At 41.6% G+C, this 144,179-nt stretch overlaps 1 protein-coding gene across 3 annotated transcripts; it reads left to right on the forward strand.

Moving 5' to 3' along the window:
* The first annotated feature begins 57,222 nt into the window (after positions 1–57,222).
* On the forward strand, positions 57,223–117,439 carry LOC140200391 (fibroblast growth factor receptor 4-like). Of its 3 annotated transcripts, none has more exons than XM_072263654.1 (18): positions 57,223–57,979; positions 65,060–65,351; positions 85,322–85,585; positions 91,234–91,323; positions 96,756–96,925; positions 99,387–99,510; positions 100,739–100,929; positions 101,224–101,362; positions 102,362–102,555; positions 103,728–103,873; positions 104,389–104,510; positions 104,785–104,895; positions 106,062–106,252; positions 106,835–106,957; positions 109,451–109,521; positions 112,531–112,668; positions 113,290–113,395; positions 114,917–117,439. In XM_072263654.1, exons 2-18 carry the CDS (start codon positions 65,246–65,248, stop codon positions 115,073–115,075), a joined length of 2,445 nt encoding a protein of 814 aa, XP_072119755.1. In that variant the 5' UTR covers positions 57,223–57,979; positions 65,060–65,245; the 3' UTR covers positions 115,076–117,439. The 3 variants fall into 3 exon arrangements, with proteins under 3 accessions (XP_072119755.1, XP_072119756.1, XP_072119757.1); XM_072263655.1 differs by having other exon boundaries at positions 57,969–58,051; XM_072263656.1 differs by lacking the exon at positions 57,223–57,979 and adding an exon at positions 60,108–60,151.
* Positions 117,440–144,179: the final 26,740 nt, after the last annotated feature.

Consider the following 144,179-nt stretch of genomic DNA (forward strand, 5'->3'; position numbering starts at 1 on the left):
TTGTGAACTTCCTCTGAACTTCCTCCAATGACAACATATTCTTTCTGAGATATGACGCCCAAAACTGTTGACAATACCCCAAGTGCAGCCTGACTAGCGTCTTATAAAGCCTCAGCGTTATCTCCTTGCTTTTATATTCTATTCCCCTTGAAATAAATGCCAACATTGCATTTTACTTCCCATCCCACAGACTCAGCCTGTAAATTAACCTTCTGGGAGTCTTGTATGAGGACTCCTAAGTCCCTCAGCATCTCTAATGTTTGAACCTTCTCCCCATTTAAATAATAGTCAGCACTATTGTTCCCTTTACCAAAATGCATTATCATACATTTCCCAACACTATATTCCATCTGCCACTTTTTTGTCCATTCTTCTAATTTGTCTAAGTCCTGCTGCAATCGCATTGCCTCCTCAGCACTACCTACCCCTCTACCTATCTTCGTAGCATCCACAAATTTTGCCACAGAGCCATCAATTCCATTATCTAAATCATTGACAAACAATGTGAAAAGTAGCAGTCCCAATATTGACTCTGAGGAGCACCACTAGCCAACCAGAAAAAGCCCCCTTTATTCCCACTCACTGCCTCCTAACTGTCAGCCATTCCTCTATCCATGCCAATATCTTTCCTGTAACACCATAGGATCTTATCTTGTTAAGCGGTCTCATATGTGGCACCTTATCAAATACTTCTGAAAATCCAAGTAAATGACATCCATTATCTCTCCTTTGTCCACCTGCTTGTTACTTCCTCAAAGAACTCTAATAGATTTGTCAGGCAAGATTTCCCTTTACAGAAACCATGCTGACTTTGACTTATTTTATGATTAGTCTCCTTTATAATAGCAAAAGTACTCACTCCTGCTCCCTAACATTCACGGACCTCTGGCACACTACTAGTGTCTTTCACAGTGAAGACCGATGCAAAGTACCCATTAACTTCATCTTCCATTTCTTTGTCCCCCATTACTACCTCACCAGCATCATTTTCCAGTGGTCCAATATCAACTCTCACCTCCCTTTTATTCTTTATATACCTGAAAAAACATTTGGTATCCTGCTTTATATTACTAGCAAGTTTGCCCTCACATTTCATCTTTTCCTTTCTTATAGCTTTTTTTAGTTGCTTCTTGCTGGATTTTAAAAGCTTCCCAATCGTCCAACTTCCCGCCCACTTTTGGTACCTTATATGCCCTTTCCTTGGCTTTTATGGAGTTAAGGACTAACTTTTCTTGTCAGCCATGGTTGCCTACCCCTGCCATTTGAGAACTACTTCTTCTGTGGGACATATTTATCCTGTGCTTTGTAAACTATTCTCAGAAACTTCAGCTGTCATCATCGCCAGTACCCTTCTCCAATCCAGCTGGGCAAGCTCCTCTCTCATGCCTCTGTAATGTCCGTTGTGATACTGATATATGTGTCTTATGCTTCTCCCTCTAAAATTGCAGTATGAATTCAACCATATTATGATCACTGCCTTCTAAGGGTTCCTTTACATTAAGTTCTCTAATAAGATCTGGGCTATTACGCAACACCCAATCTAAGATAGCCTTCCCCGAGTAGGCTCGCATACAAGCTGCTCTAATAAGCCATCTCATAGACATTTAACAAATTCCTCTCTTGTGATGCAGCACCAACTTGATTTTCCCAATCCCCTTGCAAACGGAAGTCTCCCATTACAATTGTGACATTGCTTTAATTACAAACATTTCCCGGCTCTATTTGCAATTTCAACCCCACATCATGGCTACTATTTGATAGCCTACTGCTGTGATTCAGTTCACTGTGGAGGGAATGAAAGATTGAAGTTTCTTCTGGTTGGAACAGAAAGAAGGATGGCCAAAAAGCCTAAATCCCGTTCTGTTCCTGATGCTGGTGAACATCGTTGGGATGTCTTTGACAGCTGACATCTGGTGCATTAGGAAAGTGGTCATTTCTCCTGGATAAATTTGAATCGATTTGGGATTGGAGGAAAAATTTCAGAAGGCTGTGCGTGGTGTTCGTTCCCAGTAGCCTCCCATGCTGGCATATTTTTCTTTATCACCCCTTGCCTTGCTTATACTGAAGCAGATCTTCACCCTAGCTGGGTCCCTGTTGTAAAGTACGTGGCACCCATTTTCTTCAGCTGGCTGCCTTCTTTAACCTTCAATTGTTATTAATGTCTCCCACCTCCATTCCCACTGCCCATGTCCTCACCTTCTTCACCACTTCTGCTTGCCCAGCCCTCCCTCCTCCCTCCTGAGCTCTCCAAACCCACCCTTCCATCATATACCTGAACACTCCTTCAGTCTGATTCTCAAAACTCTCAGTACAATCTCCATATCCACCCAGTCCCCAGATCCCCTGTCTCACCAAATCTCCCCATACAGTTTCATCCCCACCCTCCAAAACTGCACGCCGCTTAAACCTCTCCCCAGCTGATTTTTTTATGTTCTCCAAGATGTCATGAGACTATAAAGAATAGGCCCATACTAAATTGCTAAACAACTTAGAGCCAGAGCACTTTGAGATATCAGAGGAGTTTTCAGTGGATCAAACTAAGACCTCTCCTGGGTCATGGTTTGGTGTTCCTGAATTGGACCTTAAGAAGCAGTATGTGCTCAACTATAGGCGAAGGTGGCACAAGAGAGGGTAGGGGAACAGCCTTGTCCTCACCTGACAGACCTCCTATGCATATCTGCAGAGGGAATCATTGGATAATTATGAGGATAATATCAGTACTTGAGGTATAGGGAGACAATAAGTTGCTTTAGTTCTGGGGGGAAGATGGGCAGGCTGGTATTTTAAATGTAGGAGAGTGAAGAGTGATCTTATAGAAGTGTATAGACTCATGAAGGGCAGAGATAGGAAGAATGCACACTGTCCTTTTTCCCATGGAAAGCAAATCAAAGTTTGAGGGCACATGTTTAAGGTGAAGAAGGGAAAGATTTTCAGATCTTTCCCTATAGTCATCTTCTTTACATGGAGAGCATAGTTTTTTTTACTGAATGAGCTGTCAGAGAAAATAGTTGAAGCAGGAACAAAAAAAACATTAAAAAAACACAATGAACAGGGGACAAGACATATGGGCTAATTGCAGGCAAATGGGAGGAGCTTAGATGGGTTGGCATGAACAAGTTGGGCCAAAGGGCCTGTTTTAGTGCTGTATTATTCTATTACTCTATGACTATAATAAACTGAGGCAGGGACCTTGACCAGCACTTTCTTCTTTCCACATCACAGTAGACTGAGAAAAACAGCAATGTTGCAACATTTTCAGAACTACAGTGACTTTCAGGAATCAAACTGGAAAAACTACTTTTGCTGATCAATGCAGAAGCGTGAATTCACTTCCAGAGAATTTTTAATGACCTGCACTGACAAACTCAAAAAAAATATTTTGGGCTGGCTTCCAACTCCAAGTGTATGCATTCAAATCAAAACTGTTTAATTTACATAACAAAATGAAATCACCACAATAATTAGGTCTGGGTATAGTGAAATAAAGCACCTTAATCAAACAGATCACAGAAGCATAACTAATATCTAGAAAAGAAGATTGTGGTTAAGAAATACCCTTTACCCCAATCTCCAGCAGGTAATGTCCCATTTTCCCACCCATTCACAACTATTGTACTTTACCTGATACGTGGCGTAAGTTGCGTTTGCATGTCGGTACATTTGATGCCCTTCCCTGCTTTCTATACCCCACCTTTTTATTCTGGCGTCTTCCTCCTCCCTTCTCAGTCCTGAAGAAGAGTCCCAGCCTGAAACGTCGATTGTTTATTCATTTCCATAGATGCTGCCTGACATGCTGGGTTCCTCCAGCATTTTGTGTGTGTTTCTGTTGTGTTTATACAACTGGAATTCAACACTGGTTTATAAAATACTGGGGAACTGTATTCTTTAAACAGGAGGCGTTCTGTGTTTAATCTTGAGGTCTTAGTTGGTTTGCTCTTAGGCTCTGTGTTCTGCTGTTTATTGCTGTCTGATTTCTCTGAATCTGTGCCTACAGATTATGATGATGTTTGTAATTGATTATAAACCAGTACCAAGTCAACAGTGAAACAATAAGTACTTAAACCAAGTTATTAATTAACCAGCAGCACTGTAGCATGTTAGGAATGTATTGTTTCTCAAAGTTTATTTTTGGATGATAGTACATTCTGATCAATGCACTTGTTAGCCTTACAGAATACCTCTAGTTAATTAGGTCAGTGTTCAAATTGTTAATAAAATATTTAGACATTATGAGTGAAAAGTTTGCTCTGTACTGAATTGGATAGATGTAGGCATCAGCCTGAAATTTGATTTACTGCTCCAAGGGTCAATGCTGTGTGGCTTGCCTTATCTCACTCTTGCATTCAGGTGATATTTATAAAGTGTTTGTTCTCTGTTATCTATCGTGATTTATGATGTTATCTTAATAGATAACCGTTTTGTAATCATGCCGTCCATAATCCTCGACATAGTTGACTTCTGAACTAGGGCCTGCATGGGTCTCTGGTTGCTCTACACTGTGCATGGTGCCAGTACACAGTAGGAAAGTTCATGGCAACGAGCCGCCTCTCTTCAGTCTATTGATACAACATGGTTTCATGTTGCTGAGTGTCCGAGTACTGCAGAAGCCAGCACTGCTACCAGGTAGCTCTACGGACATGGGTTCAAGTGGAGTTTGCATGTTCTCCCAATGACCAAGTGCTGAAGTTTCCACCCACATCTCAAAGATGTTGGTAACTTAATGGGGGACTGAAAGTGGATAGCAGGAGAACTAGAGAGGAGTTAATGGCTGCGTGAGCAAGCAAAGCCCCCAATCTATTAAGGTCTCAGAATTGGAGGAGACAGGGCAATTTAAAGGAAACAGGACTAGAGGAGATCTCAGAGAAAGGGTGGGATGTGGCCTTGATGGAGTTAAAACATGCATAAATGCTATGACTTTGCTTTACCAGGATCCGGTCCTGCCTGTTGCTGAGCAGTCTACTGAGGAGGAGACAGTTACTTGAATCACTTCAGCCAGGAAGCAGAACTTCTAAACAGGGCTGGGGGCTGGATAGCAATGTGATATGACTGTAAATTTGTGGCAGAAGAGGGAACCCAAAGTGCTGCCTTTGACCTCGTTCAACATTATGTTTGCTGCCTGTATGGATAAGAGCAAAATTTCAAAGGAGAATGAGCAATCTGACCACAGCACTCTGGAACAAGAAGGCATTCAACTGAGTTGATTAAAAGGGAATGAGGTAACAGCAGAGGACAATAGAATTACGATGGAACACCCTGCCACCATGATCGTGCTCAGCTTCTCCTGGCTGGAGCAAGGGTTAAAGATATCTCCTCGGAGCTTAAGATAAATGGAGTGGGAGGAGGAACATATCATTACAAAGACCCAAGCAGGAGCTAAGAGTATATGATTAACTAAAGTGGAGGCATTGCTGAGAAATCTTGAGAACAGTTGTTGAAATTAAAATACTCAACTTTAAATGTAATATTTTGCTGATTGCTAACTGATCCACAAGCAAATTTCAGTAGGGTTGAAATCAGAGACCAGAGACCTCAGAGCTGAAGATTTAGCTAAAAGGCTTTATATTCAAGTGACATTTGCATCATTTCTGGGGTGGTGCTGTTCCCCTTGGGTAGGACTCCAATTATTCCGGATTAAGAGCAAAATTCTGGTTGATCAGTTAAGTAGGATTGTATGTAGGTTATTAAACATATTAAAAAGCTGCAAACTAGGGCAGTGTTCAAGTGTGGATAAAGTTACAGATTTAAAGAGAAAAGTCAAGTATATGGGAAAAAAGAGCTATTTAGATAATGACAAATAGGATTTACAGGGTGGTTTAGAAACTTCACAATTAAATCAAATCACTGAAAAAGTCAAATCAATGATAGGGATGTAGTTAAAGGCACTGTAATGGAGTGTATGAGTCATTTATGAAATGATAATCGAATTAGATCACGAAAGAAATGAGGGTTTGATGTAATAACCATGTCAGGGGTGTGGCTGCGTGGTGACCAAGGTCATTAGTTAAAACTTCCAGAATACTGGATATAGGTGGGACTTGACCCTATTAATGGAAAATGACATGGGACTGAGGCAAAGAATAATCTTGACTCAGATAAACAAGAAATGCAATCATTTTGGGTGGACTTCAGAGAAAAGAATTGTCCAAACTTGCTGCAGGATCAGTCAAGGGATAGAGAGCAGGGGTTAGGGATAAATACGTCATAAAAGGTTTGGTTCTGCTGTCTGGGGCAGGAAATTAAGCTGTGAAGGCGAAGTATAAGCGTAAATGAATATAGACCATTTAAGTGAGTGAAGAAGAAACTGGCAGAAAATGTGAGATTATTTCCTTTGATGACAAGAATCAATAGTAGTTTGGCCTAGAAGTTACAAACGTGAGAAAATCTGCAGAGCTTGGAAATCCAGGCAACACACACGAAATGCTAGAGGAACTCAGCAGGCCAGGCAGCATCTATGGAATAAAGTACAGTCAATGTTTCAGGCCGAGACCCTTCAGCAGGACTCTGCCGAAGGGTCTCAGACCGAAACGTCGACTGTACTTTTTTCCCTAGATGCTGCTTGGCCTGCTGAGCTGCTCCAGCATTTTGTGTGTGTTGCGTGGCCGAGAAGTTGTAGGATGGGCTAAGCAATAGCGCCAGTAACAGGGCACCAGCAGCGGCTTCGGTGGAGGGTCTGCTACTGGTTTATGGGCACAACCGAAAGTGTTGGTTAGAACTGAGGCTGCTGGGAGAAGGTGCTGATGGCCATTGTACAGATTAGAGCCTGAGGTCAGGAACAGCAATCAATTAAATGGGCAGAGCAGAGAGGTGTGTGGCTAGATGGGGGGCTACACTGAGCCCAGAGGGCTAGAGATCTCTGCTTCCCTCAGGAGGGGTAGAATTGGAGAGTCACAAAACTAAACAGAAAATCAAGAGCAAATGCAGAGGGCGGGGAATATTGGGGCCATTTCTAGGTTGTAGGATTAAGCAAACAGATCATTGATTGGCAGGAAGTTCATGACCTGGGCTGTTGGGAAGGTGAAGCAAAATTGAGCCCCAGTTCAGTGGATTGGGGTGGATCAGGATGGTATCTCGGAGAATCCGAGTGCTGGGGGCAGGATTCCATTGCTGGTCAGAGAATGAGGTTGAAGGATGAAAGGTAAGTATGAGTTTTGTGAGCTTTCAATCCAGCCTTGTGAAGCGCCCACTGAGGGTCACTAACAGGGCAATAGGGTCTAACTGCCATCTGTACTGCTCCCGACACTTGTGGCGTGGTGAGTGATATAATTTAATGTATGTCTTTCAAGGAAATCACACTGAAAATGCAAGTACATCGCACTTCAATAAGTGCTCAGTTGAATGTAAAAGTCTAACATATGTCATTGGAAGCAGCAGTAGCCCATTTGGCTCCTCACAGCAACTCCAGCGTTCAATAAGATCACGACTGATCTCCCTTCATTCCTTGGATTTTCAAACACCTATCAATACCTGTCCTGAAAATACTCAGCAGCGGAGTCTCCACAGCCCTCCTGGATAAAGATGTCCAAAGCTTCAACAACTATCCATGAAAAATACCTTCTCATTTGCAGTCCTGAATGGCTGACCCCTTATTTTGAAATTATGAGCTCTGATTCTATATACACTAGAAAGGTCAAATATTATCCAGAGTGTGGAGTATCAAAGGTCACAATTAATCCAGCCAATGTGAAGTGTTGTACTCTGAGTGATTGAACCTAAAGGCACTTAACAGTGTTGATGAACAGAGGGATTTTGGGGTCCAACTCTACAGCCCCCTGACAGTGGCTGCACAGTTTGATAGGACGGAAAAAGAAGGTGTATGCCTTTATTAGTCCAACCACCGAGTTCACAAATTGGGAAGTTATGCTGCATCTTGGTAAAACTCTAGTTAGGCAACATCTGGAGTACTGCATTCAGTTCGAGTTGACCCATTGTAGAAAGGATGTGGAGGCATTAGAAAGGGTGTAGAAATGGTTTGACAGGATGCTGCCTGGATTAGGGTGTCAGCCTGAAACATTGACTGAATATACCCCTCCATAGATGCTTCCTGTCTTGCAGAGTTCTTCCAGCATTTTGTGTGTTTTGGTCTTGCACCAATCTTGAATGTTCCTTCTCAATCTTCTAAGCTGTAGTGAGGCCCTGTTTGTGAAATTTCTTATCAGAGGGCAATCTTCCCACTCCACGATTCACTCTGGTGAACATTCACTACAAGTACGCATATCTTTCCTTAGGCAGGGTGCTAGGCAGTGCCTGTCAGTAATGTCAGGAAGATGCCTATACTCTTAGACACAAGAAGACAAGGAAGAAGGAGCAGGACTAGGCCAGAAGGCCCCTCAAGCCTGTTCTATACTGACATCAACTCCTCTTCTCTGCCAGTTTCCTCACTTCCTTGCTCTTTCAAATAATTATCCATCTCCATTATAAGAACCTGTATATTTAATGATCTGCCCTCTACCACAGTTGGGAACAGAGATGTGACCAACTTCTTAATTTGGAGCTAAATCACCTTATTCATGACTCCCCTCCAGAGAAAATACCTCAACATTGACCCTGGCAAACCCTTCAGGATCTTAGCAGAATCAGAATCAGAATCAACTTTAATATCACTGGCATACAGGCATGTCATGAAATTTATTGTTTTGCAGCAGCATTACATAATAGTAAACCTATAAATTACAATAAGAGCTATATATTAAATTAATTAAGTAGTGGAAAAAAAAGAGGGAAAATAGTAGTGAGGTAGTGTTCATGGATTCCTTGTCCATTCAGAAATCTGATGTTGGATGGACAGAAGCTGTCCCTGAAATATTGAGAGTGTGTCTTCCGGCTCCTGTACCTCCTCCTTGATGGGAGCAATGAGAAGAGGGCATGTCCTGGGTGATGGGGGTCCTTAGTAATGTATACACCTTTTTGAGGGAGCTAGTTCCATGATGGAGCTGGTTGAACTTACAACTAACTGTGGCTTTTTCCAATCCTGTGCAATGACTCTTCCATACCAGATGATGATTCAAACAGTTAGAATGCTCTCCACAGTACATCTGTTTTAATAAGGTTGCACTTCATTTTTCTAAACTTCAAGGAATAGAGACCAAAGCTATCTAACCTCTCTTCATAGGATAATCAGTCTAGCCTCTCTCGATAGGACAAGTTATCAGCTCCATCTGTACTCAAATCCTTTTGCAATGAATGCCAACTTACTGTTTGCCTTCCTAATCGATTGCTGGAGCTGAATGTTGTCTTTCGGTGACCCATGTACAAGGACATTCGAGTGTCTCTAAGCACCAATTCCTTTCAATCTTTCACCATTAGAAAATGAATTTTTATATCGCTTTTTAAAGTACTCTGCTATTCTAGATATTAACCAAAATGAATTCCCTGACATTTTTCCATTGTATTCCATCTGCCACATCCTAAACCATTCACTTAATGTTTCTATATCCTCCTGATGCCTTTCTTCAAAGTTCAAAGTTGAAGCAAATTTATTATCAAAGTACGTAAAGTATATGTTATGATGTAATACCTTGAGATTCAATTTCATGTAGACTTTCATAGGAAAAAAGAAATACAATAGAATGCTATGAAAAATTATATATGAAAAGACAAAACTATACATGAACAGACCAAATGTGCAACAGAAGACAAACTGTGCAATTTAGAACAATATTGGGAACTTGAGTTGTAAAGAGTCAGTTCAGGAGACTCAAACAACAGGAATTCTGCAGATGCTGGAAATTCAAGCAACACACATCAAAGTTGCTGGTGAACGCAGCAGGCCAGGCAGCATCTCTAGAAAGAGGTACAGTCGACGTTTTAGGCCAAGACCCTTCGTCAGGACTAACTGAAGGAAGAGTTAGTAAGAGTCTTACTAACTCTTCCTTCAGTTAGTCCTGATGAAGGTTCTCGGCCTGAAACGTTGACTGTACCTCTGAGTTCAGGAGACTGATGGTCGTAGGGTAATAACTGTTCCTGAACCTGGTGGTGTTGGAGTCCACCAGGTGGAGGTCGAGGTGGACGGTGGAGGTTTTTAATGATGGATACTGCTTTCTTGTGGCATGTAAACTTGAATCTGAATTTAAGTCTTATATCCATCCCACAATGTGAGAGAGTAAAAATCTTTGTGTTATGACTCTGTTGCAATGTACAGACATGTAAATTTAAGTCTAACGGCTTGTAGAAAGAAGCTGTCCCACAGCCTGTTGGTCCTGGCTTTCATGCTGCAGTACCGTTTGCCAGACGGAAGCAGCTGAAACAGTTTATGGTTGGGGTGACTGGTGTCCCCGATGATCTTCCAGGTCTTCTTTATGCACCTGCTGCTATAAATGTCCTCAATGGAGGGAAGTTCATAGCCACAGATCTGCGGGGCTGTCCATACCACTCTCTGCAGTGCCCAGCGATCAAGGTTGGTGCAGTTCCCGTACCAGGCGACGATACGGTCAGTCAGGGTGCTCTCAATGGTGCCCCTGTAGAAGGTCTTGAGGATTTGTGGCTCATGCCAAATTTCTTCAGTCACCTGAGTTGGAAGAGATTTTGTTGTGCTCTTTTTGCCACAATGTACTCAATGGCCTTTTCCTGTGATAGACTAAGCTATATCCACCACTAGCCTTTTCTTTTCCTGGGCATTGGAGTTTTGACACCAGATCATGATGCAACCAATTAGGACACTCTCCACTGTGCATCTATAGAAGTTTGTCAAAGTTTTTGGTGCCATGCCAGATTTACACAAACTTCTAAGTAGAGATGCTGTCCAGCTTTCTTTTTGATTACACTTATGTGCTGGTCCCAGGACGGATCTTCTGATAAGTTGACACCAAGGAACTTAAAGCTACTGACCTCCTCCACCTCCGATCCTCTAATGAGGCTCATGGACCTCTGGCTTCTTCCTCCTGTAGTCGATAAACTGCTCTTTGGTTCTGCTGATGTTTAGGGAAGAGGCTGTTGTTCTGTACCACTCAGTCAGATTTTCAATCACCCTCTTACGGTATCTGCCAAGTTGTCAGCACCTTTGATTCAGCCAATGACAGTGAACTTAAATATGGCACTGGATCTGTACTTCATCTTTATTACGAATTGTGTAGCCAGGCAAGCACGGATATATTAGACTGGGTCCCTTCATCTGACTTACTGATTCAGTAGGTGAACAGCACTGATCAGAATTGTCAGACAGAAAACAGTTTAAGTCTGTAGTCTCTTTATCAAACATGTTGCATTGAAATGAACAACACTCTGCAATTTAATTTCAAGGGAAGCAGTTTTAAATAGAATCAATTAAATATTGGTATAGCCCCCTGGCCAGCCTCAGGGTCGCTCAGCTCGCTGTCGTCTAGGGAAACAGCGCTCGGCCCCACCAAATTGGGTAATTAGTTTGTGTGGATGCTGTGTGATGTACCCCACCCCGCCCAAATAATAGACAATACACCAGATACGATTAAGTGATTTACAGTTTATAGATATTACTGGAACTATATAATTAATAGAGAATAAAATATAAAAGGAAAATAAAAGGTGCCACACTTATCAAAGTTCAATCTCTTCGTGTGCAAACAGTTGGAGCTCAGGACCCTTCTTCTTCACCCTGCGACCCCTTGGACCGCCTCGACTGGCCGCCTGGGACTAACAACGGTGGTCGACCAGACGCTCCACACGAGTCTGTCTCCGTCTCCCCTCCTTGCCAAGTGCACCGCTCGGGGTCCGACCCCATTAGCGGACTCACAGCACCTGCTCCATTCTCTGTCTCTCTCTCTCCCGCCTTCTGCCTCAAAACCGTGCGCATACAAATCTTCCAGATACACCAAAGTCATAACGACTATCCCAATTGGTTCGTAACATCCTCTTATCACCCCCTAACCCACAACAAGCTGCTAGCGCAAAGTCTTCTCAACGTTTAACATAACAAAGAAGCATTTCCGATTATAACATAACAAAGAAGTCATTTTAATTAGCCTCCGCAGTAACATAAAAGACAAAACTCCCTTACATTGGTATACACGGTGGTCTTTTGTGTCCGGGTTTGTGAAATACAGAATGTGGCAAGAGAAAGGAACAAACACCAATGGTTTCATCTTTCGAATATTTAGATAACTGAATGTTTTACTTAATATATATTAAGTGCCAGAGATAGAGTTTCCCTTTTCCTCACCTACCACCTCTTGAGCCTCCGCATCCAACACATAATCCTCCAAAACTTCTGCCATCTTCAACAGGATCTGGCCACCAAATGCATTTTTACTTCCCCACTCCCCACACTGTCCTTTTTCTGCAGGAGTCACCCCTCCATGATTTCCTTGTTGATTCATCCCTCCCCACACATCTCCCTCCTGGCTCTTATCCATGTAAGTGAGAGAAATGCTACACCTGCTCATTCACCCCCATTCAAGGCCCCAAACACTCCTTCCAGATGAGGCAACACTTCACCCGCAAATCTGTTGGAGTTATCTGTTGTATCTGGTGCTCCTGATGCGGCCACCTCTACACTGGGGGCCCGCTTTGTTGAGCACCTTCACACCAGCAGCCATAAGTGGAGTTTCCCGGTGGTGATCCATTTTAATTCCTATCCCCGTTCCCACTGCAACACATCAGTCCATGGCCTCCTCTTCTACCATGATGAGGTCACTCTTCAGCCTCATGGCATTAACATAAATTCCTTCTTCCGGTAATTTTTTTTCTCATTTTTTCTTTTCCGTCCCCCTTTCCTCTTCTTCTATTCCCCACTTTCGTCTCTTACCTCTTCTCCTCACCTGCCTATCACCTCCCACCACGAGTTCCCCTCCTTCTTCCTTTTCTCCTATCATCCACTTTCATCTCTTATCAGGTTCCTTCTTCTCCAGCCCTTTACCCTTCCCACCCACCTGGCTTCACCTATCCTCGTTCCCCTCCTCCCACTTTTTTATTCTGTTGTATTCTCCCTTCCTTTCAAGTCTTGATGAAGGGTCTCAGCCCAAAAAGTCAGAGGCTTCTTCATTTTCATTGAGGCTGCCTGACCTGCTGAGCTCCTCCGGCATTTTGTGTGTGTTGCTCGAAGTGTCAAATAGCCTGGAGACTTAGAGACAGATGGAGGAATTAAGAGAAGCGATGGTGAGGTAGAAGAGAACTCCTTTCAGAAATGAGTGATGTGTTTCAGAGCTGCCTGAGGATCAGATTGTGGATGAGAAGTAGGGGAGAGCAAGGAGGCTCTTTGAGGACATCAGTAAGACTGCAGGCAGGAGATAAGAGGTATTATAAGTGAATCTTTGCCTCTGAAGGGTTAATAAGAACAGAATTGAGATGAATGCCATGTTACAAGCTCTCTAGCCGAACTTTGCTGGAGGATTCTATTGTTCCAAATATTATAAGACCATAAAACTATAAGATTTAGGAGCAGAAGTAGGCCATTCGGCCCACTGAGTCTGCTCCGCCATTCAATCATGGGCTGATCCAATTCTTCCAGTCATCCCCACCCCCCTGCTTTCACTCCATTCCCTTTGATGCCCTAGCTAATCAAGAACCTATCTATCTGTGCCTTAAATACACCCAATGACTTGGCCTCCACAGCTGCTCGTGGCAACAAATTCCACAGATTTACCACCCTCTGACTAAAGTAATTTCTCCGCATCTCAGTTCTAAAAGGACGTCCTTAAATCCTGAAGTCGTATCAGATCACTGATTGGGCAAAAAGGTTGTCATTCAGAGTATCTTAGCAATCATAGTGGTTAGCACAATGCTTTACAGTACATGTGACCCGGGTTCAACTCCCTCCACTGCCTGTATGGGGTTTGTACGTTTTCCCCATGACCGTGGTGCTCTGGTTGCCTCCCACAGGTCCAAAGACGTACCGGTTGGTGGGTTAATTGGTCATGGTAAATTGTCCCGTGATTAGGCTAGGATTAAATTGGGATTTGAAGAAGAGGGAAAGGATCTAAAAAGCGTGGATTGGGACAGGTTGTTCTCTGGCAAAGATGTGATCAGTAGATGGGAAGCCTTCAAAGGATAAATTTTGAGAGTGCAGAGTTTGTATGTTCCTGTCAGGATAAAAGGCAAAGTGAATAGGAATAAGGAACACACATAAAAGTTGCTGGTGAACGCAACAGGCCAGGCAGCATCTCTAGGAAGAGGTGCAGTTGACGTTTCAGGCCGAGACCCTTCGTCAGGACTAACTGAAGGAAGAGTGAATAAGGGATTTAGCATCTGCAGAATTCCTGTTGTTTAGGAATAAGGAACCTTGGTTCTCAAGGGATATTGCAACTCTGATAAAGAAGAAGAGGGAGTTGTATGACATGTATAGGAAACAGGGAGTAAATAAGGTGCTTGAGGAGTATAAGAATTGCAAGATAATACTTAAGAAAGAAATCAGGAGGGCTAAAAGAAGACGTGAGGTTGCCTTGGCAGTCAAAGTGAAGGATAATCCAAAGAGTTTTTACAGGTATATTAAGAGCAAAAGGATTGTATGGGATAAAATTGGTCCTCTTGAAGATCAGAGTGGTCGCTATGTGTGGAACCAAAGGAAATGAGGGAGATCTTAAATAGGTTTTTTGTGTCTGTATTTACTAAGGAAACTGGCATGAAGTCTATGGAATTAAGGGAAACAAGTAGTGAGATCATGGAAACTGTACAGATTGAAAAGGAGGAGGTGCTTGCTGTCTTGAGGAAAATTAAAGTGGATAAATCCCCAGGACCTGACAGGGTGTTCCCTCGGACCTTGAAGGAGACTAGTGTTGAGACTGCAGGGGCCCTGGCAGAAATATTTAAAATGTCGCTGTCTACAGGTGAGGTGCCGAAGGATTGGAGAGTGACTCATGTTGTTCCATTGTTTAAAAAAGGATCGAAAAGTAATCCGGGAAATTATAGGCCAGTAAGTTTAATGTCGGTAGTAGGTAAGTTATTGGAGGGAGTACTAAGAGACAGAATCTACAAGCATTTGGATAGACAGGGACTTATTAGGGAGAGTCAACATGGCTTTGTGCATGGTAGGTCATGTTTGACCAATCTATTGGAGTTTTTCGAGGAGGTTACCAGGAAAGTGAATGAAGGGAAGGCAGTGGATATTGTCTACATGGACTGCAGTAAGGCCTTTGACAAGGTCCCACATGGGAGATTAGTTAGGCAAATTCAGTCGCTCGGTATACATGGAGATGTGGTAAATTGGTTTAGACATTGGCTCAGTGGAAGAAGCCAAAGAGTGGTAGTAGAGAATTGCTTCTCCGAGTGGAGGCCTGTGACTAGTGGTGTGCCACAGGGATCAGTGCTGGGTCCATTGTTATTTGTCATCTATATCAATGATCTGGATGATAATATGGTAAATTGGATCAGCAAATTTGCTGATGATACAAAGATTGGAGGTGTAGTAGACAGCGAGGAAGGTTTTCAGAGTCTGCAGGGGGACTTGGACCAACTGGAAAAATGGGCTGAAAAATGTCAGATGGAGTTTAGTACAGACAAGTGTGAGGTATTGCACATTGGAAGGACAAACCAAGGTAGAACATACAGGGTTAATGGTAAGGCACTGAGGAGTGCAGTAGAACAGAGGGATCTAGGAATACAGATACAAAATTTCCTAAAAGTGGCGTCGCAGGTAGATAGGGTCGTAAAGAGAGCTTTTGGTACATTGGTCTTTATTAATCAAGGTATTGAGTATAAGAGCTGGAATGTTATGATGAGGTTATATAAGGCATTGGCGAGGCCATATCTGGAGTATTGTGATCAGTTTTGGTCACAAAATTACAGAAAGCATATAAATAAGGTTGAAAGAGTGCAGAGAAGGTTTACAAGGATGTTGCCGAGACTTGAGAAACTCAGTTACAGAGAAAGGTTGAATAGGTTAGGAATTTATTCCCTGGAGCGTAGAAGAATGAGGGGAGATTTGATAGAGGTATATAAAATTATGATGGGTATAGATAGAGTGAATGCAAGCAGGCTTTTTCCACTGAGGCAAGTGGAGAAAAAAACCAGAGGACATGGGTTAAGGGTGAGGGGGGAAAAGTTTAAAGGGAACATTAGTGGGGGCTTCTTCACACAGAGAGTGGTGGGAGTATGGAATGAGCTGCCAGACGAGGTGGTAAATGCGGGTTCTTTTTTAACATTTAAGAACAAATTGGACAGATACATGGATGGGAAGTGTATGGAGGGATATGGTCCGTGTGCAGGTCAGTGGGACTAGGCAGAAAATGGTTCGGCACAGCCAAGAAGGGCCAAAAGGCCTGTTTCTGTGCTGTAGTTTTTCTATGGTTTCTATGGATTGTTGGGCGGCGGGCTCAAAGAGTTAAAGGGTCGATTGTGCCCTGTATCTCAATAATAAATGACTGTCGCATTTCAGCTTCACTGCATCAGTCATTAGAACACTGTGGAAATAGGACAATCTGACCAGATCAAGCATATTTTTAGTGCAAATGGAAAAAAAATCTGTTACATGGGACAACTACTGCATGAGTCCCTTGTCTCTGTAATTACACCATCCTCGATAAATCACTGGAATCAACTTTGTGATTAGTGCCAGAGCTTAGAAGGAAAGGATAGAGCTGAATGAGATACCCCTGTGCTAGTGTTTGTGTTAAGTTGATAAGAAGAACCAGAATTCTGCGTTACTGGGCAGTTGTTTGCATTTTGTCCTTTTTTTTCCAGCAGCTTTCCAAGGTTGTTATGTTCCAGTCTTAGTGATTGCAGACAGGAATCCTGCCCCTTATGCTGATAAGCAAGGCTTTGATATATGTGTGTAGTTCATGTGTGGCTGGTGGGGGGTAAGATATGGACGTTGAGATCCTGAGAGAGAGTGAATGTGATTGAAGCACATTGATGGATGTGGGAAACTGGCATATAAAAATAATCCAGCTGATGAAGACATCTTGCAGCTGTGTTTTACTAGGACGCTGTGGGAACTGGAAAGTGAAAACCTTTAGTACTGAGGAAAGCTTCCATAAATTGCCTAAGTGTTTGCTTTCAGCTACAGGGCGCACTGCTTCTTCTTTGAGATTGTTTTGAGCCAGTTCCATAAATCTTTGAGATTTAACAGGTATTTTCTGTTAGAAAAAGGATCCAGTGCATTCCTGGTGTATATAATGAATAAACTCTCCTCTGGCTTCCAGTCGGGTGCAGGTATCAATTTTAACTGGCATTTCGATGGCAAACTCTGCCATCTTCAACAGGGTAGAGTTTGTCGACAAAACAGTGGTTAAAATCGATACCTACACCCAAGTGGAAGCCCGAGAAGAGTTAATTTTCTGTTAAGAGTTTGCTTCTCGTATTCCATTACTCCATCAGTTCAACATCCATTCACGATTCTGTCGCCACAACCACTCAGCTTTTCCCTCAGAGGCTGCTGCACTCTTGCCAGGGCATGCTTCAGTAGTGCACCTCAGCCAGCATCCCTGTCCCTATACACAGTGCACCCGCCTTGCTCAGCGTGCATGACGGGTGAAGTGGAACGATCCCTTGTTTGTCTGCATATTTGCCAGGATTTTAAGTCTTTAGTGCTCCCCAACCTATAATTTTCTGCCCATTTGTTGCCCATTTTGGACTACAGAGCTGGTTAGAACAATAGGGAAAAAAGCCTTGACCATTTTGTGCAGCGGCACACATTTCAAAACGTTAACAATTCTTGTTATATGAGCTTGTTGGTGGCAGGACTGCAAAGTCCCAAAAAACGTTATTGAAAAATGATTATTGGGAAGGTGACACATAACTGGAGATTCATGCCCTCCACCCTGTGCCCTCTCTCCCTTGACCCGAGTTTGTATGTCCTTTAGAAGGGACGCGAGACAGAATTGTTTGTTTTTTTGCAACTCTGACCTTTAGTACTGTAGCCAAGGGAAAGTTGGGTCTCTGGTGCCGTCAGAAGAGTGGAATTCACTTTGCTTAGAGAATAGTATGTGAATCAGCCCCCAGGAAAACCACACTCCTGCTACTAATGGCACACTGTCAACAGAAAAGTATCTCTGCAAACACCAGCTTCAACTCCATTCCCATCAGTTCAATGTTACTTTCATAGAAACATAGAAAAACATAGAAAATAGGTGCAGGAGTAGGCCATTCGGCCCTTCGAGCCTGCACCGCCATTTATTATGATCATGGCTGATCATCCAACTCAGAACCCCGCCCCAGCCTTCCCTCCATACCCCCTGATCCCCGTAGCCACAAGGGCCATATCTACCTCCCTCTTAAATATAGCCAATGAACTGGCCTCAACTGTTTCCTGTGGCAGAGAATTCCACAGATTCACCACTCTCTGTGTGAAGAAGTTTTTCCTAATCTCGGTCCTAAAAGGCTTCCCCTCTATCCTCAAACTGTGACCCCTCGTTCTGGACTTCCCCAACATCGGGAACAATCTTCCTGCATCTAGCCTGTCCAATCCCTTTAGGATCTTATACGTTTCAATCAGATCCCCCCTCAATCTTCTAAATTCCAACGAGTACAAGCCCAATTCATCCAGTCTTTCTTCATATGAAAGTCCTGCCATCCCAGGAACCAATCTGGTGAACCTTCTTTGTACTCCCTCTATGGCAAGGATGTCTTTCCTCAGATTAGGGGACCAAAACTGCACACAATACTCCAGGTGTGGTCTCACCAAGGCCTTGTACAACTGCAGTAGTACCTCCCTGCTCCTGTACTCGAATCCTCTCGCTATAAATGGCAGCATACCATTCACCTTTTTCACCGCCTGCTGTACCTGCATGCCCACTTTCAATGACTGGTGTATAATGACACCCAGGTCTCGTTGCACCTCCCCTTTTCCTAATCGGCCACCATTCAGATAATAATCTGATTTCCTATTTTTGCCACCAAAGTGGACAACTTCACATTTATCCACATTAAATTGCATCTGCCATGAATTTGCCCACTCACCCAACCTATCCAAGTCACCCTGCATCCTCTTAGCATCCTCCTCACAGCTAACACTGCCACCCAGCTTCGTGTCATCCGCAAACTTGGAGATGCTGCATTTAATTCCCTCATCCAAGTCATTAATATATTTTGTAAACAACTGGGGTCCCAGCACTGAGCCTTGCGGTACCCCACTAGTCACCGCCTGCCATTCTGAAAAGGTCCCGTTTATTCCTACTCTTTGCTTCCTGTCTGCTAACCAATTCTCCACCCACACCAATACCTTACCCCCAATACCATGTGCTTTAAGTTTGCACACTAATCTCCTGTGTGGGACCTTGTCAAAAGCCTTTTGGAAATCCAAATATACCACATCCACTGGTTCTCCCCTATCCACTCTACTAGTTACATCCTCAAAAAATTCTATGAGATTCGTCAGACATGATTTTCCTTTCACAAATCCATGCTGACTTTGTCCGATCATTTCACCGCTTTCCAAATGTGCTGCTATCACATCCTTGATAAACTCCAGCAGTTTCCCCACCACCGACGTTAGGCTAACCGGTCTATAATTCCCCGGTTTCTCTCTCCCTCCTTTTTTAAAAAGTGGAGTTACATTAGCCACCCTCCAATCCTCAGCAACTAGTCCAGAATCTAACGAGTTTTGAAAAATTATCACTAATGCATCCACTATTTCTTGGGCTACTTCCTTAAGCACTCTAGGATGCAGACCATCCAGCCCTGGGGATTTATCTGCCTTCAATCCCTTCAATTTACCTAACACCACTTCCCTACTAACATGTATTTCGCTCAGTTCCTCCATCTCACTGGACCCTCTGTCCCCTACTATTTCTGGAAGATTATTTATGTCCTCCTTAGTGAAGACAGAACCAAAGTAATTATTCAATTGGTCTGCCATGTCCTTGCTCCCCATAATCAATTCACCTGTTTCTGTCTGCAGGGGACCTACATTTATCTTTACCAGTCTTTTCCTTTTTACATATCTATAAAAGCTTTTACAGTCCGTTTTTATGTTCCCTGCCAGTTTTCTCTCATAATCTTTTTTCCCCTTCCTAATTAAGCCCTTTGTCCTCCTCTGCTGAACTCTGAATTTCTCCCAGTCCTCAGGTGAGCCACTTTCTCTGGCTAATTTGTATGCTTCTTCTTTGGAATTGATACTATCCCTAATTTCTCTTGTCAGCCACGGGTGCACTACCTTCCTTGATTTATTCTTTTGCCAAACTGGGATGAACAATTGTTGTAGTTCATCCATGCAACCTTTAAATGCTTGCCATTGCATATCCACCGTCAATCCTTTAAGTGTCATTTGCCAGTCTATCTTAGCTAATTCACGTGTCATACCTTCAAAGTTACCCCTCTTTAAGTTCAGAACCTTTGTTTCTGAATTAACTATGTCACTCTCCATCTTAATGAAGAATTCCACCATATTATGGTCACTCTTACCCAAGGGGCCTCTCACGACAAGATTGCTAATTAACCCTTCCTCATTGCTCAAAACCCAGTCCAGAATAGCCTGCTCTCTAGTTGGTTCCTCGACATGTTGGTTCAAAAAACCATCCCGCATACATTCCAAGAAATCCTCTTCCTCAGCACCCTTACCAATTTGGTTCACCCAATCTACATGTAGATTGAAGTCACCCATTATAACTGCTGTTCCTTTATTGCACACATTTCTAATTTCCTGTTTAATACCATCTCTGACTTCACTACTACTGTTAGGTGGCCTGTACACAACTCCCACCAGCGTCTTCTGCCCCTTAGTGTTACACAGCTCTACCCATATCGATTCCACATCTTCCTGGCTTACGTCCTTCCTTTCTATTGCGTTAATCTCTTCTTTAACCAGCAACGCCATCCCACCTCCCCTTCCTTCATGTCTATCCCTCCTGAATATTGAATATTGAATATTGAATTCATGTTGAATTTGGAGCGAGCTCCCCCTTGGAAGATGCAGGCTCCACAAAACCCTCTGAAAAATCCTTTTGCAGTATTCTTAATGAGAAAGTGGAGTGCGAGATCTCCAGCACCTCAAGGGAGGTTGAGGGGGACTGAAGGACTAAGATGAGTTCATTATTTTCCCTGTTAATTAAAACATTTGTTCTTGCTTGATAGTGAAGATGAGGTGAATTTCCCTTATCATTGATTTCTGATCTTTTCAACCACACCACAGCCCCTACCCCACCTTAAAAATTGTGATTTACCCATTGTACTCGTGGTAACTGGACGCAATGCCCTAGTTCACCATGCATTTTTAAATATCCATGTCTTTCTTTATGCCTTTGTTCTCCACGCTGTTCATGTCCCACCCTCCACCCATAAATTAACTAACCCAAACCCCTGCATCAGGTCCCCTTCACACATAAAGGACCAACAGTAACAATCAGTTCAGAAAGGCCTCAGTTTCAAGTCTTTCCACAAGCCTACTCCTTCCTCTCTCTGCAGCCTTCTGCATTCCTGTGGCCATCTTGGATAGCTGCATATCTCCAAGTCTGGTCTCTTGATTCACAGGATGCAAAGTATTATCAAAGTTTATATGTAGTATACAACCCTGAGATTTGTCTTCTCCACAGACAGTCACAAAACAAAAGAAAGCCATGGAAGCCATCACAGAAGGAAAACAGCAACCCACATGCAATAAAAACCAAATCCAGCAATCGGCAACAAGAAAGAATGAGCGAAAACACAGAATATAAAACACAGAATTGAAGTGTCCCTATTCAGTGTTCATTATCTGCAGGCTGCCCTGTTTCAAATACCAGGAAACACATCATAATGCGAACTGTAAGAGTCCAATCCACAAACCGCGTCGATTCCCCGACAGTATTGAGGAGAGAGAGAGATCATTTGAACGCAGGAATCTTCTCTCAGGAGCAGCAGGTGAGATGGAGAGAGAGACTGTTGCTCACAGCCACCTCCTCCTGCAGCAGCTAATGAGGGGCTGGTAGATGGCAGTCTCTTGCCTTCTGCACTTGCCTTGGTGTTTGCAATTTCCCGAACTGGCAAGTTCGGTGAGAAATGGGGTCAATCATGGGCTCGCTTCTCTAAGCTTCTTGGCCTCGAGGCCACTCACCTTCCTGAACCTTCTCAGAGACAGCAAAGCACCAGATCGCTCAACTGCCTGAAAACATACCATAAAACTGTAGATCATAGGCTCCAATAGTATCAGAACCACATTTAAAAGAAAAGAAGATGTAAAAGAAGTGAAAGAAATAGTTTCATGACCATCTGGAGAAAGCCGCCCATGTGGTAGTGTCATTTGCAGGTGCCATCATGCTCTCCATGTAATTTCTCCAACCTTTGCTAGCCATTCCTTTCACTGTTGAGGCTCTAAAGTCCTGAATTCCGCCCATAAACTCAATATTTTCTTCTCTTTCATTTTAAAACTAATTCCCAATTGGTTAGTTAAACTGATACATCCTAAAGTGGTCAAGTATTAAGTTTAGTTTGGGACAGCTTTGCCTGCTTTACTAGGCATAAAGGACTTTTCAAATTCATGTTTTTGTTGTATGTGGTAAAACTACATCTTCCCCTGGTTTATACATTATGAAGGATGGCTGATCCTTCTCATAATTTGACACCATCCTACACTGATTCCAAAGTTCCACCATTGACCCAGACTGGGCTCAGGCAAAATTATGTCATTGTACAAATCTTCTTTGCACCCTTAATTGATGCAGTGCTGCTTCTCACATCTAACAGGCTCCCTAACGGAATGGAAGCAATCTATAGGATGATCAAAAAATGCCTCTAGTCTGTCAGCAGAATCTTTATCCATTGTTGAAACAGCTTTCAAAATTCCAGGCCTCAAAACCATCACCAGAGTCATAGTATACCAAGCAAAATTAGTCCCCAGGCTCCTATAGAAACTGGAAACCAGGGCAACATCAAATCATTGGAGATGTACCACCAAAGCTGCCTCTGCATAGTCCACCAATGCCAAAATTGTCTTCCTGCACTGATCCTCCAATCACACTCAACTGGCTTGGACAGATAGGCTGCACCAGTCACTTGCCTAACCTCAAATGACCCGAGCAAATACTCTGACCTGAACTCTGTCATACAAGAGATTACTGGGAGACCAGAACAATCACTTCAAAGACATCCTGAAATCATCTCTGGAAAATAAAATAAATAAAATTTAACACTGCCTACCGATCTTGACCCAAGGCCACTCAGATTGGATTCCTCTGGGAAGGTAGGCTGCACTTGGAGTTCCCACCAGAATACATGGAGGCCAAGTCTGAGCAACAGAAAGGAGCTTTAGCAACCTAACCAGCTTCCTTTTCAAGCTCCATCTGTCCTGTCACTGGTAAAGCCTGCAATCCCACATCAGTCAGTTCAGCCATGATCTCACTGGCTAGATGAGCTGATATCCACATCCATTAGTTCAGTAATTCTATGCTTACATCAGTCTTTGTGGAAGTTCAGGGTTTATTGTTGGATAAGGAAGGCTGACAGACGACATGGTAGCTGTGTAGCCTGGGCTGTAGTGAGGACCAGGCCTAAAGCCACAAGCTCATCTGCTGCTGCAGACTAGGTGACGAAACATTGGAGGCAGTGCAGCATGGTGTCCGCGCTCAGCTGGGGGCCAGCCTCTCCCATTGGTGCTTCCCTCCCATGTTCGACTGGTGGAATGACAGGCAGGATTATGTGTGTCTGCTCATTGCCGGCAGACTGTACCATTGATTGCGGGATGTGTCGCTAATGGTCTTGGACTATGTATATACGGGGTTTTTTTTGAGTGGTTACGCTTCTTTGCTCACTTTTTTGAATGTTGCTCATTATTTGGAATGTTTGCTTGCTACTTAGAATGTGATATTTTTTGTATGTTTTGCACCTTGGTCTCAGAGGAATGCTGTCTCATTCAGCTGTATGGTTTAATGATAATTAAGCCTGATTTAATTTGTATCTGTTTGAACCTTTTCTGTACCAATTAGAGTAGTTTCTTTACAGTTGGGAAGATCACCGGTTGGGGTTCATTTCCCCTCAGTATCTATAAGGAGTTGTAAGCTCTCCCCATGATCGCGTACGTTTCCTTTGGATGTTCCAGTTTTCTCCCACGTTCTAAAGATGTATGGGTAAGGGTTAGTAAGTGTGGGCATTCTATGTTGGCACTAGAAGTCTGGCAACACGGGCTGGCCAGCACAATCCTCACTGATTTGACTTGATGCAAATGACGCAGTTCACCGAATGCTTCGATGTTCGTGTGACAAATAAAACTAATCTCTTGTTCACTCAGCACCATGGGATCCAGTGGCAGAGCCCATGAGATTTCCCATGTTATCGGGTAGAAGCTGAGAGCTGGGAACCACCACTCGAATCCTGGCACAGACTCAAGATCCAATATATTTCAATCCAGTTAGTAGGGCAAGATTTTTGGGGATGAAGAGAAACATACATATTTTAATGCCATTTTGATTTAGATTAAGGTTTCTAATTATTAATGTGCTTTAATTACTTTTGTATCGTTTAAGATTATGGATTTAAAGAAAATTATTCACTCCAATTTCAGATCTATTTAATTGTCTCTGAATTACAGAGAAATTTTAAATTGTTTTAATTACTTTGAGATTTCGCAGTTAAAAGCCAAACTTAGCTTTTCCAGCTTTCCGAAGTTTTCAGAAATTATGAGGTCCAGCCCTGCTTGGCTCATGCTGCTGGACTCAGGTGTGAAAGGGTTAAGCAGGGCGAAACCCAGGCTTGTAAATCTGGGTATGGGTGGACCATGGCAAGAGCTGAGTACAGCACATCTGATTAATGAATTACTGTGCAGGCTTGGAGATGGATACAGCTTGCCACTGTGCTTATATTTTACCTCCTGTTGTTCTTTGACCCATATCTGGTATTGAATCTGTGCTAATGCATACACTGCCCTGACTCCACTACTCCACTTATCAGACAGATTTTCTAATCAAGTATATCCTTGAAACTTTGAAATGTATAAACACCACATGTGATCCATGATGCAAAGCCATCTGAACCAGAACCACCCAGGTCCAGTGCCCATTTTTCCTGAGTTAGTTGGACTGAGGCACATTTGTCCTCAGTACCTCAGGCCCCAGCACCCCAGTCATCCCTGTGTATGTCAGAAAGAACTCAACAGAATGAAAGTCAGACACACGGTTACAGACAGAAAAAAAAGTTTTCCCATTGGACTTTGTGATAAACGTCAGGAAGCTTGGTTTCATTTAAAAATCTCAAGTCAATCAAATATTGCCTCCCTTCTCCTAGACATTCACACCCACCAGAATTCACCTTCTCACCGAGTTCTGGTTGTTATTACAGCTTCTTAAACAGTATCAAGAACTGTCAAACTGAGTTTATTTTTTTATCAAAATAAGCTTGATTCATCATAAAAGAAATTTACAAGAATAAAATGTGGAATGGCTTTTCATTATTTACATTCATAGTCAATGTCTTTAGTACTGTTCTATTGCATTCCTACCCATCAATATCACTGCTGCCATTCCGATGGTCCGCTGGGGTGCTACACTACTATACTAATTCAATTCAAGCTTAACTGTTATTTCAACCATACATGAATACTCATGAATACAGCCAAATGAAACAGTGTTACTATGGGGTCAAAGTGCAGTACACAGTACAGTAACATACAGCACAGAGCACACAATAGATACAAGAAGTATCATAATCACGCGATAAAGGGAAAAACACTCACACCATCAATCCTCAGTCAACTACAATAGAGCCCAACTCCCCCAGTCTGGATGCTGCACCCCGCCCCCCCAGACACCAGCCCACACACATACAAGACTACAGGCCCATATAGAATATCAGAAAAAAAGATACAGCCACACAAAATACCCACTGAAAACTTCAGTTGACAGCAACTTCCCCAGTGGAGCGCACCAATCCCAACTCCTCCTCCAGGCCACCGCTTGAGGCCCAGACCTTACGCGTACAAGACTACAAGCCCACATAGAATATCAGGGGAAAAAAATGACACAACAGGACAAAATACCAATTGAAAACTTCAGTCGATGACCACAATGTCCCCAGTGGAGCACACCGACACTAACACCCCTCGTTTCCCCCCCATGTGATAATGAAGCCTGAGGTTCAATCCTAGCATATGCAAGATAACAAGCTCATATAGAATATTATTACAAAATAAATGAGGGGCTTCCTCACGCAACCTGACTCCTCTACCTCCAGTAGCAGAAGAAGCCTACACTGAGGTCTAAGCCAATTTTGTACTCATATTCACAAGTATGGTGAGGTACAGGTAGAATAAAAAACTTGCACAGGAATATAGATTCAGACAACTGTAAATTATATATAAATTATACATAATTTATACAAGACTATGAAAAGAAAATAAGTTCTTATTTCTATGCAGGCATAAAAAATTTTAAGTATAAGTTCAATATACAATGATAATTGTCCCCAGCGACATTAATGTTAGCTCCAGCAAGGTTATTGGCTGCTACAGTAGATGTGACTAGATGCAGCTGTTTTAGGATTAAAGCCAAAGTGCCATGAATTGTGAATGAATTCAGGCAAGCCAGAAACCATTACTGCTGTGCATATCTGCATATCCACGCTATCATTCAAGTCCCCTGACAGGCCAAGACTCTGGATCTTGTGAACTGTGAAAACACACCTAATGGGAAAACCACAGGTGTGAGGGCGTTAAGGTCTGTCTGCTGTTTTTGTAACGTAAAGATCTTCGGTAGGTAGTTTTTTTTCAGTGATCCCGGCATAGTTTTCTGCTGGATTAACCTTTGAAGTGCCCCAAACTGAGCCCCAGCTCTTCTCCTCTCCCCAATTCCGTGTGTGCTGATCCTGTTGTTTACCTATGGAGCCAGTGAAAACCATAAAATAAATCCTCAGTGATAATCTCAAGTCTGAAGACAGTGACTGGTGCTTCACTAATTCAGTGAAAGCAATGGGTGACACCAGGCACAGCAGTACTTGTACATAAAGTGACTCTGACAGGAATGGTGGGGGGGGGGGGGGGGCGTGGATTTGGATGGTTAGGTTCGTGACTGGAGGTGTTGATTAACATAGAACTTAGAACATAGCGTAGTACAGCACAGTACAGGCCTTTTGGCCCACAATGTTGTGCTGACCCTTAAATCCTGCTTCACATATAACCCCCCACCTTAAATTCCTCCATATACCTGTCTCTTAAATTTCACTAGTGTATCTGCCTCCACCACTGACTCAGGCAGTGCATTCCACGCACCAACCACTCTCTGAGTAAAAAACCTTCTTCTAATATCCCCCTTGAACTTCCCACCCCTTACCTTAAAGCCATGTCCTCTTGTATTGACTAGTGGTGCCCTGGGGAAGAGGCGCTGGCTGTCCACTCTATCTATTCCTCTTATTATCTTGTACACCTCTATCATGTCTCCTCTCATCCTCCTTCTCTCCAAAGAGTGAAGCCCTAGTTCCCTTAATCTCTAATCATAATGCATACTCTCTAAACTAGGTAGCATCCTGGCAAATCTCCTCTGTACCCTTTCCAATGCTTCCACATCCTTCCTATAGTGAGTCAGTCTTGCTGCTTGGGAAGGTAACTGTTTTTGAGGCTGGTGGTCCTGGTGTGGATGCTACATGGCCTCCTCCCTGATGGGAGTGGGACAAACAGTCCACGAGCAGGTTGGGTAGTCTCCTTCATGCTGTTACTGGCCCTTTTCTGGCTCCTTCCTGTATGTATCACCTTGATGGTGGACATACCCTTGTTGTATCAGGAAAAGGATCTTACTGTTGCTGCATCAGAACGCTTTTATGAGGTGGTACTTACAAAACTTAAAGGTGGGTAGCTGATGATCAGCAAGAGTGCCACAAAGTGGGCTAGAAGGACTACTTCTGTGCTGGATGATTCATTGCTGGTGGTTATATTGTAGAACTTCAGCTATTGATAACTGTGCATCTGTTTAGGGCTTCACCACTAACCACACTGCACTCAATACAGTAAGCTCACTGCCCATTCTGGATCTCCTCTTACCTTTTTTCTTCCCACCTGCCCATCACCTCCTTCTGGTGCCTCTCCTCCTTCACTTTCTCCCATGATCCATTGTCCACTTCTATCAGATTTCTTCTTCTTCAGCCCTTTATCCTGTCCATCTCTCACCTCCCAGCTTCTTACTTCATCCCCACTCTGCCATCCACCCGCCTTCCCCATCACCTGGTTTCATCCGTCGCCCGCCAGTGTCTACTCCTTCCTCTACCACCCCCCATCCCCCACCTTCCTCGTCCTTCTGTTCCAGTGTCGGTGAAGAGTTTCAGCCCGAAACATTGACAGTTTATTCCTCCCCATAGATGCTACCTGGCCTGTTGAGTTCCTCCCACCTTTTGTGTCTGTTCCTCCGGCGAAGTGCAGCTGCCCCAGCTGTACAGCACCAACAAAAGAGATTCATGATGAGATCTAGGAAACGTGGATCATTTCACAAAGCTTGGGATCCAAATCTCAGCGAAGGCAGCTGACAGCGGTGAGATTCATTGTCCCCTTCAATCCACTAGCACTGAGGAGAATGGTGTTTGACAATCAAAATCTCAAATTGGATCACAAAGTTCATGATCTACCAGGGAGCAGAGGTCCTATAGATTTGGATAACCTACAGCAGGCACATCAAGGCACTGGAGAGATATCACAGCACAATTCTCCAGATCCAATGAAGGACAAGCAAAGTAATGCCAGTGACCTCTCCCAGACCGAGATCCCCAATAATGAAGCATTAATTACACTCTCATTCTCACAATCTACCTCGTTATGATCTTTCACCTTATGTGAAATGCACTGTATTTTCCTCTGTACCTGGTACACTTCATTCTGTTTTACCTGTTCTATCTCAATGTACTGTACAATGATGTGATCTGTTTGAACAATATTCAAGAAAGCATTTCACTGCATCACAGTACATGTGACAATAACGCTGGATACTTTTGAGTGTTTCTTATGGATTTTGGGGTACTGATCATGAAAACCACCATGCAATTTCCCTATCATGCACCATTTTTTTTGAAATCATCTATATTTGTTATTTCAATTTATAATTCAAGTCAGAATAACTGATGCCAAGATTAAGGAGAGCATTTTTGTTCATCCAGAAACCAAGCAGGTCATCAATGACAGGCAATTCAAAGAACTTCTAGTGGGACCGGAGAAAATCACATATGAGGCATTCAAAGATGTTGAAAAACTGCTTGGCAACTACAAAGCACCAATCTACATGCAGCTGATTGACAACATGCTTCAAGCATATAAAACCATGAAATGTAACATGTCACTGAAGATTCATTTTCTGCATTCCCATTTTGACTTCTTCCTTGCAAATCTTGAGTATGGTGAAAAGTTTCACAAGGCCATTTCGGTCATGGATAAACTATATCAGAGCAACTGGAATCTATCAGTGCCGACTGATTATTGTTGGACACAAGCTAAAAGCCTCAAACACTAAGTAAAAATGAAAATCATCAACAAAACATTTTTAGCTTAGTTGAACCATTGCAAAGAGTCAGCACCATTATGCAATTAAACACATTATATTCAATAAAAGTTCATTTCTTGTTTTTCCAAATTCCTATGTGATACAAGTAGTCTGAAAGTATAGTTGTGTTCAGCTTCAAGCAGTCTATCAGAAACAGAAAAAATCATTTCTGAGAAAGCAACACTTTTGAAAAAATGTGTTGTACTGTGTAATAAATCAATACAACGCGGTTTCATTTGCACATCTGACAACAGACTCCCAAAACAGATAACATTCTGAGTCCTGCCTTGGAAAAAAATTACAAAATGAACAGATAGAAAGATTTAAGGATATTGTCAAAACAGTTCAGTGAATCCTTAAAATCGGAAAATAGATAAAACTGTGGATGCTGGAATCTGAAACAAAAATAGAATTCAGCCAGTCAGGTGGAAAGAGAAATCAGTTAACATTTCAGGTCACGGACCCCTCCTCAGCTACTTGACAGGCTACAGTCTTCCAGCACTTCCTGTTTTTGTTTCAGACTCCTGGCCCATGAACACTCAACATGGAGAAAGTCCGTACATTGAGAGCGCACAAAAACCCAGTGTAAATGGTGCAAGAGTGGACCAGATGATAATTTACTCACCTACCTGTCCAAACAGGCCTTTTTGCTCATCTATAGATCCTGAATTGGCTTCATTAGTCACGTCAGCACCCACAGAACTAGAGAAGAAGCAAGTTATCCTCCTGATCAAGATGACGCTAAGCTACAACTTCCATGGAGGTCATGGCTCAAACTTAGTGATCTTTGTTTTTTTTTAGGTTCTTAGGGATGGTTTTGGGGACAGAGAGAGTCAGTATAAGGTTAGGGACCGGAATACGGGGAGTTAGAGGTCAGTGTGGAATCTAGGTCTCTGCTAAGCAATCCGTGTTCTAAGGCCAGTGATAATATGGACAACAGACGTCTGTGTTGGACCAGAAAATGCAGGTGGACAAAGACCAGCAGGAATGAGGGCTGGTGCCCCTATGGGTAGGTGGGGGTGATGGGAGGTAGAAAGGAGGCTTGTTTTGCTACTGTTGTTTTGTCTCTATTGTTCTTATGAGCATTGCTAGTATATTACATTGGCGATGGAATGTGTGGCAACACTTGTGGGCTGCCCCCAGCACGTATTTAGATTCTGTTGGTTGTTAACGCAAACAACGCTTTTCAATGTACATGTGACAAATAAATGAATCTGAATCCTCCTTCCTGAGGGCTGGCCTAGAAAGGAAGAGAGGAAATGCTACTGACAGATCACCATAACAGTTGTGGTCCAGTATTGCTATTTCTTGTCTCTACCTTACCTCAGTATTGCAGAGCCAGAGAGCATAATACCAGACACTGTCCAGACCCCATACATAATCTGTCACTGGTAAATCATCTCTGTCTGTATATTTGACTGCGAATAGGTGCAGGATGAGCTTCATCATGGCATCTCCCTTCTCAAAGTACCTGCCAACATTTAGCACTTTAACTTGGAAAGCTTCTATTGTAATCCCATTTCATCTGTGCGTTAATATAATCCACCTCTTGAAGAAAGTGAACTACCACGCTCTCTGTAACTTTGACATAATATTCCCTTCGACATCGCTCTCTTAATAACTTCCTGTCTGTAAACAAAGTTTTCCAGTAACATTCTCACTAAATCACCCTTTTCTATAAAATATAATCCTGCCCACAACATTAACACATCACTATAACAGCAAACCTCAGTAATACTCACAATAATGCAGCCTCTTTATGAGCCAACCCTTTTGACAAGTTATAGATCCTTTCCTGAATAATCTTCACATTGTACTGTTCTCTTCTATTACACTTCGATATTCTCCTTCTTGCCAGAACATGCTCTATAAATAACACAGTTATATTACCTTTATAAATGTCCCCTATACCAGACTCTAACATAGAACTGCCCACTTTCAGTACTTCCTGAGTGAAGAAATTATGTGCCTTTTTAACAATCCTCACTTTATTACAGACCTCTGGGCGCACTTATGGCAAAATGTGGAGCATTAATCTTACTAATGGTGGCTGGATGGAACACAGTGCCAATGAGAGGAGTTAGTCTGGATTCAAACTGGCTTCACAGCTCAGTATTTCACATTTGGGGCCAGGCCACTCCCACTGAATGTGAAGGTTCCACTCTGTGGTAAGTGAAAAGGGGTGGGATAGGAGGGGCCAGAAGTACAAGTTTTAGCAGCAACTGATGTTTATGTAGGACTTCCAGTAGCTAAAGCATTAAATGAGGGAGCACAAGTGCATACCAAACATGTGCGTGCCAAGAGCAGTTAAGAGTTCCTATCTCCCATACTTACCAAAGACAGTATTTCCCACGACATAGGAGGAGTCCATTTCAACCACCCCAGCTTAAGTTTACCCACAGAATACATCCAATTCCCATTAATTTTCCCTGTAGCCTATGCTCTCCATTTTCATCAACTCCCTCGCACATTCTCTCCCTGTGTTGGGGGCAGGAAGACTGGCTGAAGGCTGACGTCCAGGAAATGGAGGAGATGCGGATGGTGGTAGTATTGATGATAGTTGAAGGGAAACTCTGTTCTTTGAAGAAGGAGGGCATCTCAGATATTCTGGAATGGAAAGCCTCATCCTAATGCGGAGGAACTGACGAAAAGGAATAGCATTTTTACAAGTGAAAGGGTGTGAAGAGGCATAGTCAAAACAGCCGTGAGCATCAGTAGGCCAGAAATGGAGTCAGAGAGATCGAGAAAGGGGAGAGAGGTGTCAGAGACCAAGTAAATATGAGGGCAGAGTGGAAGTTGGAGGCAAAATTGATGAAATTAACGAGTTCAGCATGGGTGCGTGAAGATGGGGAGCGTTACCAGTGTAGGCTTGGAACATGAACTGTTCCACATAGCCAGCGAAAAAGCAGATACCCATGGCTACACCTTGGGTTTGGAGTAAGTGGGAGGAGTCGAAAGCGAAGTTGCTGAGTGTGAGGACAAGTTCTGGCAGATGGAGGAGGGTGGTGGTGGAAGGGTTAGGCCTTTGGCTTGATACAAGCAAAGAGCTATAGGGCTTTCCTGATAGGGGACAGAATTGCTTCGGGACTGGACGTCCATTGTGAAAATGAGATGAACAGGCCAGGGAAGTGAAAATGATTGAAGAGATTGAGAGCATGTGAAATGTCATACTCCCAACCCGAATGCTCGGCCACAGATCATAACCCTTTCAGACATCCTGCTCACCTGCCAGACTCTAGACTCTGATCAAAGCAGGCTTTATCCCTTCAGCAACAACCCCTCCCCTTCCTTATCCTTCCCCTCCAGACATCCTGAATACAATCCCTTCATCCTGATCTGTCTAAACACCCGGGTTCCAACTAGGCTTAGATCCACTGGCCACTCTATACACCTCCTTCCCGGCCACAAGTTCAGTCCCTGATTCTACATTTTTGTTCCCGACAGTATGCAGTGCTTGATTAAATGCATCAAGGGTTTTGGGGTAAGGTTATTTTATATTCGTAACAAAGATCTCAGACTCAAAGTGTCCTGATGAAGGGTCTCGGCCTGAAACTGTGGTAAACCATATATATATATATATATGTTGTAACTGGGTTACCTGTCTGGACACGCCCCTCTGCTGACTACTCCTGTAGCTCCTCCCACAGACCCCTGAATAAAGGTGATTGTGCCATTGCTCCTCCTCTCAGTCCAGGGGCAGATACTCAACATGGTGGAGGTCACATTTTACTGCTAATAAAAGCCTTTCAGTATTTACTCTACTTCCAGTCTTTTGCAGTTATTGATGGTGCATCAGAAACGTTAACTGTATGTCTGCCCAGCCTGCTGAGTTCCTCCAGCATTTTGTGAATGCTGCTTGGATTGCCAGCATCTGCAGATTCTCTCTTGTTCATGTTTGTGAAACTATCACTCTAGTACACCCATTTAGATTCGTTATAATATCTAGCCATCTGTGCTGAATGTAACTCCAAAAATTGTTTGCATAGAGATTGAAAACTGTGTCAGAGGCGTTGGTGCACTCTGTGACAGTCTTTCTAATTGGAGCAAAGCTATGTCCACTGCCCACATCCCCATTTAGTTTGATATTCTGAAGCAAAGGTCCTCAATCCAGTTTTCCAATAGGAATGTACATCAGGGTCAGTTCCTAACAGTCACAAATGCTGACTGGTTATTTTCATCTGAAGCTCTGTACCTCTATCATAACTCTCACTAAATTCAATTCACTCATCACCTCTCTGTCTGTTGGTCTATACTGTGTCCTGGTCTCACCACGCCTCGATTTTAAAATTCCATTCTTTGTGATCTAAGCCCCCCTCCCCATAGCTTTGCTCCTGCCTGTAGCCCTGTGCTTTTTGCAGCCTTAAAACATTTGGCAAAATATAAACATCTGCAATGATAGCTTCTTGTGTGCCCTTTTCTTTTGTTCATTCACAGGATGCGGGTGGCATTGAGTATATTTAGTGCTGATCCTAATTAAATGGGTTCTTGGCTATTTCAGAGAGGACGTAAGAGCTATACAAGTTCCCGTGGATCTGTTATCATATATAGACCTGGCCTTTCAAGGATGACAGATTTTCTTTCAAGAAATCAGACGGGTTTCTGTAACAATACAGAGATTATATGGTCACATAAATAAAACAACAGAGGTGTTTTAAGTTTATGGAAAACCATAGCAACTTCTTTATTGTCAGCAAAATCCAGAATATAAAGCACGGTAAAAAAACTTCACGTAATTACATCAACACATTAGTCTAGTTTTTTAAAGTGAACCCCCTCAATATCGGTGGTTGTGGATTATGCCTCTATTTCCACCCATTGCTTTACCCTACACAGGTCCCCCAGAGTTCACCAAAACCAGCATTGTGAGCCTGTCCGGAACTCGGAGGAGCCTAGTTCCTATGTTCCATGGGTGGAGGAACAGCAGAGGCCTCTGGTTCCTCCAGAGGAGTGTTGGCACGCCCATGGTCATGCCGTGATGCCAGGTGCATGGTAGCGGAATCCTCCAAATCTTGGTGGGCCAGTTTAAGGCAATCTACCGAAATGCATTCAGGTTTACCTCTCTTATCTGTGGAAAAAGTCTTTTCTCTCCATTCCAAAATGCAGAACAGGCCATCGTAAAGAGGCCTCAGGGGATGTTGCTGTGTATCGTGGTGGATGAAAACAAACGAGGCAGAATGTGGGTCAACGGGAATCCAAGAGTGCTTTGGTGAAGGGTCTCAGCCCAAAGCGTCGACTACACTCTTTTCCATAGATGGTGCCTGGCCTACTGAGTTCCTCCAGCATTCCGTGTGTGTTCCAAGAGTGCTGTACCCCATGATGGGAGGCAGGAATAGGTGCAAAGGAATTGAGTTTACTGAGGAGGGCAGAATGCTGTTGAGAGGCCGACCAGGTGGTTGTGGCATCAGGGATAAAATCACTTGGCACTCGTAACAGCTGCCCAAATGCCAGCTCAGCCACGGATCACTGCGGCTTGTCTTTTGGAGGACTCACGGGAGACAATCACGCCAAGACTCATCCATAAGGGAAACCCTCAGAGCGGCCTTTAAGGAGTGGTGAAATAGGCATTGGCCGTTGGACCGTGGGTGATACGCCGTGCTGTGATGTCACTTAAAGCCAAGTTTCTGGACCATCACAGCAAAGAGGCCTGATGTGTATTACCACAACAGCTGGCCATGGCCATTACTTTTCCCCTTGATATGTTGTATATCAGTTGTGAACTCTGATATGTAGGCCAGGTGGTGTTACTGCTGTGCAGACCAAGAGTCTGATAATTTGGCCGTCGCGTGCACGAGGGGTTCTGTGGTAAAAGATCTCTGTGAAATGGTGAACCTCTAGGAGAAAACAAAAATGGCAGAAGCAAGATAGAGATCGAGAAGCTCACAATCAAACATGCTGTGCTTCCATTCGAGGGGATGGAGCTGTCAGCTGAAGAAGGTGGGCTGCTGGCTCTGGCCTCCGGCCAACTGTTCCTGCACAGCACCCACAGCATAGTCTGAGGTGTGAGTAGTAACGGCTATAGGAGTGTTAGGGAGCTAGTGCACCAGTAGGGTCATGTTGGAAAGAGCTTGTTTGGTGTCATCAAATGCTCTGGTCATGTCTGCTGACCAGTCAAGCACATGTTTAGCAGCTTTGCATTCAAGGGCATCATACAGGAGGAGCATAAATTCTGCAAATCATGGAATAAAGCAGTGATAAAAATTCACCATACCCAAAAGCTCCTGTAGTTTTTAGTAGTGCAGGAAGGTGGGAAATCCATAACAGCAGGGTCTTTTGATGGGAGGGGTTTTGCACCTTCTGTGGTTGAGAAAGTCAATGGCTGACAACCCAAACTGGCATTTAGCAGGGTTAATAATCAACTCGTGTTAGTTTGAGTGCTCAAAAAATGTGAGGAATTTTCTTGCATTGCAAATTGGGCCTCGGCTTGTACAAATCAAACAACGGTATTTTACTTCCCAAACTCTGGCAGTTTCAAAGCAACTGCATTGGCCAATATGTTGAATAACTCTGGAATCGTTCAAGAGCATTAGGGTCACCAGTGTAGGTTTCCGTAAATAAAACAGCAGAGGTGTTTTACGTTTAAGGGAAATCGTAACAACCGAGAACATAAAACATGGTGAATACTTCACATTAGCACATCATCATGTCAGACCAGCTTCTTAAAGTGAACCCCAACTCAATGTTGGTGCTTTTGAACTTTGCAAATATTTCCACCCTCCACAACACTATTACTGACTCATGGAGTCACGCAACACAGGTGGAGTCCTTCACCCCACCGTATCCATGCCAACTTTCAAGCATCTATCTATATTGTTAATCCCAATTACAAACATGATTGCTTTTCCCAATGTTTAAATTGTTGACCTGAATTTAACTTTCTCAGCTGCTGTGGTTGGACTGTGACAGAACACCTGAAGTTGAACACAATCTTCACCCTGAGCAAACTGAGCAAACTCATGTACAATCGATAGATGTATTTATTTATTGAGATGCACCGTGGAATAGGCTCTTCTGGCCCTTTGTGACTCACCACCCAGCAATCCCCCAATTTAACCCTGGCCTAATCACGGGACAATTTACAATGATCAGTTAATCTATCAGCTGGTACGTCTTTGAAATGTAGGCGAGAACTGGAGCACCCGGAGGAAACCCACATGGACACGGGGAGAACGTACAAACTCCACACGGAAAGCAGCAAGTTATATACTTTATGTTACCTTTCTAAACAAGAAAGAAGAAGCAATTTTTATTGTTTTACCTCCTTGCACTGGCACCTACACTTACAGGGTACTCTGAGAAGTGTATCTCCTTGAGATTTCAATGCCCAAATATCAGGAGGCTTTCAAAAAAGGGAGATCCACGTAACAGCTTCTTGTCCACAGGGCTCGTACGTGTAAGATCACCTACCTTGAAGGGTGAGAAAGGTGGATAAAAATGAAAGCTGTGCGCCGATTAATTATTAGTTAAAAATAAATATCCATTCTGAGTAAAAGCCTGAAGTTGGTGAAAAGATTGAAATAGCTGTATTGCTTATCTGAGTATTCTTATCTCTTGGTGCATGGTCAGGTTGTTGATAGCTGTGGGTGAAGGTAATTTCAAGAGGACAAAAGGACAGAACAGAATGAGTTACATTCAGAATCAGGATCGGGTTTATTATCACTGGCATGTGTCGAGAAATTTGTTAACTTAGCAGCAGCAGTTCAATGCAATACATGATAATATAGACATAAATTAACAAATCAATCAATTAGAGTAAGTATATATATGTATTGCGTATTAAATAGAATTTAAAAAAGGCTGAAATAACATATAAAAAAAGTGAGGTAGTGTTCATGGGTTCAATGTCCATTTAGGAATTGGATGGCAGAGGGGAAGAAGCTGTTACTGAATCACTGAGTGTGTGTCTTTAGGCTTCTGTACCTCCTGCCTGATGGTAGCAATGAGAAGAGGGCATGCCCTGGGTGATGGGGGTCCTTAATAATGGACGCTGCCTTTCAGAGGCATTGCTGCTTAAAGATGTCTTGGATACGATGGAGGCTAGTACCAAAGATAGAGCTGACTAATTTTACAACTTTCTTTAGCTTCTTTCGGGCCTGTGCAGTAGCAACCCCACCCCTCCACCCCTATACCAGACAGTGATGCAGTCTGTCAGAATGCTCTCCATGGTATATCTACAGAAGTTTTGAGTGTTTTAGGTGACAAACCAAATCTCTTCTAATGAAATATAGCCGCTGTCATGTCTTTTTTATAGCTGCATTGATATCTTGGGACCAGGTTAAATCTTCGGAGATCTTGACACCCAGGAACTTGAAATTGCTCAGTCTCTCTACTTCTGAGCCCTCTATGAGGATTGGTTTGTATTCCCTCGTCCTACCCTCCCTGAAGTCCCCAATCAGCTCTTTGGTTTTGCTGACATTGAGTGCCAGGTTGTTGCTGCGACACCATTCAACTACCTGGTATATCTCACTCCTGTATGCTCTCTCACCTCCATCTGAGATTCTACCAACAATAGTTGAGTCATCAGCAAATTTATAGAGGCATCTGAGCTATATTTGGGACACAGTCATAGATAAAAAGTCAGTAAAGCAATGGGCTAAGCACACACCCCTGAGGTGCACCTGTGTTGATAGTCAGTGAGAAAGAGATATTATTTCCAATCCACACGGCTTGTGGTCTTCTGGTTCGGAAGTCGAGGATCCAATTGCAGAGCGAGGTACCAAGGCCCAGTGATGTAGCCTATATTGTAGGACTGTGGGAATGATGGTGTTAAACACTGACATCACAGGCATATGTCATGAAATGTGTGGTTTCGCAGCAACAGTATAGTGCAATAAATAATAATAAAAGCTATAAATTACAATAAGAAAGGTATATAAAAATTAAATTAAATAAGCATTGCAAAAAAGAGCAACAAAAGTGAAAAAAAACTAGTGAGGTAGTGCACATGCCTTCACTCTCTATTCTGAAATCTGATGGTGAAGGGGTAGAAGTTGTTCCTGAAGTGTTGAGTGCTTGTCTTCAGTCTCCTTCAGACCTGACTAAATGATCTGGTGATTTTGCAATTTCCTGCCCCTCCACCTGTCTTCATATCTTCTGCAAACTGGGCTACAAAGCCAGTAATTCCATAATCCGAATTATTAACATACAACATAAAAAGAAGCGATCCCAAACCAACCCTTGGAGATCACTGCAAGCTACCAGCCACCAATCAGAAAAGATACCCTTTATTCCCACTCTTTGCATCCTGCCGATCAGCTAATGCTCTATCCAGGCTAGTATTTTTCCTGTAATATCATGGGCTTTTATCTTGCTAGGGAGTCTCATGTGTGGCACCTTTTCAAAGGCCTTTGGAAAATCCAAATACACAATATCCACTGATTCTCCTTTGTCTATTCTGCTTGTTATTTCCTTAAAGAATTCCAACAGATTTCACAGGCAAGATTTTCCCTTGAGGAAACCATGCTGACTACAGCTTATTTTATGATGTGCCTCCAAGTACCCTGAAACTTCATCCTTAACAATTCACTCCAACATCCTCCCAACCACTGAAGTCAGGCTAACTGGCCTACAATTTCCTTTCCTCTGCCTGTCTTCCTTCTTGAAGAGTGGAGTAACATTTACAAAGTCCTCCAAAGCTACTCCAGAATTTGCCAAGCACCTACACTCTGTCCACCAGAAAAAGGAGGATCTTCCAGTGGCCACACATTTTAATTGCACTTCCCAATCCCATTCAGACATGTCAGTCCATGGCCTCCTCTACCATCATGATGAGGCCACACTCAGGTTGGAGGAACAGTACTTTATATTCTGTCTGGGTAGCCTCCAACTTGATGGCATGAACATTGATTTCTCGAACTTCCATTACTGCTCGCTACCGTCCTTCTCTATTCCCTATCCCAATTTCCTGTCTTATTTCCTTGCCTGCCCATCTGCTTGGCAAGTGAGACTTGTGGCTGTGAAACAATCTCAGGTTCTGGGGCCTCCTCCGTGGTGGTTGTAGGAGTTGACTCCAAGACTGCAGGAAGTGGTTCTGACTGCTCTGGACACCTTTCTTCTCCTTCCTTTTTCTTCTTCTAGTGTGTGCATTTTGATCTTGGGAAGGTCCATTTAATTCACTGGAATATTCTCTTATTCATCTTTCTATTGCTCCCTTTACTATCTGATCTCTCCTCTTGGTTTCCTCAACCACAACCACATCTTAAGTATCCTCTGTTTTTCTATCTCCATTGACTCCTTTCTTTTTTGCCGTTCTATTCATCCAGCTGGGCTTTGGTCTTTTCATTTACTTTTACAAGCAGCTTTTAGCCTCCCAGTTGAAGTTCATACAATAACCTAATTGCACGCAGACTGGATTCTGGTTCTGTTTACTCACAAAAGACAAATGCTTGCAACTTTTCTGAAACTCCTTGAACTCTCTTCCAGCTTAAAATCAAGCCAAAATTTGGAAGTAACTGCCTGATTAACATATCAAAACCTTTCTCAGATATGTTACCTACAAAAACTGTAGTTGGAGCACTGCTTTCACGCTTCCTCTGAGCAGCATGGTCCTTCTTTGATCCAATGTGCTTTCCAGCCAGAGGCATAGAGGTTGGCACCAGCACCTATTTTCCCTCTGTTGGGCAACGATTCATGGTGTAGTGATGTAGCGTGCAAATGGTGGATGCATCTCCAAACAAGTTGTAGTTGTCTCAGCCACTTACATCCCCACAATGCTGGCCCTCCTGTTTTTACCATATACAAGCTCAATGTGGCTTGTTGGTTGTTGTATTTCACTGTTACAAATGTCATGCCCACAGGAGTTACCTGTTTTTCCAGTATAAGTTCTTAGTTGGCTATCTGCAGGCTTTAGTTCAATACTTTTGAAATGCTATTCAAACCCATTTTGTGGAATGAATGAAACAGCCGAACCAGTGTCTAAATCCATTTTAATTAATTTGCCTTTCACTTCTGGTGTAAGCCATATTGCTTGTCTATTGTTAGTTTTCACATAGTAAACTTCAAGGCTACCTAGTCCTGTGTCACTCTTATCATTGTTGGATTTTTCATCAAAAGAATGCAGATCAGTGCTCTTTTTGAAGCTACAACTTGTTTTTTTTTGTCTTTTTCTCTTTCCTGTGCAGTCCATTTACAGCTGTCTGCCTGACATGCTCTTTGCATGTGTCCAACTTTGTTGCATTTTCTGCATGTTTTATCTTTAAATCTGCATTGATGCATATGTGAGGTCCTGTCACAATGGTAACAGAACTTGTTTGGCCAGGCTGGTTTTTGTTTAGACATTGTAATTTTGTTTATGCTCACTTTCATTACTGACTGCAACTCAATTGCATCTCTGTCTGCTGTTTCCATTGATATAGATATTTCAACTGCTCTTTAAATGTAAGTTGTGCTTCATTTAGGAGCCATTTTTGAATGATTTCTTCAAAGATTCTTCTAAGATTGAACTGACAATGCTCAGACCATCTCTTCAATTCAGCCGCATATGCTAAAATGGACTCCCCTTCCTTTTGATTCTGTTCATGAAACCTAAACAGTTCTGCAATCAACAATGTATTGAGTTCTAAATGTTTCTGCATTATTTTCATGATATCAGCAAAACTCACTTTAACTGTTCTATGAAACAGCTAAACTTCGCAGCAAACTATACGCCTTTAAACCCAATACACTCAGCAAAATTGGTACTTGTTTCTCATTGGCTATTTCACTTGTTTTAAAACACTGCTCAATTAGCTATTCCAGTTATCTCGTATGCAACTGAATGCCTCTATCTTTCTGATGAAGTCAGTCATTTCTGCTTTTTTTGTTTATGATTATTATAACCCAGTATTCAAAGTATGAACCCATGAATTTGTCCATTTTCTGCCTTTTTTAAACTCGATCGTCTTTACTTTTGTGAAGCAAATGTACTGCTCCAAAGAAAAAAATGTGGTGCTCTTTTTTTTTACTTGAAGGTTTCTCAATGTACTGTTGTTTTTTTTAATATCTCACTGAGCTTCAACAGATAGGTAGTCATCTTGGATTCATTTTAAAAATATCTCTTTGCAATGTTATGTTTTGTAACTTCAAAACATAAAAACTAATTGCAAGAAAAGGACAGGAGCCCAAGAGTTGTGAGTCTTAGTTTGTTCTTTACTTTAAAGCAAAGCACACATGTGTCGCATGGTATCATCATGTGGTATCCAATTCACATATTTTTATATATATAACTTGCAATGAATTTTTCAATGAACAAGAATGCTTAACTAAACAGTATATTCGCAATATTACTTAAATATTACTGATATATTAAATACACAATATCTTCCACTGCTGATCCCAATGAGAACTAGTGTGTTTTTCAACTCCTGAAGTCCACAATCAATTCCTTATTGACGTTGAGTGCAAGGTTGTTATTGCTACACCACTCAACCAGCTGACCTATCTCACTTCTGCACACCTCCTTGTCACCATCTGAAATTCTGCCAACAAAAGTTGTGTCATCAGCAAACTTACAGGTAGTGTTTGAGCTGTGCTCATAGCCATGGGTATAGAGAGAGAGTAGATCAGGGCCTCACTGAGGTGCACCAGTGTTGATTGTCAGTGAGGAGGAGATGCTATTTCAAATCCACACTGACTGTAGTCTCCTGGTGAGGAAGTCAAGGATCCAGTTGCAGAGGAAGGTAAAGAGGCCCAGGTTTTGGAGCTTTGATTGGATCTGAGGGCATGATTGTGTTGAATGCTGAGCTGTAATCAATAAACAGCAGCCAGGTGCAGGGTGTTGTTATTGTCCAGGTGATCCAAGGCCAAGTGGAGAGCCAATGAGATTGCATCTGCTGTAGAGCCATTGCGGCAATAGGTAAATTGCAGTAGGTCCTTTCCGAGGCTGAAGTTGATTCTGGCTATTACCAACCTCTCAAAGCACTTCATCACAGTGGATGTGAGTACCACTCAGCAGCAATAATCAGTGAGGCAGCTCACCCTGCTCTTCTTGGTCACTCTTTTGAAGCAGGTGGGAACCTTTGATTGCAGTAGTGAGGAGATTGAAGACGTCCTTGAACGCTCCCACCAGTTGGTTCGCACAGGTTTCCAGGTAAATCATCAAGGCCTGACATCTTGTAAAGGTTCACCCTCTTGAAAGATGTTCTGATGTCGGCCTCTGAGACAGAGGTCACAGGGTCATCAGATACTGCAGGGATTCGCATAGGTGTAGTTTTATTCTTCCTTTAAAAGTGTGCATTAAAGGTGCTGAGCTCATCAGGGAGCGAAGCGTCAGGGCCACTCATGATGTTGTGTTTTGCCTTGCAGGAAGTAATGGCCTGCAATCCCTGCCACAACTGACATGCATCCAACTCCATCTCAAATTTAAATTGGAATTGTTTTATCGCTTTCAATATTGCATTCCCTCAGTCACACATGGACTACTTGTATAGTTCTGGATCACCAGTCTTGAATGCCACAGATCTAGCCGTCAGCAGACTATGAACCTCCTGGTTCATCCACGGCTTTTGGTTTGGATATGATGAAGTCGGCGACAACTGTGGCATATTCATTCAAGTTTGAAGATGAATCCCTGAATACTGTCTAGTCCGTGGACTCATAGCAATCCTGTAAGTGCTCATCCATGTCCCTTGACCACATCTTCTTTATTCTCACCACTGGTGCTGCAGTCTTTAGTCTCTGCCTATACGCTAGGAGTAGAAATACAGCTGGGTGATTCCAAAATATGGGTATGAGATTCATTCTTAATGGTGGTGTAACATAGGTCAGCTGTGTTGGCTCCTCTGATTCCACAGGTGATATGTTGGTGGACGTTGTTCGGAGACTTCTTCAAGCTGGCCTGGTTGAAATTCCCCACAAAGAGAGGAAAGTCATCCTGGTGCACTGTTTTGTGACTGGTGATCATGGTGCTCAGCTCCTCCTATGCTTGCCTGATGTTGGCCAGAGGTGGAATGTACACCACTACCAGGCAGAAAACTTCCAGAACAGATAAAATGGATGACAATGTACTACTAGACATTTCAGGTTGGGTGAGCAGGAATAAGATGGAACTGCTATGTATGTGCAGCACGATGAGTTAATCATAAAGTATACTCCACCTCCACTACCTTTAAAAACTTTAGTTGTCCTGTCTTTGCAGAGAACGGTGAAGCTATCAGGCTGCAGCGCTGTGTCTGAAATGGCAGGGTTGAGCCATGTCTCTGTGAAGCAAAGTACATAGCAGTCTCTGATGTCCCTCTGGTACTGCAATCTTGTTCTGAAGTCTTCAATTTTATTTTCCAGAAATTGTACATTCGCCAGCAAGATAGTTGGGAGTGGAGGAGGGTTTTCAGTCCTCTGCGTTTCAATCATACCTGCAAATCAATTCGCCTTCTACACTTCCATTTTAATAAAGGGGATTTTTTTTATACGTCTTAAAACAGTGTTGCCTGTGACTGTGAATTTCAGTTATAGTAGTCCTAACTGGGAATATTTGATGAACACCATCAGAACTGCATGCAATGAGTCACTAATTATCAGTGTCATATTGAGATTGTGTGTAGTTGCACACACTTATATGTATCGTGGGTAACAAGAAGAGACTGTGGAATTTTTGAGCTGAAAGTGAAGTATTTGTAGTATGCTGTACTTATAACAGCCCACTATTCTGATTCAGAGACCCTGCCTAAAATGCTGGGTTTGGACATAATTGACAGACGCTGCTCCTTAAATAGATATGTTCACAGAGAACTTAATCGTAGGTTTTAGCAGTTGAAGACTCGTATCCTTTTCTTTGGTTTTTTTATGTAACCATCTTAACCTCATTAGTATAGACAATAGCAGAAAACTACAGTCCACCATAAACTGAGTTCTTTATGTTCTTGCATGAAATTGAAGGATGTTGATGTCTAATAAAAGGGAGCTGTTCCATCAAAGACTGGGAATAGACAATCATTAGGTAGAGCATAGTTAAAATCAAAGGCAGATTCCACTTTCTTCTCCCCAAAAGTGTGCTGAAATCCCAATGTCAGAAGACTACTTTCTGCTCTAATAGTATACCATTTGTTTTGGTTCCATCAACTATCAGACTCTTTGAGTGAGATGTTAATTGGAAAATAGCGGATGCTGTGAATACATAGAACATCAGTGAGAAACTTTTATCCTTTGCTGAGTAATTGCTAACAAGATTTCAGCTAATTTCTCACAGGAAGTGAGGTATCAGGGACAGGTAACCAAAGGGATTCATGTTCCTGCTGGTAAATATATGGCATCCTAATAGCAGCACCACTGAAGGGAACAAGAGAACAGAATTGCACCTCAAAAACTGCTTGGAAAGTATTAAATCTGTTCCCATAACTGCCTTGGGCAAGGAGTTCTGAACTTTGTTATAGTTCCCTTGTAAAGCATGTGGAATGTAACAAGGGCTGTGGTTGTGGAAGTGTAGAAATGGGGAAGGCTGTACGTCTGGACTGAAGGAATTCAGAGAGAAGTTGGTAAAAGATGCTCTCAGTTTATTTGGTGAGTAATTTTGATTAGCTGTGGCCAAACTGGTCTTAAACTCTGCTCTGAGTCAGAAGGCTGAGACATTAAGCAAATATTTTGCATCTGTGTACAAGCTAGAGGACATAATAAGTGCAGCAGAAATAGAAAGGAACCAAGGTTCTGAACAAACTCAGAAACTTAACTCAATAACACTCAGGAGATATTAGGGGGAACAAAATCAATTAAGTCCTATGGACCCAACAGCCTGAATTCAAGGAGTTCAAAAGGCCGTGAAGGTAATGTTTCCATTAGTCCATAACACCATAAGATGTAAAAGCATAATTCGGCCCATTGAGTCTGTTCCACAATTTAAACATGGCTGATTTATTTTTTCTCTCAAACACATTCTCCTACCTTCTCCTCATAACCTTTGATGTTAATCAAGTGTCTATCAACCTCCGCTTTAAATATACACAATGATTTTGACTCCACAGCTGTCTGTGGCAATGAGTTCCACAGTATCATCACCCTCTGAGTAAGGAAATTTCCTCCTCCTCTCTTTTGTAAAGGAACATTCTTCTATTCTGAGGCTGCGACATCTGGTCCTAGAAACTCCCACTATTGGAAACATCCTCTCCACATCCTCTCTATCTAGACTTCTAATATTACATTGATAACCCCCGGACCCCCATTCTTATAAATTCTGATGACTACAAGCCCAGAGTCATCAAATGCTCCTCGTACATTAACTGTTTCATTCCTGGAATCATTCTTGTGAACCTCCTCTGGACCCTCCCCAATGCAGCACATTTTTTCTTAGGTAAGGGGCCCAAAACTGTTTACAATAATCTGTGTGGTCTGACTAATGCTTTATAAAGCCTCAGCTTTACATCCTTGCTTTTATATTCCAAACTCCTGAAAATGAATTAAATTTGCCTTCCTTACTACCGACTCAACCTACAAGTTAACCTTTTGGGAATCCTGCAACAGGCCTCTCAAGTCCCTTTGCATCTCCAATTTCTGAACTTGCTCCCCATGTAGGAAATAGTCTATGCCTGTATTGCTTTTTCCTAAGTGCATAACCATGCACTGCCCTACACTGTATTCCATTAGCCTCTTCTTTGCCCATTCTCCTCATCTGTCTAAGATGTCTGTAGATTCCCTGCTTCCTTAGCACTGCCTGGCCCTCCACATATCTTTGTAACATCTACTAACTTGGCCACAAAACCACCAATTCAGTCACGAGATTATTACCATGTAACGTGAAAAGTAGTGGACCCAACACAAACCCCTTGTGGAACTCCACCAGTCACCAGCAGCCAACCAGAAAGAACCCTTTTATTTTAACTATTTCCTTCCTGCCACTCAGCCAATCTTCCATCAATCTTTCTTGTAATAACATGGATCCTTATCTTGTATAGCAGCCTCATGCGGGGCACTTTGACAAAGGCCTTTTGAAAATCCAAGTAAATGACTTCTACTGACATTTCTTTGTCTATCCTGCTTGTCATTTTCTCAAAGAATTCCAATAGATTTATCAAGCAAGATTTCCCTTAAGGAAACCATGCTGACTATTTTATTGTGTGTCCCCAAGTATCCAAAAATTTCATCCTTAATAATGCTTAACAATGGTTTCTACCTTCTTGCCAACCACAGTCAGGCTAACTGGCCTATAATTTTCTGTCTTCTGCCTCCCTCCCTTCTTAAAGAATGGAATGACATGTGCAATTTTCCTGTCCTACAGAAACATTCCAGAGTAGAGTGATTATTGAAAGATCACTACTAATGTCTCCACAATCTCTTCAGCTACCTCTTTCAGAACCTTGGGGTATAATTCATCTGGTCTAGGTAACATATCCACATTCAGACTTTTCAGCTCCCCAGTCAGCTTCACCTTAGTAATAGTGACTCCACTCACTTCTGCCCTCTGCCAGTCTTCAACTTCTGCCATATTGCTGGTATCTTCCACATTGAAGACTGATGCAAAGTACTTATTCAGTTCAGCCACCATTTAGAAATATTAGAAATATAGAAAGCCTACAGCACAATACATGCCTTTCGGCCCACAAAGCTGTGCCGAACATGTCCTTACCTTGGAAGTTACCTATAGCCCTCTATATTTCTAAGCTCCATGTACCTATCCAGGAGTCTCTTAAAAGACCTTATCGCATCTACCTCTACCACCGTCACCAGCAGCCCATTCCATACACTCACTGCTCTCTGCATAAAAAACTTACCCCTGACATTTCCTCTGTACCTACTTCCAAGCTCCTTAAAACTATGCCCTCTCGTGCTAGTCATCTCAGCCTTGGGAAAAAGCCTCTGACTATCCACACAATCAATGCCTCTCATCATCTTGTACACCTCTATCAGGTCACCTCTCATCCTCCGTCGCTTCAAGGAGAAAAGGCCGAGTTCACTCAACCTATTCTCATAAGGCATGTTCCCCAATCCAGGAAACATCCTTGTAAATTTCCTCTGCACCCATTCTATGGTTTCCACATCCTTCCTATAGTGAGGTGACCAGAACTGAGCACAGTACTCCAAGTGGGGTCTGACCAGGGTCCTATATAGCTGCAGTATTACCTCTTGACTCTTAAACTCAATCCCACGATTAATGAAGGCCAATGCATCATATGCCTTCTTGACCACAGAATCAACCTGTGCAGCAGTTTTGTGTGTCCTATGGACTAAGACACCAAGATCCCTCTGATCCTCCACACTGCCAAGAGTCTTACCATTAATACTATATTCTGTCATGATATTTGATCTACCAAAATGAACCACCTCACACTTATCTGGGTTGAACTCCATTTGCCACTTCTCAGCCCAGTTTTGCTTCCTATCAATGTTCCGCTATAACCTCTGACAGCCCTCTACACTATCCACAACAACCCCAACCTTTGTGTCATCAGCAAATTTACTAACCCATCCCTTCACTTCCTCATCCTCTCTCTTCTGTCTTCGGTTGTCCATTGAAATCCGATGACGACGTCCACTCCTTTAACAGTGAGATCTTTGATGACTATACAGTCCTATCCTGGACCCACAAGCTCTATTGCAGGTGGGACATGTATATGTGGTAGTGGTGGCAACCATGGCTGCATTTCTCCTGGCTCTCTTCTGCTGTCTTCTGGTTGTTCTTTCCATCTCCAGAATACGAACCCCATCCCTACACAGCTGTGCCACGTGGTACAGTCAGCAGCAACCTCCTCCAGGTCCTCAGATCTGATCTTGCACTTCCTTCAAGCATTCTTCATCTGATCTTTATAGCACTTCTTCAGCCCTGCAGCTGAGCATCGACCATGATGTAGCTGGCCGTATAACACCCTGCGGGGTAGCCAAAATGGGGGCATCCTTATCACATGCAGCTGATGCTGGGTGATCATGGCCTCAATACTTCTGCAGTTGGTCTTTACAAGTATTTCAGTGTGAGGCACCCGCTCACGCCAGGTAATTCCCAGGATGCGCTGGAGACAGCTTATGTGGAAGTACTCCAAGGACTTGATGTGACGGCTGTAGGTTACCCAAGCTTCACAGCTATAAAGGAGGGTGGTGACACAGACCGCTTGGAATACAATGACCTTTGTGGAGGGATGAAGGCTCCTGTTCTGAAAGACTCCACGCCGAAGTCTCCCAAAGGCAGTTGGTGCCTGTTTAATGTGGCTCTGGATGTCGTCGTCAATGTCTCTATCCTCAGAGAGAATTCTCCCCTGATATTTGAAGGACTTCCTCATCGAGGTCATTTATAAATATCATTAGAGTAGGGGTCCCAGAACAGATCCCTGAGGCAAACCACTGGTCACCAACCTCCATGCAGAATATGAACCATCTACAACCACTCTTTGCCTTCTGTGGGCAAGCCAGTTCTGGATCCACAAAGCAATGTCCCCTTGGATCCCATGCCTCCTTACTTTCTCAATAAGCTTTGACTGGGGTACCTTATCAAGTGCCTTGCTGAGATCCATATGCACCACATCTACTGCTCTACCTTCATCAATGTGTTTAGTCACATCCTCAAAAAATTCAGTCAGGTTCGTAAGGCACAACCTGCCTTTCACAAAGCCATGCTGACTATTCCTAATCATATTATGCCTCTCCAAATGTTCATAAATCCTGCCTCTCAGGATCTTCTCCATCAACTTACCAACCACTGAAGTAAGACTCACTGGTCTATAATTTCTTAGGCTATCTCTACTCCCTTTCTTGAATAAAGGAACAACATCTGCAACCCTCCAATCCTCCGGAACCTCTCTAGTCCCCATTGATAATGCAAGATCACCGCCAGAGGCTCAGCAATCTCCTCCCTCGCCTCCCACGGTAGCCTGGGGTACATATCGTCCACTCCCGGTGACTTATCCAACTTGATGCTTTCCAAAAGCTCCAGCACATCCTCTTCCTTAATATATACATGCTCAAGCTTTTCATTCTGCTGTAAGTCATCCCTACAATCACGAAGATTCTTTTCTGTAGTGAATACTGTAGCAAAGTATTAATTAAGTACCTCTGCTATTTCCTCCGGTTCCATACACACTTTTCCACTGCCATACTTGATTGGTTCTATTCACTCATGTCTTATCCTCTTGCTCTTCACATACTTACAGAATGCCTTGGGGTTTTCCTTAATCCTGTCTGCCAAGGCCTTCTCATGGCCCCTTCTGGCTCTCCTAATTTCATTCTTAAGCTCCTTCCTGCTAGCCTTATAATCTTCTAGATCTCTGTCATTACTTAGTTTTTTGATCCTTTCGTAAGCTCTCCTTTTCTTCTTGACTAGATTTGCACCATGGTTCCTATACCCTACCATCCTTTCCCTGTCTCATTGGAATGTACCTATGCAGAACTCCACATGAATATCCCCTGAACATTTGTCACATTTCTTCTGAATGTTTCCCTGAGTACATCTGTTTCCAATTTATGCTTCCAAGATCTTGCCTGATATCCTCATATTTCCCCTTACTCCAAGTAATCACTTTCCTAACTTGTCTGTTCCTATCCCTCTCCAATACTATGGTAAAGGATATAGAATTGTGATCACTATCTCCAAAATGCTCTCCGACTGAGAGATCTGACACATGACCAGGTTCATTTCCCAATACCAGATCAAGTACAGCCTCTCCTCTTGTAAGCTTTGCATACTGTGTCGAGAAAGCTTCCTGAACACACCTAACAAACTCCACCCCATCTAAACCCCTCACTCTTGGGACATGCCAATCAATATTTGGGAAATTAAAATCTCTCTCTACAGCAAACCTGTCATTACTACACCTTTCCAGAATCTGTCTCCCTATCTGTTCCTCGATGTCCCTGTTACTATTTGGTGGTCTACAAAAACACCCAGTAGAGTTATTGGCCCCTGCCTGTTCCTAACTTCCACCCACAGAGACTCCATAGACAATTCTTCCACAACTTCCTCCTTTACTGCAGCTGTGACATTATCTCTGATCAACAGTGCCACACCCTCACCTCTTTTGCCTCCTTCCCTATCCTTTCTGAAACATCTAAAGCCTGGCACTCGAAGTAACCATTGCTGCCCCTGAGCCATCCAAGTCTCTGTAATGGCCACAACATCATTGCTCCAAGCACATCTGCTTTGTTCATAATACTCCTAATTTCTCTGACCTCCATTACGAGCTCTCCAGCGTCATTTTCCGGTGGTCTGATATTCACTCTTGCCTCCTTATATGTTGGAAAAAAATCTATTTGTATCCTCTTTTATGTCTTTATATTTTGTCTTTTCTCTCCTTTTTGCCTTCTGTTGGATTTTAAAAGCTTCTCAATCCTCTAGCTTCCCACTATTTTAAACCTTGAATTTGAATTTGAATTTATTTAACTCTTACATCCATCCCACAATGTGAGGGAGTAAAAATCTGTGTGTTATTACTCTGTCACAATGTACAGGCATGTGAATTTATGTCTAATGGCTTGTAGAAAGAAGTTGTCCCATTGGCCCTGGCTTATATGCTGCGGTATCATTTACCAGACGGAAGCAGCTGGAACAGTTTATGGTTGGGGTGACTGATGGCCTCGATGATCTCCCAGACCTTCTTTATGCACCTGCTGCTGTAGAAGTCCTCAATGGAGGGAAGTTCATGCCTACAGATCTGCTGGGCTATCCATACCACTCTCTGCAGTGCCCAGTGTTCAAGGTGGGTGCAGTTCCTCTACCAGGCAGATTTACAGCCAGTCTGGAGGCTCTCAATGGTGCCTCTGTAGAAGGTCTTGAGAATTTGGGGGCTCATGCCAAACTCCTTCAGTCGCCTGAGGTGGAAGAGATACTGGTTGTGCTTTTTTTTAAACCACACAGCTGGTGTGTACAATCCAGGTGAGATCTTCGATGATGTGTAGATCGAGGAACTTTAAACTACTCACCCTCTACTCACTGCGGTACTGCAGGGCTACTCACCGGAGTCCCATTGATGTTGATCAGGGCGAGCCTATCTCCATTCCTCCTGTAATCCCACGATCAGCACATTTGTTTTTTCAAGATTGAGGGAGAGGTTGCTATCTTGGCACGGCTATTTTTTTTTCGCTATATTGTATGCCTACACTTTTTCTTTTATGTTGCCTTTGACTTCCCTTGTCAGCCACAGTTGCCTCATCCTCCCTTTAGACCGCTCTTCTCCTTTGGGATGAACCAATCCTGCATCTTCACAATAGCTCAGAAAAACTCCAGCCATTGCTGCTCTACTATTATCCCTGCTAGCAGCCCCTTCCAATCAACTTTGGCCAGCTCCTCCCTCATGATGTCTGCTCTTCTCTGGCGATATCACAAAATTTCTGAAATTCTGCAATATTTCCAGAACACTGGAAGGTAGCAAATGTAACAGAAGAGTAGATAAGGAGGAGCCAGTGGATGTGATCACACACAAAATGCTGGAGGAACTCAGTAAACCAGGCAGCATCTATGGAAAAGAGTGCAGTCGATGTTTTGGGCCGAGACCCTTCATCAAGATTGGAGAAAAAAAATAAGAGGAGTCAGATCCCTCATCTTTTCTTCTCCAGTCTTGATGAAGGGTCTTGGCCTGAAGTATCACCTGTTAACTCCTTTCCATAGATGCTGCCTGGCCTGCTAAGTTCCTCCAGCATTTTGTGTGTGTTGCTTGGATAGCCAGCATCTGCAGATTTTCTCTTGTTTGTGAGTGGATGAGATCAACCTGCATTTTCAAAACACAGTTGTTAAGATTCCTCACAAGATGCCAATATATAAGGATTCTATGGGTTTATGGCAACATATTATCTTGAATAATAGAGAGTTGGTTGTCCTTTTCAGATTGCCATGGGTTTTACTAGTGGGAAGCCGCAGGAATCAGTACTGGGCATTCATTGCTATTTACAAGTTACAATAGATTTAGATGAAAAGTGTGCAGTATGAAAGTTCATAGATGATGGAACTATGAGTGAAAAAGTGAGCAGTGAAAAGAATGCAGGAAGTCCTCAAAGGAAACAAGCAGCTTAAGAATGAAAGCAAGAGGATGACAGGTGGCAGATTGCAAATGGGAGGTTATAAACTTTGGTATGAAGAATGGAAAGGCGGAACATTTTTTAAATGGCATTATGTAGTAAAGGTTGCTGTTCAGAGTGATTGTAGTGTATCAGTTCATGAACTACAAGCAATACACATGGAGGTACAGCATTAGTCAGGAAGGCAAATGAATGCTGCGAGGAGATTGGAGTACAAGAGTAACGAAGTCCTCCTGAGTTTATACAGCCTTCGATGAGGTCACACCTGGAGTGCTAAACAAGGTGTGTCTTTATTCAAGAGCTTTTCACAGACTGCCCTTTGCAACTTTTTATAAACATTATTGTATTCCAGGGAAGATGTAGTCACAACATGAAATCCTTGAAATGACAACTATTTTTTGCACCAACATTTCATATTCCACATTACTTTTTTTAAAGACAAAGAAATGTTTAATTAAAATATGCACATTTTGCAGATTTCATTAATTTAACTAAGCTGCCGTTCTCTCTCTCTCTCTCTCACACACACTCTCTCTCTCTCTCACTCACTCTCTCTCTCTCTCTCTCTCTCTCTCTCCCCCCCCCCTTGATTTTCTCAATAGTATGGTTCTGCTTGCATAGAATTCCTTGGTGCTCCAGATGTTGCTGGATTATTCCAACAAATTTCACGACATATACCGGTGATATGAAACCTGATTCTGATCATTTTCCACCTCTAGTTTATTCCATTGCTCTTTACAGACTGATCATTATCTATGAGTGCATCTGCAGTACAAGCCATTGTGTGATTTGGCTTCTTCAGGCAGTCAGATAGATCATAATTCCTCAGTCGTACTGCTAGTTGCAGTGAATGAGTCTTAATGTATGACTTCCAGTCATTACAAATAGCTGCTAATTCAGTTGTCATCTGCTTTCTTTCTAGAGACAATGTTGCTGGCCACTTCCACATTTGGACTAGTACTTTAGGAGTTTGCACTCTGCAGTCCTGATGAACTGAATGTCTGCTAGCTAAGTCTTCTTTAACTTTGCATAGATCACCTGGTCCCCTCCTTCATAAAACCTGTACCCAAATATTAAATTTTAATTTTATTTAGAGAGACAGCACAGTAACTGGCCCTTGCAGCTGAAAGAGCCTATGCCGCCCATTTTACCCATGCGACCAGTTAAACTACTAACCTATCCATATTTGCACTGTGGGAGGAAACAGGAGCACCTGGAGGAAACCCATGAGGTCGCAGGGTGAACATACAAACTCCTTGCAGACAGCAGCAGAATTGAACCAGGGTTGCTGGCGGTGTAATAACATAAAGTTAACCGCCACAGTACCACACCGCATCCGCTATGCTTGGAATCTTTCTATAATCTTATTCCACCTCTACTCTGGACCATTTGGCCTGTTTTCCTATGTTATACAATCCTGGTTAGTAAATAATTTATATCATCTTTGCTGAAGTGCTTTTGTGTCTCGGACTGTGTCTGTATCTGTCCACAGACTGTGTATTCCTATGGTTTTCCACAGTCAGATCTTTTCACATGGCTCCAGATATCCCCACTGCTGCGGGTAAGGAAAGAAATATTGTTCTCTGGCTGTTGTAGCCCCGTCATTGTGAACTCTTGGCGTGGTGTCCACATTAGTATTTGTTTTTGATTTTCCAAGGTGAATGTTGTTTGATGTAGTGGCCCAGCTCTGCACTGGTGGTGCTGCTTTATGGTCATGGCTGAGTTTGGACTCAGAGAGCTGAGAATAGGCTTGCGGACAGCAATCAGTGTGACCAGTCTCCCCACCAAGTGCCAATGCCACTTTCAGCATGTTTTACACTTTCATTGGTACAAGGGACGTGTACAGGATAGTCCTGTCAGGTCCTCTGACAATGCATCATATGAAGCTGGTCGAACTCAGAAATTTGAAATATCACATGTCAGTTTCAACACATATTTGGCATTGTACAAAAACTCACTACTGAGGCTTTTTTTGCACAAGTTATTGGGTCTAGGACCGGAGATGATCTTTTATTTTTAATTACTGCTGAGGAGGTATTAATACTGGTGAGATCAAATTGGAATATAGGATTATTATAGGTTGTTGGATCATTCCCCCAAGTGACCTGAGCTGAGTAATATTGTTGGTCTTTTAGACTCTGATGATGGCATTAATTTTCTCATTTTTAAACAGGCTATCTACATCTACACACAGACCAAATAAATTATCCGCTTCTTGATTTACTTTAAGCTTGACATGACAATGATTTGAACTTCTAATCCCTTCCTTAAATATCTAGAGATTCCCTTACTTCCTGACTGCTGCAACAAGAAAATCATAATTTCCACAAGCAAATAATTCCCTGCAACATTTTGTCTATAGTTACTTTGCATATTTTTGCTGTTGTTTCACCCCATATGGTGGTTTGTTGTTGTTCCTTTCCATGCTTGTGGCGCATCAGCTGGCAACCTTGGCGTTTCTTTATCACTTTGTCTGTTTTTTACAAGGCCGAGTTGCTAGCTCAACGCCCAACCCAGCACCAATGGAAATTATGCAAGAAGCCGGCTGGATTCGAACCCACAACCACTCGTCTCAAAGTCCAATGTGTATGTCATTACAGCACCGAGCAACTATACGGTAGTTTAATATATGGAAGGTCACTTCTAGGTTTTAATGATCAAGATATGTTGCTTTCAGTGGTAGCACTAAGACATGAGACAGCTATCTCTGTAAATTGGGAATTGTCGGGGTGTAGGTAGAGGGTGTTTCTCATCATCAACCATTCACTTTGTAACTTTTTGCAGAGCCGAATGGTTTGCCACCTTGATGAATGACAAAGAAGGAATCCATTTGGCCCATCAAATCAATGCCAGCTCTCTGAGAAATCCCAACAATCCAATCCAAATAATTTCATGTGACCCCCGTCTCTCACACATACCCATCACCCATCATCTCATCACAACAGTTCTTCCAACACCCAACTATGCTGGGCAATTTAAAGTGGCCAATGAACCTACCAGCCTGCATGTCTTTAGGATATAAAAGAAAACCAGGTCTTCCAAGGAAACCCACACTGTCTCAGGGAGCACAGCTGAGAACTGGGAGTAACTCCTCACAGACCGCACCCAAGTTTAGGACAGAATCCGGGTTATGGTGCTGCAAGGCGGCAGCTCTACTAGCAACACCATGCACGCCCTGCTCTTCCACTCTCACAAACAAGGGCACACAGGCTGTGAGAGCAAGTTTGTATACAAACCTGTCTTAAACACGGGTTCAAACACACATGGAAGTTCCAAACTGAAAACACTAATAAGAGAAAATCTGCGGATGCTGGAAATCCAAGCAACACACACACAAAATGCAGAAGGAACTCAGTACATCGGTCGGCATCCTTGGAAATGAACAGTCAACGTTTCAAGCCGAGACCTTTCTTCAGGACTGGAAAGAAAAGCAGAAGACATCAGACTAAAAAGGTGGGAGCAGGGGAAGGAGGATAGCAAAAAGGTGATAGGTGAAGGTAGGTGGGCAGAAAAGGTCAAAGGCTGGAGCAGAAGGAATCAGATAGAAGAGGAAAGTGGGTCGTAGGAGACAGGGAAGAAGAGGGGCACTGGGGTGAGGTGATAGGCAGGTGAGAAGAGGTATGAGGCCAGAGTGAGGAACTGAAGAGGGGAAGGGAAGGGAGTTTTTTTTTAATCAGAAGGAGAAATCGATATTCATGCCATCAGGTTGGAGGTATCAGGTATTGCTCCTCCTGCCTGAGGGTGGCCTCACCGTGGCACAAGAGGCGGCCACGGACCGACATGTTGGGACAGGAATGGGAATTTGAATTAAAATGTTTGGCCACTGGGAAGTTCCACTTTTAGCAGATGGAACCGATGGAACTGATATCTATCACCTTTTTTTTCTTTGTGAACTCTTTTGTGATGCACCTTGGGATGAACCACAGAAATAAAGGTGGTATAAAGGTAATTTAATGCTGGTGTTGATTTTCACAATCAGTATAAACTGAAAATTATATTCCTGAATAAGATACATATCCAACAAACTGATTTTTTTTTGTTTGATGAGTAGGAACTGAGCCATGTAGACAAGAATAATTTCCTGTTGATGTTAGGTGATCGCAACTCGGGTGGCCTAGGAATCTTTGGTGCTGTTGGGCTTTGGGAGAGGAATAAATCAGAGGAGTTCCATCCCAGATAAAAACCAGACATGGAGCTAGCTTGTTGGTGCTTGCTTTCTTGGCTCCCGGAAAGAATAGTCACTTTGAGGAGACATCTCGAGGCAACCAGTTCAGTGAAACAGTAACCCGAATGCACACCTCCCCTTCTGGGAGGTACTGGAGAGCAGCCAGCAAACTAAGCAGCACCCACTGTAGCTGGAGAGAAACTTGAAGAAAACTGAAAATAAAGATACAAATTACCAATTCAATATGTGTGATCATACTTCCAGATTATCAGGAAGAGGGAGCAGGTCTCTTCAGTCCAAAGATCTTTTTTTTAAATCAGTAAACTGACCTTTTTTACATAGTGATTTTTCTGAGGTAAAATTGGCCTGAAGGTTTGTGCACTTTGCAAGCATGAACCCCCCCCCCATCCCCCGTAACTCTCCTAGAGTACTAAAGATATGCAAAGAATTCTTTATCAGCCTCTCGGAGGGTCACTGTGTTTTATAAATGACTATGTACTGTAGCAGAAAGCAAGTTGTCATTGTTGCGGAGAGGAGCCTGTATTGAAAAGGGTTAATCCTATTCTCCATAGATAGGACAAACGCTACCTTTTCTCCTTCTAGTGTGTGAAAGGATTGTAGTGCGGAGCTGGGGGGTAAGAGGAGGTGCCAGGGGATTGGAGCCACCCCTCTCTTTCAGCTCCCTTTAAGAGCTATTGTTAACTCAAGAGTGCGTGAGAGATAGAACCTTCCAGCAAACAGTGGGTGTAACGCGAGAGCTGCTAATTGAGATTTCTAATGCTGCTGACCCCTTAAGGGCACAAGCTCTGGCGACTCTGACTCAGACAACGTGGGGAGAGAGGGAGAGAGAGAGGGGGGGAGAGAGAGAGGGGGAGAGAGAGAGAGAGGGAGAGAGAGAGAGGGAGAGAGAGAGAGAGAGAGAGAGAGAGAGAGACGAGAGCAGGCAGCCAGTCTAGCCAGGCAGGCTGGGGAACTGCGCGCTCTGCATTAACTCCTGCGTACAGTGCTGAACACTTAACACCGGCAGATCAGTTCTATTACCAGGACCAGAACGGCTTTAGACTCAGAAAAGACATTTTCTTCTGTGTTACAATTGGGTAAACATCCCTCCTCCCGCCAAGATCTTTCTGTTGTTTACTTTGGATTTAACTGAATAGAACATTCGTGACGGACAAGGTATGCAGTCTGAAGGCTTCAAGGAACTGTTATCGGGTACCGCCGACTCCTGATTCTGCCAACGGTTTTCAGATTTCATTTGCAGTAGTTATACTTCTCCGGGATTGCTGTCACGGCCAAAGAGAGGGAAACTTTCTGGGAGCAAGCTGATCGAACCTTTCCTAGAGAGTTAGAAAGAGGGATTGGTAATTTCTTGGAGCTCAAACTCTTCCTGGTGTCACTGCTGGTGCTCTCTACACCCCTCCGCCCCGGTGCAATGGTGGCATCAACGTCCCACTCACACAGGTGACTTCAGATGTGCTTGAGACTGTAACTCGTCCCGCCTGATGTAAGGACACCTGAAAGTTTTCCGGAAACTTTCATCTCGTCACGGCGTCCCGAGGGGGAGCGATAATTGGTGGTGGGGTTTGATTGTGAATCGTCACACAAGTACCTTGATGGAGTGAGACTGTGTGGGATCGACCAACTATTCTAAGCAAGCTCAGAGGTACTGCTTCAACAGTTTGTAATTGTGCTGGGATTGCTCAGCAACTTCTCGAAGAGGTAGACCGTGTTGAAGGTGTGTGTGTGTGTTTATACGTCCGTGTGTATATATTTGAGTGTCGTGTTTGTAAATGTATATAAATCTGAGGAGACATGATGGCAGCATTATAAACTACAGAAGACAGTGTTGTATAACAGATTAAGACTGGCGAATGTGCCGTGCCTACATAATTCTCAAGGGTGCAACGACCATATCGAAAATCCAAAGGTTTTTTATATTCCGAATGTCTCTGTTCCCGATTACAGTTTTCCCCTCCTCCAATACTGGTCAGGGGAGCAAGTCCACCTCTTGAAGATTTGAGTTTTAAGTGTATAATAACAATTGGTGCTGTGTGGACAGGAATAGGCAAATTATATTGCCATAGTTTCGTGGTTTTGGGGCTGCTACAAATTTGGTCGAAGAAAGAAGAACAGGTCACAAAGTCCTCATTTTAGGCGCTTGTAAGAGATGTGTCATACAACACGATGACACGGCAGAGATCATGGCACAGTTTAAAGATCTAGATCGCAAACCTTTGCGATATCCATATCCGAAGTCAACTAAACTGGGTTTTAAGCAACAATTGTTTTTTTTTACCTTAAAACTACACGACCCAAGCATGAAGTTATAAAAGCAGTATGACAGGCTGCTTTCCATCACCTGGTGGTTTGATGTACAGTACCTCAAACCGGGATGTAGAAGAAATCTAGAGACCGGACTGCATTAAATTGCAGCTGCTATGGGAGATCTGTGTGTCGGAAGACAGGTTAGAATTTACTGACTGTCCAAATAAAATGAATATTTATGCCTTGGAAATTAATGTAATTGCAGAAAAATTCCTACGAAATACAGCAAAATAATCCCCCTTCTGTCACTAAAATTAGTCTTTCAGAAAGTACAGATTTAGTTTGAAAGCACTGGATTTTAGTGATTCCGCAGCTCAAGGGTAGTTTGAATGGATTTGCAGGGTAGGGTTAGTTCTAACCAATAATCACAAAGCTGTTTTAGTGATCATAGTTCATTCATTCCAAGAGATCCTAACTTCATCCCGTAGTAATATCCTGTTATTTCCTGAATAATTCCAGTGTTTTTGCCTCCGCAGTTTTACTTAGAAACTTACTTCACCAGTTAATTATTATTACGATTTCCTGCTATCAATCTTATGATTTTTTTGTTGCATCATGTGCAATTGCTCTGATTACACCGAAATATAATTTCCTGGTTCTGCTTCCATCCCTATGACTAGTTTCTAGCTAGTAAAGTGCCTGTTTACCCTGCCTTCACAGTAATAATGCTTCCTCTCTGCACTTTTATCCCAAAAGCTATCATCTAGTAATTTGAATACTACTCCATGAATAGGTCTCATTGCAACATTCATTAAGTAATGCTGTTTCCATTCCCTGTGCTAATCTCCACTAAAATCTCAATAACTTGCTTGCATATATATTTTTCTTTCTAGCACCAGCTCATGAGTACTCAGATCTTGCTGCTTTCTAGTCTTGTTCTTGCACTAAACTATGAACCATCATGTTTCTGTTGGAGAGTTCCAAATCGGTTTTCAGAACTAGTACTATGAATGGGAATTATCAGTGTAGTTTCAAAAAAGTCATTGCCTTGCCTGGAAAAACTAATTCCATATGATCAGAATGAACTCTGAGATAGTTATCATTAAGAATTTAATGAGGAGGTGGATATAAATCAAAAGAGTCATATCCTTCAGACTACCAGCAGAAAATCAACTTCCTTAGAGGAAATGGATTGTCTCCATCAGAGGCCAGGCTGCTCCAGCTGGTGTTGAATGAAGTTTTTTCCAATGCATATTAATTGCTTTTTAAGCTACCTCCAGTGGAGAGGCAAATACAGCACCAGTTCTCTTATCTATGCTCCTGAGCAGTGTAGTGGGAGAGGCTGTTCCTGGTAAGGTTAGCCTGTGCTTTTCCAAATTGAAAATATCTTTTTAAATAACCAGATGGAGATAAAAAAAATCCACTCATGGTTTTAGATGAGTACCTAATGCAAGCAATGACTGCCCTAAGATATGAGAGAAATACTTTGCACAATCTGTTTACTGTGCAGTTTTCAATAAAAACATAAAATGAGCTAATAAATTGGGAAAGCAATTGTTTTGGATGAAAGGTGAGGAACCCTGCTGTCGATATTTGTGCATTACTTTGCACCATGAGGTTTATGTCTTGTTCATGTATTGTTTTTGTAGTTTACTCTCCCTTACACCGCCCGTTTTCCCCCAGACAACTCCCCCCCCCATCCAAAGATTCTTCAAACTGTATATTTATGGGCTGCCAGATCAGAAGTATCTTGTTTTTCATTTCTGATTGTGGATGAGTAACTGTTCAGTTCCAGTGGTCTAAGCTAGGGATAGGGAATTTAGAGGTTTCTTGTTCCCTCAAACTCAGCCAGGATCACTTGTGAATGATGAGGAAATGATACCATAGCAAGGTGCTTTAGGACACCATTCATGTTGTCTTAAAGTTTAAGCTAATGTCTATTCATATTATACTGAATGTGGGGAATAGATGCACATTAGCCATATCACTTTACCATTTGTTTAAAATCGGAATACATTGCAAGCATCTTGTTAAAGTTTAAGTTTGATTCCATGTTAGCTCAAAAGCTAACATTTAATGCTTTTTCTTCAACTGTTCTGTTTGTAATCTGGTAACTGGGTAATGGTATTCACATTTAATCCAGTTGCAATCCCTTTGGTTTGCTTTATTTAGCTTGTATGTTTCTTCAAAACTGGAGCAATGTGGTTGAGTGATGAGCAAGAGATCAAGATGTAAGATCTAAGTGAGTAGTTTGTAACACTGTGGTGTGTGAATCTCCTCAGGCTGTTCTGCAAGACAGCTTGGCATTTACTGATCTGGCAGGATGAATCAGCTAGTGATTAGGAGCCTTGATATAACTGATTTAAGTATGGGGTCAATGGTCTGACAGATGAGGAAAGCCATTTTAATGATTCCTACTGGCCCATTCCAAGAGATATAACTCCTTGATATTATAGAACCCAGTTGTTTCATGAATAATTCTAGGCTTGTTGCCACAACATTTTCTATTAGGAAATTTACTTCAGTTGTTAGTCAGTATTGGCATGAAGAAGTTGTACAAGTTAAATTGATGCCTTATGTTAGCTTCATTTTGAGTATTTATGTTAATGGAGGGTAATATATATCCCTGTTTTCCAAGTGAATATAGGGATTAAACATTAATTCAAAAGTTTAACCATTATATGTTTTCCATTACTGGATAAATAATTCTGATGCCTGCATAGCTTGCCCTGACTGATTGTGGACAGGGCAGGGAATTCAGAATGTTCTTTTTGTATGCTAATCTGAGGCCTATCCATGTTTTACACAGTGTATCAGCTTGGGTTCTGTTTATTTCACTGTTATCTGTGCCACCCTGGAGCCTGAATATCCAGGCACACTATGTTAATCTGAGTCTGTCTGTCGCATGCATTCACTATACCCTCTCAGGGTCTCTCATGCTCACTCCTGTGTGTTAACATGCAGCTTATCTACTTTCTCACTTAATATCTTGGGATCTGGTTAACTTGCTGTACATGCGCCAGTCAGGCTGCCTGTCTACCATCCTTTGGTTAGGCACCATTTCATCAGCGTGATATAACACATTGAGAGTTAGCTTTCTGATGTGAAGCTCCAATTCTACATTCTTTTACATTTCCTATCAATTTTCTCCTATCTTACTTGAAGGCATTATCCTGCACACTATTCATGACCTATGCAACAATACTAGTAGAAGGCACTGCAAATGCCAAACTGTCTTCATCTGATAACATATTCCAGTTGATTGAAAATATCTATTATTCTTCCAGAACATGGAAACCAGGTGCTGTATCTTTGCCTGACTGGGAATCAGTTCTTCGTATGTTCTGATCGCTGACTGACTAAATACTGAACTGTCAAGTGTGGCAACAAATTGACCCCAGTGAAAATTGGTGTCAATGCCCACTTCACTGTGGTATATCTTTAGACAGAATAAAGCAGTAGGACATTGGTTGTGGCAAGGAACCAGATTAAAATGCCCAATTGGGTGGTTATTAATTATTCAGCAGACAAGCTTACAAGAAAGGCCTTGGTCTTATTCCACTTGACACTTGGCAAATGTTAGGCAACTGACAAACATAAGAGATAAACAATGAGCAGTGAGATATCGGAGCCAGAGGCTTTGGGATTTCAGGAGGGGTTTGAAGCAGTAAGTGGACGGCTGTGTTGGTTGAGAGGGGTGAGGGGAAGCCGGGTGGAGGAATTGTGCTCTGAACCATGTTGGAAAGTAAGAGGCTTCTTTGTCAACACTGTGATAGCAGCAGAATGAACAGATGGCCCTTGATAGCCAGACAAGTGAGAGCGGCCGAAAGAAGAATCACTCTCCTGTCTTGAGCAAAGCCCTTTCAGATCCCGAGTTTAAAACAACAGGAAGAGGGAGCAAGAGAAAGATGGACACGCTTTTTTTTTAGTGAACAGAGGGCCCGCTGTTAGTCAAGATTGGCTGCTTTCACAACTGTTTGCTGTTGTACTCCTAAGTTAAAGAAACTAATCAACCATACAGCATCTTTTCCTGTGATCTTAAGTTTGGAGGGGGGAGGGCAGTCAGGAGGTGAGGGGGTGGGGAAGGGGAGGCGGGCACGTTGTTCCTTTCAATACCAGAGCTGACTCCATGAACCCATTACAATGTCCGAGTGAAATGTTCATTGTATATGATATTAGGGGCTTTTTAATAGGGGGAGGCGGCATCTATTTAACAAGCTGTAATAGACTGGCAGTCCTTTCTGCATTACTTTTGGGATGTGCCTGCTTTAACTAGTTTTTCTCCTCCACATTTTGATGGGATCATGTGCACTTGTCACTTTATAATAAAAGTTGATGTGCTGTTTCAACCACAACAGAACCAAAATCTTCCTTTGTTCACTGATAAGAACCTCAGTGCAACCCCATGAGGAGTTGCATAGTGGGCAGATGCAGAAACTCAAGCTGATATTTCCTTACTGGATTCAAACATCTTTAATCATTCTTGAAGCCCAGATGGGATTTACTAATTTGGCAGAGATCAGTTAAGTGAACTTGAGATCTTCCCAGTGTATGCAGCTGAGTACCACACAGAGCAACAAGTTTGCCTATTAAATAATAGTGCAATAAAGTATCTTGTTAATGATATCATGCACGTTTTAAAAAGTTCCTTTATGGCATTAGTGCGCAGTATGGGGATTTATGCCATTTTGTGGCAGTTGCTTTATGAACTGAAGGTGTCAATGCACATTGATCAAGAATTCTCTAAGACAATTAATTCTCTGTGCCAACTGACAAATGACAGTGGGAATGAGCAGTATACTAGTTAAACACAATGTGGGCACATCTTGGGGTTTAGGGACTGTCTGTATGTTAGCTTGACATTTCCAGCTCTTATCAGTGCTTGGCTGCATAGCTGAATTAGCAAATATAGATATACAGTATATAAATTTAAAAGACATTGAGCAGCATGCTCTGACCTTGTTGAACAACAAAGGATTAAACTTTATCATGATTCAGACTTATTTTGACTCATTTTGATCTTATTTCTTTTTTTAAACAAGAAGGGTAACAGAGCAGGTGGCTCAAATGGTGACGTCATTAATGACAGTAGCACAGACCCAAAAGAAAAAAGCACATAAAAATATTCCAGTTATCAAATTTATGAAATGAACTTTGTGCTAGGTTACTGAAGGTGAAATGATTAGAATTACAAGAAATAATGGGGGGTAAATTTGTACTTCCTGAATAGAAGTGTTCATCCCTTGTATGATTCTGTCTGCAGTTCGTTCGTTATGTGCCATGTCGTATGATATGGGCGATCATGGTCTTTCTGCGACCATGATTCTCTTGGCAATTTTTCCTACAGAAGTGGTTTGCCATTGCCTTCTTCTGGGCAATGTTTTTACAAGATAGGTAACCCTAGCCATTATCAAAGCTCTTCAGAGATTGTCTGCCTGGCATCAGTGGTCGCATAACCAGGACTTGTGATATTCACCAGCTGCTCATATGACCATCCACCATCTGCTTCCATGGCTCATGTGACCCTGATTGGGAGTGCGGGGTGCGGGGGGGGGGGGGGCTAAGCAGGTGCTACACCTTGCCCAAGGGTGACCTGCAGTCTAAAGGAGGGAAGGAGCACCTTACACCTCCTTTGGTAGAGATGTATCTCCACCCTTCCTCCCACCTGCTGCAGTGTGTAGGTCATACTTATAGCAGGCATCCAGACTCTCAAATTATACATTGAACGAAAGTTATCAGATGAATAAACTAGAGCCGAGAGAAATTGAAAAGTAGATTCTCAAATTTACTACCCTTCTTTACCTTTTTCCAGATCTTTTCTCCTCTGCTAGCCCCACAACCTCCAACTTTCATCCTATTAATTTCAGAAGAAAAAGTTAATGTGAGTTTTGTAAAAGATGGAGGATCTTCCAGCCACGTATTCAGCCGGGACAGTGAGGTTGCAAAACTGTCCCTGAGCGTCAGCTGCTCGGGTTTTGTTTGGTTCAGTACGTCTTGCGGTTAAGATAAGTGGAGTGATCACTGATGCTCATAGGATAAGCAACAGTTGGTGACACAGACTTTCTGATAATTTCCACTATCCATGCTCATACTTGGCATCCTCACAAAGCAACCAGCATCAAGAGGATTGGCTCTGAGGTAGAATGCTCTGATGCCTTCTGATATTAACCAGTTAAAGTCTGATGCCAGAAAGGTAAACAGAGATGTGAAATACCATAAACGCTTTAATGCTTTTCCTCTCTGTCTATGTATATATTTCTCTATATCTCTCTCTCTAGCTTCCACCCACAACTTCTCTAGATAACCACAGGTCATGGTTATAGACTACAGGAACAGTTGGATAGAACTATCACTCATACCCAATTGACAAGAGATGCCATTACTTAAGTTGGGTGAAGCACAATAATGCTACTAGTTGGCAGACTCCTAAATCTGGGGAGCTGTTATCTTGATCTAATTATTTTGTGTTCTCTTCCAGCCGGCATCCAGCAGCTCAAGAACTTATATGCAGATCTTTGCCAACGACTGCACAGAACTGTTGAGGTACAAAAGGAAAGCTGCAGTGCCTTCACCATTCCATTCCACCAATGAATGCCCAGAGCCGCTGAGCTATCAAGATTTGGAAAGTTTGTAACTACTTTGAATTTCTACTAAAGGAAGAGGAATGAGCTACGTGCTGTGCAAACTGTGTCTCTGCGTGTTCACTCTCATTACGCTCACCGTGTCAAGGCCCACTGTATCACAATTGGAAGAAAAGAACTCACAGTTAGGTAAGGCCAACAGAATGGGATTAATTTGATACTGTAATGGAATGTAGGTGGAGTTGATCTTCAGAGCTCTCCCACTGGATCAATGGGTAGACTGTGGTATTATGCTAAACCTTAGACTAAGAAGGATGAATACAGCATTAAGTCTGAATGAGTTGGTTCTGAATCAAGTAATGCTCCTCTGCAGGCCAGTAAACTGGATGTCACACTTCCTCTGGCGCCACAGCACTTGTTTGCCCTTCACTGCTTCTTGCTGAATCTTTGCTGATTTTTGAACCTGTTTTTTTTTGCTCTCTACCAGCCGTCTGCTTGGAGCCTTTTATTGAAATGAATTGACTTTATTACTTACATCCTTCATATATATGAGGAGTAAAAATCTTCACGTTACATCTCAGTCTAAATGTGCAATGTGCAATTTATAGTAATTTATAATAAATATTATGTACAACAGGATAGTCAAGATAACATAGAAATACAGTTGTGTCAGCATGAGTTAATCAGTCTGATGACCTGGTGGAAGAAGCTGTCCCGGAGCCTGTTGGTCCTGGCTTTTATACTGTGGTACCGTTTCCCAGCTGGTAGCAGCTGGGGTGAATTGGGTCCCCAATGATCCTTCGGGCCCTTTTTACTCACCTGTCTTTGTAAATGTCCTGTATCATGGGAAGTTCACATCCACAGATGCGCTGGGCTGTCCACACCACTCTCTGCAGAGTCCTGCGATTGAGGGAAGTACAGTTCCCATACCAGGCAGTGATGCAGCCAGTCAGGATGCTCTCAATCGTACCCCTTTGGAATGTTCTTAGGATTTGGGGACCATACCAAACTTCATCAACCGTTTGAGGTGAAAGAGGCGCTGTTGTGCCTTTTTTACCACACAGCCGGTATATACAGACCACGTGAGATCCTCTGTGATGTTTAAGATGAGGAACTTAAAGCTGTTCACCCTCCCAACCCCAGATCCATTGATGTCAATAGGGGCTAACCTGTCTCCATTCTTCCTATAGTCCACAACCAGTTCCTTTGTTTTTGCGACATTGAGGGAGAGGTTGTTTAGTTTTGAAAGTTTAGCTGTATTAACCTTTTTGAGGATCTCACATGGGGAGGGAACTGTATTTAACTCCGGGAGTTTGTCAGAGCTGAGAGACAGGCCAGTTTGGCGCACTACTTCGAGGAGTTTGCTCGACTCTGTGCTGGACTGAGGCCGTCTGAATCAGCTGCAGTGATGCTTGGCATTGTGAACTTCAGTTCTGAATGCTGCTTGCTTGTTTTATTGTTTGCACGATTTGTTTTTTCTCTCTCTGCTCACCGGGTGTTCGACAGTCTTTTGTCTTTAATGGGTTCCATTGGGGTTCTTTGTTTCATGGCTATGTGTAAGGTGATGAATCTCAAGGTTGTATGAAGTATGCATACTTTGATGATAAATGTACTTCTACTTCGGTAGTTGTAAGGGGCTAGCAACAGCTTTAGATCTCAGGGTAGGGAGGGCAATCATTCTCTCTGTACCAGCACTTGTGACTCCAGTCTTGTGAACTTTCTATGCTTTGCTTTTCCGATGTCTCTGACCCTTCTCTGTTCATTAGCCCCAAACATCTATATGGAATGGTCACTTGGCTGAGGCATTTGGAGCCATTGTGGCCTGTGCAGTTAACTCAGGATGGGAGTTTCTTCTTCAGGGCAGAGGGACTAATAAAGAAAATTTAGCTGTGTTCACCGCTCGCTGTAAAATGCAGCATAGAAACAGATCCTTCAGCCATCCATCCATCCACACCATCTATTGACCACCCAATAACATAAATTTTACACAAAATCAACATTTTGTTCTCCCCACATTTTCTACAACTTCCAACAAATTCTCCCTTTCACATCTTCACTTTGTACACCAGAAACAATTTATACAGGCCAATTAACATACAGACTGAGACTCTCAGTTTTTGAGATGGGAGGAATTGGAGCAACTCATGTTATTACAAGGAGAATGTGCCTTCCCCCCCCCCCCCCAACCTCTCCATTGGCCCCCTGTCGCCAACTCCCTCCCCCACCCCCTCTGCATCCCCCATTCCCCTACCTCACTCCCCCACCTCCCCCTCTACCTCCCACACCCCTCCATCCCTCTGTTATTTTTCTATCCTGAAATTATCTGCCTTCCCACCTGCTTTTCTGCAAATACTGGCAGCCTGTTTTTGGGCACCGGTGACATTTCAATAATTTGCCTAAGTGACTATTTTCACAAGCAATCCTGTTACTGCTGGCCTATTGCACCATGACCTGTGCCCTGTTCTGCACTCGCCTGACAACTACACATTTATTTCCACCTGTAGTCAATAGATTGCAACCAGGAAATTGAACTCGCCTCTATGACCAATGAGCCGATCGTAGCAATACCACCTCCAGTCTGACTTAAAATTAACCAGCATGCATGCCATGATTGAAAATTTTAGGAGTGAAGAGAATGTTGCTATTTTGGGTCTGCTGGTCAAGATTTCTACCCTTAATCTGCTGTTCTACACCTAGCCACCAAAAGCTCTAACAATGCACTTTCAGAGGTTCTTAAATTATTTAAAATTATGGCTAAACACTTAAAATGTCAATGGATATATTCTAAAAAGTTACTGTAAAAATGTGCTGTCTCTAAAAACAGAATCTCATAAATGAAATGGATTCGTTAGAAAAGAACCTTGTAGTTTCTAAGATATGTGGGTAGTAATATTCAAATATTTTCTGTGTGTCGAAGGTTAAATGGAGGTATCTGGGATGTGGTGCAGTTACAGAGGGATTTTTCTGCGTGAGATCTCATTAGACTGGCTCACATGCTGCCCGCGAAGTCTCATCCCAGAGAGAGGCTTTTGTCCAGATAAATGTGCACTGTAATCTAGCCTGCCTTTGAGTGGTGGCCCATTTATTGTCCCTGGGAACTGTGTACATTTGTGTATAAAGAGCACCCGCTCAGGCTCAATTCTGCGTGTCACTCTATCCTTCAATATTCTGGGCTCTAATGTGAGGATGGTGGCCCCAGGCCAAATCCTATGAAGGAAAGGGGTGGCAGTGGGGAGGGGGGAGGGAAAAGAAGCGAGCCTGCCACTCGGGAAAGGACAATCCAGCTCCCCTCCCCACTGCTGTCCGCGGCACCAGAAACAGAAGCTGTCAGTTTATTATGAATGGAGTGAACGTCTCATACATAGCAGCCTAGACGAGGCGTGGAGTTCACACGGCCTGCAAGCAACTCTGCTCTGCTCCTCTTGAATGGAGGGCCAAGGAGCTTGGCTAATTTTCAGGAATATTTAATTGTTGCAGACATAGAGGCAATTAAGGAATGCCTGTTTAATGAATAGCTGGCTTTTCTTTTTGGTCACAGAAGAACTATCTCTGTCTGTCTCTCCATCCTTCCTCACCTTGAGGTGTACTGCATGACTTGCTTTTGGAATCGTGTAAAACTCAGTTCAATTACTTTATTAGTGAAAGTTTACACTGTACACTTCCTAGCTACTCTTTTTTAAAATTTTTAATCTGTTTGATGTGAAGGATGTCAGTAGGCTGTCAAACTTTTGTTATGCAGATTTCATTGGATTAAGCTAATTTGTATTGCTTGCTTCAATTGCACTTCGTGCTCTAATTGGTAAAAGGACTACCAAGCTATATCTAATGATCAAATGTGCATGAAAACATTTATGTCCTTTATAGTCCATATAGAATTTGCCTATAACATGTGCAATTTTACATTCTTGTGTACATAAGGTTCATATGACTTCAGTGTTGTATGTTCCGCATCTCGGTGATAACATTGCTGTTTACAAGTTCAATAGTCCCCTTGCCTATGGAATGTGTTTGAGAGTGACCACCTGAGCATTTGGGCATTCAGTTATTAATAGCAATGCATAATTTGTTCTCCCAATGAAAAGCAAAGTTCAGTTATTGATCCAGTCACTCCAGACTCGAATAACAAATCTGCAGCAGTAAGACAAGAAGTGAACTTGTGTGAAATGAGACTTGTATCCTGTTACATAGGAAAGGGTTGAATCGGGGTTGTCGGGGGTTCCTGGGCAGTGCAGCTCGAAGGGTCGGAAGGTGATTATTAAGGAAGTATTATCAGGCAAAGTCACATTTGAGATGGTTGTTATCATTTTAGCCTTGTAATGGGTCGCAGAAGTACACCCTGATTATGTACTTTTGTGCTCTGGTGTGTTCTCCGTTTTGACATCTATTAAAACAGGTATTTCAAATTATAGGCCGGACGGTCTTGGCATCAGACAACTTCTGTTGAGGTTGCAGGGTCTAGACTTGTGTATCAGTTCTTATGGGTCCCTGCACACATCGGGGTTGCAGGAAACAAGGTGGCAGACGTTCCAGCCAAGCAGTCACTTAAAATTAAGGATATAAATGCAGTGGTGCCTTTGCATAGAGGGGAGGTGAAAGCCACAATTAGAAAGTCTGTTCGGTCACTGTGGCCACAAGGTTGGGATAAGGAAAAGAAAGGACAGCATTTACATAAAACGGTGAAAACTCAACTGGAAGATGGGTTTAAAATGACAGAAGATGTTATAATTTAATGTTTACGTATTAAACATACTGGGCTGAATAATTCCTTGTACAGATTTAAAATGCATGATGTGGGCATTTGTAAGGAGTGCATTTGTCAAGAAACATTGCAGCATATTTTGTTTGAATGCAGTTCCTACGAAGTACATCTAATTACTAAAGTGAGATCTGTGGGACAGACACAGTTTCACATGGAAAGTTTGTTAGGATATCACTGCCATCATAATGTATATAAGTGTGTATTTGACTTTCTGAAAATCATTAGACTTATTGATACTATTTGGGTTTTTTTGAGGGGGGAATTTAATGGGTATACGTCCTGTCTCTTTGCTCCACACATCAGCTGAGTAGGTGGCGGTACTGCACCTTATGTTGACCTGCCAACCACCATCAAGACTTACAAGAAGTGGACGGCGGTGGCAAGGGCTAAGGGGGAACCTCCAGACACTGGAACCCAGGCAGCTGAAGGCATAGTTAGCAGGGGTGGGGCAATTAGCCCAAACGATATCACAAAGGTGGGCAGACTGAGAGACTGACATGGGGTGAAGATCAGGTGGGGCCAGGAGTGACCAAGGGGCCATATTGACGGTGGAGCTTCGTCCTTGCAAGTACTTGCAACAATGAAATACTTCTAAAGAAACGGGGCAACATTGCTGTAGGAAAACACCACACACAAACTGAGAATAGCAAGAAATCTTAAATAGCAATATGACAGAACTTCTACGTTTCACCTCAAAATAGTGCTAGGTATCCATCCATGACTTGACAGCATAACATTTGACCCTGAGGCATGAATCATGGCTCACACTTGTCCCATAAACGGACTACAAAACCGGAACTAACCAGAACTCTACTTATGGTATTAATGGAAACAGCTCAGACACAAAGTTAATTGCATCAACCGGTTCTTTGAAAGAATGATAGTTAAAGTTATAATTTTATAGTCTGCAAAAAGCAGTGACTAAACCAGGATCAACACAAAGTGTGAGTGGGCTAAGGAGGTCAGTGGAAGGCCTTGTCTACACAGGTGGTAAGTGAAGATTAAAAGTTGTTTACAGAGTGCAGTAGGAGGTAATGAGAGAATGGGCTAATTAATAATGCAACATCATTCAAGAGCAACATGAGTAAGATTCCTGGGGGAAAAAAAGCAGCCCAAATTCCTCCTTTAGCAAATGAAAGATTATTGTGGAATTAGCACCATTTTAACTCGCTTGAAAAGAGCCCTTCTGGTGAATCAGGATAAACACTTCCTTGCACTGCCAGATGTCCAAGAAAATATTAAAGTAATTGTGTTTTCAGATGTTGTGAGGTTTTCTTGTGTTGTTTACTAAGCACTTATTTAATGCTAGTCCACTTCTGTTGTCAGGATGAACTCTTACTAGATTGTGGCATTTAGTGACTCCAGACCTCAGATATGACTCAGAGTTATAATAAACCAATTTATTCCTCTGCTCAATCAAAATACATTTGCTTGTTTTCAAATACTCTAGATAGTTCAAGTTATTTGGAAAACTGCAAAAACTTCCCTGAATTAATGTACTGAGGAGGTCAAACCTGGGAATCATCTGGTCTGCATTCCTTTAGTGCTGTCAGCAGGTTGTTCTGTTGACCCAGCTGATCTTTAATTAAAATATCCTCATGCTCCAGGATGTTCAATCAAGGCATGGGAACATTAAATAAATGCAAGAAATTGGTAGGAGGCAGACAGAAACACAAGCTGCCCTCTCATTGTAATAAACGGTTTATCACTGTGACAGTGTAGATACAGTTTACCAAGTGTACAAGGGCGAAATCACTTTATAAGATAAACTCCTCTCCCAGCAATCCTTTTGCTTATGGGACCTCAGGCCTAAATGTCACAGATCATTTCTCCAAAAAGATCCAAAAAATGTGTACTTCAGCCACTAAAGGCAAGCCCACAAGTCTTGTGTTTTGTTGCATTAGAGCCAGTGTAGAACATGAAGGCTGGTGGTTCAGCAAGGTAGTGCACATTGGAGACAATGAATAGAGAGGTGTTATATTCCGCCTGATGTCCTGATGCAGGGTCTCGGTCCGAAACGTCGACTGTTTATTCTTTTCCATCCCCGACCTGCTGAGTTCCTCCAGCATTTTGTGTATGTTGCTTAGATTTCCAGCATCTGCAGATTTTCTTGTTTTTGTTGTATTTCTGGTGTTTACTTGTCAGGAAAATAATTCTGAAATGAGTAACAATAACTATTACAAGAAATCAATTACAGCATCACTGTATTGGATGCCTCATTGCAGATGTTAAAATTAACGAAGTAGACAACACCATTTGGATTTGTATTCTTGTAAGTAAACTTAACTTGTGTAAAATAATTACCATAAAGAAACCTCATGATAGTGGGGGCAACGAGGGACCACGAAGTTGGAGATTAACCAATTTTACGATGACACCAATGTACGGTAGTGAGCAAATACTATTGCCCAGCAAGGGTTCACATTGAATACTATTCTGCTTTACACATTTGGTTTCTTTTTAATACTTGCTAACTTATTTAACTCTCTTCAACTCCAAGTTCTTCCTTGTAGTAAGGATTAGAGGTGTTTCAATTATCAATCTGAAATGGAGCCCTCTGTCTCTGTGTGTCTGCATGTGTCTGTCCCCCTCTCTCTCTCTCTGTCCAGCAAACCCAGCATTTCAGAGCAAGATCTATCTCTGATTGGCAAGTTAAAACGCATAAAAGGCAAGTTGCATTTTATTCATTATTTTAAATAGCAGGCTGCATCTCTTTAACACAGCTGGAGATAAATAACATCTTAATAAGTTTCTTCATCTATCATCGTTGGAAGATGAAATAGCTTTGTCTGCTTCCCAGTGTGGGACTCATCTCTGTGAAGGAATGAGGGAATTCCAGGCCAGTGCCTATGGAGAAAGGCAGTCTGGCTTCTAGCCTTGTGTTTGTTGTTGCCATGCTCCCAGAGGGCGAGGATTAACACTTTGTGACCCAGGATTGTCCTGTGTTTGCGGCCAGCTGGGACAGTAGGCACAGTAAAGGCAATGGTGCCTGATAGAGAAACTGAGACCAGTTGTAGCTTTTAATTTAAGGTGAAGTAAATGCAGTAGGCAAGGGTAATGCAGCAGCTACCAAAAGGAAGTTGGAAAAGCAATTTATTGAATATTTCAGGAAGGAAGCAGCATTTGAATCTATACAGCAAAAGGCAATATCGTTGCAGGAAAAAGATGGACAATTGTGAAGATCAAGAATGTTTCTAAATTACAAGACCGGGTATACAGTATATACATGAAGGCTTTTCTTACAATGAATTAATTACTTTTTTAAAAACTTCTCTACTCCACAAAGCATTGACATGGTTAGAGCTGCATTTCCTACTTTATCTATTTGAAGTCCTTGGCAGAGTGGCAACAAATCATATGACTGAAGGATATTCCAGCATGGCAAAATTCAGCCCTCCTCCTGAATTGGATAAATACTTCACAGAAATCAATGTGGAGCCCATTCAATATATATTAGATTGCTTTCATTAGGCTACTGACACGAATTTTCACAGCTGTACCATTGATGATGGGGGCATGCTGTGAGGAATGCTGATTATTCCGTTGTTAATTTGATCGTTCTCTTCCAGTAAGATGGTAGTGTGCTGTGATGTAGCAGTCATTTTGGGTCCAGTCGAAGGTGTATTTGTTTGGCTTGTATGTCTTTTTTTATGATTGTAAATTACTGCTGAATACTAAGAACGTCAAGTTCTGCAGGACCATCCAATCAGCAAGTTGCTCAATAGCGATGATGCTGAACTTGCTGCATACTGCTGTTGTGTTGTCACCTGAACTTGGTGTGTACTTTTGGGGAGTGCGCGGTGCAAGCGGCTGAATTGGACATTTTTATTCTGATCGCAAGACCCTGCTGGACACTGGTAATGTCTGACTCGCTGATTCACTGGTGAGATTGACGGCGGGGGAACTGCTTTGTTTGGTTGTGCCAAGGACTAAGTCGAGGTCACGGGGCAGGCGAGGAGATACCAAGGCAGTGTGGGAGAGCCCCTGTAGGACGGGCTGGAATCTGTACTTGGGTTGGGGCGGTGGGGGTGGGGGGTGGGGTGCTCCTTCTGTCAGTGCTGCCCCCCAGTGTTCGCTTAGTGGAAGAACAAGCTGGATCAGGACAATTTACCATTGATTCCACAGTCATGCCACTCGGGGACTTGGCTATATTATTTTTTGTTCTTTGAGACTATGTTTTCTGAATCACAACCATATGTGCTGTTTGTGCTATGCATTGTGTGCTGCTGGTATTGTACTTTACACCCTGGCCCTGGAGGAACACCGTTTCATTTAGCTATATTCATGTACAGTTGAATAATAATTAAACTTGAACTTGATCTGTTAAACCATTTAGTCTATTCATACTGTACAATTAACTTCATACTAAGATCCATCAACACTGTTCAATGTGTAGTTCATTGAGAGCAGTGGCACAGGTAGACAGCATGGTGATAAAGGTGTTTAGCTTGTTGGCCAGTCAGGGCATTGAGCACAAGAGTTAAGGGCATTATGTTGCAGTTGTGTGAGTTGCTGGGGAGGCCACCCTGGAAGTGCTGACCACCCCGTTATGGGAAAGCTGTGGTAAACTGGAAAGAATGCAGAAAGGATGTACAAGGATTTTGCCTAGACTGGAGGGCCTGACGCCGGCCCCTTAGGCCTGCGTTGACGTAGTAGTAGTAGTAGTGGAGGGCCTGAGTTATAGGCAGAGATTGAGCAGGCTAGGTCTGTATTCCTTGGAGCACAGGACAATGAGGATCTGCTTATGGAAATGTGGGTAGTAATAGTCTTTTCCCCAGGGTAGGGGAGTATAGAACTAGGAGGTAAAGATTTGGGGTGAGGACGAAAGATTTAAAAGGGGCCTGAGGGGCAGCTTTTTAATGCAGAGGGTGGTGAATATGTGGAACAAGGTGCCAGAAATAATGGTTGAAACAGATATAACAGTATCATTTAAGAAGCACTTGGATAGGTACACGGAGGGGTCCATGGAAGGGTGAGACTTAGAGGGATATGGGCCAATATTAGGAAATTGGGACTATGGTCAACATGGATGCCTTGGGATGAATGGTCAGTGTCTGTGCTCAGTTGCTCTGGGGCCCTAAACTCTAATGATAAGATGGACTGTTTAGTTTAATGCTGTTGCTTTCTTCGGTATTGAGGGAGTGCTGACTTGTATCTTTCAAATGTAACATTAAACCAAGGAAAATATGCTCTCAGCTATATTGTAAAGATTCCATTGTGCTCCATAAATAGGGCGCCATGGTGGTGTGGTGGTTAGTGTGACACTATAACAGCTTGGGGCGTGGGATTTCAGGGTTCAATCCCAGCATCCTCTCTAAGGGGACCTCTGTACGTATTCCCCATGGAACGTGTGGGTCTTCTCCGGGTCCATCGGTTTTCTCCCACACTCCAAAGACATACCTGATGGGTTAATTGGTTTGTAAATTGTCCCATGATTAAGTTGGGGTTTAATTGGGGCTATCAGGGAGGCCAGACGGTGAGGCTTGGAGAATGCAATGGCATATTCCTTGCTGTATCTCTAAATAATATCAAATAAAAAATATTTGTATCTTTTTCACCATGAAATTTTGACAAAAGATGCAAAATATTGCATTGGTATAAATTGGCAGTAAGTAGAAGGAACTGTTAACCCTTCGATCATTGTCCTTTGCTAGCAAACACAAAGCTTAGACATTTCAAGGGGGAAAATTATAAAATAATTAGATGTTAAATTTTTAAATATATCAATAGTTTGCAACATGGCAGAGTGAAACTGGACATATTCAATCAACAGATTAAGTTAAACGTTCCTGAGCCTGAGAGGTCGGATTGGTCTTGTGTTGATAACTTCCACAGTATTAGATGATAATTAAGATGTAAATTCAAGGCCTGGTTTTCCCTGTAACTAGCCATTGAGCTAGCTAATGTTTAAAGTCATGTTGCTAATAGCTATGATAAAGGTACTTTGCCATTTACAGAAAACATAACGCAGAGCGACATAAAGTGACCAGCACCTTCTAAAGGGCTGCAAATTCTTAATCCCTGCATTTACTGGTTGATTTGCTCGACGGTAATTGCTCGACTATGGTTATTTTCCAGCAATTTATCAGTGGGCAGAGGAAGCACTCAATACCAAGATTAAGGCCTTTTTCAAAAGGTTAACACCTTTTTAAACATATATTGTAAAAGCCTCACCAAAAACATCAGATCAAATGTGTAAAAAAATACCTCTAGTGCCTAATCTCCCTATTGTACTTTGAAACGGTCTACCATGGTTGCTTGATATAAACCAAATCAATAAAATGACAGAAAGATTACACTCTGAAGTCAGTTACAATTAAATAAGTCTTTTACTCTTTTTAACTCTGAGAGAAGGGGCTGTTGTTTTTTTTTTGTTTGCGTCAGTTTTTAGCTTTGGGTCCAGTTTGTTATGTCTCTTTTCCTATTATTTATTCTCAATGGTTGATCTTTTCCTGCAGTTTGAGCTATCTGCTGATTTGCACAGAATGTAACCAAGATGTGACTTCTGGTCACTTTGAAGCCACACCCTCAAGTATTCCAGCCAAAGGCATTGACTTTAAGCTCTGTCAGACGTTGACATGTTTGTCAATGGAGTTGTCAGGCTTCCCGGTGAGTGACCGCCTTTCCCCTCACCCCCGAGCTCCTCTAAGACACCTGCAGAGCCTCAGCCTCTTACTGCACCCCATCCTATGGAGTATTGTACTTTTGTCCTTGTCACTGTTGGGTTGTTGGCTAAGGTTGAAAGGTCATGCCTCAGCAAGCAGCAAATCATTCCTTGTTGTCTTCCCATGTCAGGTATTGGGTCATGACCCTAGTGGAAGTTGATGGGGGCGGGGGGTGGGGGGGGAGGTGGGATGCCTGATGTTGAGAAAGACATTGATTTTTGACAAAAAAAGACATTGCTGTATCAAACACAATTGAAGGGATTATTCTTTCTTTGACCACAGCTGTGTATAAAATGTTAGTGTATAGGATCGCTTCAGAATGAGTATCATGAACCTTTTATTTTTGGAAAGGCATTAAATACTAGAGTATAATTGTTGCAGGGTAAGACTACCCTACATGTTTAACATCTCACTCACTGTGGAATATGCATTGAAGTGTGCTGGTATGGACATTGATATCTTTGTGTTATCAAATCACTGTTTGGAGAAGTCAATGGGAAATTTGCCTGTGCTGACACAATTGAAGGAAGGCACTTACTTTGTGGCCATTTCCCCCCAAGAAAAATGAGGTTATTACTACTATTAAAAATGCCACAGAATGTTGCATTACACAAGTCAGCTATTCAAACCGATACATTTGTGAAGTCACTGTTTAATATGGAATTCTACGTCCAAGGGCTGCGTGGGGTCATTGCTGAGTATACTTGAGACAGAAGCCAATACAGTAGATTTTTGGATACGAAGGGATTATTGCATGTAATTGGGACTTTTGAGAAAATGAATGATGGTTCGGGCATGAGGTCTACACTTGCTTCTATATCTTATTTTCTGAAACCCTTATCTTGCTAGGTCATAATTTTCATCAGTGAACAGCTATCTGATGCTCTTTGAAAGAGAATGTTGGTCCACATTTTAATTTGTGTCAACAAAATTACTGATATATTTTGTACCAATTATTTTAAATTTGTTCTCTTATGTTGCCATCTCATTAATACTTATTTGAAATGACTGATACTAGTTTTGTAGAGTGAATGTATTGATCAGTGACTGTACGTTGTCCCTTCTCCATTTGGTAATAGAGGACTTAATTTTTCGAGTATTTTTTGGTATGCAGATAGTTTATTCCTATATAACATGGGAACAAAATTGAGAAGTGATGAATACTGATCTGAACGTGTTATTTGAATGCATGCAGTATACAGAATAAAAGATAATAGAGCGATGGAAGCAGAATGAGGCCATTCAGCCCATCAGGTTTACTCTGACAAGGTAGATGATCCTGTAGTGTAACTAGACCCTGGCAGGTATGCCATTGTGGGGATACTGAAAGAAGATCGAAGTTGGGAGCATAACACCCAAGGATATACATTGTATTGAAAGGACAGGCAGGTAGGCAGAAGGAATGGCATGGCTCTGTTGGTAAAAAAATGAAATCAAATCCTTCGAAAGAAGTGACATAGGATCAGTAGATGTGGAATCCTTGTGGGTAGAGTTAAGAAACTGCAAGAACAAAAAGACCCTGATGAGAGTTACAGTACTGTGCAAAAGTCTTAGTCACATACATATAGCCAGGGTGCCTAAAACCTTTGCTCAGTACTGTGGTGACTTTATGTATTGCACTGTACAAAAAACCAACAAATTTCATGACATACGTGAGTGATGATAAACCTGATTCTGATATGGGTCTCTACTGTGGACTGAGTGGGAAAGGGGGCAGAGAGAGGATTGGGAGAAGGGGAAGGAGTGAGAAGCACCAGTAAGACATTCTGTAATCAATTATATGGAATCAAATAGCCTTTCCTGGAGTCTCAGGATTGGTTATGTCTGCACCCTCACTACCACTGACCTCTGTCACTCCTTCTCTGCCACCCCTCCCACAGTTATCCACCCTTGTCATTCCCAACCTATGCTCCTGCGAGATTTACAAGCTCGCTCTCCACTCCTCGATGACAAATACCATATTGTGCAAAAGTCTCAGACACCTTAGCTATATCAATATCTATTATATGTAATAAGGACAATGCAAGATTAGTCATGGGGGAATTCAATATGCAGGTAGATTAGGGAAAATCAGATTGGTGCTGGATCTCAAGGGATGGTATTTGTAGAATGCCCGTAAGATATTTGTTTAGAGCAGGAGAAAGGCAATTCTGAATTGGATGATGGGTAATGAACAAGATTTGATTTGGGAGCTTAAGGTAAAGGAACTTGGGAGACAAGGATCATAATATGACAGGATTCGCCCTGCAGTTTGAGAAGCAGAAGATAAAGTCAATGTATTAGTATTACAGCGGAGTAAAGGGGTATGAGAGAGGAGCTGGTCAAAGTTGATTGGAAGAGGACACTAGCAGGGATGATGGCAGAGTAGCAATGGCTGGAGTTTTCAGGGGAAATTCAGAAGACAGGATAGATACATCCCAAAGATGAAGTATTCTAAAGGGAGGATGAGGCAAATGTGGGTGACAATGCAAGTCAAAGACAGCATAAAATCAAAACAGGGGGCACGTAATATAGCAAAAAAATAGTGAGAAGGTGGAGATTGGGAAGCTTTTAAAAATCAATAGAAAGTAACTAAAAGACAAATGGAGAGAAAAAATGCAATATGCAGGCAAGCCAGCCAATTATATCAACAAGGACACCAAAAGATTTTTCAGGTATATGAAGGATAAAAGAGAGACAAAGTGTATCTTGGATTTCCGGAAGATGATGCTGGAGAGATAGTAATGGCAGACAAAGAATGATGAAGGAACTTAATAAATATTTTTAACATCAGTCTTCACTGAGGAAGACACTAGCAGTATGCTAGGAATTTGAAGGTGTCAGGAGAGAAGGTGAGGGTAGTTGCTATTACTGAGGAGAAGGTGGTTGTGAAGCTGAACGGTAGAGAAGTCACCTGGACCAGATGGGCTATACCCCAGTGTTCTGAAAGAGATAGCTGAAAAGATGGTGGAGGCATTAGTAATGATCTTTCAAGAAGCACTAGATTCTGGAATGGTTTCGGAGGCTGGAAATTTGCAAATGTCGCTCCACTCTTTAAAAAGGGAGGGTGACAGATTAAAGGAAATTATAGGCAGCTAGCCTGACCAGTGGTTGGGAAGATGTTAGAGTCCGTTTTTTAAAGATAAGGTTTCAGGGTACTTGGAGGCGCATGATAAAGCAGGCCAAAGTCAGCATTGTTTCCTTCAGAGGAAATCTTACCGAACAAATCTGTTGAAATTCTTTGAGGAAATAACAGGCAGGATAGACAAAGGATAACCAGTGGATATTGTTTACTTGGATTTTCAGAAGAGCTTTTGACAAGGTACAGCACATGAGTCTGATTAACAAGAGCTCATGTTATTACAGGAAAGGTCCACGCATGGATAGAAGATTGTCAGGCTGGCAGGAGAGAAAGAGTCAGATTAAAGTGGGCCTATTCTGGTTGGCTGCTGGTGACTAGTGGTGTTCCGCAGGGGTTAGTATTGAGACCACTTCTTTTTATGGTATACAGTATGTCAATGGTTTGGATAACAGAGTTGATAGCTTTGTGGCCAGGTTTGCAGACAATATAAAGATAGACGGAGGGGCAGATAGTGTTGAGGAAGCAGGAAGTCTGCAGAAGGACTTGGACAGATTGGGAGAATGGGCAAGAAAATGGCAGATGCAATCTAGTGTAGGGAAGTGGCCATGCACTTTGGTAGAAGGAATAAAGGTGTAGACTATTTTCTAATCAGGGAAAAAAATCCAAATATCTGAGGTGCAAAGGAACTTGGGAGTCCTTGTGAAGGATTCCTGAAGGTTAACTTGCAGGTTGAGTCGGTAGTAAGGAAGGCAAATGCAATGTCAGCATTCTTTTTAAGACGACTAGAGCATGAGAGCAAGGATGTGATGTTGAGGCTTTGGTTACACTGCAGCACTTGGAATATCGAGGGCAAGTTTAGGTCCATTATCAAAGAAAAGAGGTGCTGGCATTGGAGAGGGTCCAGACAGCGTCACAAAAATAATTCTGGAATGAAAGGTTAATGTATGCGAAGTATTTGATAGCTCTGGGCCTGTGCTCATTGGAACTTAGAAGAATGAGAGGGGATCTCATTGAACCTATCAAATATTGAAAGGCCCAGATAGTATGGATGTGGAGAGGATGTTTCCAGTAGTGGGAAATAACCTCAGAATAGAGGTATATCCATTTAGGTGAGATGGAATTTCTTTAGCAAGAGGGTAGTGAATCTGTGGAATTCATTGCCATAGATGACTGCGGTGGCCCAGTCATTGAGTATATTTAAAACAGCGGTTGATAGGTTCTTGGTTAATCCGGGCATCAAAGGCAAGCGAACGGATTTGAGAGGGATAATAAATCAGCCATGATCGGATTGTACAGCAGACTAGATGGGCCAAGTGGTCTCATTCTGCCCTGTGTCTTATGGCCTTATAACTGTACGCTGAGAGCAGTGTAAAGGAAACTTGTTGATATTGCCACAGTATGAAACTACTGTCTTCCCAGAGCAAGTATAGTGGGAAAAGTTTTCTAAGTTAGTCCGACTGTTTTTTTCCCTATTCTTTGTTTGAAATCAGGCAAATTAATGCAAAAAAAATCAAGGGATGTAAAGAATAAATTAGACTTAGGATAGATCAAGCTTTCATGATCTGTGCTGATTGTTGGGGAGTAGGTTTGGGGAGACATATTGGAAGTGAACCTAACTCGTACAACTGGCCCCATGTGTGATTCTATTAATTGTGCCCATTTAAAGTCCTCTGAGGCAGTTCCAATAAATACATTTTACATAAGATGCAAAAATCAAAATATTGCCTCACTATGGAAGGATGCCAATCAACCAGTCAAGCTTGTATTAGTTCTCCAGTTCCCTTCACACAGCCCTGCGGGTTTTACGTCCAACCAGCTCCCTACTGAACATGACAATTTAATTTGCTTCATGATGATAATGATGGGTAGCAGTGTGAAAATGCACTTGCACATGTTCCCTTGGACATTTTTGCCAATCACGTTAAGTCTGTTCATTCTAATTCTTGACCCTTCCGTAAATAGAAAGTGATTGTCATTCACCTGGGCTGATGAGACAGGATGGAGTGGGGGGAGGGGGGTGTGCTGTTTTATGTTTAGAAGGCCATTTACAGAAGAGAGCAGAACACCAAAATAGTTGCTGCCAATTCTATGTCAGTGACAAGGACACATCTCAAAGACCACTGAGTGTATCGAATAATGATGGATGGTGCACAACACTCATTTGACAAAATTTCATTGTGTATACAAGGTCAGCAAGAACACTGAAGTAGGTCACAACCAGAAGCCTGAGGCCTGTTTCCGAGTACTGTCTAAGACCATCTCCCTTGAGGCTGCAGCACTCTTTTTAAAAGTCATTCTTAATTGTGGCCTTTACACTAATAGAGAGATATCGATAGGCGAGAGAGAAGTGGGAATAGTGTGGGAATGTGAAGTAGTTTATGGTAATACAATATGGTATTATAAGATATAGAAGGAGAATTAGCCCATCTGGTCCATCGATTCTGCTCCGCCATTTCATCATGGCTGGTCCATTTCCCTCTCAGTCCCAATCTCCTGCCTTCTCCCTGTATCTTTTCATGCTCTGACTAATCAGGAATCTATCGATCTCTGCCTTAAACATACCCAGTTGCTTGGCCTCCACAGCTGCCTGTGGCAACAAATGCCACAGACTCACCACTCTCTGGTAAGGAACTTCCTCCTCACCTCCATTCTGAATGGACGTCCCTCGATTCTGAGGCTGTTCCCTCCAGTCTAAGACTCTCCCACCTGAGGAAACATCCTCTCCACGTCCACTCCACTGAGGCATTTCAACATTTGATGGGCTTCAATGAGGTCACCCCTCATTCTGAATTCCAGTGAATTTATGTAAGTGGAGAAAATTTTGGAGATTTGGGGGTCCTTATGCATGGTAATGAATGCAATAATAATACTAAACCACACATAATAAATACAAATGGGTACATAGGATAGGTTATACACAGTACATTGATTATTTGACCATAAAGTGAACCTAAGCTGGATTCTCTGGCTTCAGAGAATCCAGACCCAAAGGGCATAACTCAGGGTGAGGGATTCTCTTTTAAGACTAAGACAAGAAAGAATTTCTTCTCTTAGCAGGTTTGGAATTTGCCCAAAGAGTCTATGGCTGAGACAAATAGATCTCTAATCAATAAGACAAATGGGGAAAGGGGAGGAAAGTAGGCTTTAGGATTGTCCAATTAGCAATGATCCTGTTCAATCATTTGTTTTTATTATCTTAAGGAAAGCCAGTCTTCCTTAGTACACAAGTTGTTTTTAAATCAGGTCTTAGGATGTGCACCATCTTAGTTGTCTTCTCTTTTACTATAAGTGTTAGTACCTTCCCTGGCTAAGACAACCGCAAAATACTCTACTATGAACTCCCTGTCCACGCGTAAAACGTATTAAGTTCATAATCAGTCCCACCACTCCTTGTACCACCCATTTCATAACTTCATGTCCATTTCTACTGTCATAATCTTATTTAAAATGTTACTTCTCCCTTTTATGTCTGGTCTGATTCACCTTCACACTATGGCCCTGATTTCTCCCCTGGTCACTTTCCTCACTTTCTTTTCCAACCTTGTTTTGTTATTCTTGGATCTTCCGCTGTTGTTGCCTGTCATTTCCTCTCAGGAGATTAAGAAACAATATTTAAAAGATTATGAAAATTAAAATATCTTTAACGTATTAAGCAACTGCACAACAATGAAGCTAATACATGATTCTGTGTAGCTTTGTTAAACTTGTATTCTTATTTACAAATGCAGATAATTAATTAGGGGATGCCTTTTTGTGTAATTTGTAAACCCCTTTGTTGCTGACAGTGTCCCAGGTCTGTTGTATTCTCATTTAAATGACTCTTGTGGTTTCCTGAATTTTAATTTTTTTGGTTGCAGCAAAGACATTTAAATCTATCTATCTAAACTGGTATTAATGCCTCTCATGAGTTTTCTTCCCAAAACCTCCCCATTTAACACCAACGGAATAATCCTTTGCTTCTTTATTGCACTTAATTTCCTTCTCACCTTTAAGTATATTTATATTATTGACACAAATACATCCTCCAATACCGAGTCCCATTCTCTTCATTCTTCGGGCTAAAGATGTTTCCTCTGAATTTTATAATCTCTTGGTTACTATCTTGATTTGATGGATTCCAGGTTTGTTCTGCACTTTTGTAAATACTCTTTCGGGGAAATTTATGTTTAGTTGATTTTAGGTACTGAGCTTTATTATAGTAACTCCATGCCATACACCACTTCTGAAATTTCATTTCAATGAAGTCAACTGAACCAGTTTTCACACGCAGAATATTGCTGATGACTAAAGATAAAATTTTCACCTTCTACTTGAGCATAGCCTTTCATAATATTATCTTGAAATTTTGAAGTGAAAAAAGGCGCACCCTAATCATCCTGCAATCAACACAATCTTGCATTTCATTACCATTCTTCTAAAAATGGTTTTGTGCTCTGTCTGGTAACCCTATAATCAAGCCATTACTTTTGTATTGCATGCATTATTCCTGATGAAGGGTCTTGGCCCAAAATGTTGATGATATTGTGTTTCTGCTACATCTTTAAGTTACAAATAATACGTGAATATAGATATATTGTGAGGATTTGTTAACTTGGAGTTGGTTGACTTAGATCTGGTCATTTTATTTTCAATGTGGTTGTATAATTTTTAAGTCCTAGTTATTTGCTTTATCTGTATGTTAGCTATCTATGATTTGGGTACAGATGAACCAGTTTTCACAAGCAGAATATTGGGTCCATCACAAAACCAGCACCATTCAAAACAAATCACCCTTTCGATCTTAACTAACTGAATTGTCTCACATTTCCTATGATATATTCCGTGTTCTCACCTTCTCACTTTTATCTCTCCAGTGGAGTGGCACAGTAGCTTTAGTGGTTAACACAACGTTTTACAGTACCAGTGACCGGGGCTCAAATTCCATCACTGTCTCTAAGGAGTTGCTACGTTCTCCCCATAACCGGGTGCTCCAGTTTCCTCCCACAGTCCAAAGACGTTACCAGTTGTTGGGTTAATTGGCTATTGTAAATTCTCCTGTGGTTAGGCGAGGGTTGCTGGGCTGCCCAGCTCAAAGGGCCAGGAGGATCTATTCTGTGCTGCATCTCAGTAAATAAATAAATTAAATTAATAAATTCTTCACTATCCTCTTCACAGCCTATGTTTCCAGTTAGTTTTGTATATCCAGCAAAGTTGTACAGTAATAAATTACACTTAATCTTCTTATCCAAATCGCTGATGTAAAATGTGAGGAGTTGGGATCCCTGTATAAATGCCCAAGGCACTCTGTTAATTGTAACCCAAAATTACCTGTTTATACCTACACCCTTTTCAGTTCATTAGCTAAACTTCAGTCCAGGACACCTAATTCCTTGTGTCCTTACTTAGTTTAATAATCTTTTGAAGACCTTGAAATCCAAATCCAGCATGACCTTCTCTTTCAATCTCAAAAAATATTTAAATTAAGTCATTAAACATTATTTTCTTTTTGGGAATTCACGATGAGCTGCTTAATCCTATTTTTTTCTAAGTGCTATGTAACTACTTCCTTAACAATAGATTCCATCATTTCCCCTAACTGCGGTTGTCAGCAGTCAGAAACAAGCTAAGGCTAATTCATGTTCTCTCTTTCATGTCCTACCAGCTTCTTACAGTTTCCTTGTACTGTCTCTTTCAGTATTGTTGGGCAGTGAAGCAGCGGAAACCCAGAACCATATTCTCCTGGATCTTCATGATGGGCTCAAGTTGATATGTGGCACCAATCGAACCGAGAACATCAACTGGTACAAAGAAGATAAGCAGATCTTGCCCAGTGACAGAGTACACATAGTGCGGAAGGTTCTAGAAATTGTAGAGACTAATTACAATGACTCTGGTCTATATCTATGCGTGGTGCATGGGACAGGCGAGATTCTAAAAAACTTCACAGTGACTGTAGCAGGTATGAATGAGTCCATTAATTCTTTTAAACTCTGAGCCCAAATACTAATATTTTTAAGGGGACAGATGTGTTTCTGCTGTGTAGAATTAACACCGTATTCTGAGCACTACACTCTAACGCTATTACTTGTTCTATATATACTGGTTTTTAGTCCGGGAATGTACCCAGCTCTTCTAATTCTCTCAATAGAAAGAAAATAATGAAAGCAAGCATGAGGCTAAGGAGGGTATGAGATTTTGTTAATAAAGCAAATAGTGTGAAATATCATTGGATTGTTGTTAACAGCTGAGATTTTCATGTCCTGAATCATAGAGGTGTACATTTCCCCAGTAACATAGTAGGAATTCCAGGAACTATAATATAAATTCATGTTATCCATTTTAGCTGGGATAGTCACCTTCCTTTCTGCATCAAGTCATCTGTAGTTACCCAATATTTTGGTGAAATTTAGCCATTCTGGTACAACAGCACTGACCTTGTGCTGTTTGCTTGTATTTGTGTTTCAGAAGAGCTAAATATTCAATCTTCAGATACTTGTTCAGAATTCAAGACTGAATATTGTTGATTTGGGAATTAGTTACCAGTTCTATCATTTTAAAAAAACTAGCTACCTAAATTATGAGATTTTTTTTTACTACAAGTTTTTCAATCTTTTCTGAAAGTCGACTGCATACTAATTTTTATTAATTGGGACAATTTGCACAAGTCCCTATATACAGTATGTTCGTACCTGGAGGGGTTAAAACAGCTTAAACAACTATGCGTTATTATATACAGAAGTTGTTATTTGGTATAATGCAAATTCAAGCAGTTAGTTCAAATGTGCACAAAAATAGACAAAGCCAGTACATTGCAAAAAAATCCAGTAACGTTTGAATGTAAAGCAGAACTTATATAATTAATCACCCCTTCTATAAATTCTATGCATTAGCATGGGAGGATGGGGCATTGAGTTGTTACATGCAGTTCAATCTAATAGTGCATGGATTCTCATTAATATCGCACGTAAGGAATGGACACTTAGGGATGTTGTCACAGGGTTCTGACTGTGTCCTTCATAGAGTCTGTTTTACCAGAAATGTGAAATGTAAAATCCCCTAACAAGCTCCATCTAGGCCAGTGTAATTATATAGTATAAAGAAACAACACCTCCTTTCCACGGTATTTTCTATAAAATTAGAACAGGGTAAGATTTTGCTGTTTCCTGTGGCTACAGTGTAGCTGTTCCTGCAAGGTCTGAGGTCAGCCTCAGCCCTGTGCATCCATAGTAACAGTGGTCTGCCACTGTGGTTGGCTATAGGCATGTGGCAAGCTGCTAAAGGTATGGTGACCTGTGTTCCTGTGTGATTCGGCCAGGTATTGTCCAAGCAGTGTGACCGAAGAAGCACAGTCTCTGGACTCTGATCATTTTTAGCCATTGCTGAACATTGAATGTCAGCTTGGGTGCAGGGGCGTATCTATGGAAAATAGCGCTTATAGCAAGCACTGAAATTGCGCCCCATCTGACACCCATCTGTTAGATAAATTTACCATAATATCAGCTCAAAAATACAAGTCAAGCTCGTTAATCTTTTAATTAACAAATTATGACACTACATGAAAATTATAACTGCACCTTCCTTGCTTTCACCGATGCAAATTGGTCTATGATCTGATCAAAGTCAGTTTTTCCAGTTTCTTCTCTTTTGACACTCAGCAGAGCAAGATCACAGAGTCTGCCTTGGCCCATGAAGGCTCTCAAATACAAAAATATTAGTTTTAACTTGCTGAATGATCTCTCACAGCTGGCGATGGAAACTGCAATGGTTAGCATTATCTGAATAGCAAAGCAAAGATTGAGGAAGATGCTCTCATCTCCATACTGAACAATAAATTCAAGAAGCTCTTCAGGTCTTGATATTTTTATGTTGACCCGCCTTGATAGCTACGTTCTGCAATCCAAAATTTCTTCATATAGCTGCTGTCCATCAACATCAGAGCTGTACCATTCGCCCAAATTTTCGCACTTCTTCTTTAGGTCATTACTGTCGGTGCCGTAACACAGTCCCTCGACATCGAGAAGGAACCCAAACGTTTGTCATGCAAACAAGCGAACCTTTCATCCATTTTTCTGTGAAGACGGTCGAGTGTTCCCTTCATGTCTCTTTCCATTTCCTCCTCAGCTGCTAACCCAGCATCTCTCGAGTTCTCATTAGCCATTCGTTTCTTTTTTCTCTGACATCTTTCATCTTCAATATTCCATTCTTGACAGAGACCAACTCCTTCTTCGAGTAACTTCACTGACCAACACTTCTCTTTCATCATAAAAATGATCTTGGAGGGCTTTCAAATCCAGGGCAGCATCATGGAAGTTCATGCTAGGATCCTGCAGCCTCTTTTGAATATGGTCAATGCGAACGTGTACTTTGTTCCAAAATCCTAGCAAAACCAGAAAATCTTAACTCAACATGCGGTTGTACAGCTGCCTTGCGTCACTTCTTGTTTCATTGGTCTCATTTTCATTGTCTATCATATCCTGGAGAACTTGAAGTATGTCCTCAAGGTACTTGTTGACGGGCTTCACTGCTTCTGTCCTTGCGCTCCACCTGGTTTCGGACTCCGACTTAAAAACCACAGGCATGGCGTTTTTGAATTTTTCCGAGCGCTGTGTTGAACGAGAGAAAAACACAGAGAGAGCTTCGATGGTTCCAAAAGATGTGACCATCATTGTATCCTACTTGGCTGCATGTACACCCACCAAGTTGAGTGAGTCATTGTCGCAATTCACAAACACTGCCAGGTTGATTTTCTGACTTATTCTTTGATGAACACCACTTCTGTGTCCAGCCATCACAGCAGCGTTGTCATAGCACTGTGACCGACAATCTTGTACCTCCATTTTGTCCTTCTCTAGCTGTTTCAAGATGTCTTCAACCAAGCTCTCAGCATCCTTCCGGCTTATCTGGATAAAACCAAGGAAGGACTCTCTAACACGGACTGTTTTCCTCTCAAAATCAACTTCCACATATCTCACTTCTTCTGACATCTCTCACGGTGTGCCTGATCAGGAGTCGAGTCGAACATGAGACCATAGTACTTGGCTTTATGTATGTTTCTCAGTAAACTCTGGTGAACAGTGGATGCCATCATGTGGATGAATTCGTTCTGGACACCCGGTGAAAGATAAGGTGTGGGTCCAGAATGACTTTCCAAATGAGTGAGGTGTTCTTTTATGACAGGGTTAAAGATGGCCCATAGTTTCAGTAAGGCAAGGAAATATCCCACATTGAAGTCATCGTCCAGCTGAAGTGTCTCCCTGTGTCCTCGCAAAGCCAGGTTCTGAGTTGCAAGGAATTTTATGCAGTGAAGGGTTCTCATCAAGATATCACACCACTTCTGCTTTTCCTTCTCAATCTGTGACTGAAATACTGCGTCAATAACTCCTCTGTTTCCAGCTATATTTCTTTCCATTTCTTTCCACTGTGTGAAGCATTCCCGATGATTCTTGGCATTTTCATCAACACTAATCCTTTCAGGTGCTTTCCACTGGTTGAATCCACTTTCCTGCTCCAATGAGGATTGATGGTCTGACCGGGAATAGAGAAGACAACAGATACAAAATGAAGACTTTTTAGAAGGGGAATAGACCAGCCATGAGCGAGTCACTTTCTCAACATGACCATTTCCCAATTTCCTCTTGAACCAAGTTTTGTTTATTGAGTGGTTATTTGTTGGTTGGAAAGGCCCCTCACTGTTCTGGAAATACTTCGAACCCAGCTTTATTATTTCTGTTCTCAACGCGTCAGGCAGAATTGCTTTTCCAGTATCCTTGTCGAACTTCAGAAGTCCAATGTCATGCTGTTCAATCACTTCTGGTATGACAGCTTGAGGCTCTTTGACACCGTCCAGTTCACTAGCTTCAGTGTCATCAGGTTCAATCTCGTCAGGTAAAATCTCGTCAATAAACTCAACATCACCACCACCACCACCACCATCGTCTTCCCCTCCTGTCATGTCTATGTTCTCTGTGGCAGCCTCACTCTTAATCTCATCATACTCGGATTTATCTGACTTGCCTTCATCCTCGGCTTGTGACGCATTTGTACTTGATCCACATTCAGATTCTAACAAACTTGTATCAGGTGCAGGCGACTCCATGGAACGTGTTGAACTACTTGCTCCGGGCTTTTCAAAGAAGAGCATGAAGAACTTGCTCGACTTCTTGGCTTCCTCCGCCTCCAACTTTCGTCTCTTCCGTCCTTCAGCTCCACTTTTCTTCTTCTTTGTGAAGAAACGTTTCATGGTCTTCTTACACAATGCTCTGAGATAAGGCCATCCTGGTGCTTCTCACCCATGATAATCAAAGACAGATCATACATCTGAAGAAAATTCTTTTTTCACTATCCGAGGATGGCTTGTCTGACTTTAATAGAAACTGCACAGTGGCACCCAGGGCACGTGTCATACCTGTCAAACCTTAGATATGCCACTGCTTGGGTGATGTGTTTGCTGAAGTGGATAGGGGAATCCATTGCAGGCAACACTGGTGGCATGTCTGCATGGAAGCTCTGTCAGTGAGTTTCTCCAAGACGTCTAGCACAGTGGTCCCCAACCACCGGTCCGCGGACCAGTAGCGGGCTGCAAAGCATGCCCTACTGGGCTGTGAGGAAACGATATGAGTCAGCTGCACCTTTCCTCATTCCCTGTCACACATTGTTGAACTTGAACATTGGGTTGCCAACTGTCCCATATTTGCCGGGACATCCCGTATATTGGGCTAAATTGGTTTGTCCCATACGGGACCGCCCTTGTCCCGTATTTCCTCCGCTAAGGTAGAGCGTTCCTATAAAACCTTTCGTGCCGAAATGGCGTGAAGCAAAGAAGCAATTACCATTAATTCATATGAGAAAAATTTTTGAGCGTTCCCAGACCGAAAAAATAACCTAACAAATCATACCAAATAACACATAAAACGGAAAATAAGTAACACTAACATATAGTTAAAGCAGGAATGATATGATAAATAACAGCCTATATAAAGTAGAAATAATGTATGTACAGTATAGTTGGGAAGGTGAAGGCAAAACCGATTTGTGGGGAAAAAAATCGGCACATATGCGCATGCGCACACAGGTGCCCCCGCAAGGCTTCATGGTCATGGTAGTCTTTCCTGGGGTGAAGTGTCCCAGGATTTGACTGCAACTTTTGTCCCTTATTTGGGAGTGAGAAAGTTGGCAACCCTAACTGTAAAAGACATGTTGGGGTGAGATTAACCCTACTTGAACACCCACCCACCCCCCCCCGCCACCCCCGGTCGGCCGGTCCACAAGAATATTGTCAATATTAAACCAGTCCGCGGTGCAAAAAAGGTTGGGGACCCCTGGTCTAGCAGAATTCCCCCAGTAGGTGTTGGAACTGTAACTCACTTGTGAAATTGATCGTTTAATTTCAAAGGTAGATGATTGATTTTTATCCCTTCAGCATTGTTAAAAGCCATTTGCAGCTGGGTTAGGTTAAGTGGTTTTTGCCCATTTTTATTTCCAAGCAAAATGAGAAAGCTTTGTTTTTGCTTTATCTTCAGTGCAAGGGGAAATTCTTCATATTGGTGGTGAGTGAAAAATGAGATTCCAGTTTTTAAGGGTCAACACCCCTTTCTTTGATTTTTTCAGACTCTTTGTCTTCTGGAGATGATGATGAAGATGGTGGATCTGAAGATTCAGCTTCAGAAACCAGTGACGGTCACTCGTTTCCTCAGAAAGGTCAGTGCTTTTGGCCAGCATTTTCACTTTTTCTCTCACAGATCCCAACTAAACGTGCGATCAGAGAAGATGTTATATTGTCATTTACAATGCACATAGGTACATACCATACAATGTTGTCTGTTTCCCTCTCTCATCTTATCTCCTTACCAGCCCATCAACTCCCTCTGGTCTCCCCCCACCCTTCCCTTTATTCCATGGTCTTCTGTCCTCTCCTATCAAACTCCCCCTTCTCCAACCCTTTACCTCTTCCACCATTCAATTTCCCTGCTCTTTATTTCACCCCCTCCCCCATCACCTACCACTTTGTACTTCTTCCTCCCTCCCCTCACCTTACTCTGACTTCTCCCCTTCCTGATGTTGGGTCTCAGCCCGAAATGTCAACCGGTTACTCATTTCCATAGATGCTGCCTAGCCTGCTGAGTTCCTGCAGCAGTGTGTGTGTGTGTGTGTGTGTGTGTGTGTGTGTCTGTGCTCTGGTGGCCCATACTCTGGAGGATCTTCAGACTGTCCTTGCTGTGGTGGTGAGAGCGTACAGCAGGATGGGGCTGACTGTCAATACCACTAACACAGAAGTGGTTTGCCAATGGAGTACCACTGTCCCACCCACTCTACCTGCCTTCACTGTTGGTGATGAAAAGCTGTCAGTAGTGCCATCTTTCAAATATCTGGTGAGCATTCTCTCTGAGGATAGCAGCATTGACGACGACATCCAGAGCCGCATTAAACAGGCATCAGCTGCCTTTGGGAGACTTCGGCATAGAGTTTTTCAGAACAGGAGCCTTCATCCCTCCACAAAGGTCGCCGTATACCAAGCGGTCTGTGTCACCACCCTCCTTTATAGCTGTGACGCTTGGGTAACCTACAGCCATCACATCAAGTCCTTGGAGCACTTCCACATAAGCTGCTTCCAGCGCATCCTGGGAATTACCTGGCGTGAGCGGGTGCCTCACACTGAAATACTTGTAAAGACCAACTGCAGGAGTATTGAGGCCACGGTCACCCAGCGTCAGCTGCAGTGGCTGGGGCACGTGATAAGGATGCCCCCATGTCGGCTACCCCGCAGAGTGTTATATGGCCAGCTACATCATGATCGATGCTCAACTGGAAGGCCGAAGAAGTGCTATAAGGATCAGATGAAGAATGCTTGAAGGAAGTGCAAGATCAGACCCGAGGAGCTGGAGGATGTTGCTGCTGACCGTAACACTTGGCGACAGCTGTGTAGGGACAGGGCTCGTATTCTGGAGATGGAAAGAACAACCCGAAGACAGCAGAAGAGAGCCAGGAGAAATGCAGCCATGGTTTCCACCACTACCACATATACATGTCCCACCTGCAATAGAGCTTGTGGGTCCAGGATAGGACTGTATAGTCATCAAAGATCTCACCGTTAAAGGAGTGGACATCGTCATCGGATTTTGATGGACAAACGAAGAAGAAATGTGTGTGTATATGTGTGTTGCTTTGGATTTCTAGCATCTACAGATTTTCTCGTGTGTGCAGTGTTGCCTGTATGTAAAACTTGGATTTGAGAATAAAGCAGTTCGGGCAGTGTTTGCACAAAGCTTAGATGTGTACAACGCACAGTATGAATAGTTCAGTATTCAGTAAAATGTTGCTTTAATGGCAACTTGATTTCTCATCTTTAATTCTATCCTTGCTAACGTACCTGTGCCGTGTCTGTGAAGAGTTTGGAACTGAATGGTTCTGGCACAGCATAAGAAGAGCTTCAGGGAATAAGCTATTAATGATGAGTAATAATGCTTTCACTACTATGCTAATCATTGTCAGCTGGCAGATTGGGCTGTAATTGACTTAGTTACATTTGCCTGAGCTTTGCAGCTGAAATGCACTCAGGGTTCCGTGGATGTAAGAGACAAGGTGCTCTGGACTGGAATTATTAATTTTGGTGTGTACATTGGTAAATAGTTGGTTTTAACCATCCCATCATGTAAGCCTTGTGTGCAGCATTGGTTTGTATAAATTGAAGTCATTTATTTGCAAAGTTGCACTATAAGGATTATTGGAAATGTGTTTCTTGCTCACGGAAGCAAGTGTGTTGCTCTTCAGGCAAACAGGCAGTTCTCCAATTAAACTGCTTTGTGTAATTTAGGGCAACAGTTTGCCTTTGCTCTAATTGTTCAAGCTCTGCAGATTCAGTCTGCTGCTAAATGCGTAGCCTAATTGCTGCTGGAACTCCCAGTCCAGCTAATTAGGTCAATTACTCTAGAGCCAATTAGACAAGAATGTTTAGGAATGTGTAACAACTTCGGAGAATTTCAAAATGATAGATGCTTGGTATGTAACTGAGGAGTTTCATTTACACAGGGTTCATAAACTCAGAGTACAACAGTTGACTTAAATTGACTGGTATAGCAGATTTTCAGGGATTCTAAAGTTAATTCAGATGTTTGTAGGAACCATTCCTTATGGTCTAAGGTTTTTTTTAGTTCATTGATAGCCTTTTTCAGAATATTTTAAAGACAATGTGGAAACATTGATAGTGTTCCAAGCTAGAATTTGAATCAGGAGGTTTGAAATAATTTTCCAGTAGTTTTTTTCTCAGGCAATGCAGTGGAATTTAAGCCAAAGTCATTTGTTCAACAGTGCATGCAACCGCCACTGATGAAACAGTACCTATGATATATTTAAGCATAGAGACATCCAAACACATGTGGTGGAGTAGAACTGCCGTCAATACATGTTTAGACATCACAAATAATTAATTCGTGTTTGCATGGTCTATGAACGTTTCGGGTCACTTATGCAGCTGCAGATTTTCACAACGTACCAGATCTGCTTCTGCATGTGTTAAAGGGAAACCAGCTTTATTGGGTCAGTAGGATGGAGTTTAGCAACTCTTATGTTCAGTCTCAGCCCCTTGCCCTTCACCACAGGCATTTGATTGGCCCACCTCTCCCCCAATACCAGAAATGGCCCAATTATTCCATGTCCCCTCAGCTGATAACTTCTGCTGAGTTTGTGTGTTAGCTTCAGCAGCTTTCCCACTCCCCAACTCTTGGAAATCTTTTCTCCTTCAATTAATTGCTTAATTTACAACTAAGAGTGTCTCCTGGTCTTGTGACGGAGATTATGAACATATGCTGTACAAGAATGGCTTTCCTTTTATTACCACTGGTTCTTTTATCAGAAGCCTTCCCTTCTGATTATCACTGTTTTGACCACAGGAAACAGTTTGTACATTCCGATCTAAACCTTATGTTACAGTAACAGATCAGAGAAAACTCCTCTTTGTCATTTCTCTCTGAAGAGAACAACCATAAGTTTGCCAGTGTAACAATGTAATTGGAATCCCTCATCCTTTTCATTATCCCTCCCAAAGTTACAGCCCTTTCTTAATGTGTCCTGCCTGAATTAGATGGAAGGGTCAACCTGGGGCCAATCAGATTCGCTGACGTATGTCATGAAATTTGTTGTTTTGCAGTGGCAGTACATTGCAATATGTAGTAATAAAAACTACAAATAACAATAATTGTGTGTGTGTATGTATAAACAGTGCAAAAAGAGAGGGGGTAAAATAGTGAGGTAGTGTTCACGGGTTCCTTGTCCGTTCATAAACCTGATGGCAAATGGGAAGAAGCTGTTCCTCAGTCACTGAGTGGGTGTCATCAGGCTCCTGTATCTTCTCCATGATGGCGGCAATGAGAAGAGGGCATGTCCTAGGTGATGGGGGGTCCTTAATCATGGAAGCCTCCTTTCTGAGGCATCATCTTTTGAAGGTGCCCTGGATGCTGAGGAGGCTCACTTGCATGATAGAGCCGGCTGAACTTACACCTTTCAGCAGCTTTTCTGATCCCATGGCCCTTTCTTAAAATATGACATTCGATTTGTATTTTCTCCCTTCGTTCTCAAGCTCCTACTAGGAAAGTCATCTATTATGAATCTGCCTATTTGTGTCTCCTTGAAGTATTAAATGCCACTTCATGTTTAGATTCACCTACCACAGTTCTGAAAATTTGCTCCATCCCCAGATGCTCAATTCATTGTCCCAGGAAGTTCTCCAGATGCTGGAAAGCTAGCACAACACACACACAAATTGCTGGAGGAACTCAGCAGGTCAGGCAGCATCTATGGGGAGTGGTGGGGGTAATAAGCAGTTGGTGTTCCAGGCTGACATCCTTCGGTCCTAATGAAGGATCTCAGCCTGAAACATCAACTGTTTATTTTCCACCATAGCTGCTGCTTGATCTGCTGAGTTTCTCCAGCATGTTATGTGTATTACTCAACATATTAACCTATATGAAATGTTGCACTGGTTCCAGTATGAAAGCAGCCGCTCACTACAGTTTTCTTTTCTGTCCCTTAGCCAATGTTGACATCAAAGCTATATATATATATATGTGTGTGTGTGTAAAACAAAGACTTTGTATTTTCCACCATGAATCCCCATTCCTGATGTAACAGAAGCCTGTTAATGGCATCTTGAGTCAATGGTGGGACTCATGGCTCTTTAATCAGAGTTGTTGGTTCAACCCTTTCAAAAACAAGTATATTGTAAAGGTTGAAATTTCTGTGTAGTAATGAGAGAGTGGCTATATTTTTGGATATTAAGCTAAGGCCCTGCCCTTAATGTCAGATAAAGGTTTAAAAAAGAGATAAAAATCCTCTCGTAATAGTTGGTTTACAGCAGAGAGGTTCTGTTAACTCTATGAGCAAGAGAGTTCTCTTTATTTACTTAATATTTAACCCTCAGTCGACACCTTGAAAAATTGGTTAATAGATCATTTATTTCAAAAGCTGCTTGTTGGATCCTCCTACACTCAAATTGGATATATTGTTTGCTTCTTTTAACCAATTGAAGTAATTTGTTGGATATGAAGTGCTTTGGGATGCCTTTGCAATTCTATTAACACTCGTAAAATATACCAGCTCTTTTATTGCTGCTGATATACATTAATTGAAAAATTGAATCTCAAAAATCATAGATTATTTCCTGCTAAAGGCCATGTAGATCACAGAACTAATTGAATACAATCAGATGGAGTATGATAATGTTTTTCACACAGGATGGGATAATTTTATTGAGGTGTACGTATACCATGAAACCATGTTCCAAGTATGTCCAGCTTATAGCTTTAATCACAGTACTCAATGCCAATTCAAAGGTTAACATTTTTTTGAAGGTCCCTCAGCTTTATCTCTGTATTTCTTCATGGATGCTGTCTGACCTGCTGTATTTTTCTGTTTTTGTTTCACAGTGCAGTGTTTTGATTTTTCACCTTCTGCCAATTCCATATCTTTTGTTCTCCTCAGTCAGAGCTCTCACAAAAATCAGTCATTTTAATTTGCCTAGCCAACGCTGTACCAAAGTATTGATTCAGCTTGAGCAGGTCATATCAGACATGTTGTGGCATTGCACAGAGTTAAGTCAAGAGCTTTTTTTGCATACTGGTTTCTCTTTCTGCACACAGGAGCTCCCTACTGGACACACTTTGAGCGAATGGAAAAGCGCCTGCACGTGGTTCCAGCAGCAAACACAGTTAAATTTCGCTGCCCAGCTGCTGGGAATCCTCTTCCCACCATACGCTGGCTGAAGAACGGCAGGGAATTCAGGGGAGAGCAGCGGATTGGAGGGATTAAGGTAAATTCACACTCACTTCCTTGTGGGGTTGTTAAGAATTGAGTTCATTCATATTCGGAGGGATCACAACATGAAGAGTGAATTTTAAATAAAAAGGCTGATCAATTTGACCAATAACTTAGATGGTAAACTTTGCACTAAAGTGAACTTTTGATTCTAATTGTTTTTTCTTGTACGAATTGTGTATTATTTAATGTATGATTTTCTTGTGAATGCTTATATGATGTTATGTCCCTGTAATGCTGCTGCAAGTGAGCTTTGCATTGCACTTGTGCACACACATGACAATAAACTCGACTTTAGTTGACTTCAGTACAAGTGATCTGACTTGTATACATCACAACTAGAAAATCAGATATGCCCACCTTCTCATCAGGATCACTGACCATTCCTCTATAATTGTTAAAAATTAATTACATATCCACAAAGGATTCAACATATGTTGACAATCCGCAAGAGTCAAGGATCAAATGCATAACACCCCTCCCTCAATAATTCTTGAAGGAAATGATTGTGAAGGCTATTAAAGCAATGCAATTCTAATATTTCTGCATTGTAGAATCGACTGCTTTGTGAAAAATGGAACACAACCACGGTAGTTAATATTGTATTTCAAGCCAGCCGATTGTTCTAGGTTGCTACAAAGCTAAAAAAGGCATTGCAGATGAAGCATACAGCTAATCTTTGGTATAAAAGGTTGTGTAACTGAAAGACGGGTCTGGGACATTGCCAGTACAACCGTGAATCACTTGTTAAAGGAACTGGCTTACGTGAATATAAATTATCAAAAAGGCAGAGGTGTACGAGTGAAACATGATGCTTTCTTGGCATACGGGGTCCGCCAGCAGAGGAGAAGCCATAAGCAACAAAGAGTGAGAGCCCAGCAGATTCTCTTAACTTTCCTGAATTCTTTCTTGGGAATTGAACCTGCCTTTAGTTGTGTTTACTGCTGAAATTGATTGTTATGCCTGATAAAGTTGACAGTGCTACTTCTGGCAACTTCCAGAGTCATTGCATTCTGCCTTGAAATACACATTTTTAGGTTTAATCATTAAGTATGAAGTTTGTTTGGTATCTGCCTGGCACCATTGGCATTTGGATAGAACCAAGACCAGAGTGCATTGCATTCACACCAGCCATGGTACTGAAGAAGTGCATCACTGTCAAAGCTACCTAAATTCAGATGAACAGTAAACAAAGTCTAACTTCCTGTTCAGAAAACATAAAAGATTAAATAAGGTTCTTAAAATATTTTTCTTGCTTTGTGGATGTTGATGGCAAATCTGGAATTTGTAATCCACCCCTAACTATTGCCAAATAAAGGCAGCTAAGAGTCAAACACATGGGTGTCTGTTTGGAGTCAAGGTGGAAGATCTTTTTTTGTCACTAAACAATATCGGTCAGCCACACTTCTAGCAACAATCCACTACTTTCATGACCATTGATACTGAGACTAGCATTTTCATTTAACTTCAAAGTTACTTAAATAGAAGTTTGCCAGCTGCCAAGCTGAGATTTGAATTTTCATCTCTGCATCTACAGCCCAGAACTTCGGCTGCTAGTCCAGTAAATTTAACAAGTAATTTTTGGAGAACAACTAGTTCTTTCAGTCAACAGTACCAAAACACATCATTGATGATTTATCTGTGTAGTATTTATGAAGTCTTGTTCTACACAAGTTGTCCATTGCACTTGGCAACATTTCAGAAACTACTTCCTGAGACACAAGACACTCTGTGGGCATTTATCTTTGATGGAGGAACAAGACCAGAAAAGGAAATGAAATGTACAGTTTCTGTAGCTCCTAAAAATAGGAATAGCATTCAGGTAAGTGGAGACCGGGTGAGTGTGAACCACCCTGCCCCGCAGTCTCTGCTATGTAAGATCAAGGAGATTATTAATACTTTCCTTTCACTTTTAGCATCATAAATGGTGACCTTGATCTCTTAAAGGTCTAAAGGAATATTAAGCATAGTCAAAGTTTATTTACTACCTATCACCTTAAATCATATGTAAACTAATCGCATTCTCTCACCCAGATTCTACTCCTCACCTCACAAGAGGGCAATTTACTGTGATCTATTAACCCATCAACCTTCATGACTTTGGATTGGGAAGAAACAGGAAAACCCAGAAGTATACACAATCACAGGAAAAACATGCAACCTCCACACAGGCAGCACATTGAAGGAGTGAGCCAGTGTCACTTGAGCTGTGTGCAGCAGTTTCACTGACTGCACTACTGTCCTGTCCAATCCTCTCTTGATCACATCCTAACTCAAATCTCCAGATCTTCTAAATTGCTTAGAATGCACTGTGAAGATATAAAGAAGTTGTGGAATCCAGAAAGTCCTGATTTGACTTCTGGTGTGTAGTCAGTTTACTGGGTTTGCTTGGTGCCTTTAATTGGCGTATTTGCCCCTCTTCTGATTTGCAAGTTATTTTTTCATTGATCTTTCAGCTCCGCCATCAGCGCTGGAGTCTTGTGATGGAGAGCGTTGTGCCTTCTGACCGCGGTAACTACACCTGCGTGGTGGAAAACAAGTATGGCAGCATTAACCACAGTTACCAGTTGGAAGTTCTGGGTAAGAATTGAATGATTCAGTGAGATGCAAGTTGGTAGAAATATTGGGAGGAATAAAAAAGATCAAGTGTGAATGATATTTATAGAAGCAAACCTTATACATTGTGATAACCAGTTTTCAATGCTCTAAAGCTACAAATGTCTCAGAATTTTGTATGTATTGCCCAAAAAATATGATTCTCCATTAAAATTGGGCATGGCATATGAACAAAATGAGCATAAAATCTACTGACATTAACAATAACAATATTTGTGCTCCATTGTTGTGTGAGGTCTATTGTGTGTGCGTCTATATATATATAATATTTTGTCTTCAGCATTCTTAAGGATCACCAAGAGTACATGTTGGTAATTTTCATACTCCTGGCTCATGAATCTTTTGCACACTAAAAATGTGGGCTCATAACAGAAGCCAGTACATATTATTGAGCCATATTAAGGGCAAGATGGCTTCCCTCATTATTTTCAAACTAAGTATTGTGCTAGCAAAATGGAACGAACCTAATTGCACACGTTTAAAAAAACTTTGAATTAGAATAAGTTAATTGTAGGTAAATGAGAGTCAGTTGTTATAATTTTGATAATGTAAGATTATTGCTTTTGGAGTACAGGTTCAATTATGTCTAAATACCAAATAATTGATAACAATCAAAAAGAAGCAAAAGTCTACATGCTTCAAAAATTTCCCCAAAAACCAGGTGTTTGTATTGGACTTAGTAGTGGTTGACTTTGGATCTGAGCCGATTTGATGTTTCTGGTTGGTCTGACATGTTGTTGCAATGCGATTAGAGTCAGTATAGGGTTTGACCACAATCTCTGTGTACATTGAGACTTCAAAGCAACATCAAAGTTTGCGACATTGTTAACTATTATAATGAAACCCATTACGAGCTGTTCTGATTTTCCATGTTATGTTGCTTGCTTATCTGTACATCATATCAACCCACCAGAGGGAATTAGGAACTAATGTTAAACAATTTCTGCTGGAAGTTATTTCAAGAACGAGAAATAAGTGAGCTTCTGTTGCAGTTTGTAATTTGGATAAATAATATAGAAAAGGTTGAGAGTTCTGCCATTTTCTCCCTGTGGAAGTTTGAGAACAACTGAGGAAAATCAACAAAAAAATAGCTCAATGATTGGTAGCCCCCAGAGTATTTATGGATTTTCAAAACTACATGGTGTGAGCAGTGTTCTGAATTTAGGTTGATTATACCTTCTCTGACACACAGAACGGTCTCCTCACCGGCCCATCCTGCAGGTTGGCCTGCCAGCTAACAAATCTGCCGTGGTGGGCAGCAATGTGGAGTTCCACTGCAGAGTTTACAGTGACGCACAGCCTCACATCCAATGGCTCAAACACGTGGAGGTGAACGGCAGTAGATATGGACCCGATGAGGCTCCATATGTCCAAGTGTTAAAGGTACGTATGTGGGTCAAAAAATTCTATAACCACGCTACTGTGAGTCGGATTAGTGCACTTGTAGTAGACTTAGGTGGACATACTGGTTCTCACAACCTTTATTGTAGGGTGCCATTGTTATTGTTTTGGCACAAAACTATGCTGTTGGAACGTTGAATAACCCAATTATTTCCTGTTTTATCTCTGTGTAATCTAATACTATGCACCTGCAAAGCACAGTTTATACACGTTGTCCTCTGCACAGCACAATTCCTTAATCAGTTTATGTATGTTTTTCTCTATCTCTCTTCACAGACTGCTGACATTAACAGCACTGAAATTGAAGTCCTCTACTTGCATAATGTCACATTTGAAGATGCAGGGAAATACACCTGTTTGGCAGGCAATTCTATTGGGATCTCTTACCATTCTGCCTGGCTGACAGTTTTACCAGGTGCGTACTACTCTTTCTATGGGATGTATAATGGTTATGCAAGAACTAAACATTTAATTTTGTGCTTAAAAGATTGTATTAACTCTACACCCTATGCAGCCAGACAAGGTGCAGATAAGATTAAGAGGGAAACACCTTTAGGGGCTGAGACCTGGACCATGTTCTCTCCTAGACCTGGGCAATTAATCACTGTCTCCAGTGGGAGCAACATTAGAACCATCGCACTAGTGGTCCTGGATGTTGGGGAAGGAGGCTGAGGGTGCTATGAACACAATGGGATGGTCTGTTTTGGCGCTGAAATGAAGTATACAAACAAAACTGGCATAGAGTGGAAGTGACAGGATTTGGGCTGGTGGGGTGAGAGTTATCACTGTAAAGTTGGAAGGGGGTGGGCTGTTTTTGAAAAAAAATGTAAGACCATAAGACCAGAAGGTATAGGGGAAATTAAGCCATTCGGCCCATCGAGTCTGCTCTGCCATTTCATCATGGCTGATCCATTTTCCCACTCAGCCCCGGTCTTCTGCCTTCTCCCCGTATCCCCGTATGTAAGTACTTATTGTCATCAGGCCATTGAGCGCCATCACGTACTTCTTTCAGATTTGGTCCTCTGCGATTTTCCAAGTTTTAACCATATTCTGATGTCAATATTGATCTGTGGCTTCTGAATGTTAGTGAGATCCTCACTTGCTAGGGACGGACGGGCATGTCTGTACTGAGATGTGGGAGCATGTGATGTGGCCAGCCATCAGCATTCTGCCTCTACCATCTCTACTGGGCACGCAGAGTGAAATATCCTCCTGCCTGAGAACATAGTGCCTTTATAAAGGAGAAGTGCTAATCACAGGCCTATATGGCACCTTTGTTGTCAATTTAGCACTGACTCTGGCTTCGGTGCCAAAGACACTGAGGTTTTGCATGTCATGTACCTTTAGCCATTTTCTCAGTAATATCTAGCTTTATGAAAATATTCATAGATTTCTTCTTTCCATTATTTCACAGAGGAAGAGCCCCCGAAAATAATTGACTCCTCTGGGACAAAGTACACTGATATCCTGATTTATGCTGCTACATCTCTGGCTATCATCCTGTCAGTAGTCATCATTATATTGTGTAGAATGCAGGCAAGGTCCAGTAAGAGAGCCTTTGACCCACTGCCTGTGCAGAAACTCTCCAAGTTTCCTTTTAAAAGACAGGTAAACCCTGGATACCTCGCAACGTTCAGAAATAAATTACTGAAATGCAGCTGAGTGTTGAGTGGCTGTGCTTGACAACCTGTAATTACTTTCTCCTAATTTCTTTTGTCCAGCTCTGCAATTAACAACCTATTTTTATCACTGGCTACGTGGCTACCGACAGACCACTCACATCCTGCTCAACTGTTTGTAATTAACAATTCGACAAGCTTTTCTGCCATCGTGATGGTGGAAGTCAGTATGTGAGAGCCTTGCTGACACTCTTAATACATTTAAGAAGGAGAATGAACAGTTGAAGTTTCAGGCCAAGACCCTTCAGCAGGTTGATCTGATGAAGAGTCTCGGCCCAAAACCTTGACCATTTATTCGCCTCAATAGATGCAGCCTGACTTGATGAGTTCTTCCAGCATTTTGTCAATGTTGTTCAAGAATTCCAGCACCTGGAATATCTCTGTGTTGGCGTAGTATTGTTTGAGGTGATGAAATACAAATTTGGAATAGGAATACAGGTTGAACCTTTACTGAGCTCTCGAAATGTAGTCTCCAATCCACAGTCAGTGATATATAAATGTCAATATGTTACTATCTTAATCCAATACCTGAAAAAGGGAATTAATACAAACAAAACTGCACCAGAAGAAAAATCACCAACAGAATCTTGAATGACCTAAGAGTTTGTTAAACTTTAACTGTTCCGTGGGAGCATTTAATTTCCATCACTATTACAATAGCATCATATAGCATCAATACAATCAAACCTGCCAGCATCATCCCCACACAATAAATTGCACCAACAATATCGTAGCACAAGCAAATCGCATCAGCACCTTCATTATATATAAAACTGTATCAACACGATCACAGCTAGAATGCACATTTAATTTCATATAACAACTGAAGCGTACCAATATTATTCCAGTATAACTAGAACAGACCAGCACAGTTACATTACACCCAAAGTCCATCTCCGTCTGGCCAAGCTGCACCAACATCAACGTTTTGGTGCCCGTCACAGACTAGTCAAAGTACAACGTAAGTCAATCACAGATCTGCTAAAGTGCACTAATGTTACCGTTGTAAAGCTAATTTTCACAAACATGCTGGGGATGAGCGAGTTTGTAGAAATGCTTTATTTCCATGCAGCTTAATTACTCAATTCTTTGCCATTTCAGTTTTCACGAGAATCAAATTCTTCAATGAAATCGAATGCCTCTCTCGTCAGAGTGGCGCGCCTGTCCTCCAGTGGTACACCCATGCTGTCTGGCGTTGTGGAGTTCGAGTTACCGATGGACCCAAAGTGGGAATTCCATCGTGATAAGTAAGTGTAATATTAGTAAGATGCTGCATATAGAGTATTAAACTTCATATCTCTTGGTAAGCTGCACAAATGGCTTACAAATAAATGTACCCAAACAGAAACAAGAGAAAATCTGAGCAACACACACAAAATGGTGGAGGAACTCAGCAGGCCTGGCAGCATTTATGGAAATGAGTACAGTCGAAGTTTCAGGCCAAGACCCTTCAGCGTCCTGCCTGAAACGTCAACTGTACTCTTTTCTGTAGATACTGCCTGGCCTTCTGATTTCCTCCAGCATTTTGTGTGTGTACCCAAGCAGAACATGGATCAAACTGTCTTCCCATATTGTAAGTTGCAGTAAGAGCAATTCATTAGCACTAGGGTCTGTTATCATATTTATTTTAATAAATTAGGTTTTCCTATAAATAGCTCCAGATGGAAATAGAAATAGAAAATAAATAAAGGATTCAGACAGGCTTAAACTATCTTTGTATATATCTTTGCAGGTCAGAGTTTATCTTGTATTTCTTTTCCAGACTGGTATTGGGGAAACCCCTTGGAGAGGGTTGCTTTGGGCAGGTGGTTAAAGCGGAGGCTTATGGGATAAACAAGGACGAACCAGACAAGCCAGTTACAGTGGCAGTGAAGTCACTGAAAGGTGAGTAAGAAGTGGTCTCATAAAATTTGAAAATATGTAGTCCAGTCTGTTGCTGGGTTCAGTCGGAAACCTAATAGCCCAGACTACTTTCGAACTGACTCCAGTAAGAGAATGAACTGAACTGAACTGTTACTTGATCCAAGTCCAAGCAATTCCACACAATTCTTCTCTGATTGATCTTGGCTGGACTTGATAATAATTTTGCTTGCTTCGTCACTTGGTGAAATCAGTGCAAAGGGAGGTATTAAGTACAACTTTTAAAACTTGTTTGCAGATGATGCCACAGAGAAAGACCTGGCAGATCTTATCTCAGAGATGGAGATGATGAAGATGATGGATAAGCATAAGAATATAATTAACTTGCTTGGTGCTTGCACACAGGATGGTGAGTTTACGGTGAACTTCTGTGGACAGCAAACTATTTTCTCGCATTAAATATTTATTTATTGGGATACAACGCAGAATAGGCCCTTCTTTCCCAACGAGACGTGCTGCTCAGCAACCCCTAGCCAATTCACGGGACAACTTACAATGACCAATTAACCTACTAAACAGTACGTCTTTGGACTGTGGGAGGAAACCGGAGCACCCGGAGGAAACCCACGTGGTCACGGGGAGAACGTACAAACTCCTTACAGACAGCAGCGGGAATTGAGCTGTAAAGCGTTGTGCTAACCTACGCTACTGTGCTGCCGTAAATATTTTCATACATCAACTATTTTGTGTGATCCTATTTTACCCAATCTCTGTGGTGAGAACTACATAGGGATATTAAAGTTACATATGCTGTATGACTATATTACAGAAGGCAGTATACATGATTGTATCTGTGTAATAATTTTCATGCTCAATGCAGAACAGGTGAAACTTTGCTCTAATATACTATCTACACTTAGATGTGTCAATGCAGCCACCAATGCTGTATATCACTGTTTTGAGTGAATACACTGGGCTCCACTATCCACCTATGAGAGGAGAATGTCCAGGTTACCTTGGAACTGGAAGTTTTCTGCCAGTGGTAACAGCACTGGGACAGTGCAGCACTGTTTTCTCCCCCCCCGCCCCCCCAGGGTATCCAGCAGCTAGCTTCCACTGTCTTCTTTGGGAGAATTGTTTTGCATTTAGTCCTTGATTGAAATCCCATCCAATGATATCCACTGAAAAGCATGTAAATCTGAATTGAAAATGACACTAAGCTTAGGTGTGATACCTTTCGTATGATAAAATATAACGTAAATGAAGAATAATGACTTTGGCGAGCTGCTGTCAATAATGCTACTCACAAAAGCTAATGTGTCAGAAAAGTAGGAAGCAGGAAAGAAATGCAGACTATTGTCTTACACCTAACAGGTACGAGATGGCTGCATTTATGTATGTTGCTTGTATACCTTACAGAGTGTGGTACCAGAACAGGTGTAAGCTTTGCATGAAGTCATTTTGACTGTATGTTGACAGATGGAGAACTAAGCAAGCCATTAGGGTAAAGAGCATGACGAGTGCTGTTTGTATTTGCTGAGTGTGCTGTGGCTAAAGCTGCTGTTGATGTCCTAGGTTTGCTGTATGTAATTGTGGAATACGCCACAAAAGGCAACTTGCGGGAATACCTCAGGGCTCGGCGGCCACCTGGCATGGATTACAACTTTCATGTCACAAAGGTGCCGGAAGAACAGCTAACGTTTAAAGATCTGGTGTCCAGTGCTTATCAAGTGGCACGGGGCATGGAATACTTAGCATCTAAAAAGGTAAGCCATCGGCAAATCCAGCTCTGGGAAGCACTGCAGATAGCATGCTTGGATGAGGCCCAGGTGGATTGCTCATTTAACGCAGGGGGAGTTTAGGTACCTGCATTGGCCCCTTGGGATGGGTGAAAGGTCGTGTGAACAGAACAATGTGGGAAGGGCAGTGTCTCACTTTCCCATGTCCTACAAGTAAGATGATGGTTTAAAAACAACATGCATCGTTCACAAGCAGAGGGGAATGAGGCTCACATTACAATAACTTACGGCAGCTATGAAGGGCAGGGATTAAAGTTTTTGGGCTTATGAGATTGCCATCCGTGGTAGGATTTTCATCTGTTTGTTGAAAGCTTGCTGCTGCGCTGACAGCTTAAAAACTCATCTAGTGAATGAAACATCTTCAAAAGTGTCCACGTTGGCAACTAGTCGAACAGCAGTGTGCTATGTTAAAGAGTACTGTCTGAGGCTGGCATATTACTGACTGTCCCTCTAATACCTCACCCCCAACTGTTTACTTGTCCTGACAAAAGCATCCGCTGTGACACAGATGTGAGTGTACTTAGCGGATTGTTTTAATTCTCTCTGCAGTGTATCCATCGTGACTTGGCAGCCAGGAATGTGTTAGTAACTGAAGACAATGTCATGAAAATTGCAGACTTTGGTCTGGCACGAGGTGTGAACAATATTGACTATTACAAGAAAACCACAAATGTAAGTAGCTATGCATTCCAGCAACTGCAGTCAGATGCAGATCTTTATTTGAAACTAAGTAAGCATATTCTGTAAATAATAAATATTACTGCTCGACCACAGGCCTTCACTTAGTCTGACTATTTTTTAAGTGAGGTGATGGGGATTGTAGAAGAACTTGCTGAGATCTGACAAGAGGTGAATGGTTTGGGATTTCGCTAGAAAATCTGTAAAACCTGCAGAAAACAAAAATCCTGAATTGCTGAGGACTGTGGGACTTACACATTGAGCAGTTTATAAAATTACATGCAAAATACTGAATTGGAAATGAATCAGCTTCTGTTGACACGGGGCAAGAAGACCATTCCTTCTGGGTGGAAAAGGAAGAACAGCGCAGTGATGGAGGAACAATTTGCTGAAAGAAACCGCCTGTTGGTGGAATTCTGCCATTTGAACAACATCTGTGAAGGGAAAAGAAATTTCAAAGATTTCTGGTCAAAGACCAGCATAATTCCTGATGCAGGGTTTTGACCCAAATTGTCAACATTCTCTTTTCTCCCCACCCCCATCCCCCACAGACAGCTGAGTTCATTCAGCAGACGGCTTTTGTTGTTGATTCAGATTCCAGCCTTTGCAGTCCCGTGAGTTTTCACAGTAGTAGAGTAGTTAGTGCTGCCTCCTTATTGCTCTGGAGTCTTGGTTCAATCTTGAACTTGGGTACTGTTGTATGGAGTCTTCCCTGTGACCATGTGAGAAACTGGTGCTCTTGTTTCCTATCACTTTCGAAAGATTTGCTGATAGGTTAATTGGCCACTACAAGCTGTTCCCAGAGTAGGTAGTAGCAAAAGGATCAAACACTGTTAGGAGGACGATCTTGCTTAAATGGAAGGAGGTTGCCCCCGCTCCCCCCACACGTGCTCAATAGTTATGTGGTGTTGTGTCACGTTTAAATTTAGAGAAGATTCGTTGTTCGATTTCTGATTCTAATCAAGATTTTCAAATGTTATGGGGACCCTTTCTGAACTATTTTGAAAATTTTTGAATTGTTAATGTTATTAAAATATAGATCTGGGCTATTATTATAAAACACTATATGGTAAAGTACACTTTTTTTTGTTTTTTTTTAACCAACCAGCTTTGTCTTGGTAGTGGGTGTAGATTTTTTTATAATATAATTAACTATATTATTGTATTTTATAATTCAATTTATTTTATTTGACTGACCATGAATATGGGATGCCGTGATTGTATCAGTATGATTTATATATATAGTGCATTTTGTGCTACCTTATTTTGATTTATAATAAGTATCCTTATGAATTCTGTATTTGTGAAGAAATATTTTTCTTTTGTTGGGCACATAAGGGAGAATAAGTTGTAGGAGTGCAGTGGGAGGAGAAAGAAAGGAATGGGCCACAAGAATACAAATTTCAAGTTGCATATGGATACATGCTTCGATAATAAATAAATAAATCAAATGAACTCTTTGGATAGGCTCCTCTGTCATAAATTTTCTTTAGGAATTGGTTTTGCAGGAGACAGTGCCCTGAAAGATATGTAGGTAAAATCATACTGTGAATCTTTTCAAACGTTAGCGGCACAGTAGTGTACTAGTTACCACAATGCTTTACAGTCACGGTGATCTGGGTTCAATTCCCACTGCTGGCTGTAAGGAATTGGTATGTTCTCCCCACAATCACGTGGCTTTCATCCCACACTCCAAAGATGTACTGGCTGTTAGATTAATTGGTCATTGTAAATTGCTCCGTGATTTGGCGAGGATTAAATTGGGTGATCGCTGGGCGGCGTGTCTCAAAGGGCCGGAAGGTCCTATTCTGCGCTGTATCTCAATAAATAAATGGTCATGATCCATGCCAAGCCTTCTGGCCCATTTATAAGATTCGCATGTTTAACTAACTACTGCTAGGTCCTCCCAAGGCTGTAAACCTTAGTTTAATTTTCATTATTTAGAAAAAGTTCCTGTGTCCTTGGATAGCTGCTGGAGCACTGTTTGCCCTGATAGCAGTTAGCGCGACGTTGTTATAGCTCGGAGTGTTTCAGGGTTCAATTCTGGGGCCATTCTGCAAGGAGTCTTTGTATGTCATCCCCGCGGAAGGCGTGGGTTTTCTCTGGGTCCTCCGGTTTCTTCACACAGTCCATGGATGAACCGAGTTGGTTAATTGGTCAGTGTAAGTTGTCCTGTGATTAGGCTAGGGTTAATCAGGGTTGCAGGAGCACCGTGACTGGAAGGAACTACTCCACACTGTATCACTAAATAAAATGTAGCCAAACTTCAGGAAAAGAAGAAAAGTCCTTTTAAAAAAATAATAATAATGTCACTTTAAGTAATTTGCTCTGGGTAATTCCTGTGCACACAGTTCATTGTGCTGTTTGAAACCTCAGTGCTTAGGCCTGCAGCTGACAGTTTGTCATGGAGGTTAACTTGAAAGTACATTGAACTTGTCAAAAGGGAACGTTAGACTCACTGACAATGGCTTTTATGTTTCATTCCAGGGTCGCTTGCCAGTAAAGTGGATGGCGCCAGAGGCCTTGTTTGATAGAGTGTATACACACCAAAGTGACGTGTAAGTACTGATCATATTTAAGTACTCTTTCAGTATTGGATTCCCTTTCTCAATTTGAGTAGGCTGTGCAAGAAAGCTATAGTGTCGATTACCTACTGAAGCCTGCCAGCACCATGTCATTACGCCCTGCACTAAATGGATTGACAAAGTTAGACACAGTGTCAAAATATTATCTTGTGTTCTATACCTAAAACTACTATTTAACCTTCATTATGTTTATATTTTAATAAACTCCATGGAATTCACTTCAATTGAATAGACCATTTCAGGATACTGTGTCATAGTATTTAACATATTGCTTGATACTATGAACTCTCCAAGAAACCCATGCTTCCAGTGAACAATCATTCATGAACCATCAAATCCTGAAACATCATCAGAATTATGGCCCGGTCATTTTATACAGAACAATATCATGGATTCTTCTACTTTATTTCACTCTGAAGAAGAAATCAGTAGATTGGTGGAGCAGTATATTTTCAACTTGCACAGTGCCCCCAATTTGAAATGGATAGTGGTTCAGGTGTTTGCATTGGTGACTTCAAAAGTCCCTCCACTAACAGGAGCTGCTGAAAACAAACATGAGCTATAGACACAGCTTTAATGGCTGCAGCTGTTCTTCAACCCTCGGCAGTGAGCAACTTTCCATTCCTCTTGGACATTTCAGCCAAGTCTTATGCATCCTACAAAATACTTCTCTGGCAGCTTTTTAGGCTTATCACTTACCATGGGAATAAGATTATCCTCAATTCTACCAAAATGAATTTCACAGTGTAATCTGACCACAATGATTCACCTACAGACTCAAGGAAAGTACCATCCTACTAGTTTGCTCATCAAATTTGACATCACTAAGAACAAGTGAGATTTTGGCCTAAATGCATTTGTTGAGATCAGATAACACACATTGAGGCTGTAGGTCAAAATAATTCCTAGAAATACAACTTTGGCTTTGTTGGGCTGTAGGTCAAAGTAATTCCTAAAAATACAACCTTGGCTTTGTCAGGCTGTGATATAAAGATCTGAAGCCGACGTTTGCCAGAACCACTACCTGTCTGAAAATAATTTACTTATTTCAGTAGTCAACTGTTGTGTATTTAATATTTCAGTAATATTTGAATAATATTGTAAATAAATTGTTGATTAAGCATTCTTTGTTTACGTAATTCATTACAGGTTATATGTAAAAGTACATAAATGGCATACGTTATGACACTACCACATGATATATGGGCACCTCACTGAAAGTAAAACTAAGTTAGACTCACATTTCAGACTCCCATCTTTTCCTTTTAATTAGTTTAATGTTTTGGAGTTGCAAAACATAATATCAACATGCTGTGATTCTTTAGCACTGGACTGTCACATGTGCAGGTGTTCATTCCACGTCTCAATCTTGTCTACCCAAGCAACATGCTATGAGCAAGATCCCTGGCAGTCCTGCCCTGCCATGGCAAGTTCCGTGTTCAACAATGTTTACCAATCATCTAATGATCATGGAGGAATATTCTCTCAAAAAAAATTAAAGTCAAATTCAAAAAAAAAAGCATACGCCTTTTTCCACCTGAAGAGCAGGAATGCCAAGTATAGTCTGTTAGTGATCTTCTCTTTTACACGGGGTGATGTGACTTTACTGCAGCCCATGCACAACCGTCAGCAGCAGATGTCCACCATGACAGGGATCATTCAATCTGGCCAAGTCTTTTTTTCAAAGCAGGATTTTTGTTCATCTGGCACATTTTTCCCAGTGTAAAAGTCTCCCAATAGTGTACAGCTGTTTAATTTATCTCCAGCAGTCTGAAAAACAATAGATAAGATATTTAGCTTTCATATACTTTTCTATGAAATCAAACAGTTTGAAGAGTCCCATACTCAGATTGCGTTCTCAGTCCTCATTCAGGTCAGTGACCTCCTATGATTTCAAACGCTACACCTTGGACGTGTGTGTTGAGTGCTTTGCCATGGAACAAGGGAAATGGCTGAGCATTATAGATGGTGTAAAGAAGCCCCACGAGACTAATTCCAGTGTCATGGATCTAGCACAGGAAAGGACAATGACGTCTACAGGTATAACTGATTTGAATTGTATGGAACACCTGAAGGAAAATAACCAGAATATTTAAACTATTGGAATAAACCGTAACAGTACTTTTGGAGGTGCTAGAAACTACAAATGACAGAATCTGGTGCAACTAATAATCTGCTGAAAGAGCTCTGTGGATTGCGCAGTTACCTGTGAGAGGAAAGGAATTGTCAATGCTTTGGTTTGAAACCCTGCATCAGGACTGGAAGGTAGCAGGGGGAGAGTGGTGGGACGGGTAACCAGAGGTGATGGATGGACTGTGGAGGGTGGAGGGTGATGGGTAGATCAAGTGACATTGGGAAGGGGAGTGGATGAAAGTTTGGGACAAAGGCAGATGGAGGTAGACATTTTAAAAGAAGGGGGGCACAAGGCAGGAAGGGGTGAATAACAGTTGCTTTGTTTAGGTATAAGTGCGTGACCTGACCCAAATACTTATCATGTTCCATATCTGACGTCTCATGACCCAATCTCACCATCACCATAAATATAACAATTTTGAACAAGGTATTGGCCCAGTTGATAATGAAACTCAAAATATTGATCAAGAACAGAGGACATATGCAGTAGTACTTAACAAACTACCTGAACAGTATAAAATCCTAACATGTGCTCACTTTGGATTCTAACCGAAGACCTGAATTTTTACGATTAGCAACAATTTCTTCACAAAGGAAGTTGTTCAATGTGTGGAATCAAGATCAAATAGTGGAAGCAAAACTGAATCTGGACTGAACAAATAACTGCCTACAATCTCCATAATTACCTTGTGTTCTTGTAAAAATAATGAGGTTTATTTCATTTTGCATTGAATAATAAAAAAATGCACTAACTCAGGTGATATCTTCATCTCTTTCATAGATAGGTATTGCAAACATTTGTTGGTTCCATCAGCTAATCTTTTGCTGTTGCTTCTCACTATAATGCAGATGGTCATTTGGAGTCTTGATGTGGGAAATCTTCACACTAGGTGGCTCTCCTTATCCAGGAATCCCTGTGGAGGAACTCTTCAAACTTCTCAAAGAAGGTCATCGAATGGACAAGCCATCAAACTGTACACATGAGCTGTAAGCTACTCATCAACATCTCACTGATTTATATGTGTGCAATACATAGCCCCTGTAGATCTCTGAACTTCTGCTTTCTTGCTTTTGGACATTAGTTATTTTAGAAAGTAGGCTGTGTCCCCTGTGAGCATTGTTCCCGTCTAGCAGAATAAAATTCACCCTGGTACCAACAGACTGAAGAGAAGATAAAGAAGATCTGATATTCCTAGCCATGAATGTGATATTCCTAGCCATTATATCCTCGAAACGTCAATAAAGAACTAGTGAATTTGTACTCCCAGAATATGTTTCAGAAGCAAACACTTAACGTCAGCTAACTGAAGGTAATTACAGCCAAATCCATTGCAACATGTTTCTCACATTCTTTCAAAGTGTAGGGCCTTGACTGCATATTTGAGGCTCCGGAAGGTTTACAGCACAAACTGATAGACTGGATCGGCTGGGGCACCTTCAAATGGCTAACTTTGTCTGACTTGATATGAGGATTGTTGGAACTGCTTACTTTGTCTCATTAGGATTTTTAAATAAACCTAGCAAATTCACTCAGAATATCTGTGGTATTATATGTAATTTGTGTGAGACTTTTGTCATTGAATCTCACATGTTGTATATCTGTTTCAGATATTTGCTCATGAGGGAGTGCTGGCATGCAGTGGCTTCCCAAAGACCAACATTCAAACAGCTGGTGGCAGAGCTTGACAAGGTCTTGAGTTCTATATCAGATGAGGTCAGTGCACTTACAATATGTTCATATTACCTCCATCCACACTTCCTTCCGGCCCCCGTGGTTTCTGAATAGTTTAACGTCAGAATTAGGATATTAAAATTTCTTGGGGATCAGGAATCTGGATAGTCAATGAATTGCCAGATTACCACACAAAGAAAATCTTTATCTGCTTGAGATAAATGTCAATGCTGCGTGTGGTTAAAAGCCAAATAAGTATAATGTTATAATACAAATTAAAAATGGCAAACAGAAGGAAACTTGAAGCAGAAGGGTGCTCCTGACTCATTTTTTTTCCTCTGATCTTACATGAAAAAGAGGGTGGAGATAGTCATAATTGAAAACACATTCATTCCCAAGTCAGATTCGTGAAGCTTTATCATAATTCCCCACTGATATATTTTGATCCCTAACCATATCCCAGAACTGTGACTTCATTTCTGGTACACCAGTATGAAAGCTTCCTTTGACCACACCACTCCTTTAGCAGCCTGTCAGTGGGATTACCACATAGTGCAAGCTTATCTTACGAGGGGTGATTGATAAGTTCGTAGCCTAAGGTAGACGGAGTCAATTTTAGAAAACCTAGCACATTTATTTTTCAACATAATCCCCTCCTACATTTACACACTTAGTCTGGCGGTCGTGGAGCATACAGATCCCTTCCTTGTAGAAGTCGGCATCTTGGACCTCCAGAAAGTGGTCCACAGCAGGGGTGATTGAAAAGTCTGTGGCCAAAGGTAGAAGGAGTCAATTTTAGAAAACCTAGTACATTAATTTTTCAACATAGTCCCCTCCTACATTTACACACTTAGTCAGCAGTCGTGGAGCATACCGATCCCTTCTTTGTAGAAGTCGGCATTTTGGACCTCCAGAAAGTGGTCCACAGCAGGGGTGATTGATATGTTTGTGGCCTAAGGTAGAAGGAGATGAGTTATTAACTTCAAGCTTTCTGCATAATCACTCAAAGAGTTGAACTGCACATGCATGTAACAAGAGGTGTATAGCTCATTTCCTTCTACCTTAGGCCACAAACTTATCAATCACCCCTGCTGTGGACCACTTTCTGGAGGTCCAGGACACCGACTTCTACAAAGAAGGGATCCGTATGCTCCACGACCGCTGGACTAAGTGTGTAAATGTAGGAGGGGACTATGTTGAAAAATGAATGTGCTAGGTTTTCTAAAATTGACTCCTTCTACCATAGGCCACGAACTTATCAATCACCCCTCGTAATTTTGGGAGTTATGTTGCGAATTCATATCCATTCAAAATTGGATTGCTGCTGACTAAACTCATTACATCATCGTACAATTCAGCACAAGATAAAGAGCTCAAACCCAAAATATAAAAACTTAATGTACTAACCAACTGCTTCACCCAGTTCCCCCTACAGCAAAGCAAGCTTTCATCTTAACTAATTACTTAGAAGTCAGATGATAATTCAATCATATGGTAAACTGAGTTTATTAATAAATGTGATGCTTTTTGATGAAATGCCTATGCAAACGTTTCCTTCAACAGTATTTGGACCTCTCGACTCCCTTTGAGCAATATTCTCCCTCCTGCGAGGACAGCAACAGTACATGTTCTTCTAATGACTCTGTCTTTGCCCACGAACCTTTGTCCGAAGACCCGTGCTTACTCAACTACCGTGATTGTAACACTCGAAGCAGGACTTGAGGAAAATGTCATTCTGCAACTGGTTCAGCGTTGCTAATTGCCCTGTAATTTAGCAAGGTCGTTCATCGGGGAAGGTCGGAAAATGGATTGAGACTGATTTTTCCCTAAAACCTGCTTCTTCCTGAAAGGTATGAAATGTCGTTCTGTGGAAGTAATGCAGGTGGTGTGGCAAGGAATTAAAACCATTAATGCCTTCATCGGTTCAGACTTACCACAATTCTTGCCTTTTGAGACTGATGACTAGCAATAAAAGCCATATTTGTATTCCGGCATCGGCTGGCAGCAGAGCTCCCTGTCATAGAAGCATCATACCACCTTTTATGGCAATTCTATTGATTCTTTGCCATGTGACATTATCAAAGGAGGTGGTGCCTCACAGCTTGATGTCTGGCAGTGAAGGAGCATAAACTCAACCACACCAGCAACTATAAGTTATTTGGAACAGAATCCAACTTGTCAGGAAAGAGCTTCCATCATTGGAACAGATGAAGTTAAAGATTTACTACTAAGAAAATCCTGGACTTTCATCTCTGGTCAAAGGTTCAAAACTATCATCTGGCAATAATATCATTAACAGCACCATTCACTACACTCGTTACCTAATAAGATCATATCATTTTGTGTAATAAGTTTCTTAATAGGTTTTGTTTTGATTTTGCTCTCTGCAGGAAAACAAAGCTTTGAAGAAGGTAGGGTGCTTTACATGATTATTTTACCTGGGCCTTGTAGAATATTTCAATCAGACATATGTAGCCTCTATTGAAATAGAAATTCTACAATAAGCAAATTGCAGAATGACGTACCAATTCTGGAATGCCTGGAATCCAGTGCAAAGCTCTTCAAACGATGCAGTGACCTGATATCCCATTTTAAAAATATCTTTGCATCAAGATAAGTCAATAGCCATCAAAGTAATTGTTTCATAATTCTAATGTTTACCAGTCTACGGAACTGATGCAAATTCTCAGAGGGTATTCAGGGATCAGCCTGGTCTAATAATCCAGTGACCAGTTAATTGCAAATGCCCCTAAAATGATTTGTATGTATAGTTCAAACTTCTTTGCTTATTTTTTTAAAAGGGAAGTGTATCTGGAGCACCATACACGATTGGCAATATAATAGCAATCAATCATCCAACTGTGTAACTGTATCCACTTTCACCTATAAACACAGCAATTAGTCTCACAAGAGCAATTACCATAGCAACTGTTCTTTGTAGAAAATTGAATTAATTTTACTGTGTGAATGGACAAGTTTGGGAACAGCTGGCCCAGCTGTTTGTAACAACGGTTATCCAGATAATAATTGGTTTACTGTTTTATACCCTGCAGAAAGTTATAACATAGATACAGATTTGTGTCTGAAAATTTCTTTAAGTACCATATCCAAATTTTTTGGCAGTCACACTTCCTTTTCTGGTTATTAGTGCCAATATTTTTTGTGATCTAAGATTAATTACCGTTGCTATTGGAGACCTCCACAGAAAATAATAATTGGAGTTTGCATGTAATTGCCTTCTATTAATTTGCTCATTCACTGCTCTTTTGCACTATGAGAAGGGGGAACAGCCAGACCAAGAGTGCAATTACTTTTCACTCCAGTTTTACCTTTTTCCTACTATGGGGGTTCTCTGAGCTTTGCTCCATACAGTGAAGAGATTCAGATTAGCGATTTATGAGAAATGGGGGGGGGACGGGTGACATTAGAGTAGCAGATCAATCTCCCTATGGTACAGCAGCCAGGGTCAAAGCTGTAAAATGTTTCAGCAGAAACACTTTTCTTTCTTGTCTTGAAGGTTATGGAAGGCATGAATATTCTTAGTTGGCTTGTATCATGGAACCGGGTTTCTCAGTGAGCATCAACATTACACCTAGGCAGAGGCCACACAATTAAAAGCAGTGTTACTGTTAGGTGCTAAACTGCTGGTGTCTATAATGTTCATGTATTATCTCAAAATCCTCTACCAGGGTTCCAAAACCTGGTGAGCGCTGAAAAGTTAGGTCTTCTGCAGTATTTGTAAATAAGGTGCCATGTACCTGATGGAGAAAGATTGTCAAATTATGACCTCAGGACTCTTGACAATGTGACCAGCAGAGTTTACAATGCCTGTATTGTCCTCCTCTGGCATTCACATTTCTTGTAAATATGACTGAATTTTATGTAGCTGTACAGAGTATCTTACATTGGCATGTTTATTGCAAAAAATTTGTTGCTTTTTCTAAATTATTTCTCTTTTGAAACTGCTACCATAATGAGATGCCTTTCTTCCCCATCAAGGTTGAAGAGTCTTGGTATTTAGTCTATCAGGACAGAGATTTATAGTATTTGTGTACAATAAAATGACAATTTTATCAAAGGGCAAAACAGTTGTAAGCACAAGATTGAAAACTTATTGCCTCTGTTCACTATGTTACCAAACGTGCCTCAGCCTCTGACTGACTAATGTCTTTGGTATCTTTTTCTTTTCAAAACTTCGTTTTAAAAAAAGAATGCTGGACCTTTTCCTGCTCTTTCCCCTTTATGCTGCATTTACCATGGAGCTGTTTGGTGCTTCAGGGTAGATCTGTGCAGCAGTCAAAGAGATATTGTAAGCAGGAAGTACATTACCTAGGGTAGTGATTAGAATAAAATTCTGAATGGCTGTGCAGCGCTAGACCTGGACAAACGGAAGGAAGAATAACTGTGGTATATGCTCTTTATCATCCTGGGGTGCACAGGGTACTCTTTCAGAGTTTCAGGTTTGCACTTCACCTGCCACATCTCGCCATTCACAACATTTACCAACTGGGCTCCAACCACTTTGACTGGTGGTACAAAGAACAGCAGCATAACATGTGCCACCAGTTATAGAAACCAGTCTTTTACTAGTTTTTAAATTTTGAGTAACAACCCTTCCTGCCCAGTTACATCCATGGGACCAATTCACCTACTAACCCATATTTTTTGGAATGTGGGAAGAAACCGAAACACCCAAAGGAAATCCATGCAGTCACAGAGAGAATGTACGAACTCCTTACAGACAGAAGCATGAATTGACCCGGACTGCTGGTGCCGTAATAGCGCAATGCCAACTGCTACGCGTCCACGCCATGTCAATATAACATCAGAAAGTGCTGCAATACTCCGGGCCAGGTACCCTCTGCTATTGCTCCTTTAAACTCTGTTTCCCTTTCCACTGCTGCTGCCTGGCCTGCAGAGTATTTCCATCAATTTCTCTTTTGATTTTTGCATTTGCAATTTGTTGTGTCTTGATTAAAATTGCCTGTTTATCAGTCTTTTTTTTTGAAAAAAGGTGTTACTATGTCCTTGCTTTTATCCTCTTTCCCCCTCAGCTGTTCTCTTGAAGTCAGTTGAGAATAAGAAGACAATAAACAGAATTCTACAGTAGCTTAGATGGCACCTTCAATGTGTCCCATTAATTCAGTGGGCTCATGGCTAAACCTCTACACGAGTACACCTCCTTGCGCCACATCCATGTGCAAACTGTTCATCCATACAAATCAGCAGTATTCTATTATTTTTAACATGTGGTTCGTAGTTGTGTTATCTTAAATTATTATTTATTTTATTTTCATTCCCTTAGACCTAGCGAAGGCAAAATCTGAGGGAAATGGCCATTGGGGCATTCCATAGATTTCATTTGATCACTATGGGATTTTATTTTATTCTCTTAAATTTTGGCTCTCTGCTGAATTCAAAGCTGAAGGTGAATAAATGGGAATGGCCCACGACAACCATATTGTGAGGATCATAAGATCATGAGACACAGGAGCAGAATTAGGCCATTCGGCCCATTGAGTCTGCTCCACCATTTCGTCATAGCTGATCCATTTTCCCTCTCAACCCTAGTCTTCTGCCTTCTTTCCATAACCTTTCATGCCCCGACTAATTACGGTTCTAAATTATTATTATTAAATGGAGATGAGGAGGGATTTCTTTAGCTAGAGGGTGGTGAATCTGTGGAAATCATTGCCACAAATTCTGTGGAGGCCAGGTCATGGAGTGTATTTAAGGTGGAAGTTGATAGGTTCCATAGAAGGATCTTATTTACTCCACGGAGTAATTTCAGTGGGATTAATTCAACACTGAGGGCCTTCAAGCTAGGAAGTTGATTAGATTTCTGAAAGCATCAGTTTTCCAGTGCTAATAATTGGGATTTATCATGCTGCTATGTACTGGACTTAACCAGGCTGATGCTAGCTAATTCTGACCTGCTTATACTGGAGCTGCTGCTAGCAAGATTACTGGGTAGCAACAAGCTTGCAGGACTAGAGTTCACTGTGCTCTTGTCTCACATGGCCATTGCTAACCAATAGTTAAACATCAATGTGGTTACAGTGCATGGAGATTTCAGAAATTAAAATAAAGAACCAGAAATCCAAAAAAACTATTGTCATTAATGAACATATTTTATACTACTTTGAATGGAATATTTCATTGCAGAGGGATTATTGCATTAAAAGAACAGTTTTTATATTAGATTAATAATTTTATCTGTAATATTGTTTAAATGTTAATCAGTTATATTTTAAATGAAGACATGCAGTTTCTTTAGTGAGTGTATATTTTTACAAATGCACAGCAGGGTTTCGCTGACTGATTTTGTGTGTAATCATCCTATTATTGACCTAGACAGAGTGCCAATAACAATCAATTTCCTCCGTAGTATGTGTGTGTTCTGATATCATCCATCGTGAATGAACATAACCCAAAATGAAGGTGATATTTACAAATCAGCCTCTTCCCTATGAACAAACACAGCTTGGTGATGCATGCACACAAAACTCTGTGTTTTTATCTGCAAATATCAATATCATTAAAGCTGATCTTGAAATCACATTTCAGCAGTTAACAAGGCAGTCACATCACCCAATGGAATATTGAATAATTCCAGTACGATATTCCACTGATCCAGAATGAAGAACAAGGTTTGCGCAAATGAAATTTTGATTGGGGTTAAAAAAATAAACTTTTCCCATCTGGTGTGTTTTAACTCAATGGCATTGATGAGAAAATTCCAGAGCAGAACTAACACTTTATTAATGTGTTTAAAAGCTGTTTTTGAAATTCACAGAATTACATTTAATTTATTGTGTTTTATAAACAAACATTATATATTCTAGTTTGAAGTTGTTGAAGGTCTCATCTACCATGAAGTTCTATTTGAAGATGTTTGAAGACCTGCTCTATAGTAGTAATTTGTCAGTTCTGAGTCTTTGGAAGTATGAGATAATCAAAATCAATCAGAGCCAATTAAATCATTCTTCCTTTTTAACATCTGAGTTCATCTGTGAAAGTTTCCAGGTCTATATTCTGTAATATGTCATTGAATGAGACTGATTGAACCCCATTGCATACCTCATGTATTCAAATCATAAACCTTCCAGTTTTAGGGCCAAATAAAGACATTTAAGATGAAATCAGGTGTATGATGCCTGTCTCTTCTGTAAGTTAAAAGTCCTTGTTTAACAGAAATGCTGTAAAGCAAGCACAGCATCCAACAAAGTCTTCAATGCATCAAAAAATTAAATTTAGGTAAATCAAGATGCTAATGAAAAAGTAAATATATGCCTATTCTCAAAGGCATAATGGTAAAAGACCTTGGGTGGGAATTTGAAAGTTTGATGCAGCTACAGAGAAGGTAAGACAACGGCTATAGTTCATCAGGAGTTTGAGGAGATTTAGTTTGTCAACTAAAACTCTCAAAAACTTTTACAAATGTACCATGGAGAACATTCAGACTGGCTGCATCACCATCTGGTATTGGGGGGGTGGGGGGGACTATTGCACAAGATCAGAATAAGTTGCAAAGACTTGTAAACTTGGTCATCTCTATCATGGGTACCAGCCTCTGTAATATCCAGGACATCTTCAAGGAGCAGTGTCTTAGGAAGGCACCATCCATGGTTAGGGTCCCCAGCACCCAGGACATGCCCTCTTCACACTGTTACCATTGGGAAGGAGGCACAGAAACCTGAAGGCATGCAGTTAGTGAAGCAGGAACAGCTTCTTCCCCTCTGCCATCTGATTTCTAAATGGACGTTGAACCCATGAACACGACCTCACTACTCTTGTATTTGTTACTTTGCGTTACTTATTTTAACTTAACTATTTAATAGACATATGTATACTCCATATATATTTTTCTCTATATTTATTATGTATTGAATTGTATTGCTGCTGTAAAGTTAATACATTTCATGACATATACAAGTGATGTTAAATCTGATTCTGATTCTGACAACAGTGCCAATATTTTAAAAAATTGTAAGTAATAAGATAGAGGCAAATCAGAAAAAAAGTTTTCGAACTCTTCTACCCATTTGGGCCCCATTTTTTTATCAGACATTTTTGTTAACTGTATGATTACTATTAAAAGTTGCTATCCATGGAAACTTGGGATGAGAGATTCTTCAACAAGTTAGCATACATGTTGAATTGGCTCTGGGGAGGGGACTAACATTCCAATACATCACTTCCAAAGTGTTTGAAACAACAGTTTTGATCCTTACACATTTGCACACAAGTCAATTGGCAGTCTGTGCTGCTGCTATGAATCAGAATTAGAATGAAGTTTAATATCACTGGCATATGTCGTGAAATTTGTTGTTTTGCGGCAGCTGACTTTGCAATACGTAATAAAAAAAACTCGTCATTGTGGCTATCCCTCAAGGTCGAGGATGACGGTCTTCATTCTGAAGAAGTGGCCCACAGAGTGAAGATGCCTGTGCCTGTATTTGTTTAACGTGTACTTGATGTTGCACTCCAAGAAACACACGATACTTCACAAATCAAACAACTGATTCCAATGGCATGGAAACCATTACAATTGGAGCTGATGGATTTGTTGCAGCCTTCATCCGCCTTCACAGCCCTTGAGTTCAAAGTAACTTTGTCCACCTGTTCCACTGTTGAGGTCTTGGTTGGATTGTTCTTTGTCAGGGACCTCACCCTTGACCTTACTGCCATGGGTGACCCTACCAGGAGCATAGCTCCAGACGGCATTGCTCTCGGGATCACAGGACCACACAAGCTTCTCCACCACGACAAGGTGACAATCTACGGAGAAGAATAAAAAACTATAAATTACAATATTACATATATACACGTACACGTACTGTGCCTTGTAAAAGCATTCAGCCCCCAACCTTTTGTTCACATAAGTGAATATTATAACCAGAGATTTTGATCAAATTAACTGAGAATTTTTACTTTGGAATCACATGTTCCTTTTTTCACAGTAGTGCCCAAAAACAGGAAAAATTGTAAAACATGAAAAAGTAAAAATTAAAAAACTGAAATGTCAGCAGTTGAAAAGTACTCATCCTCCTTTGCTGAGTACTTAGTTGTACCACCTCTTGTAGCCATGACAGCCAGAGGTATTTTTAGTTAAGTCTGTACTGGCTTTGCACAATGTGATGGAAAAAGATTTACCCATTCCTCCCTGCTAAATTGCTCAAGCTGTGGCGGGTTGGTTGGGGACTGGAGGTCTTGCCAGAGATTTCAATCGGGTTAAGGTCAGGACTCTGACTGGGCAACTCAAGGACATCAATTTTCTTCATTTGAAGCCACTCCATGATTGTTCTAGCAGTTAGCTTTGGGTTGTTGTCTTGCTGAAAGCTGAACTTCCTCCCCAGTTTAAACCTTCTGCAGAGGCCTTTATCCAGGATCTCTCTCTGTATTTAGCAACATTCATCTTCCCATCAATCCTGACCAGATTTCCAGTGCCTGCCACTAAAAATCTTCTCCATAGCATGATGCTACCTCCACCATACTTTACAGTAGGGATGGTGTTACCTGGCTGATGCACGGTATTAGATTTACTTGAGATGTACCACTGGTGTTGAGGCCAAAAATTCCACTTTCGTCTCATACAACCACAAGATTTTCTACATTTTTACAGTATCTTGTAAGTGATGCTTTGCAAAGACTTTATAGGCAATGATATCCTTTTTTTTAGCCAAGAATTATTCCATACCACGCTTCCGCACATACCTTTTTTGTGCAAGGCCTTTGAGATTGTGGAGCTATGAACTTGATCTCCAGTTGCAGCCATTAACTTCAGCAGCTCACTCAGAGTGACTGCTGATGTTGCAATAGCCTCCCTTACAAATGCCATTCTTCTCCGGTGACTAAGTTTGGAGGGGTGGCCTGACCTAGGCAGTGTGGTTGTAGTTTCATAATTTTTCTACTTTTTCACAATGGACTGCACTGAGCTCCAAGGTAGGTTCAGTACTTGTCCCTACCTTAGAAATTACTAGGCTTACCAAAAGCCTTCTATTTTTCTAAGCTCCATTTACCTATCCAAAAGTCTGTTAAAAGACCCTGTCGTATCCACCTCCACCACCATTGCCAGCAGCATATTCCGCACACTCACCACTCTCCACATAAAATATTTACCCTTGGCATCTCCTCTGTACCTACTCTCCAGCACCTTAAACCTGTGTCCTCTTCTGGCAACCATTTCAGCCCTGCGAAAAAGCCTTTGACTATCCACACGACCAATGCCTCTCATCACCTTATACACCACTATAAGGTCACCTCTCATCCTCCGCCACTCCAAGGAGAAAAGGCCAGGTTCACTCAACCTATTCTCATAAGGCATGCTCCCCAATCCAGGCAACATCCTTATAAATCTCCTTTGCACCCTTTCTATGGCTTTCACATTCATGAGGTCAAAGAAGCTGTTGAGAATAATGGTAAAAGATTGGACAGGGAGAGGAGTGACGAGCAGTAATTTAGGGGAGCGAATGGTGTGAGTGAGGCAGCTGGAGTGAAGAGTTAGGATATTTGAGGTAGTTTGGCATGTGTCTCTGAGTGGAGTAGAAACAAGATTGAGGATGGAATGTTGTTGGGAATCTGGGGACGGAAAAGAATTAAGAATGAAGATATAGAGCAGAATCTTCATTGATAGACTTCATCAATAGCTGATAGGTTGACGTAGCTTAAATAATGAAGGAATGAGTCTCAGTCTACTCCAGTAGCTGAACCTCATGTTCAAACTAAAAAATCTCGAGAATAACATATTGTTCTGTACTCACACCAAACGATGTTACTGTATATGTTCAGGTGTTTCTGTGCATTTATGTGTCATAGGGGACTGCAATACAATTTCCTGAAGCCTTGACAAAACAATTGGATTTCAGATTAAAGTTTGATTGATCAACCTCTAAAAATGTGGCTCAACATCATAGAATTTCTTCGGCATTCTCTTACATGGTAGCATTATGCTGTTTTTGGCTGAGATTTTTGCTCAGGGACTGGGAAAATCAAGAATTGCCAAATTACAGTTTATGGACTAAGACAGTTATATCATTAAGGTATAACAAATTCTATGATGTTATGTTTGTTGGATACCACTAACTGAAGCAGTGTAAAATCCACAATATCATTGGATCTTTTTCACTCACCCATCTGTAACCATTATTTAAACATCTGCACGGAAATTCCCTCCTTAATCTTGGTAGCACTTGCATGGAAAAAAGAAGAATGGGTTCATTATCTTCCCTGCATCTTTGCCACCTGATTCAGGTCTAGCCCAAGTTAAAAAAGGAAAGCTCCTACAACATTGTTATTGAATATTCGGGATAGGTAGTTAGACTCTCTTTTGTTAGGGACAAACATCTTATGGCACCTTTTGCCATTTATCAGCTTATACAGTGACATGCAAAAGTTTGGGCCCCCCTGGTGTCGGGAGACTGTGAGGGCCATGGCAAAACCTTCAGCTTGCGCCTCTTGAGGTAGTCCATTGTGGATTTTGAGGTGTGTTTAGCATCATTATCCTGTTGTAGAAGCCATCATCTCATCTTCAGCTTTTTTACAGACAGTGTGATGTTTGCTTCCAGAATTTGCTGGTATTTAATTGAATTCATTCTTCCCTCTACCAGTGAAATGTTCCCCATGCCACTGGCTACAACACAAGCCCAAAGCATGATCGATCCACACCCGTGCTTAACAGTTGGAGAAGTGTTCTTTTCATGAAATTCTGCACCCTTTTTTCTCCAAACATATCTTTGCTCATTGCGGTCAGAAAGTTCTATTTTAACTTCATCATTCCACAGGACTTGTTTACAAAATGCATCAGGCTTGTTTAGATGTTCCTTTGCAAACTTCTGACACTGAATTTTGGCTGATTGGGTGAAAGTCCCCCAAACAAGAATTGAAAGACTCTTAGCTAACTACAGAAAGCATTTTCAAGCTGTGATACTTGCCAGAAGGGGTGTTACTAAGTACTGACCATGCAGGGTGCCCAGATTTTGCTTCGGGCCCTTTCCTTTTTTGTTATTTTGAAACTGTAGAAGATGGAAATTAAAAAGTTTTCTTGCTTAAAATATTAAAGAAATGTGTCATCTTTAACTTTATGCCTTTTGTAAATCAGTTCACCTTTTACTCGCTTAACTATTCACAGTAACAGAAATTTTGACCAGGGGCGCCCAAACTTTTGCATGCCACTGTATCTGAAACTTACCTAGGTCTTAGGTGAAGTATGACTGCAGATGATAGAATTTAGAGCAAAAACAGTCCTCCTGCAGGGTCTGAATATGACACATCAACTTGCACCTTTGGTCTTCACAGAAGCCACTGAGACTTTCCAACTTTCCATAACCTAGGTCGTGCTCCATGAAAGCAATATGCTTCATTTATCAAGAAGGTGTGAATGGAAATTAATATCATTAGCAAACATTCTCACTTCTGACCTTATGTTGGAAGAGAGATCATTAACAAAAATGATTGATATGCATCACATAATAAGTCTAGTGCATTAAATGAATGACACAGGATGCATCAGTCATTGGCAATCTACTAAACAGAAAGGCAGTGAAATACACCATTCAATATCCTGCATCTTAACGTTATTTACTTATTACGTATACATATCATTCACAAGTCTTTTGCAGAACAATTGTTTGCCAGTGCTGTATTTTTAGCACAGGTGTGTTCAGTGCTGACAGAGATCTCAACAAGCTAATGTACAATATACCTCTTTTCTCTTTCACCCACTTGGATATGCATAACTAGAAATTGAACTGATTTTGGGTTTCCTGAAGTATCATTGCATCTACAATTGATGACAGATTGTGAAATTGGTTGAATTCCAATGTGAAATAAGGTTACAGTGGTTTACAACCAGAAACACACACTCAAGCAGAGCCACCATACTCAATTGGACCTTATGCTCATCAATAGTTTCTGACATTTTGCTCTGCAGCATTCAGAGAAAGGTGGCAGCCTTAAAGGTACTCCATGCATGGCAGCAATGCATAATATGGCTACAGAAAAGAGACAGGATGCAAGAGAAAGGGACAGAATTCCCATTAAAAGCAATAACAAGCTTAGGTAACTGACGTACATGCCGGTGGTCGAGTCAGGGCAGGAAACTCACCAGGGGCACTAAAAGAAGAACTACAAGAGGTGGCCATCGTCTACTTCAGGAGTGGAAAGCCCTACAAAATGGATTCTGGTCACAAGAAACCTCATGGACTCACTGGACCTATCTGGCGATTTACACTCCACTGTTTACTCTTCCAGGGCATTGCCAGAGCTGCTCTCTCTGGTGGAGTTCAAAATGTATTACATGCAGAGGTTTTAGTTCTTTAAGGAAGGCGCCACTTTTCAGGAAATGGATGCTGTAGCAAGTCATTTATGTAATTGGATCAGGATTGCATTCATTAAAATGTTATAATCAGCACAGTTATTACTGTACAGCAGGAAACAAGGAACTATTAGGTGCCTTCTGGGCTCTCCCAGTTGATTGTTGGTATGGTGTGAGTCAGAGTCATTCTGCACAGAAGTGGACGTTCCAGCCCATCACACCTATGCCAATCCTTTTATCCATTTACGTTAATTGCATTTTCACACAATACAACTGTATTCTTCTATCCTTTGCCTATTTATTTGTCTGTACAAATGCCTTTTAAACACAGTAATTGTGCCTGATTTCTCTGTCAGTGTGTTCCAGACATCTACCACTAACTGACTATCTACTCCATCTATGCCTCTCTTAGTTTTCAACCAGGTCACCCCTTAGCCTCCTTTGCTCAACCTTTCCAATCTCTGCCCTTCAATCCAGGCAACATCCTGGTGAATCTTCTGTACTCTCTCTCTAGTGCATCACATTCTTCCTGCAGTGTGGTAAGTTGGTGGCTTCTATGATAGGAGAACATACCAGAGTAAGTAGCCAGGGGAGCCTTCGTCCTTCAGGATCTTCTCTCCAAGGAATGCTGGCCACTGGAAACATCTGGCCTCACAGACTCCCTCAGGGTGTTATTCATCATCATCAGGAAATCCTTCGCATGATCCAGATACAACTACATATGGAGGGATTGGAAACTCCCATTTTGAAAAGATTTGGGTTATTTATAAATGACCTCTGGTATCTGACAGCACACTGGAGAAGCAACAGTGCTGGCAGAAAGAGCAGCTCTGGCATAAGAGCTTGGCTGCAGATTTACTTTTACAATCTCACATACCTCAGTAATGACACACTGAGCACCTTGACCTGGGAGGAAAGAAATATCCATTAAGTAGTCTCAAGTAGGTTGTAACTAACTAACCACTGCCTGTTACACCGCTGGCATTTAGGGCAGTAATGAAGGTCCTCCATCTCTGGGGGCGTTCAAGGCTTCCTTCATCGTGTCAGTAGTTTGGTTGTCACTACTGTAGGTCATGCAAGTTTTGGGTGGAGACTCTGGAATACGATGCACTCAGATGTAGAAGGATTCTTCATTGCTTTTTCCTTAACAGTTTTGTTTGACCAGTCAGGGTTGTTGGCCTTGAGCTGAACCCCCGAACCTAGAGGTCCGATGGACCACTCTTAGTCTGGCCTCTACCCTTTGACCCTTTGGCAAGGGTGATCCTACCAAGAGCCAAAGCACAAAGCTCTGACTCCAGACAACACAGCTTTCCGGGTCACTGAGGCATGCAAGCCTCCAAAGCCTGACAAGGTTGTGGTCCTCTTGGAGGAAGTAGGAAGTGGTGTCTCTGAAAACTTTCTGGGAATAGGATACTCACTGCCCCTAGATCCCCAACCCGCCCTAAATGCCCCGCTGAGCCTATCCTGAAACCTCCAGTAATGGAGTGCTTACATTGGTGTCACCATTGAGGAATCAATTGAATGAGTATCACAGTAGTATAAAATATTCCCTGTTAGCTTAAGCACTCTCGTTAAACCTTGGAAACTGTCGGTAGCCTACAGTTGCTTCTGAAGCTACCTAATTAGGTTTTCCAATGTCAGCTTCTAAATAATGAGAATATCAACAAACCAGTTATATGCTCCTCGTTTTACCAAGAAAGTTTTGCAACTGTTGCAGGCCACGGCTTTGAAGTTCTGTTTATATTGGGAAGGGCAAAAATAGCTCCACTAGGTGTCTGTCTGATGCCAGTAAAACATTGTAGATTGCAACCAGAGATGTCCGATATTAATTTGTGTGGGCAAGACTTTACCCAGAAATAACGCTAGTGCAATTTATTCTGAGTTGTATCAGAAATGCATCATATGCTGCTTTTAAAATAAGGCATTATACAATCAAATTTCTACTCACTCTTTGCGAATAATGTTGGAAGCTAAGTAATCCCTTTTATGTTTTACTCTTGTTCCTGTCTGCCTGTACACAAGGACATCAAAGTCATTGATTATTCTGCTTGCACGGGATTTCAGAATAGTTTGGTAGTCCACAGCACTTGTTTGGGTAAATAGTCTGAGGTCATACATTCCTTTATCACTAACTGGTATGTCACTACATCAGGGTTGCTGTGTTATTGATAAGCTCAGTATGTCATTATTGTTTGTGGTGCTGCCCAATCTGGAACAGATCACAGTTTAGATACACCCTGACATCTCTGTTTCTCAGATTTCTTGTCTGAGGGAGAAACCATATCAGAAAACAAACATAGTTAACTTAGCCAAACATTAAGTGTAACTTGAAGGATACTATTACTATACAATCTCAGTAACGCCACCAATATAAATCTCATGTTTTGCTAAGGCTTGTGGTCGTATTGCAATGTAGAACTAAGAAAAAATGGACTTAAGTTTTAGATGTTAATTGTGCGACGACTTGTCTTAACCAGAGTAGTTCTGGAATATTTCTGGGTGAAATTGAGTTCATCTCAAAGTAGGACCAAAAGCCACTAGCCCTTATCAATGTTAGCACATTTGAAATCTACTCAATGTCAGATTCTTATGATTGTTGAATGTTGTTTTCTTCAGTTGCATGTTGCACCAACACAGCACTGCAAATCCCTAATACATGCAAGTGTAAACCCTGCTGAAGGTTGATCCTTGATTCCTTGATGTACTTCCTTTCATAATCGACAACTCCCTTCCAACCCACTCAAACTGAAATTGGACCTCCAATGCCAGGAGAAATACTGTCATATGACAAAAAAGCAAGGAGCACTGCATTTAAAATATTCATTCAGATATATGATGTTTTGATCACAACAGGCGTTAGATTGACATTCAGTTGGTCAAATACTTCTGAAATAATTTTCTCTTTGCAGCAATCTCCTCCTCACTTGAGCATCGACATCTTTTGGTGCTCTGGGGCCATTTGCCTGTGGCAGGGGATAGAAATTGGACTGATACAGTACACACTGAATGTTGCATTGTTCTCCTCCCCCATGTATTCCCTCACCTCAGTGATGTCACAGGTGCAAAGATGCCTCCCAGTGTAAACATGTAATCCTGTGTGTCTCGGCCGGACATGAATCTATAGCCAGGTGATGAATGGATAGTCATAGAATTATAAATTTGTCCCCATGAACTCTACAGCCACTAGCAACTTGGTTCTAGCTCTATTTTGTGGCAGCAGCAAGTGGCATATATTTGGCAGAATTGCTTAAATAACTGCTTCTGGAAAATTCTGAGTGCTAAGGTCTCTCCCCACCTCCTCCTCTTTCCCATTAAGTTTCCCTTTTCTCCTTACCAGTGCATTTATCTTATCATTCTGATATTCCATATACACGAGTGTTTTGATGTTTGGCTGAAACTTAGAAGCCAGATGTAGTTCCTCCTTTTGCCATACCCCTCTATAAACATCAGAAGCAGTAATAAGGTCTACAAAAACATGCCAACTCTTAGTGAAAACAAAAGCACGTAAAGTTCCTTAAGCATCAACAAACATGCAAGGAATTGATGATGGTTTTGAATAGCACAGTGGCGTTGTGGCGGGTTCACTGTACAAATTGAACACCTGGTATTAGCTGGATCTTCAAGATCTGCATACTTTTGACATTCCAGCATCCGAAATGCCCCCGCTCTTCATAATAGCGTAGACTGTTAGCCTACGACTGGCATCTCACTCATAGCAACAATAAGAGTTACACTACGGATAGCACCACAGCAGCACAGCCAAGTTCCACCACATGGTGCTTGCATTGTATAGAAAGCTTGAAGCTTGCTGTTTTGCTGTTGTTACACCATTTCTCCATCTTTAGCTCTGCTCCAGTCTTCATCTTTTTTTTGTTTTATACCTGTGAATTCATTCCCTCTTCCAATATATTTTTCATTTACTGGAGAAAAGCAGTCCATCATGGCATGATCTGACATGGACAGGAGTCACCTGAAGGTGTTGACCCCACCTGAGTTGTGCATGGAGAGAAACAAAGACAGGACATAACCCCGGGGAGCAGCTAACCCACTTCCTTCAGGTAATTACTTTATTTCAGTTTTTATATTCAATATGTCTTTTCCTACCCATCACATTTACATCCCCTCCATCGCATTCCCCTCAATGCCACACGTATATATATTCAACTTCTTTATCCTGTATTCTCCCTTGGCTCCTGACATTTCCCTCTCCTGCAACATTCCATCCATTCTCATTGCTTCCCCTTGAGGACAACGGTAAGAATCTGGATGCTCTCTGACCCTTCACCACGTTCTGTTCTCCATACCCTGGTCTACCTTTCTCTACATTAGCACCATTTTCCATCGCTCATATTTCTCCAGTCTCAAAGTTGTTTGAAAGTAAAACTTTGATCTGAAAGCACTTATAATTAACTTTTTCTGTTGAGGTTAATATAGGGTTTGAAATTACATAGCAGTGACTTAATAATCCACACCTCATTTATTGAAATGTTGCAAGTCTCTATATAGTAACATTGTCAAATATGACTTTGACATCAAGCCACAGGCACATTTTCTTCGGCAAAAGCTTAGTCAGTCTGGTTCGTTGAGGCATCATAAGATGATCAGAGAGTCAGAGAAGTTTAATGAAAAAACTCAGGGCCCATGCAACAAATCAAGATGGAGGTCCACAAAAGGCAAATCTGGAAGTATACAAAATCAAGACATATGATAGGGCTGGATAAGGGTACTCTTTCAGATGTTTTCAGACATGGACCAGCTGAGCAAATTGTCTGCTTAATGTGCATATTCCTCACTTTTGACCAACTGGGCAGCTTGCAAACGTCTGCTGAGCAGAATCTGTGTAATTCTGGCATTAATTCTCAGTAAAGGGAAGGAAAAGCTAAATGAAAAGTTAAGTAAATACTTTAATTCTTTTTATCTGAACTGGAGTTGGACCAGATTTCAAAAGTTAGAATTCAGTGTCTGCAACTCAGTGCATTATCTATTCCTTCTCCTTCTTCCCTCTCTTCACCCATTGCTTTTACAGTCCTCTGTTCTTCAATTCTTTTTTCTACATAACTGAGATTGTAATCTGCTTAATCCTGCCAAAGGCTGTTTTTTGAATTTGGTGGGTGTCATACACAACAACTGATATCTCTTAATTTGCCATTTTCAGAAAAATAACTGCAGCATGTTGATGCAAAAATAATATTTCCAGAAAAAACATTTCATTTTTAACGTCTGATTCCTACTTATCATGTGTTTAACTGTATTCCTGATGAAGTAATTTGAGATTTAATATCGAGCCCACATTTATTTGTAGAGTCCATATGGAAGTGTGTTATAATAGTAACAAGCATTCCAGACAGCTTTCAAAGTATTTTTGACAAAAACAGCTGACATTCGTTGATGGGTGAGATTGAAACCCCTCATTAACAAGCAGTTATTTAGCATACAAAGGCGAACACATGCATGCAAACTTCACCCCATTGCTTTCTCTGATACGATCTCACTTTGTGTTGAAAATATGGATTTAACATTCCCTTGTCATTCAGAGAACAGTTTTACAAAAGAGTAAGACAATGGGTAACTAAGGTATGTGTTTGTTTTCCCAAAGGGTCATCTGACCCTCTCAATTTATTCATGGTCAGGACATTCCTTTTTCTCCAAATGAAATACTTTTATCCACAAAACAAACACCTGGCATAACACTTTCATTCTAAAGAAGGCCTCAAGGGAAGAGCAACGACTTATTAACAATTATCACTGAATACACTTAAAAGCTTAGTTTGAAACAAGAATTTTCATATCTTTATAAGTATATTTCTGAGTTTTTATCACAAGAAATTGAGTTAATCCCGTTTTTTGATACTGCATGCTTAAAGTAGTCTTTGGCTTCTAATTGTCCTTTTAGATTTAAACATTATTCTGCACCCTCTCTGTCTGGTTCTGGTCCCGTTTGACAAGCCAAGAACTGGAATCAGCAACTAGGAAGTGTTTATCCTCCTCACTGATGTAGGATTTTAATACATGACTGCAAAATACAAGCCAAACCATTTGCAACCATCTTCAGTCATGTGGGATGAAATTCTAAATTCATGCCTGAGAAGCTAGTTTCCAACCAATTCAAATCACCCCATATAATGAAATTTGTGCTCTTGTCAGATACAGCAAAGTTTTTGAAGGGCCCCTGTCAGAAACACCAATTGCTTATTCCACTCCATAGATGCTGCCTGAGCTGCGTTTTGTGTGTTGTGCTCTGAATTTTCAGCATCTGCAGAATTTCTTATGTTTACAGCAAACTCCTTGGCCTCCAACAACTTCCACTCTTTTATTAGTGACGCACTGTAGTGTGGCTTCACATCAAGCTGTTCCACTTTAGCAAAAATTCTGGTTTTGTGTTGAAAACATAGAAAATTACTCAGGTATATGGTGTCCATAGATAGCAGGACAAATCCATTTTAGTCAATTACCTCCATGTACAGTGCCTTGAAAAAATATTCAGCCTCCACAACTATTTTCACATTTTACTGTCTCGTTATCTAAATTTTAAAAAATATTGAAGTAGGATATTGTTGAGCTAATCTACAAGACATTGTTCATCACCTCAAATTAAAAGAAAAATTCCAAAGCCTGTCAACAACTTACTAAAAATTAAAAACCAAAGTTGTGAGGCTGAAAAAGTATTCATCCCCTTCTTAATACAGTACTGTATATTACTTTACTGACTCACCAAGTTTGTCGTTGTAGAAAATTTCAATGAATTTATATGAATAAATACCCCTCTCTCTGTAAGGTCCAACAGTATGGTAGATTTTCAACAGATCAAACCAAATGAAAGCAAAAAAGCATTCAAGACCAGTCAGGGAAATGACTGGTCATTAATAAGGAAGCATGAATCCGGGGAAGGGTACAAGATCATCTCAAAGGCATTGACCATACCTCAGAACTCAGTGCAAGTCCATCATGAAAAAGTGGAAATAATATAAAACTACAGCAAAACTGCTTGGGTCAGGCCACCCTCTAAACTTAGTCACCGGAGAAGAATGACACTTGTAAGAGAGACTACTATGACACCAACAGTCACTCTAAGTGAGCTGCAGAAGTCAGTGACTTTAACTAGAGCTGTATTTCATGGCTCTACAATCTCCAAGGCCTTGCACAAAAAGGGTATTTGTGGAAGAGTGGCAAGGAGGAACACCTGGTTAAAATAAAGAATATCCTTGCCCATACAGACTTCGTAAGGCGTCACTTAGAAGATAATATAAAGATGTGGAAGGAGGTCTTGTGGTCAGATGAGACTGAAGTGAAGCTTTTTGTCCTCAACACTAAGCCGTACGTGTGGCATAAATCTAATACTGTGTATCAACCAGGTAATACCACCCCTTCTGTAAAGTATGGTAGAGGTAGCATCATAGTATGGAGGATCAGAGGGATCTTGGGGTTCGTGTCCATATGACGCTCAAAGCTGCTGTGCAAGTTGACTCTGTGGTTAAGAAAGCATACGATGCATTGGCCTTCATCAATCATGGGATTGAGTTTAAGAGCCAAGAGGTAATGTTGCAGCTATATAGGACCCTGGTCAGACCCCACTTGGAGTACTGTGCTCAGTTCTGGTCGCCTCACTACAGGAAGGATGTGGAAACCATAGAAAGGGTGCAGAGATTTACAAGGCTGTTGCCCAGATTGGGGAGCATGCCTTAAGAAAACAGGTTGAGTGAACTCGGCCTTTTCTCCTTGGAGCGACGGAGGACGAGAGGTGACCTGACAGAGGTGTACAAGCTGATGAGAGGCATTGATCATGCGGATAGCCAGAGGCTTTTTCTCAGGGCTGAAATAGCTAGCTCGAGAAGGCATAGTTTTAAGGTGCTTGGAAGCAGGTACAGAGGAGATGTGAGGGGTAAGTTTTTTTACAGAGAGAATGGTGAGTGTGTGGAATGGGCTGCCAGTGACAGTGGTGGAGGCAGGTATGACAGGGTCTTTTAAGAGACTCCTGGATGGGTACATGGAGCTTAGAAAAATAGAGGACTATGGGTAACCCTAGGTAATTTCTAAGGTAAGGACATGTTCGGCACAGCTTTGTGGGCCTAAGGGCCTGTATTGTGCTATGTTTCTATGTTCTATGTTCTATGCTATGGGGATGCATTTCAGCGGCAGGGACTGGAAATCTGTTCAGTATTGATGGGAAGATGAATGCTGCTAAATACAGAGAGATCCTGGATAAAAACCTACTAGCCTTTGCCAGAAAATTTAAACTGGGAAGTAAGTTTATCTTTCAGCAGGACAGTGACCAAAAGCATGACACACAAAATGCTGGAGTAGCCCAGCAGGCCAAGGCTGCATCTATGGAAAAGAATAAACAGTTGACATTTCAGGCCAAGACCCTTCATCAGGACTCAAAAGCACACTGCCAGAACAACCATGGAGTAGTTTCAAATGAAGAAAACCCATAGTCCTCTTGACTGTCAGAGTCCTGTACTTAACCCAAATGAACATCTCTGGCAAGCCCTCAAGATTGCTGTCCACTGCTGCTCCCCAACTGACCTGGCATAGCTTGAGCAATTTAGCAGGGAGGAATGGGCAAATCTTGTGCCATCCCTTTGGGCACAGCTAATAGGTACTTATCCAAAAAGACTACTGGCTGTAATAGCTGTGAGAGGTGGTTCAACTGAGCACTGAGCAAAAGGGGTTGAATACTTTTGAAATGCTGACATTTCAGCTTTTGAATTTTTAGTTTTTCATGCTTTACAATTCTCTCTGTTTTTGTTTTTTGGCTCTACTGTGAAAAACGGAGCATGTGATTCATAAATTAAAAAATCTCAGTTAAATTGATCAAATACCCTAGTTGTAATACTCACTTATGTGAACAAAGGGTTGGGGGCTGAATACTTTTTCAAGGCACTGTAACCCTACCCCTTATTAAAGCAATGGAAGTCATCATCTACATCAGTGCTTTTTTCACAATAACTTGCACACGAGTGTTCAGTTTGCAGGATCACCGTTAAATCAGGTCATCTATTTTTAAAACAGTTGCAGTAAATTAAATGGCATATTACTGCTTCTGGGTAGGACTGATATGTAAGCTATTTGATGACTCCCATAGCTAATTTAGAGTGGTTTGACATAATCTAATTTTATATACTCTATTTTATATCGATTTTAATTCCCTTTAGAGTCTCAGATGTAATATTATTGGCAACCTTCTTGATGTTTTATAAATATTTCTTCCTTATCAAACCACAAGTACATTCCATTTGGTAAAGTTGTATTGTGCAGAGAATATTGCTATTTCTTTGACATTCAGTGGTACTGCCTTTATGTTGGAATGAAGAGTATCATGGAATCTTGTTTACAATACCAGCAGATGCAAGATAACTTTCCTCAGACAATATGAGCATTGTGCTCAAGAAACTGATCTCACTGGAAAGTGTATGTACTCGGTGTCTATAGCAGCGTAGATGTAGGAGTGTTCAAACAGTACTTCAAGCACAGCTTGTTAACTCACTCCCAATTATTACATTTCTGTTTTTGACATATAAAGATTATCTGTATGAGTGAGATTACTGAATAAGATCATTAAAATCAAAGTGGGAGCAATTGTCCATTCCAGAAAGTGTCAGGTCTTGAAGTGTTCGGAGAACATTTAGAGTCCCTCTCTATTTGGCATAACCTCCCAAGATCCAATTAAGTATAATTGAATTATGAAATAAGTGAATTATTCATCGAACTAAAGATTAAAAGTGACCTGTGGAATATTCACATTAATAAAATTATTTTCCATATGTAATGCTTATTTTTGCAAGTTTTTTGATAATTCTGATATGTAACTGAGGTTCAAGAGCACAGCCCTTATATTAGTATGTATGGCATATAACAACTAATTTTTGTATTAGAATATGTTTGCACAAGTTTATTTTAAACAAGAGCCCTTGACCTATATACAGCAAACATTATCTAATCATTAAAAAAATCTTCAGCCTTCTGACAGCCATAATGTATGAGTTGAAAATAACATTGTGACACGGCTTTGATCAAGGAGAGTCTTCTGTGTCTATTGTCTGGTTTAGCTCAAACCTTGATCCCGGATTAAAAGGGCAGTATTCTAAATCATTATTTGACCCAGACTTCCATCGTGGAACTCACTGTTCTGAAAGGCTAGATGTTATTTAAGTTGCGGGGGTAACAAGGGCATATCGTTTTTCCCATTCAAACTTCAAAAAAAAATTGCAAATTTAAAAACAAAATTTTGCTCTTTCAGTGTGAATAACAACGCCAAGTAATATTCAATCTGAAAAACCAACTCAAATATTCTCCTTCAATTATTCATTTTATTCTTCATCATCCACTTTGTATATGTTTGACTGCAAGCACATTCTCCGAACTTTATGTTGTTATCCAAGATCTGACTGACATACAAAAGAAATACAAATAATATGGTATTGGAAAGCTTAATACAAAGAAACTACAATTGTAATTTTGTCATGTGTGTCCTTTCCCTGCCAGCTTTCCTTTGAACCACGACCTCAGTGATATTTTGCCAATATGCTGGATGTGCTGGCCTTGGCTTGTTCATGTCAAGTGTACATTTAGTAATTAGACAGCCAACGCACGTTGATTAAGAGCTGATTTAAAAAAAAATCACCAGCGCACCAGGGAGCAGAAAGACAGAAAATGATGAACCTTGTGGTAATACTCAATGAGAATTTCAGCTAAAAAGAAAATCAATACGTTTAAATTCAAATGTTTAGTCGCAGCTGTTTCATATTAGTTCTGCACTTACCCTCAATAACCATGACCACAATAAACAGCAGTGACCTGAAAATAATCCACAGTAAGACTTTCTAAGTCCTGCCTGTACCCATATTGATTTTCAGTATGCATGGATGGTGTAGCAATATACAATTGGCATCCAAAATTGATTTATTCTTTTGTAAAAAAAAATCTAAGAGGGTAAAAAACATTGAGTGCCTATTTCAAGCAAACTGACCTCGTGGAACAAGAATCAAAATACTGTATATTATTACCACACAGATGATGTCTGCTGCTGTAATCCATACTAATCAAAAGAATCAGGTTTCATCTCTTTCAGAATAGTGGTACCAATGCTCCCTCAGCCAAGGTCAGTGGGTTCAACATTACAGAAAAAAACTGTATTTTGAAGAAATCTTGTTAATGGGCATATGTGTGCGTGGGAAGAGGTGTACACTACAAAACCACAACTGTGTGTTTTGTGCACATACAATATTTCTGTAAGTTCAACTCGCCCTCTACAACCCTACGAATATTTCATCGCTAAAAGAAGGTGAACGTGTGTGAAAAGAGATGGAAGAATTTCTTGTGGTGCACACTTTGTTGCCTGTGTCACAGGATTCTTGCCCCAGCGTTTGGGGGTCCCAGAGTCAGAATCCAGTTTATTACCACTTACGTGACATGAGGTTTGTTATTCTGCAGCAGCAGTACAGTGCAAAGTCCTAAAATTATCATAAATTACAAAGCAGATAAATAATGCGTTAAAAAAAGGAATAATGAAGTAATGTTCGTGGGTTTGTAGACCATTCTGAATTTGATGGCGGAAGGGAAGAAGTTGTTCATAAAATATTGAACAGAGGTCGTGTAGCTCTTTCCTGATGGTAATAATAAGAGGGCATGACCCAGGTGGTGGAGAGTCCCACTATATAAACTTAAGCAGAGGAATATAGGCTAGCATGTGGGTCCACTACTGAGAGAGAACTGCATTGTTTGAGATGCCTTTCTTGTGAATGTCCTGTGTGCTTTGTCAGACTGATGCAGCAAGTCCTTCAGCAATATTCGCTGTCTCCTGGAAGATACTTGTCTTTCAATTGACATCACCAAAACAGGTAATATGATCATGGACACTGCTGTGTTAGATATTTTCTCATGATATAGAAGGAAGCTATTTGGCCAATGAGATATGTTGGCTTTAGGAGCAACTGATTGATTATTTTCTCTTACTGAGCCCAAAACATGCCTGATCAACTTTTCCCCTAATTCTCCCCCCACCTACCAACACAAGAGGTAAGCTACAGCAGCTCATTCATCCATTTACCTGCTTACCCAGGTAAACAGGTGAATCATCTGCAATGAAGCACCCAGAAGAAATCCGCACAGTCACTGGAAGTGTGTGCAAACTCCACAAAAACAGCATCTAAGGTCAGGATCAAAATCAGGTGCTGGACAGCTGAAGCAACTGCATTACCTTCTGCGCCTCTGTGTCATCTACACACTGCTGTTTGCATAACGGCTGTCAAATTTCCTGCAAAACAGTAGCAACCACATCACTAAACACTGTAAGGTGTACCATGATATGAAAGGTCATATATGAATTAGAATCTTCCTTCACTTTCTCTAATATAAAGTAGCAAAACTGTAGCTAAAGACATTACCTGCTTATTCTTAACAATCCCATGTTGAGGCAGAACTGATCAGTTTCTATCCTGGCATATCCAGTAACCTTTCATAAAAATGATAGTTCAATTTGTATTTTATCTTCAATGGATACAGCAGATTTGAAGTAACAATGACTAAACCACTTACATTTCAGGAAAGGTTTACTGCAACTTCTTTTTTATCACAGTAAGTGAAAAAGTGCTCTCAGAAATAGACTGCATAATAGAGTCTGGCTGAATGGTGCTGTATAAGGCACAACACATATGAAAGCTAGGTTACTGCACAGTGAAGTTCTGAGCATCTCAAAGTTCTATCAGTATATACTGTGGAATAATCAACATTAATATCCTTTCTCAGATGCCAATGCAGTTTAATAACACATGTAATTAACGTTTTGTTGAACAGAAACACAAGGGACCCTCCAGATGCTGGAAATGCAGAACAATACACACCAAATGCTGGTTAGGCAACAAACCTCAGCACGTTAGGCAGCATTATGGAGGGGAATAAGCAGTTGATGCTTCAGGCCGATAACCTTCATCAGGATGGCTGGAAAATAAGGCAGGGATTAGAACTGAAGTGAGAGGGGGACAGAGAGTTGAAGGGGTCAAGTGGAGAGTTGGGGTGCTCAGGGAAAGTGGGGTGGGTGGAAGACAAGGGTTCAGAGCAATGAAAAGGGGCTGAGCAGTAGCAGGGAGCTTGAAAGACCTGGGGTTGATGGGAGTTAGTACTGAGAGATGAAGGGCCATAGGTTCACTCTTGATGTTTCATCCTTGATATGGAAAGTTTCACCACAACAAATGACTCCATCAAGTGGCCATTTGTTGTGGTGGAACATTTCATATCAAGGATGAAACATTGGATCAGCATAGGAATGTGAAAGTATATGAGAAAGTGCCTGGACTCACAAGTGAGTAATCCCACCTTACTAAATTGCTTTTGGTAACTAATTAAGCATTGTCCAACTTCCAATCTAACTTGCATTTGATGAATGAAGTTAGTCTCCAGCCCCTTAGTATGCCTCATATACCGCCTATGTAGTCTCCAGCACCTTGGTATGAACATGGAATTCCCTCCCCCTCCTTTTCCCTATCCCTATTTCACTCTGCCCCCTCCCCCAGCTGCCTATCACCTCCCTCATGGTTCTGCCTCCTTCTACTACCCATTGTGTTTTCCCCTATTCCTTCTTCACCTTTCCTGCCTATCACCTCCCTGCTTCCCTTCCCCCACCCCTTTATCTTTCCCCTTACTGGTTTTTCACCTGGCACCTACCAGCCTTCTCCTCCCCACCCTCCCCCTACCTTCTTTATAGGGCCTCTGCTCCTTCCCTCTACAGTCCTGGCGAAGGGTTCCGGCCCAAATCGTCAACTGATCGTTTCCACAGATGCTGCCCGATCTGCTGAGTTCCTCCAGCGTGTTGTGAGTGTTGCTTTGACTCCAGCATCTGCAGAGTATTTTGTGGTTGTATTTGATGAAATCATCAAACTACTTCGTTCCCTTTTCCCACTCCTTTATCTTTTGTTCCCTTTATTTTCACCATGGAAAATTTCAGTTGAATAAGGCCACTCGGACGCTCTACCATATACTTGTTTCTTAATGATTCCAGGGTTTTATATGGTTTCTTTGGTTTTTTATAGCTTTTTTTAAAAATGGACATGATGTGATTTTCCCCCTCTGCACATTGAGTCTTGGGACGGTCTTCTTTTTTAAATGGGTTCTTTTAGGTTTCTTTGTTTTATGCCTGCCTATTAGGAGACGAATCTCAAGATTGTATAATGTATACATATTCTGATAACAAATGTAATTTGAACTTTGGTAACTTACGCAAAGTGTTGATTGTTATGTTAAAAAAGTCCTGATATTTGACAAAAAAGTAAGCACTTCAAAGCTATAACAGAAAGTAATGGAAATATTCAGAAGTCAGCTTCTGAAGAGATAAAGAAGCAGACTTATTTTGATGACTTTTCATCAGAATATTTTTAAAATAAACTTGCATCATCTACTAGAGTGAGGGGTTTACATGGGGTGGAGTTTATTACGTGTGTTCAGGAAGGTTTCTTGACACAATATGTTGATAAGCCTACAAGAGGAGAGGCTGTACTGGATCTGTTATTGGGAAATGAACCTGGTCGGGTGTCAAGTCTCTCAGTGGAAGATCATTTTGGAGGTAGTGATCACAATTCTATCTCCTTTAACATAGCATTGGAGAGGGATAGGAACAGACAAGTTAGGGAAATGTTTAGTTGGAGTAAGGGGAAATATGAGGCTATCGGGCAGGAACTTGGAAGCATAAATTGGAAACAGATGTTTTCAGGGAAACATACGGAAGAAATGTGGCAAATGTTCTGGGGATACTTGTGTGTTAATTTCTGCGTAGATACGTTCCGATGAGACAGGGAAAGGATTGCAGGGTATAGGAACCATGGTGTACAAAGGCTGTTGTAAACCTAGTCAAGAAGAAAAGAAGAGCTTATGAAGGCTCGAAAAACTAGATAATGTTTGAGATCTAGAAGATTATAAGGCTAGCAGGAAGGAGCTGAAGAAAGAAATTAGGAGAGCCAGAAGGGGCCATGAGAAGGCCTTGGTGGACAGGATTAAGGAAAACCCCAAGGCATTCTACAAGTATGTGAAAAGCAAGAGGATAATATGTGAGAGAATAGGACCAATCAAGTGTGACAGTGAAAAAGTGTGTATGGAACCGGAGGAGATGGTAGAGGTACTTAACGAATACTTTGCTTCAGTATTCACTATGGAAAAGGATCTTGGTGATTGTAGGGATGACTTGCAGCGGACTGAAAAGCTTGAGCATGTAGATATTAAGAAGAAGATGTCCTGGAGCTTTTGGAAAACATCAAGTTGGATAAGTCACCGGGACTGGGTGGGATGTACCCCAGGCTACTGTGGGAAGCAAGAGAGAAGATCGCTGAGCCTCTGGCGATGATCTTTGCATCATCAATGAGGATGAGAGAGGTTCCGGAGGATTGGAGGGTTGCAGATGTTGTTTCCTTATTCAAGAAAGGGAGTATGGATAGCCCAGGAAATTATAGACCAGTGAGTCTTACTTCAGTCGTTGGTAAGTTGATGGAGAAGATCCTGAGAGGCAGGATGTATGAACATTTGGAGAGGTATAATATGATTAGCAATAGTCAGCATGGCTTTGTCAAAGGCAGGTCATGCCTTACGAGCCTGACTGATTTTTTTGAGGATGTGACTAAACACATTGATGAGGATAGAGCCATAGATGTAGGTAAGGTACCCATGCAAGGCTTATTGAGAAAGTAAGGAGGCATGGGATCCAAGGGGACATTGCTTTATGGATCCAGAACTGGCTTGCCCACAGAAGGCAAAGGAGTGGTTGTAGACGGGTCATATTCTGCATGGAGGTCGGTGACCAGTGGTGTGCCTCAGGGATCTGTTCTGGGATCCCCTCTCTTTGACATTTTTGTAAATGACCTGGATGAGGAAGTGGAGGGATGGGTTAGTAAATTTGCTGATGACACAAAGGTTGGGGGTGTTGTGGGCAGTGTGGAGGGCTGTCAGAGGTTACAGCGGGACATTGATAGGATGCAAAACTGGGCTGAGAAGTGGTAGATGGAGTTCAACCCAGATAAGTGTGAGTTGGTTCATTTTAGTAGGTCAAATATGATGGCAGAATATAGCATTACTGGCAAGACTCTTGGCAGTGTGGAGGATCAGAGGGATCTTGGGGTCCGAGTGCATTGGATACTCAAAGCTGCTACACAGGTTGACTCTGTGGTTAAGAAGGCATACGGTGCATTGGCCTTCATCAATCATAGGGTTGAGTTTAAGAGCCGAGAGGTAATGTTGCAGCTATATAGGACCCTGGTGAGACCCCACTTGGTGTACTGTGCTCAATTCTGGTCACCTCACTACAGGAAGGATGTAGAAATCATAGAAATGGTGCAGAGGAGATTTACAAGGATGTGGTGTGGATTGGGGAGCATGCCTTATGAGAATAGATTGAGTGAACTTGGCCTTTTCTCCTTGGAGCGACGGAGGATGAGAGGTGACCTGATAGAGGTGTACAAGATAATGAGATGCATTGATCATGTGGATAGTCAGAAGCTTTTTCCCAGGGCTGAAATGGCTAGCATGAGAGGGCACAGTTTTAAGGTGCTTGGAAGCAGGTACAGAGGAGATGTCAGAGGTAAGTTTTTTTACACAGAGAGTGGTGAGTGCGTGGAATGGGCTGCCAGCGGCGGTGGTGGAGTCGGATATGATAGGGTCTTTTAAGAGACTCCCGGATGAATACATGGATCTTAGAAAACTAGAGGGCTATGGGTAAGCCTAGGTAGTTCTAAGGTAAGGGCATGTTGGGCACAGCTTTCTGGGCCAAAGGGCCTGTATTGTGCTATAGGTTTTCTATATTTCTATGTTTCAACTATTATGATTTGACATATAGTAAAGTTCTTGTCAACATTTGCAATGTTTTTAGAATTTAATGTAAGATTTTCTCAGTCATTTATGTCTGATATGTTTCTTGGTCATATACTTTCCAAGCAAGTTATTCCTCTCTGTCTCCCTAAGTCAAATTGGAAATGAGCTTTGCAGTTCTTCACCTCCCTCTAACATTCTAGAGCATCTTATCTTTCACAACAAACCTCAATATTGACCCCAGTGTCTGCTTAATTTACAATTGGCCACTTTCAATTAGTTGCTCAAAATTCTAACAATTTGTTTGGAAATATTTGTCACTAAGCCCACTAAATCTCTGATGTTCCTTTCTACTTCTTTCCACTTTGTGCACAGACATTTCACATGTCTCAGTACACACGCCTGCTTGCTCCTCCCAGTTTGGTATCGTCAGCAAATATAAGAGATAGCAAAAAAATGCTCGGGACAGGATAGTTACAAAGTGAAACCCACTAGCAGCTTTGAGATATGTGAATTGCTGGGAGGCAAACTCTTTGGGAATAGTTTACAAGCAAATCAAACACTAGTCTTGCTGCTCTGATTTATTGCATAGAAAAGAGTCCAATTGAACAGGCATGCTGTTCTGGTGCAAAGGGCTATCAGGTAACAATGCCATGAGGCTTCAGAGACTGCCCTATTCTATAAGTAAATTGAGAATCTTGACCTTGACATCTTTACAAAGGTAGCACA

This window comes from Mobula birostris, chromosome 7 (assembly GCF_030028105.1).
Source record: "Mobula birostris isolate sMobBir1 chromosome 7, sMobBir1.hap1, whole genome shotgun sequence".
In the NCBI taxonomy this organism is placed as follows: Eukaryota; Metazoa; Chordata; class Chondrichthyes; order Myliobatiformes; family Myliobatidae; genus Mobula; species Mobula birostris.

Bases quoted from the DNA above. Each gene is read 5' to 3' on its own strand.
- LOC140200391 (XM_072263654.1), top strand. From the start codon at position 65,246: ATGAGCTACGTGCTGTGCAAACTGTGTCTCTGCGTGTTCACTCTCATT. The intron at 102,556-103,727 runs GTAAACCCTGGA...TTGCCATTTCAG, and splicing joins AGTTTCCTTTTAAAAGACAG to TTTTCACGAGAATCAAATTC. The intron at 106,958-109,450 runs GTAAGTAGCTAT...GTTTCATTCCAG, and splicing joins ATTACAAGAAAACCACAAAT to GGTCGCTTGCCAGTAAAGTG.